A 143689-nucleotide genomic window follows, 5' to 3' on the forward strand; every position below is an offset into this window, starting at 1 on the left:
AGCTATCACAGCCATGGGCAAATGCTTTGAGCAGCCAGCACTGTGATGCTCGCCTTAAAAGCCGGTCTGCTGATCCCTTCAGCCAATCGGGAGGTTGGGCCACTCAGGAGGCTAAATTGGGGCCAGCTGCCCTCGTTAGACTGTCTGGGGGGGGTTAAGCAAGCAGGGAACCAGGCTAGCTGCTGGCCCTTGCTCCTGACAGATGATTTGTGGATGGCTGGGTTTGATGGTGCTGAAACAGCTACACTTCCCTTCAGGCTTTGCCATCTCCTCTGGGCTCTGCTTCCCAGCTCAGACCTGGCTGTGAGTCCCAGGAATTCCCTGGCTTGTTTCATCACACTCTGAGCACTGCAGTGTAGGAGGCCAGCCTAATGTCTCCAGCTCCCCAGCGCTCCTGGGGAAGTGCCACGTATGTTCTGGGATGTCTCTGGAGCCAGTTTCAGGCGTGGTCCCAGCAGAGAGACAGCGAGTGAGCCAGCTGCCAGGAGCCTGCTAGCACTGCTTTCCTCCAGGCTGCTACAATGCATTGGCTCTGGATCTCTGCCGTGTTTGCAGCATTTGGGAATGACTCTTTCTGCAAGCTCTGGCATGCTTCATGCAGCCCCAAAGGTTTCCATGTCACTGCTCACCTGAGGACACCTGTTCCAACCCAAATCCAAGCAATCTCTGCAACTCCAGCTCCTAACAGCTAGATTCTGGGGACATACAATGGAGGGCAGCAGGACTACAGTTTCCATCTACAGGCAGATCAGAGATGGATGAAATGAAGAGTGTTAGTTGCGTCCCTGTTTCAGACATACAATAAGCAAGTAGCAGATTCACACCTCAGGAAGGAAAAAACCTGTAAACATGACACCTTCTCCCCAGCATCTATGAGCCATGTGACTTCAGGACTTCCAGAATTGTGGGTCTGGAGTATCCACTGCATGGAGAAGGGACAGGAAGGGTCACTATTCTGACTTGGAAAGAGAGAGAGATTCCAAACAATGCAATTCAACAGTATTTTATTGACTTGCTAAATGAGACAAATATTTCCAAAGTATAAAAGAGCAATAAACTTTGGGTATCTATCAGAGGAAGCTATAATACAACCAGCATCTGCTGAGGATTGGGCTTCCCAGAACATTTGGAAGTACTTTTAAGACCAGAAAGGATCATTATGATTATTAAGTCTGACCTCCTGTTTAATGCAGGCCGTAGGACTTCCTGGAATTAATTCCTGTTTGACCTAGAGCAGATCTTTGAGAAGAACACCCCATCTTGATTTAAAATTTCCAGTGATGGAGAATCCATCACAGGCCTTGGTAAGTTGTTCCAGTGTTTTAATGGCCCTTCACTTTGTAATATATAAATCTATTAAATTAATCATAGGAAAACCACCTTATTGAAGAACGCTGAAAATTATTGGGACTGTTAACATTAAAGAGAAATCTATTAAATTAATCATAGGAAAACCACCTTATTGAAGAACACTGAAAATTATTGGGACTGTTAACATTAGAGAGAAGGCACAGAAGAAGAGACCTGATAAAGACATACAAAATAATGGCAGATCTAGGGAATGAAGATCAAGTGCTCCAGATCTCCCTGACTCATAACACAAGAACAAGGGGATGGTCAATGAAATGGAAAGCTGTCTAGTTCAAAACTAGTTAAAGGAAATACTTTTTCCACACAATGCAAAATTAGACTGTAGAACTCACTGCCACACGATAACACAGAGGTCAAGAGTTCATAGGATTTTAAAAATGGCCATTTCTATGGATAATGAGAGGATTCAGAGTTATAGTAGGAAGGATTACAAACCGCAACAAGAGTTTTAGAAGGAATTTAAACCCTAACAGGGATTGGGAAGCAACTTTTTCAGGCACCAGGTTGTCCCTGCACCTTTGTCTGTAAGCTCTAGTGCCAGAGGCAGAATACTGCACTAGATGGATCTTATTCAGTCTGATAATTCCTGTGTTCTTCTCATGTAATGTTAGTATGTTGGACCTTTTTGTAGCATCTAGAGGACCCAGATTAATAGATTTTAAGGCCAGAAAGGACCATGAGATCATAGTCTGACCTCCTGAATAGCCCAGGCTATAGAATTTCACCCTGTTTTTTTTTTTAATATATGGAGATATCCTATCTCCTAGAACTGGAAGGGACCCTGAAAAGTCATTGAGTCTAGCCCCCTGCTTTTACTAGCAGGACCAAGTACTGATTTTGCCCCAGATCCATAAGTGGCCCCCTCAAGGATTGAACTCACAACCCTGGGTTTAGCAGGCCAATGCTCAAACTACTGAGCTGTCCCTCCCCCCTACGAATACAGTTATCCCTGCATTGGGCCCAGTAGCTTGTATCTGGCTAAAGCATCTTCCAGAAAGGCACTCACTGATTTGAGGACATCACAAAATGGCAAATCCACCACTTCCCTTGATGGTTTGTTCCAATGAGATGGATCTCTGTGATAAACATCTTTCATTGATGAAAATAATTTTGGGAAGAAAATGTGTCATCTTTGAAGATTGTTTCAGTGTTCCATATTCCACGTACATTTTCACCTGTGGCTTCTGCTTCCTTCTGCCTAACACTGATAGTTACATTTGCGTCAGTAACTGATAAAGACAGGGGAGCACCTGAACCATCCATCGCATTTAAGTTAAAACTATTTTGCCAGGATCCCCAGGATGCAGCCTGGGACTGTGGGACCACTGTGCCCCCTTAACTCCTCAGCCTGGGCTGTCTCTCATAATGCTTTGCTAGTGACCAGCAGCAAACCCCTCCAGGCACTGCCCCACACCCAGCTCGATTGCATGAATGCTCCCAGAGCCACTCATGAATCACAGAGAAAGGCACCAGTCGAATTGCCCCAGCTCCCAGCCTTGTACCTTAGAAATATACCATCTTGCACTGCTCAAGATGAGCAATGCAGATTTATTAATTGGTTCACCACTTCATCAATGGAAAGTGGATATACACCAGCCTTTGTAAACCTGAACAGATTTACCGAACACTTCAGGCAAACTCATTGGTAAAGATAAACAGTAAAACAAGTTTATTGACTACAAAAGATAGATTTTAAGTGATTATAAATGATAGGCAAAAAGTCAGAATTAGTTACCAAAAGAAAAGAAAATATAAGCACGCAGTCTAAACTCTCAACTTTATTAGACTGGGCACAATCCAGATTAAGCAGTTTTTCTCACCCCACCAGATATTGCAGTTCACAGTACACAGGTTCACCCTTGAAACCTGGGTCAGTCTCCTCTTGGAGTCTTCAGTCTTCTCAGTGTCCTTGTTGCTTGAAGCATAGGTTGGGGCAGGAGAAAGGCAAAGCATGTGGCCACTGTGTTCTGTTTTATACCCTTAGTCCATGTGCTTGGAGAACACAAGTGCAGGCATGTCTGGTGGACATTGCTATGTCACCAGGCAAGGTTGAGTAATTTCTCTGGTGTGGCCTTGTGCCAGTGAGTCATTGAATTGTAGCTCCCTTGCTGGGCAATGGCTGGTGATGTCTGTTCAGCACCCACCCGGGTGTTGGTACCTCCCTTGTCATGGTCTCTGGAGAGCTAGTATCTGGGCGCCTCCCAAACCCACAGCATATTTTAGTGACAGCCATACAACACAATCTCATAACTTCATATGCACTAATGATAAACATATTTAGCTAGAACAATGGCTTTCAGCAGTTCATAACCTTTCCCCTAATACCTCACATGGCGTGCTTTATGTGAAATATCACAATTATATATAAATGATGAATATGGGAGTTACATGGCGCTCCCCCGACATATATTTTCCCTGATATATCTTGAGCTACATAGGTGCACACAAAAAGAGTTTGAGCTTTCGATCAACCAGCTTCATTAGGTCAGCACTTTCCATTTCAAAACCTATATCTACTGCAGGTGAGAAAATGTTTGCTTTGATATGGAAGCTCAAGCTTTTCTTGTATCACAATATTGTGAATAAAGGGCAGAGGGGTGAGGGTCTAGGCAATCAGATGGTGGAGTCTGTCCCCCCTGATTTTCACTATAACGCTGTGTTGTGGTATTTCACTGTGCATTAACATGAATGCATCTTGCACCTCTGTACTCAAGGTGTTGCTTTATTTTGCCACTGTTTTGAGGAATAGGGGGTCACTGTCTGATTTTCTAATGTAGGAGCCCAAGTGATCAGAGGACATTTGCGGGAATTATTGTTTACTTTTGAATTTTGTCTGTGCTGTTTGTCGTTAACCAAGATTTTATTGGCCATTGAAGCTGATCGGTAAAATGGACAAAAAGAGATATGGCAGGTCCTCTTTGACATGGCTGTGAAACACCTCACCTTTCTCTGCACCCCAATCCAATCCCATTGCAGCAATGGCTCCCAAACAATTGCCCCATGTGCCATAGGTGGGCCATGGAACTCTTGCCCTGAGCTGGTTTGAATTTCTGAAACCGACACCCGACTCCCTGTGGCGCTGTGTCTCCCTCTAGAGGTGACTGACATGGGTAGAGGGTGAGCAGCCTGCCTTAGCCTTAGCTTCCAGAGCTGCATCTTTCAGGTCAGGCAGGAGTGGCACATTCTTTAAGATTCAGAGGTCCCAGGTTCAATGTTCACTATTGATGACCCACCCAGGGGTGTGGTGTTTCATTTCCAACTGCTTCTATAGGTGTCTGAGCTCTTCACTGCAAAGAAGAGGCTGGAGGCCTGGAAAAGCAGCTGGAAATAAGGAGGACAAGTTGGCCTGTCCTCTCCTCCTAGGGGCTGCTGCTATGTAGAAGGGGGCAGGAACAAGTGCCAACCCCAGGAGTCAGAGTCTCCAGGAGGACTGGAGTCACCTGCTGCCAGGCGGAATGGAATGTACAGGGCAGCAAGGAATGAGGCAGCTGAAGAAAAATACTAGCCAGGGATGCAGAAATTGTTCAGGGCCCAAATTGAAGAAACTGGGAGTCTTTGTCAAGGGCTGATTTCTCCTGGAATTTCTTTTTCCTCTGACCCCTGTGGTTGGTTGGTTGGTGTGAGTCTCCATGCCTTAGTCTCCCATTTTGGCTTGGTCGGGAGTCCCAGCTTTATGTTACATGTCAGAGATCTCTGGTGCCACCAGTAGCGCTCGCTCCCTGTATTGACAGTGCTTTGCGGAGCACAGGGAGGGTCGGGTAGGCAGGTTCTGATTTGGAGTTGTGCTGGGTACAGAGACAACAGCAGGTGCTAGGGAGAGGATACCTAGAAACAGTGTGATGGGCTCCATTTGATGCCACGCACACTGTGTGGACACAAGGTTACATAGACAAGTGTTTTAAATGTGTCAGTGTGAACAAACAGCCGGTGCAGTTTTATGGCTGTACTTAAATTCACATAAACTATTCCAACGTGACTTTTGCAGGTAGAAAAGGCCTTAGTTCTCCTTGTCACCTTCTTTCTGCTGTTAGCTAGTTTTCTTTACTTCCCCACCCATAGATTTGTCTGAGACAGAGAGGAATGTCCAAATTAGAAGCCCTGTCAGCAAAGTTGCTAAGGGAAAAGTTTCCTGTACACTGCATGATGCTTCCTACACCAACTCCTACCATGCTGGTGAAAACTCAGACCTTATCAGGCCAGTGCATAATATTTTCTACCCAAAGTGCTAGAAGCTTTTACACCACAGTAAACTTTATGGGCCTGCGCTGAGCCAGTTGAAACTTTCAGAGAATCTTATATTTATAAAGAATGAGAAAATTCCCAATAGACTTTCTGTGTGTGGGTGTGAATGTGGTATTCTTCTGAACTTCGCCCACAAGGTGAGCCCCCCCCCCCACTTTACTGATTGCAGGAACTCATAATATGATCATGCCATCTCTGCTGGCTCTCCCTTAGTCAGGTGCAGATAGCCCATAGGCACAATGGGTCAAAATTTTGAAAGCACCTAGGACTTGGATTCTAAGTCCCTTTGACTTTCCCATTGTAGAGCAGGATGGACACCTAGCCAGCTGCCCCCCTCACTGACAAAACTGTCAGCCTCAAAAGTTAAAAAATCCTGGTCAGACCCCCAAAAAATCATGAAACTTTCCTGAAAAAAAAAATCAAGCGATCAAAGGCCACAATTTTTTTTTTCTGATTTTCACCAAATTAATTCCAATCTAGATAGTTTCTTGGGAAATAGATCTTGTGAAACAATTATTTCACAAGACAAGTCAGGATGACCAAAGTAACTGTGCTGATGTGATATGCATTGTTATTCTGTTTTCGTGAATGGAGAAGGCAATGAGGTATGTCGGGGTAGGATGCCCATATGTATAGTATGGGTCTCCGTATGCCATCCTATTTTTCTGCTTCAGAGACAAAGGGTGTTCTCAGGAAATTATGATAGGTAACTATTTCTCTGCCTCTACTGCTCACCTCCAAAATCCCACCATGCTTAATTCTCTCCCGCCTGTCCTAACCAACTACATGAAGCGCTTGGGTGAAGTCTTGGTCCCAAATGCAGATGACATCCAACTTTACATCTCCAAAGCAAACAGCACCATCTCCCAGCTGTCTGACTGCCTGGCTGAGCTCCAGACTGAAAGGCAGGTACTGATGCAGAACCAGGGCAAAGTTGGAGGTGAAGTTGCTGCTAACGTTTTGAAGACTTGGTGGTGGTGGTTTCTACCACCTTACCCTCTACTCAGGGTGCCTGTCCACAGATGGTCAGATTGGTCCAAAGAATTGTTCTGGATTGCTAAGTGATGCTGGATGCTCAAATAGCCATGGCTGCTAAAACTTGAATTTCCATTTGGAACTGGCCAGGAAACTGCCCCATCTTTTCATACAGAAACCCAGCCTCAGAGATGTAGCCTTTGTGACCGCCTGCCTGCATTACTTTTTCAGTGGTTACACTTATGCATGAGCCCGGACTTTCTACAGCAGAGCTGGTCAGGACCCAGAATTCCTGTTCCACAGAAAAATCTGAAATTGTAAATTTTGTTTTATCCAGAATAGGCACAAAAATGAGACATTTCTAAGTTTCTTGCAGAATTACAGCTAGGACTCTGGGTACGCTGGGAACAGTGGGAAGCCTAACTGGCAGCTGGCAAGCTGGTTGGGCAGCCAGGGAACGAGGCGGCCCACCTGCTCGTGGAGTTGAGTAGCCCACGCGCCCATGCACCAGGTGAGCAGCCAGACAGCTTGTGAGGCAGCCAGCTGTGGCACTGGGCAGTCTGCCTACCTGTTTCCATCAAAAGTTTGAGCAGAATTGACATCTCCCTGCAGAATATTTAGATTCCATCAAATCAGCATTTTCCAATGGAAAATTGTTTCAACCAGCCCTGTTATACAAGTGTCATTTGTAGCCACCAAGAATGCATCCTCCTGGCACTGGCTGTCTGACAGCTCGATATAGAATAATAGGTCAAGTTCTCTTATTACTCTTAAAGATCCTCAGTGGAATTAGCCCAAGATACCTCACAGAGCCTCCATTTTTCCATCGCTGCTCCTCTTGAGAGCCAAGTTCCTCAAAACTATGAAACCATACGTTCTGAAGGAGAATGGTGCATGACTGCACGACAGGCTGGAAATCGCTCCCACAGGAGGGAGGGATGACCAACAAGCTCACTGTGTTCAGAACAAAGTGTTAAATTATTTCTTCAGCTACTACAACCACAATCGAACCCGCAACCAAGGAGTAGAAATCTGATAAGTATTGAGACCACTGTCTAGCGTAGTGACCAATATTGTCTCATTGTTTTCTTGTACTCCCCCATCTGTCTCTGTCCCTCTGTTGTGTCTTTTCTCTTCTATTTACATTGTCAGCTCTTCGGGGCAAGAACCATCTATTTGTTCTGTTTGTACAACGCCTATCACAATGGGCTCCTGACCCACAAGTGGGGCTCACAGCTATACCCCACCTTTTTAACAAAAGAAACATTAGTGCAGAATTCATGTCCCCCGCAAACTCCCCTCTGCCCCCTTCAGAATAATACATTGTCAGGGAGGCACTGCAATTATACCTTTCACCCACCAGGGGCTTCTGTCATCAGAAGAGAGGGCAGCTGGCTCACTGTTGGAGCAGCCAGGTGCAGAGATGGAGGGGGCATTTTGGCCTTGGCCTCCTCCCCCCTACTTCTACAAAGATTCTGGCGATCTTGGCTCACAGGCGCTACCCCAGTTAAAATAACGAATGATGATAGTAAAGTAGAAAGAGGAGAAGACAAGAGAGAAGGAGGGGAAAAAAGCCAAAGTCCCCATTGATTTGCGGAAGTAGGAAGAATTAGGCCACTGGTCTATTTTGATTATGACAAGAACTGGTTGAAGTTATTTCAATTATTTTTTCATTGAGGTTTCAGTAACATTTTGTGGAAAAAATCATTTTAATTTTGTCAGATTTTGAAACAAAAAAATCTGAAACTTTGTTTCATGATTGTGGGAGAAAATCCCCTTTCCTTTCACTTTAAAAAATAACATTGCTTTTATTCACCTGAGTAAAAAAAAGGGAGGAAAAAAAAAAAGAGAGTGTGACATTTCCCACCAAAACAAAAATTAATGTTATTGAAAAAATTAATTTAAATTTTTTTGTCAAGAAATGAACAATGTAGAACAAACGATTTTTTAAAATTTCCATTAAATATATTTACCTTAAATTGACCAATACTAGTTCTGACATTTGTGTAGGGATCTCAGCAGTGTGTAAGAATTATAAATAAATAATAATAAAAATGCCTAGCTCTTATATAGAGAGACACAGTGGGTGAGGTAATTTCTTTTATTAGACCATGTGGCGGGGCAACAACTCACCGGCATGGCACCTCCTGCTGGTCGTCCTGGGAATTAGCTCTTCCAGCCCGGAGCGCCCTCTGCAGGCCAGTGTCTCACCTGCCGCTGGCCCCATGTCCCTCCCAGACCCCGGTGCCCTTGTATGTCTGGGTTCTGCCCCCCCACAGTAACCCACATTCTGGGTCTCCCCACCTAAGGGAACCCCCAACCCTCTTTCCCCACCTTGACTCAGTGACTACTGCCAGTCACTATCTAGCCCCTGCTCCCTGGGGCAGGCTGCAGTCTATAAACCACTCATCATCAGCAAGGGGGGTTGGACCAGCTGCCTCTGCCTGTCTCTGGGCTGCCCCTCTGCAGCCCCAGTACCCTTTGTGGGCCCTTAACTCGGCCTGCAGCCTGGGGTTTTTCTAGGCTGGAGTTCCCCAGCTCCCTCTACCCTTCCCCAGCACTGCTCCACCCTAGGTACCCTCCTCAGCTTCCCAGGCAGCCAGGTCCTTCTCTCTCTAGGGAGCTAGAGAGAGTGTCTCTCCTCTCAGTTGCTGGCCCTCAACCCTCTTATAGGGCCAGCTGTGGTCTGATTGGGGTGTGGCCCCACCTGTGGCTGTTTCCCCCAATCAGCCTGGCTTTTCTCCGCTGCAGCCCTCTCCCAGGGCTGTTTTATGCCCTTCAGGGCTGGAGTGGGGTGACCACCCCGCTACAGACCAACTTCTGCTGGTGAAGATATTACCTCAACCTCCCCCTCCCCCCCTTGTCTCCTAATGTGCTAGGACTGACCTGGCTACAACATTGCATATAGCTCTGATATAATACATTTCATTGGTAGATCTCAAAATGCTTTCCAATTTTTAATGCATTTATCCTCACAACACCCATGTGAGGTAGGGAGCTGTTATTATCCCTCATTTACAGATGGGGGAGCTGAAGCACAGAGCGGGGTGGCAATTTGCATAGGCCAATGGGACTATGGAATACCCATGCAGAGAGCATCATTAACTTCAGTGTTAGGGGGAGGCCGAGCATACCTCTCAACCTTCTACCCTGCCAGTATGTGACACCAGCAATTGTAATGTATGAAAAGGAACCAATATAGGTGGAACATGTGGGTTTGGTTGTGCCTCATGCCCTAATTAACTGATTGTAATGTTCTTGTAATTATAAACCCCATTTTTAAAGATATCTTCTCACTGTGACAATTATAAACCTGTTTCTTTTAAAAAAGAAAACTGGGAAAACAACTTATATTTTAGCCAACTATGACATCTCCCCTCCATGGGTTATTTCAGGCCTTCAGCTCTGGGCTTCCAATCCCCAGCACAATGCACTACTGCTTCATACATGAGTAATTGTCATTTATGGGGACCAGCCACTAGAGGTGGACTTGACACACACTTCACCAATGGATTATCGAACTGTTTGCTAGACGGCAGTATAATCTTGGAGATCAGGATTCCAAGAGTCTAGCCCTGATTCTGGCACAGTAGTGAAGTGGTTCGATGAGGTGCTGTATTGAAGTGTCAGAAGAAGAGGTGGTGCTGGAACAAATTGTTATTTTTAAGTAACAAATCACCAGGCCCAGATGATCCAGCTGTACGGTCTGAAGGAGTTCAAGTATGAAGTGGCTGAACTGGTAGCAAAGATATGTGATAGCTCATAAAAACAGCTACTGTACCAGAGGACTGGAGGATGGTAAATGTACAGTAGAACCTCAGAATTATGGAGGTTGTTCATAGCTCTGAAATGTTCATTACTCTGAAGAAAACGTTCTGGTTGTTCTTTCAAAAGTTTACAACTGAACGTTGACTTAATACAGCGTTGAAACTTTACTATGCAGAAGAAAAATGCTGCTTTCCCTTTTTTTTTTTTTTTTAGTAATTTGCGTTTAACACAGTACTGTACTGTATATGCTTTTTTTTTTTTTTTTGTCTCTGCTGCTGCCTGATTGCGTACTTCCGGTTCCAAATGAGGTGTGTGGTTGACGGGTCAATTCGTAACTCTGGTATTTGTAACTCTGAGGTTCTACTGTACCTGTATTTAAGAAAGGCTCTGAGAGGAGCTGGGGAATGACAGACCAGTAAGCCATACATCTGTATCTGATAATCTTGTTGAAATTATAATTAAAATTAGAAGAATAAAACACCTGGAAGATTATGATATGATAGGGTCTAACCAGTGTGGTTTCTGTAAAGGGAAATTTTTTCTTAGATTGTTAGCTCTTCGGAGCAGGGACTGCTTTTTTGTTCAGTGCTTGTCCAGCATCTGGCACCGTGGTCCATGACTGGACATCTAGGTGCTATGGGGATATAAATAATAATCTGTTAGAAGTCAGGTAAAGGAAAACCACTGATGTAATGTATTTAGACTTTCAAAAGGCCTTTGACAAAGTACTTCAGAAGAGGCTATGTCATCATGGGGTGAGAAGAAAACTTTTGTCATGGATCAAAAACTGGCTTGGAGAGAGGAAATGAAGAGTAGGAACAAATGGCCAATTTTCATCATGGCAAAAGGTTAATACCGGGGACCACAAGGTACTGTATTAGGTCCAGTTTTGTTTAATATACTTATTATTTAGCAGGTGAGGTAGCAAAATCTGCAGCTGACACAAAGTTATTTAGGTTAATCAGAATCAGGAAATTCAGAAAGACCAAACCAAATTAGGTGAATGGGTAACGTGATGGCAGATGAAGTTACATGTTGATAGATGAAAAGTAATGCACATTGGAGGGAAACATTTGACACTGAAAGGCAACAGATTCAAAACCGAGCAAATACTTTTCACTCAAACCATCACTAGACTGTGTAACTCACTGACACAGGATATCATGGGTGCCAAGAATTTAATAAGATTCAAAGGTGGATTGGACGTTTATATGGATAACAACATCAAGAGTTATAACAGTTAATGCAAACTAAGAGTTTTGGAAGAGATATACAACCTCATGTTTCAAGGTTCAAACTCATCTCTATTGCTTTGGGAGATCAGGAACCAGGCTTTCCTGGAGGACAGATTACACCACATCTTTCAACTGTGCCTTGCAGTTTCCTCTGCAGAATCTGGTCCTGGTCCCTGTCAGAGCCAGGATACTAGACTAGATGGAGCACAGGTCTGATCCAGTCTGGCAATTCCTATGGCTCTATAACCAAAGCACATTTAAAGTGACTGAGTTGCTAAATCTTGGAGTTATCCTATTACAGATCTGGGTTCTTGTCCTACCATCTGCCTGAAGTTACTTCTGCAACATCTTTCCTATTCCAGAGCTTAACTACTCTTACAGTTAGACATTTTTTTCCTACTATCTAACCTAAACCTTTCTTGCTGCTGACTTTTGTCCCACCTTCAGCGGCCATATAGAACCGTTAGCCACCATCCTCTTTATAACAGCCCTTAACATATTTGAAGACTGTTATCAGTCTGATTCCCTCAAAACTAAACATGCCCAGTGTTTTTAACCTTTCCTCATAGGTCAGATTTTCTAAACATGAGATTGTTGCCTTCCTCTGGACTCTCTCCAATTTGTCCACATTTTCCCAAAGTGTGGTGGCCAGAATTGGACACTGTACTTCAGCTGAGCCCTCACCAGTGCCAAGGAGAGTGGGACAGTTACCTCCCGTGTCTTACATGCTACACTCCGGTTAATACACCCCAGAATGATGTGCCCCTTTTGCAGCTGCATCAGATTGTTGACTCATATTCCATTTGTGATCCACTGTAACCCCCCGATCCTTTCCAGCCATACTACCACCTAGCCAGTTATTACCCATTTTGTAGTTCTGCATTTGATTTTTCCTTCCTAATTGCACTTGTCTTTATTGAATTTCATCTTGTTGAATTCAGACCAATTCTCCTATTTATCAAGGTTCTTTTCAATTCTATCCCTGTCCTCCAAAGTGCTTGCAACCCCTCCCAGCTTGGTGTCATCTGCATATTTTATAAGCATACGCTCCACACCATTATCCAAGTAATTAATTAAAATATTAAATAGTACTAGGCCCAGGACTGATCCCTGTGGAACCCCATGCCCTCCCAGTTTGACAGTGAACCATTGATAACTGCTCTTTGAGTATGGTCTTTCAATCAGTTGTGCACCCAGCTTATAGTAATTTATTCTAGACTGTATTTCCCTAGATTGCTTATGAGAATGGCTTGTGGGACTGTGTCAAAAGCTATAGCACATCGACTGCTTCACCCAATAGTTTGGGACTCATGGATATCTGGGTTCCAGCTCAGCATACATTGCGGTAGGCTACAGGTTGAGCGGTAGCCTGCCTTTGTGGCAGAGACAGCCTGATTCAGCCTAAATGTGGCAGAGACAGCCTGATTCAGCAAAATCCAGTACACCTGAGAGGTGTGAGTTGTGCAGGGGAGGAACAGAGCTAGAGTAGTGCTGGAAAGGGGGCACAAGCAGGGGAAGGACACTTGCAGGAGCTTTGTGTGTGTGTGGCGGAGGAGGGGATAGAGGTAGAAGTGCTAGCCGGAAGGTGACACTCACAGGGGCTATGTGAGGGGGATAGCTGGGCAGGGAGAGAACAGTGGTGGGAGTGTGTTGGGGGTAATTAGAGGAACTGGCATGGGGAAGGAGACATTTGTAGGCAGCTAGCAGTGCTGGGATTGGGATGAGTATGCTTGGCTGCAGGAGCTCTGCAGGACAGGGGAAGGGATAGCAGTGCAGGGAAGGTTAAATTGGTGCGGGCAAGAAGGGGCACCAGTGGAGGGCACTTATAGGAACGGGGATGGTGGTAGCAATGTCGGGGAGGCACTTGTAGGACTTGGGGGAAGCAACGCTGGGGGATCAGTAGCAGCACAGGGGCAGTTGCAGGAGTTGGGGGTAGCAGTGTGGGGGGCCAGGGCCAGGACCAGCTCTGGCTTTTTTGCTGCCCCAAGCCAAAAAAAAAAAAAAAAAACCTGCGGGGCGGCTGGAGCGGTGAGGCAAAAAAAAAACAACAAAACTGTGCAGGGCGGCCGGAGCCAGGGTGCAAACTTTCGGTACCACTCCCCCGGCCGTGCTGGCTAGTGGGACTCCCTGTGCTGCAGACGTGCCCCGGGCAGCGGGGGGGGGTGGGGGAGGGAGCGGGGGGGAAAGAGAGAAGTGGGGCGGCCAGGGCTTCCTTCAGCTGGGGCGCTCGCCACTCGGCCCCTCCCGCCGCACTGCCTGCTGGGAGGGCTCCATGCCGCTCCCGCCTGCAGGTGAATTGAAGGTCGGCGGGGAGGGAAGGACGCGGGCTGCCGGGTTTGCTGCAGACCTGGCACCAGCTGGGGCAGATGGAGCGCACAGCCCGCTCCCAGCAGGGCGCTCCCCTCCTCCACGTCGCTGCCCCCTACAGGGCGGCCGGAGCGGCGAACCAAAAAAAAAAAAAAGGAAAAAAAGAGCGGCTGTGCCACCCTAGGATTGGACGGAATGCCGACCCTTAGAATCTGCCACCCCTAGCACAAGCTGGTGCCTGGAGCCGGCCCTGGACAGGCCAGTGGGGGCATAATTTGCAGGGATGGGTGTGATAGTATCAGGGGCCACTGGGGCGAGCAGTGCAGGGGGCAGAGATGTGGGGGGCTGTGCTAGGAGCTGGGGGTCCCAGACTCATGGGGCAGGGCAGTGTGAGGAGCTAGGGGACCCAGCCCCAGGGAGGTGAACTGGGGGGGGGGGCTGTGTGATGAGCTGGGGGTCCCAGCCAGGTGTGGTTGGGCTGTGGGGGCTGTGTGAGGAGCTGAGGGACCTAGCCCTGTGGGGTGGGGTTGTGGGGGGCTGTGATGAGCTGGGGGACCTAGCCAGATGGGGCCAGGCTCTGGGGGGCTGTGTGAGGAGCTGGGGGTCCTGGCTCGGGAACTCTGTGGGGTCACAGCCTGGGGGGCTGTGAGGAGTTGGGGGTCCCGGCCCAGGTGGGGGGGGCAGGGCTCTGTGGAGAGCTGTGGGTCCCAGCCCAGGGGGGGCTCTGTAAAGGGAGCTGAGGGTACTGGCCCGGGGGGGGGGCGGGGCTGTGGGGGGGAGCTGGGGGTCCTAGCCCGGGGGGGCTGTGTGAGGAGCTGGGGGTCCCGGCCCAGGGGCTGTAGGGGGTGCTGGGGGTCCCGGCACGAGGGGGTGGGGGGCTGTGAGGGGAGCTGGGGGTCCTGGCCCGGGGGGGCGGGGCTGTGGGGGGTGCTGGGGGGGCGGGGCTCTGTGAGGTGCTGGGGGTCCCGGCCCGGGGGCTCTGTGACGCGCTGGGGCTCCCGCTCCGCTCCGGCCGGTGTCAGCTTGCAGCGGGAGCTCCACCCTCCCGGCCGCACTCCCGACCCTCCCCGGGCGGCGGGGAGCGAGGGGCCGGCCCCGCCGGCGGAGGGAGCGGGGAGGGAGGCAGCAGCGCCGCGCCCGCTCCCCGCCCGCAGCCCGCTCCGCACTCGGCCGGCGCCGCGCGTCGAAGTTGGGCGGGCCGGGCGCACCATGCCCCAGCTGCCGCCCGCGGGCGGCGACGACCTGGGCGCCCCGGACGAGCTGATCCCCTTCCAGGACGAGGGCGACGAGCAGGACAAGGGCGCGGGGCGCGGCTCGGCCCACGGGGACCTGGACGAGCTCAAGTCCTCGCTGGTCCACGAGTCCGAGAACCGCCGCGCCAGCGCCTCGGGCTCCGACTCGGAGGTGAGGGGCCGGGCCGGGGGCTGGAGGTGAGGGGCCGGGGCCGGGGTGAGGGGCAGCGCTCATCCCTCTCCCCTTTGTGTCTTCCCCGCAGGCGGAGCGGCCGCCGCCGCAGCCCCGCGAAAGTTTCCAGAAGCCGCGGGACTATCTCGCCGAAGGTACCGACCCCTTCCCCAGCCCCTAAGCCTCCCTCTGCTCCCCCCGGGGCCCCTGTCCCGCCCTGTGCCCCTTTCCCCAGCCCGCTTCCCACTCCTCCTGCTCCCTTCTGCCCCACAGCCCCCCACTCCCTGCCCACTTGTCCCCTTCTGCTCCCCACCTCACCGCCCCCTCCCCCAGCGCGCCATCCTCCGTCCCCTCTCCCTTTCCCCGTGTCCCCCTCTCGGGGGGCGCCCCTGGGAGTTCGCCTTGGACGGGAAGGGACCCTTAGGTCCCTGCCCAGATCGGTCCCGGCCTGGAGGATCCCCCGCCCCCCAGCCGTGCAGCCCTCCTTGGTGTTTACATCCTTCGGATACTTGCAGACGCTTAGCAAGACTTTTAACCTCTTTGTTTTCTTCGTCCGTGTCCGTCGCCCGCCCTCAGACCCTCTCCTCCTCCTCCCTGCTTTCCCACCCCGTCCTCCCTGAGCTAGGCTTACTCCAGGGAAGTAATCCGAGTGTAGATAACTCGAGTTAACTTTGCAGTGAAGACCTATCCCCCCCCCCCCCCAACCAATTTCAGCCACTTCTACCATCTTCCCACTCCCGGGCTGCTCTTGGCCTGCTCCCAGCCCCACCCCCCTGAATGCCCCTGGCTGAGCCTTTTCTTTTCTCCCCAGTAGTGAGAAGACAGCAAGATGGAGGTTTCTTTAAGGGGCCCCCATATCCAGGTTACCCCTTCCTGATGATCCCAGAGCTGGGCAGCCCCTACCTGCCCAACGGAGCCCTGTCCCCTGGCGCTGCTCGCACAGTAAGTGCTGCTCACTTTGGTTTGGCCCCTCTGCTGTCACCAGAAGAACCTCTTTCTCCCCACAGACACTGTTCAGCTGTCCTTTCACCCTAGCTGAGGAGAGACCCCTGATGTCCAGGGACAGTGTATGTGGTCAGGGAGCAGGGGGCTTTTGCTGTCTCACGGAGTAGAAATGTCTGCTCTGACTCTTATTTGTGGCGTTGATTGCATAAAAGCGATCTTTTGTAAAGTAGCTTGGAGCAGCATTTTCATCCTAAGGATCTAATAATATGCATGATGGGGAAACTGCCCCCGTGGTGAAGTTAGATTTTTTTATTTGGAAGCTGAAGAGATGAGTTGGGCGGTTTTTCTGATCCTCATTCCTTTCCATGGGGTGCATATGTTCCCCTTTGCAAAGCGAGACTTCTCAAAGAATTGGCAGGGATGAGGAAAGTGACAGTTTTGCTCCCTGATTCATTCTTCCTCCTTCCTGGGTTGATCATTCAAGCTGATGCAAGCAGACCATAATATCCTTGTAGAACCCCACTAAAGTCAGGGTCCAACGCCATGAGGATCTGTTTTTAGGGTTGGGGCCCAAACTTGTCCCCATTGCTCTTTAGGAAGTTATACGTTGTGATATATATATATAATGATATATAATGTGTATATATAAGGAACATATATTTCAAACAAACACACACATGCCCTGGTTTATTTGACTAATATCACCTTAGATTATGAAAATAAAACTCCAGAATATCAAATCGAATTTTCGTTCTTTGATGCTGTTTGGTCACTTTTCACATTTCTCTCAACTTGGAAGGTGAAAACAAGCCCTCTTTCACTTGCTGACACGCAGTTTTTAGTCAGTTTTGCTCACGGTTTCATTGGGAGTGAGGCCCATTTTTTCACTCTGTGGCCCCAATCCTGCAATTGAATGGGCACGGGCAGACCCATGTGCCTGTGCAGAGACCTAGTGACTTCACTGAGATGGCACAGGGAATCCTGGGCTGAGCTGATTGCAGGATTGGGGCTTCTGTATCCTGCTCAATGTTAAGAAACCCCAGTCCGGCTTGGGCCCCTTGGGGGCTATTGTAATACAAACATTAATGCATTAGTACTATGCTCTGATGCTTGGGTTACAAACATTGCTCAGGAACGTTTGCTTTAAAATTAAGACTCCTGTGCTGCAATTTGTTGCTCATAAATGGAGTTGTGTGCCTGTGCAGACCCCCATTGTATTTAATGGGGGCAGCCCATGTGGACACAGCAGTCTGCCTGTGTGTGACAAATTGCAGGGTCAGGGCCATGGTGTGTGTTTTGTAATTTCATGGAGTCATTTCTCTTGGATCTGAGTTTTGTAAAAACTTCTTTTTTTTTTTTTAACCACACAGGCACACAAAATAAGGGATAGACTTGACTTGACAGTATCTCTTTAATGGATATTTGAGGGGAAAATCCAAAATTCTTACTTGGTGGTGTATTTGTTTTACTTAACTAGTTTCAGAGCAAGACCCACAGCTCTTATCTGCTGGGGTGGAGCAGTTCATTCTGCAATAACTTTAAAGTTCTATGCAAAATAAACGTGCATGGTGTTTGATTTCTGACTCCTGCAGTTTAAAACTTGAATGTAAATTCTGGATGGAAAACTAATAAAGAATACAGTGGGGAGCCCTGTTACATGTGTAAACCTGAGAAACCTGACCAGGGTTTTCTTGTGTTTGCCCTGCTTTTCTCATTTAAAGGGATCTCTTAGACTTTTTAAAGCTGTTAATGGGCTGACATTGTCTGTCTCTCCATCAGCGTTTAAAGAAGTGATTAAGCAAATTGACCAAGCGTTAGACAGAGTGCAAATGAGAGCAAATTGGAATTCCCCAGAACACAAACCAATGCCCCATCCCCAAATCCTCCACTGCCCTCAGGAGCTCATTGTGTTCCGGTGACCATTAGAGGTTCCCTGCCTGCATGCTTATCCCCAAACAGGAACCTATTATTATCCTTTCCTTGGTGAGGTGCACACCTTATCACAGATCAGTGCCCTCCTCTGGGCTTCTGATTTAATTCTGGAACTTTTGTCTTTTACGGTGAAGGGCCTGAACAAGATAAATGTGATGCCTGATTGGCTCTTAATAATGATTAAGGGAAGCCTGAGAAACTTTCCCAGCAGAACCAGTTAATTCTGCTGTCATCCTGCGTTTCAGCAATTGGAAGCTGCTCTATTCACTTGTGGCATTAAAACATACCTGGGGCATGGATGGCTTGTTTCCTTGTATGCCTGAAAGCTGGCACGAGCACTTGTACAAATAATGCTCTAAACTAATAGGGTTAGTTAGCATGGAAGGCTTCTCGATTCTTGTATGTTTTACTGCTGTGAAACAAAATCCTTTTAGTGACGTCCACTGTTCGGCCAGGTTTTAATGAATCCATTATTCACACTTGCCTTTGCTAAATTATTGATAGGAGGATTTTACATGCATTCCTACAAAGAGAACATAGAACAAGATACAGTTCCTTTAAGCTGTGACTTAAATTAATGCTAGCTTGTTTACACCTATCTCTAAAATATGTTATCTAAAACCAGTGAGCTTGAACAGTCATTTAGTGTTAAATGATGTTTGAATTATTAGCCATTTGGTTGTTTGTTCATTAACATGGGTCAATACTGCATTCAGCCGTATGACATAACTGTATTTTAATGATACAGTTACTGATAATTAGGCATTAGAACTTTTGGCCTTTCGTTTAGATCTTAACAGCTAGACTGTACTTGCCTCGAGGACATGATTATACAAATATGTCTGTGTGGCAGACAGTTGTGTGATGGGTAAAGGTTATAGTTGCAGTTTGTCACCATTATTTGTATTAATAAATTTCACAGATGATATCTGATTGGGAGGAATTGCAAATACCAGCGAGGACTAAGAAATAATAAAAAGGGACTGAGTAAGATTAGAAACATAGGCATAAAATTAATATTTTTATTTAATAAATCTTGGAATACTGGGGAAATTCAAGAAGACCAGAAGCGAGCTAATGTGTCCATATTTTTTAAAAGGGTAAACAGGATAACCTGGGTAATTATAGGCCTGTTAGCCTGACATCGATCTCAGACAAAATAATGGAACAGCGGTATGTGACTCAATCAAAAAAGAACTAAGGGATGGTCATATAACTAAGGCTGGTAAACAGGGCTACTTGGAAAAGAGGTCTTCAGCTAAGTTGATACAATTTTTTTAGTGGGACTACAAGTGGTTGATAACGGTAACTGTGTTGATGTAATATGCTTGGCCTTCTTTTAGGCATTTGACTTAGTACTGCACAACATTTTGACTAAAAAACTAGCATTGTTCAAAACCAGTGCAGCACACGTGTTTAAAAACAGGTTGATAGATCTCAAGACATATTTGTTAATGGGGAATAATAATTGAATGGGGGTATTCTGATAGGGTTCAGCAGGGACTTCTTATATAGGATTGGGTTGAGGATATTTTTTTCGAATATCTGGAAGAAAATATAAAATTTCATGTAAAGTTTGCAAATGTCACTAATATTGGCGGGCGGTAAATGACGATGAGGGCAGGCCACTGATACAGAGTGATCTGGATTTTTTGATAAGCTTGACACAATCAAATACAATTCAGCCAAATGCATGATCATACATCTAGGGACAAAGAAAATAGATCATGCTTACATGATGGGAACTGCATCTTAGAGAGCAGTGATTCTGCAACAGACTTGGGGTGGTGGTGAACCACCAAATGAACTTGAGCTCCCAGTGTGATACTGTAGCTAAGGGCTTGTCTATGTTACCCGCTGGATCGATGGGCAGCGATCGATCCAGCGGGGGTGTAGACGCGATAAATCGACCGCTGAGCGCTCTCTCGTCGACTCCAATACTCCACTAGGGCGAGAGGCGCAGGCGGAGTTGACGGGAGAGCGTCAACTGTCAACTTACCACAGTGAAGACACCACGGTAAGTAGATCTAAGTACATCGACTTCAGCTATGTTATTGATGTAGCTGAAGTTGCATAACTTAGATTCACCCCCCCCCCCACCACACACAACTCCCCCCCCCCTCCCAGTGTAGACCAGGCTGAGAGGGCTTTTGCTATCCTAGGATGCATAAGTAGGGGAACAATGAGGTGGTGTATCGATGTATACACCAGAGGTGAGACCATTACTAGAATATTGTGTCCAGTTCTGGTAACCACACTTCAAAGAAGGTGCTGAAAATCTGGAGAGTGTTCAGGGAAGAGCTACAGATCTAAGGACTGGACAACCTGCCTTACATGGAGAGACTTAAGAAGTTCAATCTATTTATCCTATCAAGCAGAAGGTTAAGAAGCAATTTGATCGCAGTCTAAATTACCCACCCAAGGAGAGGATAAGTGGAGGACTTGTTATTCCAGCAGACAAAAGCATAAAAAAATGCCAACAGCAGGAAATAGAAGCTAGACAAATTCAAACAGGAGGTAAAGTGTGCATTTTTAGCGGTGATGCTAACTTAGCTTTGCAACAACTTTTCTAGGGTTGTAGTGGATTGTGTATCATTTGACATCTTAAAATAAGGTTTGGGTGTCTTTCTAAAAGATATGCTACAGGTCAATCAGAACTTGTGAAGTTGGTGCAGGAACCACTTGGTGAAATTTGATGGCCGTTGTTATGTAGGAGGTTAGACTAGATGATTTTAATGGCCTTAAAATCCAAAACTGTTACAGTACTGCCTAGACTCCCCAGCCAATGTGCTAGGCACTGTACAGACAGACAATCACTGTCCTCATCCTGAAAAGCTTAGTTTAAGACAAGATTCAACAGGTGAACTGAGCAAATGGGGAGGAGGGAGATGGAGGAGAGGGTAATAGGAACAGTAGAATCTTTTGGCACAGAGAGGGTTTTAGTAGTAATTGAGACAAATAAAGGGATAGTCCTAGTCTTGACTGACCGTTATCAGCTGTCGGTGTTTTGTGGGTATCACAGTACAAATAAGTCTTAAAATGAGACTTGAAGGAGGGTGGGGCTTTATGGATTTTTTTTTTTGAGAGAGAGAGAGAGAGAGAGAGAGGATGTTCCAGGCATAAGGGAAGAATGGGGAGGGGAGCTCAAAGGTGATTGTGGGAGAAACAGGCTCATGCATGATAGAGGTTAACTATTATTGATGAAATGAAAGGTTGACAAAGCAATAAGGTTAGAGAGTAGAAAGGTAGGGCAGGGCTACTGGGAATGGACTTAAAGATAAGTACAAGAAGCTTATATTGGATGCAGTGGAGAAGGGGTGGGGGACAGTGGATGGAATGGAAGGGGTGATGTGATCAGGCCACTTAAGGTTTTAGCAGCTGTTTTGTATGGACCCATGTGGGGACAAATTGAGATTCATCTTGGAAATATGTAATTAATCTTTCTGGGCTGTGGTGTGGGTGTGGGAGTTTGGAAACAGATACTCAATGGGAAGATGCTAGAAAAAGATTCTTGGAGTGATGATGGGCAGCAAATTAAAAATGAGTTTTCAGAGCCCTAAGTATCGGCAATGCAGTTTTGGGCTGTGGCTGCAGAGACATTATCTCTAGATAGGGAACCAGCAGCTCCTATATATGAATGACATTCATTGTTGATGCATCATGTTATGAGAAAGATATTGACGAACTGGTTGGGGATCAGAGAAGAGCAACAAAAATGATCAGGATTGGTCTGTCTGTCTTGTGTTTCTATATGATGCCTATAATGATGGTATCTAGGTGCTGGAGGGATTGACTGTGTAGAGATTAAAAGAGCCAAATATGTATAGGTTGGCTGTGAGATAATTAAGGAGTGTAAGAGCCAATGAATATTTTCTCTCCAACCTGCTGAGGATAGAGAGCAATTTTTTGGGACAGTACCTGGAGAACAGAACTGGGAACAATGGTATGAAATTAAGTAAAGGAATACCGTGATGCATTGAAAACTTAAAATGACAAGCTGTCACGTTAAGTGTAAGGAATTTCCTGGTCCTGTTTGCAGGCTTTGGGGCTCTGCAGAAGCATGCAATCCGGGTTTTATGCAGTCCGTCTGCAAAGAGACAGCCTAGAGCAAGGTGGGAGGAGTTGTGCCTGTCTGCCTTAGGGAGCAGCCTGCTTTCTCTCTCTCTGTTTTTGTTTTCATGTTAAGGTTCTGGATTCCAATGAAGTCATGTTACACTGCAACCTTCCAGAAATAGCATTAGATGTTTGTATCTAACTTCTCTATGTACATGCCATGAACATAACAAATATCAGGAAAGCCATCCTGACAAGATGTTCTGCCTTGTGGAGTCATCTCAGGGGGAGGGTAGAAGACCTATCACTTTTCACTTTTAAAACTAGACTAGCTAAATTTCTACAACAGCGGGGCCCCATTTCTGGTTGGCCTGTAGGCCCTTCTGTAATGATCAGTAATACTTTAGGTAAAAGTTCAGTAGGTTCTTGGGGAGTATGCTACTTGACTTAGCTTTCTTACATCTCTGCTCTCTGTGGTACTTGGGAGGTTGGATGCCTTTTTCAGGCCTCGTAGTTCATTTTGTACCAAACAGGACAGTTGATGATTGCAGCTGCATTTGGAATGCAGACTTCCACTCCTGTTAACATTTTAGTTCCATTGGGTTCTTCCCTCCCCTCAATGAACTCACATTTAAGAGAACCTCTCAGTTCCATTCTAAGCATGGAGTTGCAAAGGGGGGAAAAAGGGTGTGTGTGGTTTGTCCTGCCTTTCTTTATTTTTATTTTTTAAACCTTACAGATTTGACTTTCTGATATCTTTATTTCTGAAGGAAAAATCAGCCTCTTGCTGATAAATATAGCACATAAAATGATGTAACAAATAAGAAAATGAAAAGCTGGGTTTGTACTCTATTCCATTTAACTCCAGGAAACTTGGAGTTTTAAAGTTCCATCTACCATTTTCACTCTGACCCTGGGTCGCTGTCTGTTTTGTACTTATTCATCAGAAAACCCCCCTTACTGCTAATCACATATCTCCTCTATATTTCCAGTGGCATCCACACCTTTGCCTTGCATACTTATATAGTACATGATCCTTAGATCAGGAGCTGAGACTGTTCAGCGTCTGTCAGGATTGTCGTGCAAACACTACTGGAAAATATTTCATGTGCAATGTGGGCCATAATTATGATGGTGCTGCTTCTAGTATTGCTTTCTAACTGCATTTAACTCCCTCAGATATTTTGGGATACAGTTTGTATGAAAGACATGATGGCATATGAAACTGTCATATTGTTACTATGCATCATGCTACCAATACAGGCCTAGTTTCTTGGGTAAATATAATGACGAGTTGTCTTCTAATATCCAGTTATAGGGAGAGCCAATGCAGTGTGACTCTGAGTATGGATGTTCTCTCTAGGCAGCGATTTTTATATAATCACTCAATAGGCTATTGCGAAAAGACCCATCACTTGTGCAACTTCTCGATTATCGGAACAATGGCAGCACTAGTATAAAAACACCGGTGAATGCCTAAGCCTTGGTTTCTCTGATAATGCCACCAGTGGAGCTGCACAGGTGTTAGTGAATCAATGGGAGAGTTCCCAGAAAAGTCCTACGTAGAACAGGCATAAACGTCCAGTCACTGAAGAGGGCAAGTTTGAGGTTTTCTGACGGAAGATGCCCAGCTAGACAAGTAGCTGGTCACTTCCAAAGCGAAATATCTCCTTCAGTGTGGCAGGCTGGATTAATTTAAATCATGATTAAATCAGCAAGTGCAGAGCCTCGATTTCAATCCTCAGTTGTAATCAGCTTTTCCGTTTGTACTTCAGTTACTTTCAAAGAAAGGTGTATTCTCATTGGTTGATATCACCATTGAAGCAACGTTGATTTGCAACTAAATAGAGCCTTCACACTAGATTTGGTACATCTTTTTGCTACTTAAGATACGCTATAACTATATGCATTTATTTAAGCAGTTATATAATTGTTTTCAGATTATTAATTAAACATTTTTAGTGTGTTCGAAAATGACAAATGATATATTGCTTATTTACTAGATAATTAACTTTTTGCTCATGATTTGTGACAGGCTGCATTAGGATGGTAACTGGAATTTAACTAAACACACAAAACAGCATATACAATTTATTTTTATTAACCAGAACAATCCCTTAATACAGTGCATGACCTATTGTGCCATATTTGTGAAGCTGGACTTCAAAAGTTAGATGTTTTCCCCCTGATTCTTTCTTTATATAGAAAAGCAGCCTTTAACTCAAAACTCTTGACAGAGCTCATGGATTCAGCATTTTCTATTTAGATGTCTTAAGAGATTATAAGATTTTAGTCCTTAACATATTTTGTTTTAAATTCAGATTTAATTTTGAACAGATTTATTTTTTAAAAGATAGATTTATTGTAATTTAAATAAAATAAAAAAATCCGAATGAAATACAAAAGTAATTGCAGAGTGCATTGTAATTGCTGAGCCAGGTTATTGTCACCCTTAGGAGACCTACTGATGGTTAAAGACAGTCATTCATTTGATTGCAATGCTTTACACCAGTTTTTGCTCAAACTCAATTGCTCATGTGCTGTGAGGTTGCCTGACCTTGCGTTGTAGGTAGAGCTGGCAGCAACTTTTAGAGCTAAGGTTTCCTCATGGTTTCCATTGTAAAAGCCTGTTTTTAATTATAAACGGGCTTTATAATTAATAAGCCAAATATTAATTATTCAGGCTGAAATTTTCCATGCCTCAGGCTGTTTTTTTTTTCTTAATTTCAGCAAAAATGTTTCAGGTGTTTCTGATGATGACATTTGGGAAAATATTTTGTGTTGGGCATGCTAAAAAATGTCTTTCAGCAGTTTCATTGTGAAGCCCTGATGTGTCTGTGCTTTGGGGAAGAGGCTTGAATTTTGACAGAGGGCTTGTCCTGGGGCCACAGAAGCGCCTCATACTGTCCCTGTGAAATTCTGAGTTCTCTGCGTTTGGCAGCTATGTTTTCAGAGCATTCCTTGTGTACTGAGCATGCTCTAACTTAGGGCAGAAGGGGCTGAGCAGGACATTCCCTTCAGTTGCTACTCCTGCCTGCTGGGGCCCACTGTGTCACCAAGCACTGGTGCTGAGAATAGGGAGACTCTCCTGTGCTCCCTCCTGCTGGTGCCCAAGCAGTGTGGAAGAGAAGGGGGGATGCAGAGGGCTGAGGAGCAAAGAAGGATAGGGACAGGGAAAGGTTTATAGGGGGATAGGAGCAGAGGGGAGGAGGTGCCGGGGCAGAAGGGTTTGAAACTACTAGAGAACACTCTTCTCCAGAACTTGGAATAGAATTTGGGACTCCTGAGTGCCAGCATTCCTCTGCTGTCAGCCAATAGTTATGAAGCACATTGGCAAAACATGGCTCATCCTGTCTGGTTGCTCATACAGCATAGAGGATAACAGCCTACTACTGTTACCAGTTATCCTTTTAACTCAAGCAAAGTGGTCTGTGTTGTGGATCTGAAGTTTCCAGTGATGCTGCTGATTCATCAGTATGGTTCCTCAAGACAGGATTTCTTTGGGTACGTCTATACTTACCTCCGGGTTCGGCGGTAAGCAATCGATCTTCTGGGATCAATTTATTGTGTCTTGTCTAGACGCGATAAATCGATCCCGGAAGTGCTCGCCGTCGACACCAGTACTCCTGCTCCGCGAGAGGAGTACGTGGAGTCGACGGCGGAGCCTGCCTGCCACGTGTGGACCTGCGATAAGTACCTTGTAGTTCGAACTAAGATACTTCGACTTCAGTTACGTTATTCACGTAGCTGAAGTTGCATATCTTAGTTTGAACTGGGGGGTTAGTGTGGACCAGCCCTTTCTTTCTTTTTAGTTTCATTTGTTAAAAACCTAGGAAATTACATACAAAAAAACAGTTACAAGAAAATTAAGGTAGCAAAATTAGGTACTGCAAATGCAGGAAATTCCAGGTTTAAAGTTTCCCCTCTGTGTGTGTGTGTGTGTGTTTTGTGATGCAGTCTGAAATTTTAGAGTTGGGTGCTTTTGAAAAATCTCACATTTAAGGTAAGTGACTTAGGGGCACGAGTCCCATTGACTTCAATTAGACTTATACTCCTAAATCATTTAGGCTTCTAAATCTCATCTGTGGGTGCCTAATTCCAGACTTAGAAGCCTTAGTTTAGGCACTGGTTGCACCTAGTTTTTAACATTTTGGCCAGTCTTCAAATACCTCATCCCATACTATTTTTCCATAGAATCTTTGTCTCATTCAGTGCACAGATCTGTTTGGTCCCCATGTTCTGGATGGATCACCAAAGGGGACCAAAAGGACCTCCGTTCAGTGCATAGGATGGACCTGTTCTGGGTATGAAACAGGTGCAGCGAAGGAGAGTGTTTCTGTAGGACCAATGCCTCATTTGTTGCAAAAGTTGGAAGATGTTTGATGGATGAGGCAGGAGATTACAGGACGAGAGAGGATGGTTTCATGGTTAAGGCAATTGAACACTGCCTTGGAGAGCTGGATTGTATCCCTGCCTTTGCCATCGAGTTTCTATGTGATTCTGGGCAAGTCGCCGAAACCAAACTTTGCAGTTAGTGGCCACCTTGTTTTCTGGGTTCTCAGCTAGAGTCCCCTGCATCTGATTTTCACAAATTTTGAATACTCATAACTGCATCTGAAGTCCAGGGGAGCTGTTCTTGGAACATACTATAAAAATTCTGAGTAAATGAAAAAACAAACAGGCGTCCCCAAATGAGCAGGAACTTTTATTAATTTTGCCTTTAGTGTCTCTGGCCCGCCGATCGCCATCTATGAAATGGGGGATAATACCAAGTGTTGCGAAGGGAGATTGATTAATGTGTGTGAAGCAATGAGTGCCATGGCAAAGCCGATGAGGAAATGAATTCTGTATGCAGTGCAGGTTTCGGATGGCGTCCAGTAAATACGGCCTAAGGTCACACATTTAACAATGAGGATATAAAGCCTATTAAATAACTACCCATTCAGCACTCAGTGAGGTAGAAGTTCTGTGAAAAAAATAGCATATGATCATGCAATGAAAGATTCTATCATAATGCATACGCACAAGGGAGCTGAATTAATGTTGGACAGGCAATCGTAATTCTAGTATTTGCTGACTTGGGAGTGCTTGACTTTACAACCCTAACATTTTCTCAAAATGGGTTCTTGTTGTTTGTTTTTGTTTGGCTTTTTTGTAGGCAGTGCAAGAATCAGGCTCCCTGGAACAAGAAGGTGGAGAGGGGCTCAAAAGGGCGAGTAGAGCTGTGTGGAATTTTTTTGGCAACTAGTAAATTTGCTGAAAAATGCAGTGTCAGGGCAACTGAAACTATTCTTGAATTCGGGTTGAATCTGACGAATAGCTTCAGCCAAATGAAAAATGAGAAAAGTGTTGTTTTTTTTCCAAAAGGTCAAAATGGGTTGTTGTTTTTTGGACAATTTGTTTTTAAACAAAACTTTTCATTTTGGAAATGTGGTTTTGCATCGACCTGAACAAACACTTATTGGTTTTGTGTTTTGACAAGTAAAATTGAAAAAAATGCAGTTTTGGTTTGAACCAAACTGAATCTTTTTGGACTTTTTGGTTCAGTGGCCAAACTGCAAAATCAGGTATTTGCTCAGCTGTAGTCCTGAGTTGTGGTGCCTTTTCCATCCTGGTGCTATTTCTTTCTCCTTCTATTGGGGAGGTGTAATTGTTACTGTTAAAATATGTTATGGAATTCCCAGAAGACTCTGCATAGAGAAGATTTGAGCTTTGCTCTGGGGCAGACTTGGGATGAATAGTAATTAAAAAGAAAAGATAGGAAAAAGTTCATTCCAAGGGTAAGTTCCTTTGCAAAAGTCATAAAGATTGCCACAAGCAATTCTGCCTAGCTGAGGGACTGACTAGTCCCTGTTTAGGTTCCCTGGTATGTTTGGGGGAATTGGATTTGCTTGCTTCAACTTTTTTTGTAATGTATTCAGCTCTTTGTAAGTTGTGTGGATGTTGACAAGGCTGGAACCTGCCTCTTTTGTCTCCAGAGTATCTTCTTTTTTCTAACTTAGGTTGAAAGTCTGTTTTATATTTTGGATTGCTCTTTTGTTATGTTCTCATATTTGCTGTAGCTGCTTCAACTCCTGAATCCTGAGATACATTCTGACTTCAGAACAGCAGTGGAACGGGGCTCGATGGGATGAGTTGCAGCTGCTTCTCTACCTAATAAATGCACAGAACTCATGTAATGGTTTATGAGGAGTGAGTGAACTCTGGAATGGCTTTTTTTCCATGTTACTAAAGACTGTAAGAATGTGATTTGGGTGCACGGATGCCTGTGCATGGACAAGGAATGATTGACATCGTCGGGCTGGAGGTGAAGAAAGAAGCTGGTCTTAAACCAGTGACTCTCTAAAGCAGCCAATGCTATTGTGTGGGTATGCTGCTTTCTGGATGAGTGCATTCCTGCAGTGTAAGGAAAGCATGACTGGAAGATAGCAGTGGGCTGATGGACTATTCTGTCTAAATACTTTTGTGGCTGTCATCACTAGTGTCTGTGCGCCTGGCAAGCATGATGGATTTTATCCTCTCCAATACCCCTTTGAGGTAGGGATGTACCACCTCTATGGTGCAAATTGGAACCGAGGCACAGGGTAGATCAATTTTCAGAGTAGCAGCCGTGTTAGTCTGTATCCGCAAAAAGAACAGGAGTACTTGTGGCACCTTAGAGACTAACAAATTTATTAGAGCATAAGCTTTCGTGGACTACAGCCCACTTCTTCGGATGCAAGTAACTTGCCTCAAGAGAGTCTGTGACTGAGCCAGGAACTGAAGCCAAGTGTCTTGCACCCTAGTCCAGTGTCCCGACTGCTAGCTCATCCTGCTTCCAGCCCCCACTCATGGGCTCTAAAGTAAATGCTAGAGGTTGGTGTCTTCCTAGTCCCTGGTGATGAATTTAGTAGACCTGGAGGCCAGGAATATGGACAGATGGGTCTATGGAACAGACACTTACTGTCAGTAATTGCTGGCGAGATTTCACAGATGGGTTCTGTAGCTAGACAACCTTTCCCAGAATTCAGCTGGTCCTTGTTAGGACTAGGGTGAGCTTTCACGAGAAATGATGTTGCTACTTGTGTAACTTCTTAGAATTGAAAAATTCCCATAGAAATCAGGGGTGGCTCCAGGCACCAGCACAGCAAGTGCGTGCGTGGGGCAGCAAGCTGCAGGGGGCGGCGTGCCGGTCGCTGTGAGGGTGACTTGAGGCCTGAGGGAGGTCCGCAGGTTCGGCAGCAATTCGGTGGCGGGTACGCCGAAGGCATGGGACCAGCAGATCACCCGCAGAAATGCTGCCGAATCCGCGTGACCAGCAGACCGCCTGAAGGCGTGCCGCCGAAGGCTGCCTGACTGCCGTGCTTGGGGCAGCAAAAAATATAGAGCCACCCCTGATAGAAATGCACTAGCCCAGTTAATCCCCAATAGCCTGATGAAATGAAAATGTCCCCCCATCCCCTGCAAATCAATCCACCTCTGACAGTGTCGTCTTAGTCACTTTGTGGCTGTCTGCTCAGCTTCTTTCCCGAGCTTATGTCGAGTGGTGGAAGCTGCCCACTGTGTGGAAGCGTGGGGTGAGAGAGTGGGTGCCTTCCCCCAGACCTCTTGATAAATCAGTGACACCCTCCCAGTAAATCAGTTACTGTCTGGGCTGCTTCCTTCCCCCGCAGCACTTAAATAAACCAACTAATGCTATCGCCCCCACAATAAATCAATGCTGGGCAGACTCCCCACCAGTGAATCAGCCTCTCTTCCCCACTGAGCCCTCTGCTGGTGCCCACTCACTGCCCCACTGCTGGGATAATTGGGGTCCCCTCACAATCTGCTCCAGAGCAAAAGGGTGTCAGCCTGCCTTCGAGGGCAACCTATTGCTCACCAGTCCAGCTGGGCCCCCCTCCTGCTCAGAGCTGCCCTCAGCCTGGGCAGTTCAGCCCTTCCCCCTCCACCCGCCCATTCCTTAATAGCAGGGGTGTCTCTGCAGACTAGCCAGCCATCTCTGCATTGCCTGCCCGCTCCAGCCACGGCTGGGAGCTTTTCTTCACAACCAGAAGGGCTGGATATGGAACTTTTTTTTTTTTTCCCCCCCCTAAATGTAAGCTGAGATTCTGCAGAAACTGCTGGCCCTGCCTGGGAAGGATTCCTGCTCGCCGCGGGTGAGCGGGGAAGTGGATTTTTCCAGCATGATTGAACCATGATGTTTCCTTGCTGGGAGAGGAAAAATCTGGCCTGATTCTTTCGGTGCCTTTTTGGAAGAAGAGGAGCTGTATTGCAGTTTCCTCCCACACCCTGTGCGACTGGATTCTGCTGAGAAGGCCAGTCCATTTTCCCTGCCAAAGACCTCATGCTGGCTGGGCATGGGAGGAAATGGGCAAGAGGGGCTTTTTCCCCGTGCACAGGGACGGCAGGTTTGTATAATTTTTGGTGGTGCTCAGAATGGATCCAAGTCTTGCCCCCTCCCCCCCCCCCCCACCTTGTAAGCCAATATATATATTTTAAAATAGTGTAAAAATGGACTGGAAACAGTAAACATTTAACAGTTTCCCTATATTGCACAATTTGGGTGTGTGTGGGGGGGTGAGGGCTCTGGCTGTGGGGGAGGGTTATGGGGTGAGGCTGGGGATGAGGGGTTTGGGGTGTAGGAGAGGGCTCAGGGCTGGGGCAGAGGGTGGGGTGAGGGCTCTGGCTGGGGGTGCGGGTGCTCGGGTGGGGCGGGGCCAGGGATGAGGAGTTTGGGGTGCAGGCAGGCTGCCTCGGGGCTGGGGCCAGAGAGGAGGACTCCCCTCTCCTCTCTGGCAGCACACTCACCCCACACCACTGTCATTGCACATGCTCCTAGGGCCCCTCTCAGGTCCAGCAGGCAGGGCTGGAGGACGCTCCAGGAGAGGTGCACGGGGTGGCAGGTGGGGCTAGGGGAGAGACCTGGCCCCAAACATTGGTGGAGCCGGGCCCTGAATATTGCTGGAGCACGGGCACCATGGGCCCATATAGCTCGCTGCCCCTGCCCATGCAGTCATAGCTGGAATGGGGTGGGAGGGGTTGGAGATCACAGAGCAGGAGCTTAACACCCCTTCCCTACTGCACCATCTTCATTTCCCATCAAACTTCCATGCATCTGTAAGGCAACATGAAGTCTGCTCTGTAGAGCGCGTTCAAAGAAGGCAGTAACCAGACTCTAAACGGGTTAACTAGAACTCTGCTATCTGCAGCCTGGGGTTTCTGCTAGTGGATTTAGCAGCCCTTTATCCCTGGGCACTTTTTTGACATCTTGAGAGGCTGCAGTGACAACAGGAAGCTGTGCTAATGGGCCACTTGTAATTGTTTTAAGGCCCGTTTACTTTCTTAAACAGTGGACACTTCTCCCTACCCTGAAAATGTCCTGCAAAGAGATACAGATTGTGGCTGAATATACTGTTTGTTTAGCTTTCAGTGTAAGCTGCTTTTTCATTATGTTGCCAGGCTCCTCTAAGCGGGCTGTGGAATTTAGCAAGGACCAATTACAAGGTGTCTATTTAGTAGTTATTAGATTGGAATGCTTACTTCTGCCAATCAAGATGTTTTAAGCAAGACTCTCCCTCTATTTTGGCAAGAGATTCACAGAGCAGCCCACTTGAAGGAACAACTGTCAAAGCGCTAGAAGCGTTCCAAGACGATGGAGCATTTTCTTGTTTCTCCAGTGCAATGCAGCAGAGGCTCATCTCTCTCCAAGAACTGGGTATGAAGCAATTACTGAGGTCAGTCAGTCTGTGTAAAGGGGTTGTGAACCATGAGGTCGAAAAGAAGTATTTCTGAATTCCAGACCCCTATGCCCAGGGAAATGGTCGCCTTCAAAAGAAGCTCTCCAGTCCCTGGAAGTGCGGGAGTGGTTTTGAGTGTCTAGTCTTGGATAGCCCACGGTTAGACTAGATTAAGGTCCTGCTCTCCTGAAATCCTCAGATGCAGGAAAAGTGAATGGATGTTGGTTCCACAACTATGGTTCCTGAACCATGCACCTGCATGGGGCGTATAGCGTGTTGCTCAGCTTGCATAGGGAAGAGTACAGTAGAACCTCAGAGTTATGAACACCAGAGTTACGAACTGACCCGTCAACCACACACCTCATTTGGAACCAGAAGTACACAATCAGGCAGCAGCAGAAACAAACAAAAAAAGGCAAATACAGTACAGTACTGTGTTAAATGTAAACTACTAAAAAAAGGGAAAGTTTAAAAAGAAAGATTTGACAAGGTAAGGAAACTGTTTCTGTTCTTATTTCATTTAAATTAACATGGTTAAAATACTCCTAAGGGCATTCTGCGCCAAAAAATTAAAAGTTCTGTGCCAAAATATTAAAAATTCTGCAAATTTTATTTGTCAAATAAGTGTGGAGGTTCCAGCATGGCATTGGGGAGCACAGGCCACTGGCTGCACAGAGGTGGAAGATCACTGTGCGGCTCCCCCGACCCTGGAGACAGTGAGGCTGCACCCAACCCTGACACAGCGCAAGGACTGGGCCTGCCCCAGAACTCTTCTCTCTCCCCCCCCCCCCCCTCCCCCCAAATGCCAGGTGCACTAGGTGTGGGAAGGCAGGATCCAAGTGTGGAGGGGCTTAGTGCGGGGGGTCCAGGTGTGGGTTGAGAGGGTTCTGTGTGGGGCAATCTAGGTGTGGGCGGCTCAGTGAGGGATCCGAGTGTGGAAGGGATCTGGATGTACAGGGGCTTGTTGGGGGGTTCTGGGTGCAACGGTAATGGGACTCTGCAGGGGGGTTCAGGTGAAGGTGGTTGGGGCTCAGCAGGGGGGATCTGGATGTGGGAGGGATAGAGCTTGGCAGGGGGGTATGGGTGTGGGGGGCTGGAGCTCATCGGGAGGGGGTGCTGAGTGCAGGATGCGGGGGGTGAAGCTCGGTGGGAGGGTCTGGGTATGAGGAGATCTGGATGCATGGGGGGTTGGGTGGATGGGGGAGCAGCTCCCTATACAGGTATCCCTCCTCCTGCAGCTGAGGAGCGATGGGTGCAGGAAGCAGGGTGTGGGGGGAGAGAGTTTGCAGAGCTTCCTGCAGCTGGGGGAGAAATCTGGGGGTGGGTCTGACCCAGCCCCGGATGCCGTGCAGAGGAAAAGGAAGTCCCGTCCTCCCCAGCCCAGCCAGGACTAGCAGCTGAGCCGGGTCTTCCCCAGTCCTGCCCCATAGTGATTTACCTCTCTGCTGGCTGCCCTGGCACCTGAAACATACTGCTGGGGAGGGTCACATGACCACTCTTGTGGCTTCCCTGTCAGAAAGTCATTTTTCTGTGGGGGACATAAATTCTGTGCATGTGCAGTGGCGCAGAATTCCCACACGGAGTATTAAAAGCAGCATTTTTCTTCTGCATAGTAAAGTTTCAAAGTAGAATTAACCCAATGTTCAGTTGTAAACTTTTAAAAGAACCACCATAACATTTTGTTCACAGATACGAACATCTTGGGGATGGAAGTTGTTCGTAACTTGAGGTTCTACTCTATTGTGCCTGAGGCCTAAACCTGGATAGAGGGTGAGAGGCTTGTGTTTTCCCTGGAGATGGCAGAGGCATTCCTGTGTGTTTTTCCTGTTACTTTTGGGTGGAATGTGTCCGGGTATGGCATGACTGTGGAAGGCCCCTAGTACTGGTGTTGCACAGCCCCTGCTGCACACCAGTGTGCTGAGATGGTGTCGTGATTTCCTCTCTTCTGGAGAAGGACCAAGGTGTTGGGGGTGGATTCCCCCAGTCACTTTGCTGCACTTGAGGAGGTGTGAATTCTTTGCAGACAGTGAGCGTGGAATGTCTCATGTCACTCAGCCCCCAGTAGGAAACACTGTTGGTGTAAAACCCCAGGTGGCTTTTTGCAATAAATGTGAGTACCACAAATTTGCTGGCACTGGGCAGGCCTAGAGAAAGCTGGATCCCTGCCCCAGGGAACTTCCATTGTGTGCAGACCTGGCTTGTTACTGGTAGTTCCTGTTATAGTTTATCCCCCCGATGTTTGTCTTCTGCATTCCTCCTTGTGTGTCATCTGCAGAATCACCAGTTGGCAAATGTAGAATCCCACAATGCCATTTTCTTGGAATACTGGGGAAATTCTAGAGGAATGGGGAAAAAAGCTAATTTTGTGTCAAATTGTGTGTTGAAAACGGCAGATGGGATTGACCCAGTTAACTATAGGCTGATACTGATCCCAGGCAAAATCAGTCACTAAAGTATTAAAAGTTGGAAGCACAATTCATGTCAGTCCATATGGTTTTTTGGAAAACAGGTCTTGTCGAACTTGATATAATTATTGTATGGGTTTACAAGTTTGGTTGATAAAAATTCCTGTTAACATAATATTCTGTAAGGCATTTGACATTCTAATTAAAAAAACCCAGCATTATACAAAATCAGTGTAGGCAATTTTAAATAGGTTAAAAACTGGTTAATTGATACATCTCAAAAAGTAAATGTAAAAAGAATAGTCATCTTAAGGAGGTGTTTCTAGAGGGTTGAGCAGGAGGTCTGTTCTTGGCCTTGATCAGTGTCTAGAAAAAAATATAAAACTTCTGGCAATGTTTGCAGATGACATACATTGGTGGAGTGGTGTTTTTTTTTTTTTTTTTGTTTTTTTTTTAAAGGTCAGTTCTGCAGAATGATCTGGATCTCTTTGGTATAGGATGGGCTCATTTGAACAATTGAACTAAATGCAAGATTGTACATCTAGGAACAAGGAATGTAATTCATGCTTGTAGGATGGGGAGCTGTATTTTGGAACAGAGTGGCTCTGACATGGACTTAGGGGTCCTGGTGGAGAAATAACTGAAAATGAGATTCCTGGGTGATGTAGTGTGTAAGAGAACCAGTGCAATGTTTAGATAGATGACTGGTATGTTGAGTAGGATCAGGGTGGTGGTCTTACCTTTGTATACAAGCTTGGTGAGGACGGGAATAATACACTGGAGAGGGTTCAGAGAAGAGCTACAAGAATGATTTGTGGTTTGGGAAAACTGCTTTACAGTGAGAGACTAAAGAAGTACAATCTTCTTTGGTTTGTTGGAGAGGTTAAGCTTTTTAGGAAAAATCATAGTGACATATTACATGAGGGATGATGATGATGGGCATTACATTACATTTGCGGGATAAATTCAGGCCAAATGAGGGCGTGAATTTGAGTCAGAGGCCTTCCTCTGAGGATGCACTGGCAGGGTGAACCGATCTAGATTGGGCATCTGTAGCATTCAGCTACCAGGTAGTGAGTCTTTTAAGTTACATGAGGCCCAATCCACAAGGGTTTTGCAGATCAAAGCCAGCATTTAGAATCATAGAATATCAGGGTTGGAAGGGACCTCCGGAGGTCATCTAGGCCAACCCCTGCTCAAAACAGGACCAATACCAACTAAATCATCCCATCCAGGGCTTTGTCAAGCCTGACCTTAAAAACCTCTAAGGAAGGAGATTCCACCACCTCCCTAGATAACCCATTCCAGTGCTTCACCACCCTCCTAGTGAAAAAGTTTTTCCTAATATCCAACCTAAACACCTCCCCCACTGCAACTTGAGGCCATTATTCCTTGTTCTGTCATCTGGTACCACTGAGAACAGTCTAGATTCATCCTCTTTGGAACCCCCTTTCAGGTAGTTGAAAGCAGTATCAAATCCCCCCCTCATTCTTCTCTTCTGCCGACTAAATAATACCAGTTCCCTCAGCCTCTCCTCATAAGTCATGTGCTCCAGCCCCCTAATAATTTTTGTTGTCCTCTGCTGGACTCTTTCCAGTTTTTCCACATCGTTCTTGTAATGTGGGGCCCAAAACTGGACACAGTACTCTAGATGAGGCTTCACCAATGCTGAATAGAGGGGAACGATTCTGCTGGCAATGCTCCTACTTATACAGCCCAAAATGCCATTAGCCTTCTTGGCAACAAGGGCACACTGTCGACTCGTATCCAGCTTCTCGTCCACTGTAATCCCTAGGTCCTTTTCTGCAGAACTGCTGCCTAGCCACTCGGTCCCTATCCTGTAGCAGTGCACAGGATTCTTCCGTCCTAAGTGCAGGACTCTGCACTTGTCCTTGTTGAACCTCATCAGATTTCGTTTGGCCCAATCCTCTAATTTGTCTAGGTCCCTCTGTATCCTATTCCTACCCTCCAGCATATCTACCACTCCTCCCAGTTTAGTGTCCTCTGCAAATTTGCTGAGGGTGCAATCCACGCCATCCTCCAGATCATTTATGAAGATATTGAACAAAACCAGCCCCAGGACCAACTCTTGGGGCACTCTGCTTGATTCGGGCTGCCAACTAGACATGGAGCTGTTGATCACTACCCGTTGAGCCCGATGATCTAGCCAGCTTTCTATCCACCTTGTAGTCCATTCATTCAGCCCATACTTCTTTAACTTGCTGGCAAGAATACTGTGGGAGACCGTATCAAAAGCTTTGTTAAAGTCAAGGAATAACACGTCCACTGCTTTCCCCTCATCCACAGAGCCAGTTATCTCATCATAGAAGGCAATTAGGTTAGTTAGGCATGACTTGCCCTTGGTGAATCCATGCTGACTGTTCCTGATCACTTTCCTCTCCTCTAAGAGTTGTAAGCCATTAATTATTCTAGCACTGGCTGGTACACAAATGCTTGCTTACCTGCTGCTTCCATCATCATGGGTCACCATCAAGAGAAGTGACCCTTGAGGTGCATTTTTAATGAAAGTAGTCATGGATCCCGAGAAGTCTCCTTCCCACATGTCAAAAAACTGTGTAGATATAACTTTTCCTGTTTTATAATTCACAATTATACTGCCCCTGGACATGACTTAGTGCATGGAACCCAGCTATACAACATGCTGCCTGCGAGAAGCACCACTGTGTGACAGGATGGCCACTTCCTGCACCATCTGAAGTTTGAGTGATTTTCAGGTGTAATCTCAGCATGCCTCTGTAACGGAGTCATGGTGATAAAGGCAAGGATAGCTGGGTTGGGCTCCACGTCTCAGGGGAAAGGTCACAAACTCCTTGTTGGATATGGCAGAGAAGCCCTCTTGGTTGCTTGCTATTAGGACAGTAGATCCAAGACACACAAGCAGCGAGCTTGACTAAGCAAGGTGGGTGGAGCCGGAGGCCTGCAGTGCCCCCTACTTCCCTGCTGTCCATGCTAATTTGCCATCCTCTCACTTGTTTTTTGAAAACTTACATAAAAAAATAAAAATCCTGAGGCTAGAGAAGATTGTTTACAAAAAGGGACAAATCCCACAGTGTCTCTGCAGTAGTACTGCTGAGTCTCTGTCATCCACTGTGTCCTGCAGTGGTGGGTTGAGAGGACTGGGCAGAGTACGTCAGCCAGTGGCAATTATCACTTCAGCTGGTTGTTTCCCCAACCTGCTTAACTCTGTTTTAGCAGCTTGCTTTCCTCCAAGCTCCAGTCTCGGCTAGATCCTAGGAAAGCCAATCAGCTGCACCAACTGGGTCAGATGAAACACAGAACTGCGTGTTGCCAGAATTTTGACCTAATCCATCTCAGCCTCTCATACAAAGGGGTAACTAAACTGGTGTCCTATGCAACAGAATCCATGGGCACAGAAGCAGTTACTAAAGCCTACCTTATGGGTCCTCTCCTAGGGGAAAGAAGAGAGGGACGCTCATGTCTCAGCCTGTCCCTGTCGTGGTTCACAGGCAAGTTAGCAGCATCAAACCCAGTTGATGGAGTTAAAGGAATTGGCACTGAGGTGTGATCTTTGTCCGTGGCCAAAAGCAGACCATGGGCTGGGGAGGCAGCAGTCTCTGGCCTGAAGTCTTGATTGGGGATGGTGTGGAGGACTTCAGTATTACCACAAGCTTCTCAGGTCTTCACTTACAGTAAACAAAGGATACTAAAGACAGAGTAATAATGGTGAGACCAGCAACCGTGAATAGAGAAGGGGCATTGGATGCAGCACTGTGTCATGAGAACACACACAGGTAGCTTAGAGGGGACAGAACGCCTCAGGCCTTGGGAAGAGAGGGTAGCGAGATGGGAGAGGGAGAGTCCCTCTTTAGACAACAATGGCAGAGCACAGGAACCCCCTTCCTCTCTTCCCATTCAGACCCCTTTCAGGGCCACAGCACACACACTGAAACCTCCCTCCCCGACACTGCCCTTCACCATGCACAGGTGTAAAGACAAGGTAATTCAAGGAAGTTTCCGACTGGAAATTGTGAACCTCATGTTAAATTATGGCTTGCTCACAAAAAGCCATGTGTGCGCATCAGTTATAAAAGTGAAACACTGTGGAGTTTAGAAATTCCTAATGAAGGTTCTCAGCGAATACAAATTCTGGTTAACTTAGCTCATAAGCCTGCACTTGCTTTTGCATGCTTATGTTCTGTAAGTCTAACATTCTTTCTCTGCTGCTTTCTTAGGTGGGGAATAATGTAGCAAGTTTTTCTTTGGCAGTGCTGTAAATCTTCCCACCATAGCTGCGTGGTGTTTTTTGAGGAGGGAGGGCTATGGTAACTTGAATGCAGAAGATCTTAGCAGGACAGTCCTCTAGCATTTGCTGGTGAGGAAAGATGGTGTCTGCTACACAGGAGCCCAGGTGCTTTGGCAAGCTTAACGTCTTGTGTTACTCACACACCTTCAGATTACATCCTCTCCAAAGCCTTTTCTATTGTTCAGGTATTTTCTCTCCTTGTTTTCGAACAGCTAAAATAGATTAGCCTGCTTGTTTTGCCATGGCAACGTCAATGGAACAATATCCTTGAATAAGGACAGGACTCCTCCAAGTGATGAATAGTATGGACGTCACCTGCTGTTTTATTCCAAGTGGAGAACAAAGTAGATGCTTGTTTTGCAGGGGACAAGTTGAGACTAGAGTGAATGGCAGTTGGGGGAGCTAATCCCAGTGTTCATTTTCCTGGTGATATACGCCTTCATTTCCTTGCTTCTCTGTTACGTGTGCCTTTGCGCGCAGACATTGCTTTGCCACCTTCTGATGAGGGTAGTGCAGACAAGCTGCAGGGATGTTTGCTTTGGATGCTGGGCACTAGGTTGGAAATTCTTAATGCACTCCTGCTAAGGGCAGAGATGAATACAGTAATGCTGCCTCTAATACTTAACCCCTCCTTTCCTCCCCACATTCTCACACAGCCATATAGATTCTTTACAAAGGAAGAGTCTCTGAGTAGTTTGGGAAAACAAGGCTAGAGCAGTGTACTAGAATGCAGGGTTCAGGAGACTAAAATGTATCTGTTTCATCCCATCATCAACTGTCTGGATTTCTGTAACCTCTGCAATTTCACATGCTAAACATTTTGGGAGGCCAAGTGCAGCGGACAGATCTCTTTAACAAAAATAGAAATGTTCCTAAAGTTCTGAACTTGAAGTAGGCCTTATCTACACTCTTGACGGTTTGCTGTAATAGCTATACCTACAAACCCCTCTTGTTAGGTGCAGTTAGATCAGTATAAAAGTGCTTATACTGGTGTAGCTTGTGGTGGTTCACAGCTAAGCATAGTTGTACTGGGGTAACTGCATCTACACTAAGGATTTTACTAGGGTAACTATGTTTTTTGTTTTGTTTTAAATAATAATCACACCCCCTAATCAACATAACTATGCTGGTAAAACTTTTAAGGCTGTACTCAACTGAATGATCCTTAAATTCTCTCTTTCTCTGAGTAATTAACTCTTCAGATGAGGGGGTGTGGGGAGAGAGTATCTAAACTTCATGGTAAATGTAAGCTTTGTAGGCAGATAGTCTCTCTTACTATTCCCAGACAAAAGCTGTGTTTAAATAGAGTTACAGTAGAATCCCAGGGTTATGAACACCAGAGTTACGAACAGACCAGTTAACCACACACCTCGTTTGGAACTGGAAGTACACAATCAGGCAGCAGCAGCAGAGAGACACACACAAGCAAATATAGTACTGTGTTAAATGTAAACTACAGAAAAGAAAAGCGCAGCATTTTTCTTCTGCACAGTAAAGTTTCAAAGCTGTATTCAGTCAATGTTCAGTTGTAAACTTTTGAAAGAATAACCATGACGTTTTGTTCAGAGTTATGAACAACCTCCATTCTCGAGTGTTTGTAACTCTGAGGTTCTACTGTAAATTTGAGAGTGCATATTAGAAATTTAGAGTAAAAAAAACAAGATGTTTTAATTATCCCCACAATAAGCAGTACCATCCCAGGAATTTCAGAGTTAAAGTGAATCTTAAAAAAGAAATCTAAACATATTAAGAGATGGGAATGCAGTTAAGGCACTCAAACAGCTTTACCTCTTCATGCAACCATACAGTTACAATTAATGTATATTAGTGTTTGTGGTCCCAGATTAAATAACATTAGATTTTCATATTTTTGCCCTAGTGATACATTTGTCTGAGAATGAGCTTGACATACTGCTGCTGTATAAAAGTGTATCTGTCTGCAAAAGAAAATATATCCTCTTACACATACATTCCTGGTTGCCAAGACATTTTTTTAAAATATAGACCTTGGCGAGAAGAGAACTTCTATAAAAGTTTTAATTGCCAAAAGAAGGGCAGAGTACCTCAAATCCCTATTGAAATTAATTGAACTTTCAGAAGCTCAACAGCTCTTAAGAACTGGCTCCAAATGGATGCCTATATACCAAAACTATTAGATAATAAAATTAGGGTAAGCGTAACAGAATATTACAAGAAGAAACATGAACGTCTAAGACTGTAGAAAAAGTTCCATGATATAATGTATTTGAGAAATAGTATGGGATTATGTAATTAGACGAGCAGTAACATTTCCTCAAGTCCTATTTTTGAAAGAAATTTATGTTTAGGTTCCATTGACTTTGAATGAGATTTAGGCTTCTAAGTGCCTAAGTTGCTTTTGAAAAATTGATCCCATATCATAATGCAACATTCACACTAGGGAACAAGGTTACGGTTGATTGTTCATCCTTAATTTTGGCATTTCCTGCATAACCAAACAATCGTAATGTTCGTTTAACTTAGTTTTTCATATGGGATTGTTAACTAAATTCCAGGTTATAGGGATGAATTCTTCATCTGTGCAACTTCATTGAAGACGCACACATTTTTCGTCTCTTCTGCCAAAAAGACTATATCCGTCTCTCTCCACAATTACCCTTGACTTGACTCAACTCATGTCTAGAGTATGTAATGTACTCTACCTAAGGCTATCCAAGAAGGCTATTGGATGCGTCATCTGGGTCAGAATGTGTCTGTTTATCTCTTAGGCAGGAAAGACCAATAGGAACCTATTACACCTAGCTGGCAATTCATGATGTTGGTTGCTAACGGTAAAGGCCTAACTGGACTGAGATCATTGATCTCAGAGATGCGTCTTGCCCTACACATCCTTATGACACTTGTATTCAGAAGAATGCCTTGTCTGTTTTTCCCTGGGATAGGATTTGAAGGAGTCAGCCACAGAGGATGCTCAGTAGGCAGGCCCTTACCTCAAGCCTGTCCTCTCTTAGGCCCCAATCCAGCAAAGCAGTTCAGCACATGAGTAGTTGTTTTGCCCCGGTTGCCATGTTGGCCCCTCTGGTACATTTGTTGCAAGGTTCTGCTCCTGCCTGGGTAGCTGCTCTCTCTCTCTCTGCTGGCTCCTAACACCTCCATCAAATATTACAAGGCTGCATTCCCAGTCCCTTGCCATTTGCTAGCTACTTTTCCCTCCTCCCCTCTCTGCATTTAGCTCTCCTTGCTCTCTGAATGCTGCTGATGCTCAGCTGTATGCTTCTTTCAACACCCTTTATGATTCCTCCTCGCTGCCTGTTTTGCCATTCCTTGTTGCTGAGGGGAACTTCGTAAAGAGGTACACACAATCCAAAATGGAAAGCTTGCAATTCTGTTAGTAAAACACAAGAAAATAGTTGAGTCCCAGTCTGAGTTAGTTCAGCCTCTGAACCACAAGTTTGTCTCTACCTTTGTCTTCAGTGGGACTATTTGCATGATTAAGGTAAGTGGATGTGAAAATGCTTTGATGGATTGGAACCGAGTGGACATTACGGCCTTCCACGAGGCCCGAGCACGGAAGGCGTCAAAGTACATCCCGCTGGCCGAGACCCTGAGAGCCCAGGGCTATGAGGTCCAGATACACGCCCTGATCGTGGGAGCCCTGGGCTCGTGGGACCCCCACAACGAGCCGGTTCTGAGAGCGTGCGGAGTCGGTCGACGCTATGCCCAGCTCATGAGACAGCATATGGTGTCCGGCACCATCAGGTGGTCCAGAGACATTTATACAGAACACATCACAGGACACCACACTGAGTAACTGAGACCGCCGACCAGGGAAATAATCCACTTCCTTCCCTGATGGACCAAGGGACATACCCCACCCATGTACTTATCCGGTACACCGATACTGACTTGCAAACGATACCTGTAACCTCCCATAACCGAAGCCTGACCCCAGATGTACAGTACCTTCCCTCTTAACTCGTGTATATTTTATTTTAAACATTCACTTTAATAAAATTTTTAAATCTGTTCTTATCAATTTATTTGTACTGCAGTAGTACCTGAAGGCTCAGGCCCTGTTGTGCTAGGACTGTACAAACATATACTTACACTGTAAACACTTCAGGACAGGGACTTTGTTATAAGATAAGAGGCAACAGATGGATACAACACTTAGATGATCCAGGCCCTTGCCTCTTTCCAAGTTTCAACCAAACCAAGAGGGTTAAAATCACACTTGTCTGCTCAACTGATTGGACAGGTGCAACTCTTCCAACCACTGACTGAAATCTGAATTCAGTTCAGTGATGCTATTTCCACAGTTTTCTTCCACCTTAATGCTACAGATGTTGATGCAGCTTTTTGACAAAACATAATTTGGATTAGAAATCTGGATCTTCCACCCATGCTATAAGAGAAGGAGAGAAGTCAGGATTACAGTCCATCAAGCACAGTTCAGCCTTTTCCTGTTCTCAGCTAAACCTGTGAACTTTCTGTTTGGGCTCAGTCATGTTGCCTAGGTAATGGAAAGTTTCCATAGCTTCTCGTCCTTGGGTGGCTCCAGGCGTCATTAATTAGATCAAGCCAGATTTCCAGCAAAACTTTGACAGCCATCTCTGCATCCTGTAATCTGTCAAATTCCTGCAAAACTTTCTTCAGTTGCTTTTGTTAATTTCTAATCTGCCTTTGTAGGGAAGTTAAACCAAATTAACCAGAGATATGAATTTAAAGTGCACTAGGGCTTGTGTATACAGGGAAATTAATTTGGATTAAAATGGGGTGTGAATTTAAAGCAGAGCGGCTATTCCTGATTCACTCCCTATATGGATGTTTTTATCCTGGAAATGAGTGGCTTATTCTGAATTAGCTTAATCAAAGCACTTATTCCAGGATAAGAACGTCCACATAGGAAGTGAATCAGAAATAGCCATGCTGGAATAACTCCCTGCATAGACAAGCCCTTAGTTAAAATGCCTTAAACCCCTGTTTGGATGCTCTTATTCAGCAGGTGAACTAAGGCCATTCCACTTCTGAATGAGAGTATCCAGATGGGATTTAAGGAACTTTATTCATGTTATTAGTTAATTCGGCTTAACTGTTCCTGAGTGTCCCCATGTAGACGTGCTCTAAGAGTGTCATTTGAAAGAGGATTGTTCCCTTGCTTTTCATCAGTGAGGCTAATAGTGGTTATTGGAAGTATTTTTGAGTTTCTGCAATGTGCATTTAGACCAGGAATAGTCAATTATGACAATGATCATGTCCATAGTACTACAACCTGGTAGTCTTTTTTTGTTTTTTATTAAAGTCCAAATTTCTTGATCAAGGTATAGTCAAGGCCCAGACTCCAGAGAAAATAATAATAATAATAATAATAATAAAACAATTATAATAAGTAAATAAAAAGATTTTGGGGTCCGTTCAAAAGCATCTGGCAGTCCGGATTTGGCCGACGGTCCACTTATAGCAGTGTCAAATTTTTTTTATTGCTGACCCCTTTCACATAGTAAGCCTCTAAGTGCGACACCCCGCCTCCACCTTATAAATTAAAAGCACTTGTTTATATATTTAACACCATTATAAATGCTGGAGGCAAAGCAGGGTTTGGGGTGGAGTTTGACAGCTCGCGACCCCCTGAGGGGTCCAGACCCCCAGTTTGAGAACCCCTGACTTATAGACTACCCCTGGTTTAGACTGTTAGTTGTTACTACTTTGTCAGGAAGGTTTAAATAATGTGTTGACCGTCATACATCTGGAATTTAGGGTGATTGGACCAGAGAATTCCTCTTGTCTTTGCTATTACCTCAGACAGCAAAATAAAATAGGAGACACCTCCTCATTATAGGTTTCAGAGTAGCAGCCGTGTTAGTCTGTATCCGCAAAAAGAACAGGAGTACTTGTGGCACCTTAGAGACTAACAAATTTATTAGAGCATAAGCTTTCGTGGACTACAGCCCACTTCTTCGGATGCATACCTCATTATACTTTTCTCTGCATTCCTTGTTGACATCTTCAGCAAATAGTGACACAATCTTCCTGCAGACATAGAATCCACAGCATTACATAGGAATGCAGTTTTTTCCTGTATGGATGCTCATAGCCATTGTCGGGTCATTTCTCATGGCTGGCAAGTTCTTGCATTGTTGTCAGTGTTCATTCTTTTCATTCTTCCTCTCTTACTACACTTACAGTATCTAGTAGTGGACCTACAGGTCTAAATCTGTCTGGGAGGAGTTTATCAAGGGTGAATTGCTTCTATTATCTCTCTAAATTGCTCATTTTGTGCTACATTGAAGGCAATGTTAGCATAAAAAGGTTGCAACTGGCTTATCAAGTTCAAGTCTTTACCTTTCAGTTGTTTTTTATGCCATAAGCAGAGTGATCTTTGCTATTTTTGGGTTAAAGATGCTTCAGAATGAAGTTGACATTGAAGTGTTGCTGAACGGGCGGGAACAGGAATTTAAATGGTCATTGTAGCTACTTTTTTGATGACAGTATCAAAAATGTCTCTCTCGCAAGATCCTCAAACTCTGTGTTCTGCTCTTCCACTTCAGTTGGCCAGATACATTTTTCATTCTATGCAAATTCTTAAATGGATTTCTCTGCACTTTTTGACATGAGCATGAGTCTTTCTGTCTTGCTTCTTGACAGCTGTCAGCGTTGTGTGCATTCTGCTTTGGAAGAATTATCCATTTTCTTTATTTCAGTCCATTCAGTTGCTGCTTCCTACTACTTCATGAAATCCTGTTGATTCTGATAAACTCACCACTGATATTTGTCAATTACTGACCACTAATCATGCATGTGTAGCTTTCACGTCTAGTAATTAGAATGAGATATGAGCCCTATAATGGAACTGGGGAATAGGTGACCTTGGGCAAGTCACTGCCTCTTTGCCTCGGTTTCCCCATCTGTAATATGGGGACAGTGATACTGATCTTTGTAAAGTGCTTTGTGATCTATAGATGAAAGCATTAGATAAGAGCTAGGTATTTATTTATTTTTTTAACGCCGCAAAGACTGAAAAATTTGCTGAGCTCACCAGTTTTGAATGGAAATACATGCTCAGCTGCCCTGTCCATCATCCAGAGTTTCAAAACTCTGTTGAGCCAGCTTCCCTTACCAGTTCACAACTCCTTCCCCTTCAACCTCCAATGCCTGTTGATGCTTCCCACTATCTATGCTCTTCTCTCCGATGACCCCAACCCTTCCAATTCCCCTCTTGGCTCCTGGACGGTTTGGTAATTTTCATATTGTTTCCTAATCTTCATTAGAAGGACCCTGCTTCCCTTATAACTTTTCAGAAGACTTAAGTGTCCAGTCACTGATTGAAGTGGGAGCCTACTGTTTCTGGTATCCCAAAACTTTCAAATATCTGCTGGGTCCATGTAAATATTTTCGGCGGATGGAAGCTCACAATCCTTGGAGAAGAATCCAAAATTGGGTATGGTATAGCTGAAGGTTGCGGCGGGGGGTGGGGAGCAGAGGAAGAGACTATTCTTTCTAACCTCTAGCAGCCAGAGGGGATTTGGGGCAGAGTGGGGCTTCACATTTTATCTGACACCTACCAGCTGACCGTTGCTATGATAAAATCTTCAGGAAGGATCCAGGACAGTACCCAGGTGCGAGGAAAGTAGTGTTTGCTTCCTCAGAAGCAGGTTGCTCCTGGGCAGTGGGATTCTTCTCCCCGTCTTTCATATATTTGCGTGTCTTGAAAAGTGTGTGAGCCCTGGACTGGATCTGTGTCATCGTCCTTACATCTGTGTCAAGGAGTTTTCTGAGTTCTCTCCCTGGGCATTGTTTCCCTGCAGAGGAGAATGGGAAAGAGGGGGGTGTTGGCTGGGCAGGCCAGGGCAGAACCTCTGATCCCTGCAAAGAATAGTGAAATGTGTAGTGCTTGGAGGTGCTCCTTGCTGTTGGGGCATTGAACACAATGGACCCTTTATGGCTGCTCCTTAATTATGCTCTTTGGCTAATTACCCCGGGTTTTTGGCTAAATGAGACCTACAGGAGGTTCCCTCCACCCCATTTTTCCAACACGATTCACAAATTAAAGCAATGAAATAAGTGCTCCAGGCAACCCTGGTAAGACCTGGTTTTGTTAAGGGGACTTAACATGCATTCATCATCCTTCTGGTATTCTGAGCAGCTGCTTTTGATTAGGTCACTAAACTATTGTTTCCTCCTTGGAGTCACTGGTGGTAGCCGGGAAGGAGGAGCTGCAAAGTAGAATGGGGTGCATCATGGACCCCGGGGAATGCCCCCTGGCTGTTCTGCTGTGGGGTGGGAGCCACATCACCGGCCCTGGGAAGGGGGAACCGGCCAGTCCGCTTTGCTCTGAGCCAGTCAGCACACGCAGGTTGTACCCTCAGTGTTGTGGGCTGCTCTGAGGCAGTTCTGTCACGGGTGGGAGTGGAGGGGCAGTTTGGTGCAATCAGTCTGACGTCGACTGCATTATAGGCAGGGATTGGTTGGGTTGGTCTGAGCACGCTGTGCCTGAGAGGTGTGGGGTGGTGCCTAATCCCCTCGGGATCTCTGGTGGTGCTCTGAACACTGTGCAGAGGCGGTATGGGGGCTTTGTATTCCCTGTGGGATGGCTGGGACAGCCTAGGGTATTTTGGATCATCTGGTTCAGGGCCGGGAAAGCTGCTGACTAGCCTCTCCTGGGGAACATAGGCAGCTGTGGATTCAGGCTTGTGCACTAATGCCTATGAAAGGGGGTGGGTGGGGAATATGTACCTAAGGCTCACTGGAGCGGCCTAACATGTCTCATGGGGGGGAGGGGAGGGCAGAGGCGTTTGTGAAGCTGTTACAGGATTAAGTGCTTACAGGTGGAGGGCGCAGGGAGGGGATTCATTACTCTCCACAGGGCCACCCCCCACTTGGAGGTGGGGAGCAGCAGGAATGACTGGGATGTTTTATTCTCCTGCCTTGCTGACTCCTAGGCCTCTTCCCGGTGACCCTTCTTGCCCAGCTTAGCTGGGGAGCCTCAGTCTTAAGCACCTCCCAGGACATGAGCTCAGCTCCAAAGACCTACAGAAGCTTCCATGAGTCAGACTCCCATTTGTAGACGTTAGCCGGTTTATAGCATTGGGCCTCCTTACCACAGGACAGTGGGTGGGGACTGAGGTTAGCAGGTGGCTTTGTGGCTAGCAAATTGAAGGGGAATTCTCCATTCCCCTCCACCCCCCCTCCCCAATCGCTGACCTCCTAAGGTCTGCTGTATCGAGCTTCCTCTCTTGAGGCCTCCTAGGCCACAAGACTTAAAGTTGTACTTCCCAAACAAGGTACTAGCTCATATTGCAGTAATCACCACAAACTCTAACTCTCCATGAGCGACCACAAGCTGAATCCGGCTAACTGCAGACGTGACTATCTGTGTTCTGTTACCCCAGATGCCTATCAGCACAGAGAACGCTTACACTTACTACAGGAGAGACGGATCAGTGCAGGAAGTTTGTCACAATCTGTTCTATTGCAGGTTTTTTCCATACAGCAATGCAAACTCCTAGGGTGGTATCCTGTCACTGGAAATAAGGGGAGACGTGCTTTTGCTCTTGCAAGAGATCTTACTTGGTAATCTGGAGCGCATAGGCAGATGCTACTATGCTTGCATATTTTATGTGACTATGTATTAATAGATTTACGTAAACACCACCTGGATGGTCATGCAACATGCAAATACTGCACTGCATTGTCCCAAAAGTTGCCCTTTCCCCTACCATATTTAGGTCAGTTGTGTTCAGCCCCCATCCCTGGACTTAGCACTTGGATAAGCCATTCAGCCCCATAACCTTGAAAGTGTAAGTGTAGGCAGCAGTTTGCAGAAAAGGACCTAGGGGTTACAGTGGATGAGGAACTGGATATGAGTCAACAGTTTGCCCTTGTTGCCAAGAAGGCTAACAGCATTTTGGGTTGTATAAGTAGGAGCATTGCCAGTGGATCAAGGGACGTGATCATTCCCCTCTTCGGCATTGGTGAGGCCTCACCTGGAGTACTGTGTCCAGTTTTGGGCCCCACACTACAAGAAGGATGTGGAAAAATTGGAAAGAGTCCAGCGGAGGGCAACAAAAATGATTAGGGGGCTGGAGCACATGACTTATGAGGAGCGGCTGAGGGAACTGGGATTGTTTAGTCTGTAGAAGAGAAGAATGAGGGGGGATTTGATAGCTGCTTTCAACTACCTGAAAGGGGGTTCTAGAGAGGATGGATCTAGACTGTTCTCAGTGGTACCAGATGACGGAACAAGGAGTAATGGTCTCAAGTTGCAGTGGGGAAGGTCTAGGTTGGATATTAGGAAAAACTTTCACTAGGAGGGTGGTGAAGCACTGGAATGGGTTCCCTAGGGAGGTGATGGAATCTCCCTCCTTAGAGGTTTTTAAGGTCAGGCTTGACAAAGCCCTGGCTGGGATGATTTAGGTGGGGATTGGTCCTGCTTTGAGCAGGGGGTTGGTCTAGAAGATGACCTCCTGAGCTCCCTTCCAACCCTAATATTCTATGGAAAGGGTTGATGGGGAGTTGGAGTTGGGGGGGGGGAGTTGTTGGCACTGTGCATTAACTTTAGATCAGGCTGGGAGGCTAGGAGGGAAACTGGGATGGGGTGTGTGTGATAGAATAGGGCCAGGATGTTGGTGTGTCAGGGGGGCTAAGGGCAGCATTGGTCTTGGGTGCTTTCATGGAGGGTGGCCCCTCATTGAATTTGCTCTTTCATGGTGCCTGCTTCCAGCCTGCCACCTCATGAGCCATCTGCATCCATGTGGCTGTTGCCCGTTGGATGTGGTGTGTGGGGCTCAGACTGCCATACATCAGGGTGTGGCAGGAAGGGCGATATTCACGCGGGAGTCTCCCTCACAGGGCTTTCAGCAGCTGAGTGTTGGACTCAGTCTCAGTATAGAGAGGGCATGCCAGCTGGTGAGTAAGGAAAGGTTAAAGTGCCCATTCCTGAGAACTGGTGCTGTGTCTGGCTGAGCCAGTGTGGTCTGTGCCCTGCTCCAGTTACTGCTTTGAGTGCTACAGGCATGAAACTCCCTGCCAGTGAGCACCTTTCTTCACCCATCAGTGTGGTCTCCTGGCACTAGAAAGCACATCTTAACAATCTCACTCAGAACCCCCAGATGGTCTGTTTGTTGAAGCCCCAAACCAAAGTCTCAGCTAAATCATAGAAGATTAGGGTTGGAAGAGACCTCAGGAGGTATCTAGTCCAACCCCCTGCTCAAAGTTGGACCAATCCCCAACTAAATCATCCCAGCCAGGGCTTTGTCAAGCCTGACCTTAAAAACCTCTAAGGAAGGAGATTCCACCATTTCCCTAGGTAACCCATTCCAGTGCTTCATCACAACTCCTGTGTGGCCCTGCTTCAGTGCAGGGGCTGTAAATGTTCTGCTTAGCTTGCACTCAACAACATATGACATATGCTTTGACCAGTTTGTCCCTGCTTACCCAAGTTTCCTCTGGGCCATGGCTACAAGTTCCAGTCCAGTCCAGGTTGCTGCTTAACCACGTCAGAACCAGGTCCAGTCCAGTCCAGTCCAGTCCACTGATGCCACTTGACCAGACTGGCCCCACTTCACCACATTCAGCTGTAACATAATGCTAAATTTGAAGACCCTTCTATACCTTGCTGTGTTTTCGGCTGTGCTACCCAATTTGTGCTTACGGTGCATCAGCTCAGGGTGACCCACTTCCCATCTGCCAAAACCTTTATAGATTAATATGTCCTTTCAAATATATGCAGTGACACCTCACTTTTAACTCTGTTCTGAAGATGAACATGAAGGAACTCCTAACAAGACTGCTTTGAGCATTTGTGAAACTACACTGAAGCATATGCAAATTATACATGGCAGCAGGTCAGAACACACCCTCAATTTTCCCTTTTCACCTTTAGAGGGAGCTACAGAGCTTCTGTTCCCAGCAAGCTGCTTAGCCCTGGGACTTACAACCTCCCCATTGCACGTTACTTATTCAAGCATGCTCAGTTCTTCTCCCTGTCTTTCCATTGTGTCTGAGTGTGGTCTGTGAGCTACGCAGATGGGTGCCTCACTCACAGCCCCTGGTGAACCCCAAGTTAGACGCCTTGCAGACTTAATGACTCTCTTGCTCCTGTTAGCAGTGGGGGCATCATGAGTGCGGGTTCAAGTGCCACTCTGGCTTTTCTGGGAAATGTTCTAAGGATATTGACATAGCAGGACTCTACACACGCTCTTTGGTTTGAACATCCGGGCTTTGCTTCCTCCGCTGATTGCTGTTTGCAATTCAAGGTGCCGGCCACTATGCAAACCCCTAGATAATTGGCACAAGTTCCCTAAAACAGCTGCCGTTTCATCTCCGACTCGCTATATGATCCACGCTTCTCTGGAACTGACTGTTCCAAGCGTGGGAGTGGAGCATTCTGCATAGCGGGCCTTCATCTCTTGAGTTTGCTCCTACCAAACATATACTTGAGTTTATATCTGACTATGGATTAGAAGGAGTTGCAAGATGCATCTTCTTGCCCAGGCTTTCAGCTCATCCAAGTTCTGGACTCTTTGGGTACGTCTACACAGCAAACAAAAAAACAAAAAAAACCCAACCTGCTGCAGTGAGTCTCAAAGTCTGGGTCACCTGGCTTGTGCTATGGGGCTAAAAATAGTTGTGTAGACATTCCTGCTTGAGCTGGAGTCTGTGCTCTGAGACTCTCCCCTCTCTCTGGGTCTCAAAGCCTGGGTTCCAATCTGAGCCCAAATGTCTACACCACTATTTTTAGCCCCATAGCATGAGCCCCGTGAGCCTGAGTCAGTTGACTGGGCTCTGAGACTCTCTGCCACGGGTTTTCGGTTTTTTTTTTGGCTGTGTAGACATACATTTAGCCACTTGGCTAGACAGATCTCTTTGCTCTCTTAAAGGGGCAGAGGCAAAGTGTTTTTGTTCCTCTTATTTGGAATAACAGGGAAACAACTTACATCATATAAAGGGTACCCAGATAGCACAGTGGGAGGTGCATTAGAAAAACATGTAATCTGCACATCGTCACAGAGTACAGGTGAGTGAAGGTGACCCACGTAGCCTCTGTACCGATCATCCACTTAGCATTCCTACAGGCTGTCAACATGGATGGATTTCTACATGGATGGTCAAGAGAAATGAGAACCACGACCTCTCCTCCCATGTGGAATTTCATGTGTTTTTAATAGTCACACTGTTTGGCTAGGCTGCTGGTGTCCAGAGCCCACTGCCTATCAGGCTGACCAGTATTGTCTCATTGTTTCCTTTTACTCCCCCATCTGTCTGCATCCATCTTTTGTCTCTTGGCTTATACTTAGATTGTAAGCTTCTTGGGGCAGGGACCATCTTCCTGTTCTGTGTTTGTACAACTCCTAGCACAATGGGACCTTGGTCCATGACTGGGGCCCCTAGGTCCTAGGATAGCACAAATAATTAATCCTAATAGTTCTCACATTTGTATTCACATATTTTTGGGTCTGGGAACTACCTTTAACCAAATTTGTGGTGTTTGTCTCTCTCCTGCCAGTGCCAATGTGCCTGCTTTATTTCTCTAGCCAGGTCGAGTCCTGCCCCAGTTAGGCCTGCATTAGACAAGGCCTCCCAGCAGTCCTTAGATTGGATTTGTTTTTAAATATGCACTCGCTCCTTTTGCACTTCATTCTTAAATCCTCATTACATGGTTTGTAAAGTGACTGTGCCTCCAAATGGTCATTCCATGTCACGTCCTTTCTGGTCTAGCTAACCAGAGGCTGGGGAGGGAGAAAGGGAACAATCAAGGGCTTCTGAAGGCAGGCTGAGCTGGTGGGATTTTCGTTTGCAGGGGGAGAGCCCTCTCGACTGATTGTATCCAGTTGGCTTGGATATTGACTGTGGATGAATGGGTATGAATGGAGCCATTCAGGTTGACGGACAGGAGCTGAAAGCTGCAGACAAAAGCCACTGGGCAGTCAGTAAAACTTTCAGCGCGGGGACTTGCCCGTAGCCGAGGAGAGGCTGACAAATGACAAAGAGCAGTGGAGCTTTGAGTGGATGCCATTCCCCCGTGCCCAAGAAAAGCAGTGGGAATGACGGGTAGATGTGGGGTGGGAACGGGGCAGACTGGGGTGCTCTGGCCAACTCAGCACTCTGCATTTCTTAGCTTTTAAGGCCTGACACCAGCCGTCCCCTTTAATGACTGTGCTAATCAAAGACGGCTTGACACGTTGCCAAGAAAACCGACAGGAAAGGGATTGGTGTGGAGTGTCGACGAGTGTTCTGGGACCAGCCTAGGCTCTCATCACTCGCTGAGTCAGTTGTTCCAAAGCATTCCGTGTCTCCATATGTTGGGGTGTTCGGTGTCTGGCGTTTGGTGTATGTGCTTGAGGGGTGGTTGGGTGTAACTCGTGTTCGGTGTATTTGCTGAGGGTTGTGTAGGGTAACGCACCACCTGGTGTTTCTTGTATCTTTTTTTTGGAAGACCAAGTGGCTTATTGTTCCTTTGGATCATGCAGTCATTTATGCCAAGAAGTGCCCCCTATAGATGAGTCTCCAAAGCGGTTTCCATTCTAACTCCATTTTCACGACTCTGAATTCTCCAAAACATTTACATTAATGTTTTCAAGATGAAAGCAACAGAGAGTCCTGTGGCACCTTTAAGACTAACAGATGTATTGGAGCATAAGCTTTCATGGGTGAAAGCCCACTTGGTCGGATGCATGCATTAAAGGTGCCACAGGACTCTCTGTTGCTTTTTACGGATCCAGACTAACACAGCTACCCCTCTGATACTTGGTTTTCAAGATGGGTCTCTTTCCCAGGGTGACATTTTTGTGTTTTAGGGTTTGAGAAAACCCATTCAGCTGGTTTTAAGTTGCAATGGGAAAACCAAAACCTTTCCTCTCTGTAAGTGTCTGAGGTTTGGAGCTTGGCTGGGACGTGGACCTTGGGTTGTTGTCACACCTTAGGCTATCATGAACAAAATTTGCATTGTAGACCAGGCTTAAATTAGAATGGAAACATTTTACACCTATTTTCTACAGGTGTAAATAATGACAGTGCCGGGCAATGGAGAGTCTCTCAAGTACGCTTGGAATAATTGTCATTCAGAAGTTTACTAGTGGCTGGCTCCATCTGCAGAGAGATGAGAAAGCTTTGGCTTTAGTAGGTCTCAGTTTTCATTATTTTTTTTTTTCTCTGCTCTGCTAAAACCAGTATTTGATGTTTAGATTAAACAATCCCTTCTGGCATTGAATCCTTTTTGAAGAAACAAATATCCCATGGTCTCATTTTAAACTACTGTCCCTCTTATACCTAAAGATGATCTCCCACACACTGAATGAAAAACACACTTACTGTACATTTACATCTGGAGGAAACGGGCCAGATTTTTGAATTTTTAAAATGTAATCAGCATCCCCAAAATCCTCATTACTGGAAGTGATTTTGCTAGATGGTGATGTCGTGAAGAACCCAGACATGGTTTTTTTTTTTTTTTTTCTGGACTGGACTGAGCTGTCTGTGCACTACAGTAATGGGAATGTGCACAGGCCATGGAAGAAGAAAGAGGGGTTACTTCCCAGTAACTCGTTCTTTGAGAGTTGCTCCTATTCATTGACGCTGCCAGGGGCGGCTCTATGTATTTTGCCACCCCAAGCACGGCAGTCAGGCGATTTTTGGTGGGGTGCCTATGGGAGGTCCGGCTGGTAATGCGGATTCGGCGACATGCCTGCGGGAGGTCCGCCGGTCCCATGGCTTCGGCGTACCCGCTGCCGAATTGCCACCGAAGCTGCGGGACCGGTGGACCTCCCGCAGGCATGCGGCCGAAGGCTCCCTGACTGCCGCCTCCACAGCGACTGGCAGGCCGCCCCAGGCACGTGCTTGGTGTGCTGGTGCCTGGAGCCGCTCCTGGACGCTGCCCACCTGCGTCACCCACCTCCCCGTCTGTCTCAGAGTCCTTTTTCATTTCAGAACTCTGGGCTAGGGAGAGGAACTGAGGTAGGCAGAGCATGCGCTCCCTTACATAGACAGAGCTGATGATGACACCCTCGCACGAAAGCGCTCTTGCACCTCCAGTGGACACCATTTTTTATGCTTCATTCTAGGGGATGAATGCTGAACCTTCTCTGCTTGAGATTTTTGGTGATACTTGCTGAAGTGTTGGGGGCAGGACCACCCAGAGGATTCAGGGGGCCTGGGGCAAAGCATTTCAGGGGCCCCTTCCATAAAAAAAAGTTGCAATACTATAGAATGGTATATTCTCGTGGGGGCCCCTGCGGGGCCCGGGGCCTGGGGCAAATTGCCCCACTTGCCCCCTCCTCTGGGCGGCCCTGACTGGGGGATGTGGATGCTACCAGCTGTGAATTAGACCTGGGCCACTAGTGAAAACCAGCGGAGAGATGTGGGGCCTTTATTGGAGTTGAATGGCAGTGGATCCCGGATCCCAAATCCCATCCCATTCGAAACGACGATCAGGACCTCATCCAAGACACGATACTCTCAGAGGTTGACACGCTTTCCAGTTATTGTCCTGGTTCCAATGGGCCTCGTTAGGGAAATTATTGAGAAGGCTGTGGCAGAGCAGCTGTGGTGGTACTTGGACTCCTCTGGCATTCTTGCCCCAGTCAATGTGATTTTGGGTCAGGGGCTAGCATGGAGAATGCTCTGCTGGTGTTGGTTGATCTTTTCCTGGTGGTGGATGGAGGTCGGGGGTTCATGCTGTCTACATTAGCTGGATCAGCTCAATGTTTCTACCTCTCCCAAACGTGGTGATACAGTGCAGTGACTTAGGCCCAGACCCTCAAAGGTATGTAGGTGCCTAACTCCCAATGGGAGTTAAATGTCTAAATACCTTTGAGGATCTGGGCATTGGTGTTGTAAGCCTGGTTGGGTAAGGACTGCCTGGATAAAACTCAATCCAGAGTGCTTTTTGGTGGAGGGAGCAACTGGAAGAAATGCCTGGGCGTATCAGTGTCACAGATGGGAGGGGGGGGTGCCTGTCAATAGTTTCAAAGATTTGCAGCTTGGGAGTTTTGTTGGACATGCCAGTGGTGTTGGATTGTCAGGGCTGCAGTTGTTGCCAAGAGAATTTTTATTATCTTGTGGATGTGGCAACACCCTTCCATGGTTACTCAAGGTTTTGGCACCTTCAGGTGGATGAGTGCAATGCACTCTCAACCGTAAACATTCAGGAGTTGCAGCTAATGTGGAATTGTTTCACGCGGAGCATATGACACCTGAGCTCTGCACTAGCAGCTGAGTACTAAGGTATTTTTGTTTTGACATATAATTACCTAAATGGTTTGGGGCCTAGATCTCTTAAATACTCCTGTATTTAAGGAGGGGGGACGGCACTTGGAATTTTCAGACCCCTGGAGTAAATGCTCCCTCACTAAGGAGTGTCACTCCTTCTTGCATGTAATGACACACGGCTGACCTATTCTCAGCCAAGTCTTGCATGGCCTTCTTTCATAAACAGATGGGCCCCCTCTGAGCAGGCAGTCCAGATCCAAGCTTCTGCCCTTGGTCTGGCTCTGTATGTCTGCTTGGGTATGTGGGCTCAGAGGTATGGGTGGGAGAAGTGGTTCTTACTCCTAGATTGTTCTGTTGTTATCCAGCTATTGTAGGCATCGAGCAGATATTTTTGGCGTTGGTTTTGGTCTGTTGTGACACTGCCAAGGGATTAACTGCCAGATGAGCCAATGGCTCAGCTTGGGTTTAAACAATATTGAAGGCTCTAAACCTAGTTTAGACAATAACATTGATCTACAGGAAGCTTGTCTAAAACTGGGTCAATATCTCTGAAAGGACTAGACTAGGGAGGGGAGAAAAGTGTCTGCAAATGTCCTCATCATCAGCTCAAGACACTGGAGCCAGTTTTCCACCCCAGGTGTGCTGCTGCTTTTCTTTGTGGAGTACCTCAGGGGCTTGCTGTTGTCACCCCCACGCCCGTGCTTTCCGTGTCCCAGGGCAGGGGATGTTACAGCGAAGCAGGCTCTATTGCCCAGTCAATCTGGAAAACGCCCCTAAAGGAAGGACTAAGGCTCTCTTTTTTGGGGGAGGGTGGGGGAGGAAGGATTTCTGGGACATGCAGCTTCCAGATCTGTTTCTGTAAGAGGCGCCTGTAACACTATGCAGATTGCTGTGTCGGGCAGAGTAAGGGTTCTAAAAGGCGCTGCCTCACACTAGCGCACCGTGCGCAAATATCTTACCAAACCCTGTGAAACTGGGTGTACCTCTGGGTTTTCCTTTCTCCTGAGGATAGTCATAGCTAAACCGAAGTTTTCTTTTTTCACACTAGCCACCTCCCGTTCTCCAGTTCTTTCAGTGGCATCCATTAGCCCAAGCTAACCAGGGTGGGAAGGGGGGAAGGTTTGGTGTAATATTTCAATGTGAGACCTTCAAAGTTCTACAGGAAATGGGGCTGATGGTTCCTCACAGTCTGCCTAAACCACTGCAATACCTCAGGATATCTGGGGGAAGGGGCTGCTCTTCCAGAGTGGACATCTTAACAAGCCAAGGTCCTGATGACTTGTGGTCATTTAAGATCCCATGGTGCTTTACGCAAGTAGAGTAGGGTGTGCTTATGACATCATTTTTTCCCAGTGTAATGCATTGTAACATCAGAATCTAGTGTTTCTGACATCACTGAAAAGATACAAGTGGGAAGAGAAGGCTGTTTTAAAAGGGAGACAGTTTTGTTTACCCCAAATACCTTGATGATTGAGTTAAATTCGGACTGGAAAAGAGGTGCATGTTTTTAACAGTGAGGGTAATGAACCATTGGAACAACTTAGCCAGCAATGTGGTGGATTTTCCATCACTTGAAGTCTTTAAATCAGGATTGGGTGTCTCTTTCTAGAAGAGATGCTGTAGCTTAAGCAGGAGTTATGGGTTTGATACAGGAATCACTGGGTGAGGGTCTCTGAACCATCAGCCTGGATGATCATATGGTCCCTTCTGGCCTTAAACCTATGAATCTATGGAACAGAAATGATGGGAAAAGAAATGTAAACCTGTATGTAAGTTTAAACAAATAATTGACTAAAAATCCATTAAAGCTGGCTGGAATGTGTTAGCTGGTTTTCAAAGCCCCAAATGAGTTGACCCAACTCTGTACTCTGGAGCTAAAATGCAGCTGCCGTAAATTGGTCAGAGGACTGCTGTGAATGGCTCAAGGTAGACGAGTATTTGGAAACAACATAGACCAACGAATTAGGACAGAAAGCTCCTATCTGTAGGTATTCGATTAGAGGAATGTTCTGGTGAGACCAAGATAAATGACTGTTCTCACAACAGGAGCAAGGTGCATCCCTGCAGGAGTATTCGATGCGACTTGTGGAAGTAAATCAAGCCCTTCTTCTGTCCTGCTGGGAAATACTTGATCATAGCCACATGTTGTAGTTGATCATTTGAGGCTGGCAAGGCCTCTTCTGCCTGTATGAAGTCCTAGTGCTTCAGCCCTTGACATTTTGCAGAGAAAATCTTAGTCTTGTTGGATAACAATGTACCACACATTTCGGCAGTTGCTGCTGAACATCTGGATGAGATTACTTGGTTGGAAAGAGGGGGGACGGGTGCAGTGATTTATAGATTGTTTCTTTGGCTGTAAATCCCAGCTGTAATTGGGACTTCTCCGTCCCTAATTGTTTGCAGAAAAGAGCGAAACTCAATGGCTCTTAATTCATGGCTAGGGCCTTAGCCCAGCCTGTGGGGAGGGGGGAAAGGCTAGTTGCTAGGACACCAAGGCCTTTGTTTTGGTCCCAGCTCCATAGTGTATTTAAGGCCCTGTATACATTTCTATGCATTGTTAATGTAATTTGTTCAGGCAGTAAACGGCCAAGTCCAGCTGAAGGAATCTGATACTCATAACAGAAACACCAGAGGCCAGGTTTTTGTGGTCAAATTAGGGTTCTGAGGCCTAGCTAGAGAATGAAATGTTTGAAGTGGACGATCTCTATTTTGTGCTCATTGCTAGAGTCAGCTGTTGGGGCAATAGTTCCACACACAGTCCTACGCTGGGAGATGGATCTCCCTAAAATGGAGAGCTTGCAAGAGATGAATGGAGAGTTACTCAAACAAAGGGAGGGTGAGTTCCCCCCTCCCCAAAATATTGACGTTGATCCCAAAGAGGCTACGTGACATTTACGTCGCTTGCTGCTTCGTTGATCCATGTTAAATAGCTTGCTTGGGGAAGGGTTACTGGGTCCGTCTGCTTGCAGGCTTGAAGAAATGTTTTAAAATGTGAATAGATGTATGTTCATCAGCAGCATTGAGTTTTGTAGTGAATGTACAAACGAGAAAACAATTAATACCCCACAATGTGTTCAGAAGAATAGTGTAGTCAGGCATCACTTTAACAAGCTTTAGATTTCCATGAGTTTTTATCCATGTTTCCTCCCCCCAAAATAAAATCTTTGTTCACCAAAATTGAGCCTGACAGTCTGTTATGCTGAGTCAATCGCCATTTTTTGAAGGTTGTTGGAAGCCTGATGTTACTTCATGAGTCTTGTATAGTGATTTGGGTTTTATGCAAAAACTCATATTTCAGAGTTCGCTGCTCAAACCATGGGAGCAAATGGGGTCACCACTTGCTTAAGTGTGAACGTGGGGTTTATGCGAGCAATTCAGGCAGCCAGTGTTGACAATGTATGACTGTGAGTGGTCCTAATGTGTGAAATAAAGATGGTAGACCAGAACATTAGGGTTGCCCAGAGCTTTGTGGTACTGAAATGGGGCGATTCGTTTGTGAGTGTGCCATAAGCATGTATCCACCACAAAGGGGTGCAGAAAGCACCACACGTTGTAGTTATGGATTAGGTCAACAAAGAGGGTAATGTCCCATTGTGAACTGGCTCCAAAGCATGGAGGTTTGAACTCGCATTGCTATGGCTAGGGAAGGGAATTACACCAGCCAAACAATCTCTTGAATTGTTTGTTGTATTGAATAGATCTGACTGGAAGACAACAATTCTGTTTTGTGACAACTTTTTGAGCTTTTGACATTTATTTTCATTCTTCATTGGAAAAGCAAAACCTTTCGAATGAGCATCCCTCCAAAATGTTTTGGCTTTGATGAAAACACATTTAATGAAAAATGCTCTACCTAGATATAGTGCTGACCTTACTCTGTAAAACTAAGTAAGTCCCATCTGGTTGACTTTGGGAGGATCATATTTGCTAAGAGCTACTGCATTGCACAACAAAAACGTTTTAGCGATTCTACAAAATCAAGGAACTACGCTATGTATTCTTGAGTGTCATCTACTGTCCCTGTATCTATTTACATTTAATGCATGGTAACTGACTAATTTCAATTCTATTCTATATAGGCTCTTAGACCACCCTCATCACTGGAGCCTCTGAGCACCTTCCAGTCATGCATTAAGCAATATGACTAACATCTGTTGCCTGGTTTGTTCGTTCTTTCAACCTCTCCTTGTGGAAGAATTGTGTGCGCAGTGGAAGCATTTTGTTTGAACAGGGTTTTTGTTGTTTTAATTTCAGTTGTTGTATATGTCCACGTTGTTGTGTGTGGATGTCAGAGAAGCGCGCTTGGCATTTGGAGCAGGAAGCTTGCGTTGGTCCTTAGTTCCTGTGTGAGTTCGTTCCACCGTCTGGGACCAGCCTCAGAGGACACTTAGTCTTCTACACAGACAAGTTTTATTCTTGTGGTAGAAAGCTCTTTTGGGCCTGAAGAGCAGAGCTGTCAGCCTCTGTCCCCGTCCCAGAGCTTTCGTCTCTATACTGAGCTCAGCCCACTGAGCACCTTGACGATGAAGTGCATTATTGACTCGATATCCTCTGAGAAGCCAGTGTAGAAAGTGGAAAGCGGGTTCAATGGTAGCCGGTGTTGTTGAGGGGAGGCATTGCAGCATTCCTTATTAGTTGGAGTTTCTTAAGGACTGATGGCTTCATTGGCATGGTGCATCACTGCAGTCCAGGCAGGAGGTGACGAAGGCTTGTACAGGTCAAGTCATGTTAGCCAGGATAGGGCTGGGGGTAGGTCTACACTGCAATAAAAAACCTGTGGCACTCAGTCTCAGAGCTTGGGTTAGCTGACTCAGGCTGAAGCCCAGGCTCTGAGATCCCCACCCCCCCTTGCAGGGTCTCTGACCTGGGCCAGCCACAGCTGTGCCACCGGTCTTTTGTTGCAGTGTAGAAGTACTCTGAGTCTCCTAGACAATTAGAAATGGTAGAAAGTGTTACTCGCTTTTGCTGCTGTGTGAGAGCTTAACTATTGTAGCTAAGATGTGAAAAAATTATCTAATTATAGAGTCTCTGAAATTACTAAGTAACTTCACTGCTCTTCCACTTTGTATGGTTGTATTTCGAGTCCCTTCTCCTGCCGTTTGCCCTCTGGAGTTTTCCGTGCTGCTAGCTTTTTTGGCATCACCTTTGCCAACTCCTGAGGATAGATGAACTTCTATCACAGTCACTGCCAAACTCCACTGCTTCCCCTTCTGTGTTGCAGTGGGAGGATCTCACTTGGGTTGTCTCTCAAGACTAGTTCTTCCTTGGTTGTTCTTAGGAAACCATACACCTCTACCCCGCTATGACACTGTCCTCGGGAGCCAAAAAATCTTACCGCGTTATAGGTGAAACCATGTTATATTGAACTTGCTTTGATCCTCCGGAGTGCGCAGCCCTGCCCCCCTGGAGTGCTGCTTTACCGCATTATATCCGAATTTGTGTTCTATCGGGTCGCATTATATCGCGGTAGAGGTGTAGTTGCAGCAGTAGAGTTTTCCTTATACTTCTACCATGTAGGGTTGTAGACCTTGGTTAGGGTGACCAGATGTCCCGATATTTAACCCTCTGTCCTGCATCCTGATCAATGTATGATCGGGACCCCATTTATCCCGATATTCAGGTAAGGAGGTGAGCAGGAGGGAGGGGCCGACTCCATGGGTGCTCCGGGGAAACATTAGTGGGTGCTCCACACCCACCGGCAGCCAAGCTCCACCCCCCAGCACGCTGCATCCCCACTCCTCTCCCTCTCTCCCTCCCAGTGCTTCCTGCCACCTAACAGCTGTTTGGCGGCGCTTAGGACTTTCCGGGAGGGAGGGGGAGGAGCGGGGACGTGGTGTGCTCAGGGGAGGAGGCGGAGAAGAGGCAGGGCAGAGGCAGGGACTTGGGGGAACGGGGTGGAATGGGGGCGGGGCAAGGGTGGTGCAGGGGCGAGAAGAGGTGGGCGAGCACCCACCGGGCAGAGGGGAAATTGGCGCCGCAGGGCGAGTGGCAGGCGGGCGGTGAAAAGGCAAGCGGCGGGCGGGATGAGGAGGCAAGCGGTGGGTGCGGGACTGAGGAGGGACGCAGCAAGCCAGTGGCGGGCCGGGGGATGAGGAAGGGCGCGGTGGTGGCGGGGGAGGGAACCAAGCAGGGAGGGGGTGGAACCTGGGCATAGTGGGAAAGGAGTGGGGGTGGACTGTGGGCAGGGCTGACAGCACCCCAATATGTCCCAATAGTTTACTGTTGTGATCTGGTCACCCTAGCCTTGTGTTACTCTGCACGCATGCCTTTGTTGCCAGCCACAAATGTTGAAAAATCATGAGTTGGGCCCCACAAATTTTAAATACTGTTTAATTTGTTCGGTTACCTTTTCCACTACTACTCGCTTCAGAGGTCTTTTGCTGAAAGCAGGAGAGTCCATGTGTAGTGGGAGATGAGACGCTGCAGTGGGCTGTTGCTTCTGTTTGCAAACTCTTCTGCAAAATGATTTATTTTCGGTAAGCTCATGTGGTACTATATGTGGGTTGTTTCCTTTCCCGTTTCTCCCTCAATACATGCAGTGCCTGTCTCTCTCTGCAGACCACTCTCCTGTTGCTTGTGTTAGTCCACTTTTATCTTTCTTTGTGGTGCAAATTTTCCACTGCTTCTAATGCCTTCAGTTTCTTTGCTTGCACACCACTGTGGTAGATAAAATAACACGTTGAAGTTCCACCTTTGACTGTCACCACGTATGGCTTCTTGCTTCGTTATCTTTGGTGCATAAAACTATTTGAGTGGTAATAAATTTCATGTGTTAGTATGCCATATTTGCATGAAGAGGCTAACTGGGACAGCCTCTTTGCAATTGCATACCAATAATTTCATTTTCATTTTGATCAGACGTATCAAAAATACACCTCTCCTAGATTACATTGCATCTCTTTCATCATCTGTTAGCTGACTAACTAGGAAGCAATCCTTGCCCAATGCTGTATTCAATCTGCCCACTCTGCCATGCTTCCAGTTTTGCAGCCACTCACAGCTGATCCACGAGGCCCTGAAGAATCTTGCGCGCTTGCATCACAACAGGGAGTGAGATGTGCTCACAGCCGTGGCTGAAGTGACTCAATGCCTCAGGTCAGCCACGGCAAAAAATTAAAGCAGTAAAAACTCGTTCACGTCTAGCAGCGTGTTAAGAACTGATATAAAGAGCTGCACAAAAGGGGGAATGCACAGTGCACAAGAAGAAGATATTGTATTCATCCTGCAAAATCTAGGAACTGTGCTACATATTATTGAGCACCGTCTACTGGCCCCATATCTATTTACATATATGCAGACATCTTCTGTAACCGTAGGTGAACAGCGCTGGCCTGTGCTCCTCATGCCCTTCCAAAGTGTGAGAATTTAATGCCCAGAACTTAAACGTTGGCAAACCAGGAAATGTGGCGTTACAGTGACACCCAACACAACCATGCACCCTTAACTCTGCCCTCTTTGATCCCTGTCCTAAGAAGTTCCTCAGGGGGCTCTCTGTGCCTCTGTTAATCTCCAATAAGATCTCTCCAGATCCATTGTGCTGCACAGAGCATAGCCTGTTTGACGAGGAGAGCTGAGCTGGAGCTGTGCTGAGCATAGAGACAATGGCAGGTTTGTTTAGGGAGGGGAGGCGCTGTTATATCCCAGCTCCCCCCTCCCCCACCTGGGGGAGGAGGGGGGCAGAGTAAAGGGTGTGTGGCTGTGCTGGGTGTGAAGTGTGTTAACACTGTTTTTTCTATTGCCATCCTTTGAGTTCTGGGAATTTAAACTCTCATGTTCGGGAAGGGTATGGGGAGTATGACAGTGCTGAGCGCTTGTATAACCTTCTCTTCCCAGTAATTATGGTTTTTAGGGAGTGGATTTTCCTTGTTTTTTTTTAGGAGGTGGGGGCATGACTGAGGGGCAGCTGTGGGAGGAAGTCAGGCTGTGGAGAAGATCCCTGGATTTCACTCAGGTGACACCACGGGAGGAAAAGGGGATCCCAGCTCCTCCGTGTGTTTTAAACGAGCTCTTGGTGCCAGATATTGGATAAGCTTTGGGGCAGTTCGAGTGCCAGACTCTAGAGCATATGTCCTTGCAGGACAGGCTCTTATTCTCGGGAACCGCCCAGATTTGCACTACTTGCTACCATGGTTCATCTACAGACAACTGTCGGACAATCGGGCTTTGCAAGTGCATTTTAGAGCATTTTGTTAATTAAAAATTGATCATCAGAAACCTCATGACCAAACGAACCGCCCAAACTGTACTCTAGGTCCTTAGCTGGAATACCAGATTTCAAGCTGGTCTGAATGTTGTACCTTGTACCCCGAACCAAAAGACCCCAAATTTTGCACCACAGACTCTACCCTGGGTCCTCAGCTGACTCCTCTTCTGCTAATTGGGGGGGTTCTTAAACCTTCCTCTGAAGCATCTGGTGCTGCCACTGTCAGAGACCAGATACTGAACTAGATGGATCTTGGTTCTGTTCCACTCTGGAAATTCCTATGTTCCTAGCAATTTTCAGGCCTATCTGAGTAGGAGTGTGGATATTCGAGCACTTTGAAAACCAGTCTGTTCGTCCGACATTGCCATTCCTCCATAGTTCTAATGCATGGTGATAGTTTTGTAATGGAATTTCCTACTCTTTTTTGAAAGGAAAAATGAAGGAACAAAGATACATCTTATGGAACAAGACAAGATTCCTTCACAGCCATACCTCCTTCCATATGAACCTTCACAGATCATATTCCATAATCCCTTGCCTATTAAAATGAAATTTCACACCGCTTCCTTATGCACATGCGCCCAGCTAGTGAAATCCTGAAGCATTGCATAACTGAGTGGAGATTTTTCTCCCTGTTTCTATGCACCGGCATGGGTGATGCCAACAGAATACAGGGAGATGATTAGTTTTGTTGTTTATAATAATTCAGTGCCTATGCTCATAGTTACGTTTTAAATCATACAGCTCTACCAGACACATTCTGATTTCCTCCAGGCATTGAAAGGGATCGCTACAAACCTTTTATCTTTATTATTTATGTTGCAGTAGCACCCAGGAGCCCTAGTACCGGGACCCCATAGTGCCAGGTGCTGTACAAACAAAAAGTTGGTCCCTGTGCCAAAAAGCTCACCTTCAATGGGACTTACCTACTGAAATCAAGCTGTGTGCTTAACCACTTTGCTGAATCATGGCTTATGTCACTGACAAATGTCAGGGTTTCACTCCCTCCCTCTGAGATGTTAGAACTGTTTTTATTTTTAATTAAAAAAAACAAACAAACCCTTTCTCCCCTACTCCTTCCATGCTTGAATCCTTTCTTGATGAAACTTCCAGGAAGAGATCATACTCTGGCTAGTACCAAATTCAGCAGAGAAGGGATCGCTTGGAGAAAGCGTTATGCAACTAACTAAATTGACGCTTTAGAATGGAAAATCTTAGGCAGCCTTAATTCTTGGTGTCACTTTGTTTGTGTCATATAAAATAAATTTGTTGCCTTGAAATCGCATTTCTGTTGCTCCAGGGATTCCCTGCTGGTTCTGCCAAACCTGATCTTTGCCTGTGGATTCACAGTGAAATTCAGCCAGGGGGAAAGTGAACTTGTTCAAATGCAAAACCATTGTGAACCTTGGGGCTTGTCCATAAGCACACCCCTTTCAAGCCAAATTTGCACAGCTTTGAGTGGCTTTGTGAAACCTTAGCAAAGGAAAGGGGATGGGAGTCCTTTGGGCATACCCCTAGGGTGGAGGTGGGAGACTGTAGGGTTTGGAATCTCTCAGGAGGGCAGGGATATGGATGATTGACAGAGGCGATTGAATGAGGCAGTTGAATCTTTCTCCAGCAAAGTAGGTGAGAGGAAATGAATGTGGGAGGGGAGTGGTCTGGGATCGGGTGGGGCATAAGGGACATAGTCTCTGCAATCTGTCTGGGGAGGTGAGTTTGGGGAATGGTGGCCTGAGGTAAGGATCTGGGGATGACACATAGACTCTGGAACCTACCTCTCCAGGAAGGAGTGGGGTTTCACTTGGGGAAGTGGAGAAGGTATATGAATGATCTAGGATCACCCTTGGGGGGAGGGGAGGTGACGGTGGGGACAAGGGTTCTCTTTGGGGCAGGGGGGGCAGCTGCAGGCTCTAGGATTTACCCTGCTGCCGAATGCCAAGACGAGGCGAGTTTGACTCCCCAACCTCTTCCAGGACTGATTCTGTTCAGTGCTAATTCCCTGATAGTGATTTTAATCAACTCCATTAAACTCTCCCCTGTCTAGTGTCTTGTGCTCCAGAAACAGCCCTGCGGAGTTTTGAGTAATAGCTCAATTGTGTGTAAGTGGCTGTGAAGAGCCCTCTGTGCACTGTATGAATAGGCCACATATCCATGGAAACCAGAACAGGCCGTCCGGCTGGCCTTTGACCCACTTGTTGCCACCACCCTGTTAAACCCTGGTATGCCTGGATTTGCAGCCCCAGTGTTCGGTCTCATTCCCTTTTCCCATGGGGGCGAGAGGCACAACTGCCTTTCAGGAGCTTCTCAAAGCTCTCTGTTGCATGCAGGCGTAACAGCCTGTTTGTTGTGGCTAGCTGGAGTTCGTTCTGGCCTTGGGATGCCACATTTCTGTGCCATGCTGTCTCTGCCCAGACAGGTCTGCTGGGTCACATGGCTTGCAGCTCTGATCAGAGGGGTTGGCAAGGGGTGAATTAGTACTATCAATACTAGAGGGCGGTGTATGTGTGCAGGAGTTGGGGTAGGGTGTCAGACTGTTTGGGTATATGTGCCGCAAGCTACAAGAACTGTTCAAAATAATAATAAAGTTGAGGTTGAAGAGGAAAACCCCTGCACCTGACCCAACCCAAGGAAAAATACAGGTTTTTCACTGCTCTGTGTAAAACTAGAAGGGGGAATGAATATGGGGCAAGGGCCTGTTCCCTCCATCACAGAACACTTGCGGGTGGGATGCACACCTAGTTTCTTGAGAACTTGGAGATATGGGCATATCTATTTTAAAAAATCCATTCCGCTCCCCTACAATCTCAGGCATTGTCTAGACTAGGTGTGATGTTAGAATGTGTTAGCTACAATCTAGGCTCCCCCTCTAGGCTTAGGCCTTGTCCACATGGGAAAGTGTGACAAGTTAAGCTAATATAGTTATACTGATATAACTGCCCATGTGGACACTCCTTAATTCCTATATAAAAGAGGCTTTGGGGGATTTAGCTTAATCCCCTTCCCAAGTTACATAAACTAAACCAAAAAAAAAAAGACACAGCAAGGGCTTGTCTACACTACATGGCTATAGCAGCATATCTATGGTCCTGTAGCTACGCTGCTCTAACCCACAATGTAGATGCAGGTTAAGTGTAGACAGGGCCTTATACTAGAATACGTGTGGCCACAAGGGGTTATACTGGCATAACCAGAGGTTTACATTCACAACTTGGCTTATGCCAGTATAATTTTCCCATGTAGACGAGCCTTTAATCTCATCCAGCCTAGTATATGCTAAAGACAGTGTCTTCGTTAGACTTTCCAGATGTGTGTGTTAGCCTGGGTTAGCAGGAACGTGCTAACAACACTCCTTAAATCCTAGTCTAGACAAGTTGCCAGAGGTGAAGAACTGCCTCTGAGGTGCAGCTTTTCAGCACTATTTGGCTTCTCAGGAACGCTGGTGACTTTGCTTTTGCCTTGGAATCTCTCATTCCTGTGTCCAGTTGGGAGAAGGTTTCCTTTTTTTGGTTTGCTTGGATTTTTTTTTAAGGCCAGATTCTTGGTTTGTGGCGTAGGGACCTGGGAGCAGAATCTCTCGCTGGAGCTGTAGATGGTATAAAACAATCACAGTTAGCGTCTGTTTGCAAAAGAAAAGAAAAAAACCCATGTTCTGTCCATGTTACATCCCAAATAAACTGCAGACTGTGCCTGAGTGCTGAGTCCTCCAGGAATATGGGAATGTTTAGCAGAGATCTGACTGGACCTGGTGTAGCTCTCTGGCTTGGAGTAGTTGGGGTGGGGGAGGGGGAATGGGTGACCTGTCAGTTAATTTCACAGCTGTGTAAACAGACAAAGGAGAGAAGAGGCTTCTGGTGGCTGGGGGATGGGAAAGCCAATGCATAATGGGTGTGGGGGGGTGTGAGTGGGGACTGGGGACAGGTTTTCCGGCCAGTTCAGACTTGTCAGCGTGGGGTTTGTAATCTCTAGGAATCTGGCAAGACATGGGAAGGCAGCTGGTGTATGAAGTTAGCCTGCTAGTTATATATCTTCTCCTTTGAAAACATGCTGCCTAGGGGCTACGACTTGTTTTCTGTTTGTGTCCAAACTCCCCCACTCCTGCATGAGGGGACAGTTGGTGCTTATTTCTCTTTTTCTTCTCCTCTTCTCCCTCCCTTCTGTTCCTTTTGCCTCCCTTGTCCCTAATTCTATAGACAGTCAAACCTGCAAACCTGACACTGCTCACAGAACAAACAAATCCTGATCTCCCCCACTGCTCAGCAGCAGTGTGTCTGCCACAGTACAAATGGGGGTGTCCTTTGAAAGTAGGGTTCTCCTTTAACACTTCTCAGGTCCATAAACAACTGCAATTCTTCTGACAGGTAGCTCTAATCTTGCTTCCAGACTTGCTCTCACCTAGCCCATTGGTTATTGCAGAATCACAGAAAGGTAGGGCTTGAAGAGACCTCGAGAGGTCACCAAGCCGGCCACCTGCACTGAGGCAGGACCAAATACACCTAGACCATCCCTGACAGCTGTTTTGTCTAACTTGTTCTTAAAAACCCCCCTTGATAACCAATTCCAATACTTAATTATCCTCATAGTTAGAAAATATTATCTAATACCTAATCTAAATCTCCCTTGCTGTAGATCAAGCACATTACTTCTTGTCATACCTTCAGTGGCCATGGAGAGCAATTCATCTGAGTCCTCTATATAACATCCCTTTACATATTTGAAGACTGTTATCAGCCCCTTCAATCTTCTTTTCTCAGGACTAAAACATGGCCAGCTGTTTTTTAACGGTTCCTTCTAGGTCAGCTTTTCTAAACCTGTTACCATTTTTATTGCTCTCCGCCCTCCTCCTGGCGCTCTGGCCGCCGGGGGCTCTCCGCCCTCCCCCCGGCGCTCTGGCTGCCGGGGAGAGCGGAGAGCCCCGTCCGGGCTCTCTGCCCTGCTCCCGGCGCTTTGGCCGCCGGGGAAAGCGGAGAACTCCGGCCGGGCTCGCCGCCCTCCCCCCCAGCGCTCCGGCCGGTCGGGGATTGCGGGCCCGCGGCCGGGCTCGGCGCCCTCCCCTGCCGCACTGGTTGATGGAAGGGCACAGCTGCATCGGTGAAGACACTCTAAGCTGACAGGAGAGAGCTTTCCCCGTGGCTTAATTACTCCACCTCCCACAAGAGGCGATAGCTCTGTTGGTGGGAGAAGCTCTCCTGCCGACATAGTGCTCTCTACAATGGCGCTTAGGTCGGTATAATTGACGTCGCTCAGGGATGTGGATTATTCACACCCCTGAGCGACGCAAGTTATACCAAAGTAAGTTCTAGTGAGACCTGAGACATAGTTAAGCTGACCTAAGCCCCCATATAGACACCGCTAGGTCAACGTAAAAGTTCTTCCATCGATCTAGCTACCGCCTCTCAAGAGGGTGGATTTACTACCGCATTGGTAGGGGGTTTTCCGTCACTGTAGCGAATGTCTACACTACAGTGCTACAGCAGCGTAGCTGTAGCACTAGTAGTGTAACATAGCCTGTGTGTAGACCAGACCTTGCTCTACTCAATAGGATTAGGCTTCTGAGTGAAATTTTACTCTTTATCTACACTAGGTGCTATGTGGTATTTAACAAAATGTTAATTAAAATGTGCGAGTTGCTATGGTTTCTAGCACACCTCATTTTCCCAGTGTAGACATACTCTTTGTGACCCTAAAGCACCCAGATTCCAGATTTCATATACTGCAAATATAAGGAATAGAACAGCCAGGGCCTTTGGTTAGAGACTTGGGACTTCCCAACTGGCAACAACAGGGCTCATTTTAGAAATTCTCAAAGTGGGACTTACTCATAGACTCATAGACTTTAAGGTCAGAAGGGACCATTATGATCATCTGGTCTGACCTCCCGCATGATGCAGGCCACAAAGCCGTCCCTACCCTTTCCCTTGACTCTGCTGTTGAAGTCCCCAAATCCTGTGGTTTAGAGACTTCAATTAGCAGAGAATCCTCCTGCTAGCGATCCCTGCCCCATGCTGAGGAGGAAGGCAAAAAACCTCCAGGGCCTCTGCCAATCTACCCTGGAGGAAAATTCCTTCCCGACCCCAAATATGGCGATCAGTAAAACCCCGAGCACGTAGGCAAGATTCTCCAGCCTGACCCTCATTAGCCATTATACTATTTACCAGCGATGGCACGCTGTTCCTTTGACTAAAATCATGTTATCCCATTAGACCATTCCCTCCATAAACTTATCTAGCTTAATCTTAAAACCAGACAGGTCCTTCGCCCCCACCGTTTCCCTCGGAAGGCTGTTCCAATATTTCACCCTCCTGACGGTCAGAAACCTTCGTCTAATTTCAAGCCTAAACTTCCCCACGGCCAGTTTATATCCATTCGTTCTCGTGTCCACATTAGTACTGAGCTGGAATAATTCCTCTCCCTCCCTGGTATTTATCCCTCTGATATATTTAAAGAGAGCAATCATATCCCCCCTCAGCCTTCGTTTGGTCAGGCTAAACAACCCGAGCTCCCCGAGTCTCCTTTCATACGACAGGTTTTCCATTCCTCTGATCATCCTAGTGGCCCTTCTCTGTACCCGTTCCAGTTTGAGTTCATCTTTTTTAAACATGGGAGACCAGAACTGCACACAGTACTCCAAATGAGGTCTCACCAGTGCCTTGTACAACGGAAGCAGCACCTCCTTATCCCTACTAGATATACCTCGCCTAATGCATCCCAAGACCGCATTGGCTTTTTTCACCGCCACATCACATTGTCGACTCATAGTCATCCTGTGGTCTACAAGGACCCCGATCTCTCTCACCTCCTCCGTTACTTCTCCTATAAATGGGAAATAAGATGGGGCTAAATGCCTCAAGGTTCTGTATCAGGTCTGGATTTGGTTGTATTTTTACTCATCATCTGGAAAGGAGGGGTGAGCAGTGAGGTGGAAACATTTACAGATGTCACAAAATTAAGTGTTCAGATTAGTCAAATCCAGAGAGGACTGTGAGGAATTTCACCTGGCTTGGTTAGATCCCTCTGAATGGGCAGTATAATGGCAGGTGAAATTTAGTGCTGACAAATGCAAGACCAGGAAGTGCTGTCATTGCTATCAGATAAATGTTCTTTGTTTTCGCTGACTTCTCTGTTTCTTCTGTCCCCACTTTCCCATGCCACTCACCTTTCTTTCTTCCCCCTTTTCCTATCACTAGGCACAGCCAGCCTTAAACACGAACAACCTAAGTACAGCTGCATTAAAAAGTAGTCTTGGAGGGAGTGTCTGTCTTTCTAATCTATCTCCATAGTCTCTAGGAGCCATCACAGACACTGTATGAGGTTCACTGGCTCTGTCCCAAATGATAAAATCTCTCCGCCATCCCTCAATTTATCCAATACCCTACGTGGGTTCAGTCTTTCTGGAAGATGGTGCCGGGCATTTAGCAGTTCGCTTGGAGAGGCCTGTGAAAAGAGATGGGGCTTCTGCTGTGTTCTAATAGTAGTCAAGGTTCAGACACATCCTGCTGGCGGGCGTTAAGGAATTCCACTGCCCAGAGCCCTCTGTCAAGAAAGTTTTCAGTTCTCGTGTCCCTGTTGATTGTAGTTGCTGTGGCATGGCCAGGAGTAAGCAGTCAGTGAGAGAGCTTGATCTCATTCTATTAAGAGCTTTGAGAATTATCTGCAGCACCTCGAACTCTGTCTGAAAGCCGCCAAAGAGTCAGTGCAGAGCACCATTGCTCTAGGAGTTGAACCAGTTGTGATATTCATAGCTGGTCCCTGGTAGACCATGTTGCAGAAGTCTAGCCTAGAAGTGACTAAGGTTGAAGCATTTTGGTCAGATCTGTGTCAGAGAGCAGGGGAAGCAGGCGTTTGTCAAGCAGGCATTTTTAGCTACTTGAGCAATTTTGGTGTCACGCAGGAACAGTGACAAAGCCAGTAGCAAAAGCTCAGAGGCTCCTGAGCAGCCCTGTGCATTTGTGGGATGGCTCTTGGGATGCACTTTCTTACCGGCACTCAGTGTTTGTTCTTAGCTACTAGTTGTTTTTCTTTGATTTAGTTCTGGTGGTTCAGACCACACAGCCAGGGAGACCACGTGAGTAACCAGCATGGTGAGCGTTGCCAGGAACATGAGATGCACTAACAGTCAATCCACAGCCATGTCTGTCAGCTCATAGCCAAAGCATCCTGCATCTGAACAAACCATATCAGCTAACCACACACCACAGAAATCTCCACCGACGACCAAAGGAATTATATGGACAAAAGTATGCAATGAAAAACCCAAAGGAACACCAAAAATCCCCAACATAGAAAACCAGACTGAGATGTCCCTAAACAAACAGTTCAGCCAAACCACACGTGACATTAACCTTGCATCTAAAGGTCAATACAATCCCTAACCATGTGCCCAATGAGAGAAAACTGCAGCTCAGAAAAAGTGGAAGAATAGACTTATCAAAAACAGAGGGAAAGTAAGGGAGCTCTCCCAACCTGAACTATGGCACCTCACTCCACAGGAACCTGGAGGGGCATATGGTGCTGAGGAACTACAAACGAGGGCTTCCCCAGAAGAAAAAGTCATAGGTTTAAGGCCAAAGGGGACTACCAAATCACTTTGTCTGATCTCCTGTCTAGCACAGGCCACCAACACTACCCAGCCCCCACACACTAAACCCAAGTATTACAACCCTCAGGAGACTAAACTGTTGTGTGTCACAGGCAAAGGAGAAACTGATACAAGCTGCAGTCTCAGGAGGCTGCAGTCTCAGGAGGCACCAGCTCCTCTGGCAAACCTGGAAAGTGGCACGGACGATCTCTGTCTGAGGTTGTGCGGTGCTTAGCTCCCTGAGCTCCTGATCTGATGGGTCTGTGGGATGCTACTGGGCTAACCAGTAATAACAGCTGAAAGCTGCCAGGTGTGACGGATCGCGGGTCTCGACCGTGGGTCCCCAGCACTGCTCAGACTGCGGCTGCCATGGGCAGCTCACTGGAATCAGCGGAGGAGAGGGCTAGCAGAGCCCTAGGTCTCTAAGGGCTCCACCTATGAAGCTCCTGATTGCGGGAGATGTCTGGCCCTACCGACTGGCACAGGAATTTGTCTGAGCAGCTAGGTGAATCCCTGGCTGGCTGTCATTAGGACCTTACCTACTTGTCTGACTCCTGAGCCCTGCATTCCTGCATCCCGCGCCTCTTCCTACTGTCCCTGTTCCTGCTCCTCCACCCTACTCCTGTCTCTGATTCCAGCTTCGACTCTTGACTCCTGATTCTGGCTCTGGCTCATCCTCTGGCTCTGGCTTCCAACCCTTGGCTTGACTCCTGACTCCGTCTTCAGCTCTGATCCCTTGGCTCTGGTCCCCGGCGCTTGATGCTACTCACTAGGCCTGACTGCCCACAACCTTGTCCTCAAACCAGTCCAGAAAGCGGAAATCTCGGCAGAACATTTCTCAGTCTTATATGCAGGAACCAACCCCTAAATCTTACAGCACAGTTTGAACAAGACAAATACAGTTGGAGGGCACCATTAAGGACCATCCAGCAGCTTAAACTGAAGAAATCAAGTGGCCCAGACAGTACATCAGAGGAAATAAACATTCAACAAAGAACACATCCATGAAACCCTCTTAAAACTACAGATACAGGCTGGTTACATGGTTACCTAGAATATGTAATTGTTAGTGGGAAATTGTCATCCGGTGGGGATGTTTTTAGTCAGAACACGCATGGACGGCTTTTTGACCCAACGCTACTCAGCTGGTTAAAATCCCTGACTATGGATGCTGCCAGCAAGATAGTAAGTGACACTACACCATGATCACTAAGGAGAAGGCACTTCCACACTCCCTGATGTTGCTCCTCAGAAGTAGATGCTGGCTACCCACAACACCCCCAAACTGGGATGTGGAGGCAAAAGGCGCAAATTTTTAGGTTCAGTCTAAAGCCAAAGTACAAGGTGTCATAGATCCACAGGGTCAGTGCTACGCCCCAGCTTTGGAACAGTCTCTAGGAGGAACCCCTTCAGCGTGCCAGACCCCCAAGGGTCTCACTCTTCCTGCACAGGATAGGTCATGTGGCCTCACTGACTCTTTAGTTTGAACCTCTGGGGCTCCAGCACTCCTGCTTCACACCGTGAGCTCTGTTCAGTGAGTCCAACTGAGGTACTCCTGGTGGAGACTTGTACGCTTTTCAGGGATTAATGCACCTCACCCAGCATTTGCAGTGACATTCAAACCGCGTTGTCAAAGTAGGCGGGTTTATTAATCACATGGAACACAGCATAGGAAGTCCTCAGGTTAACTTAGACTCGAGAGAGGAAGTTTAAAGAACAGCCCAAGTCCATTTTTGTTAGACCAGAGCCCAGCTAGGCTGCAGTGAACCCCATTGTTCAAGCTCTGTCTCTGTTTGACCTTCACAGATCCCTGCAGGTGAGAGCCCCGACTCCTTCCAGCAGCCAACTGTTACCCCCTCACACCTCTCCAGTCCTTTGTTCTCACACTGGGGTCTTTGCTCAGCTTCCCTCCTGAGAGGTGGGGAAATCCATGGGTCATTGGACCTTATGTTGTCTCTCTGGCCCCCTTTGTTGATATGTGTTGGTTTCAGCCCCCTCCTTAATGACTCTTCATTCCACCCAAACAGAGAGGTGACACCCACTCTGCCCTGAGAGCAAACTTAATCTCCCCCTCCCTCCCCCCCCCGGATACTAAATGCACTGTAGAGGGGAAATTGAGGCACACATCGGCTTCATAAAAAATACTACAAAAATCCCACTTCGTCACACTAGAGGCATCACTATGGCTTGGTCTACACTAAACCCCCAAATCGAAGTAAGGTACGCAACTTCAGCTACGTGAATAACGTAGCTGAAGTCGACGTACCTTACTTCGAACTTACCGCGGTCCACACCCGGCAGGCAGGCTCCCCCGTCGACTCCGCATACTCCTCGCGGCGAGCAGGATTACCGGAGTCGACGGGGAGCACTTCTGAGTTCGATTTATCGCGTCCAGACAAGACGCGGTAAATCGAACCCAGAAGTTCGATTGCCTGCCGCCGAACCAGCGCGGTAAGTATAGACAAGCCCTATATCTTTCCCCTCATTACGGCTTTGTGTGTATGATACAAACCTTGCAAACTAGGTCCTTTCTCCAGTACCTCGATGACAATACAGTCCAGAAAGCTATTTTGCATCCAGGTTTTATGTCGATCTAAAAGAAAACAAAATTCTGTCTCGCAGAGTGGAAAAGAGGGCTAGGGAAGTTTATCTCACATCAGTCTTGATGATGCTTTGTCGGGAGAGATGGATAGGAGTTGGAATAAAAAGTGCCTTTATGCCAGGCGGAGATCCTCGCAATTCATATCATTAGCAGTAATAACTTTCCTCCTTATACACGTTGAAAATAAACAGCAGTTCTGGGCGTTTACAGGGATCTTGGTGTGCAATGGGTGTCAAAAGAGGGACTTAGATGGAAAAGCCCTTCCCCCACCTTCCAGCCCCAGTCACTTTGTAACAGCCCAATGGAATTTTACCAAAGTTTCCTAAGAAACCTCCTTTTGTGTTGACATATCCGTCCCCAGCTGTAATTCTCTGCCTCCCCCTCCCCCACTTAAATGCCTGGTGCACAGTATGAAAATGTGACACGGTAATTTAATCTTAAGTCTAAAGTTCCTTGGATTTTGAATCCTCACTACCTCCTGCCTGTACTTCTGTTATGGCCCCTTAAAAGTTTTCCTGCGAGAATTAGCTCAGCCTCTCCAGCACCTTGGTGCCATCTAGGGCAAAGATCTCTTGGTAACTCAATCTGCCCATACTGTTCTGCAATGGAAAGACAAGGAAGGAGCAGGCAAGTGAGTGGGAGGGCGTATGGTTGGAAGGCTGCCTTTATTGAACAAAAGCAGGGTGTGCAATGGAATTGGCCCGTGATTTGAAGCGACTCTTGGAGGGAAGGTCCATCGGCTCAGGGCTAGTAGTGCAGGATGGATGCTATTGGTGAAGGGCTTGTTTGTTCTGCTAGAATTTGACAGGTGACAGCCCCTGCCCCTGAAGGAAAGTGGGCAGAAGGAGTGGCATGCATGGTATAAAACAGTGCTTGCTGGTGGTCTGTGGAGAGTTGGCTGGTCACATGACACTGACTTGTTTCCAACTGCTAATAGATTAAAAGGTGTTAAAAATACATGAAATGCTTCTCAGTGTTAAGTCTCTCTAGGCAGTTGCCCCGGGGAGGTTATCCAATGGCAAATGAGAGTAAGACATCCACAAGGTGATCTCTCTGTTGAAAAGTTGTTCCCGCTGTGGAAGAGCCAGAGAAGTTCCTAGTTTTAGGGCACTGGCTAAAGTCTGTCTAGCATCTTGTGTTGGGATAAAGACTTCACACTGTTCCTGTGTGCGGAAGGGGCAGGAAATCCGGCCGATAAAGTTCCTAATTGGGCATTAACAAATCCTGTAGCGTGTCCATCCACCCCAAGTTTGCAGTGAGCTCTTCCTCCCTGCAAGAGCCTGGCTTGCCAGTGGCAGAGTGATTATTACAGCGCAGGGCGGGCTGAGGCCTGTTCTCTGCATCCTATTGTTCAAGAGCAGGATTGCAGGGCCACAGGACAGTTGTTTGAATTGGTGAGTGTTAATCCCCAGCCAGGGGGAAGCTGTCTGGCGAATGGCAGGTTAATGCGCAGACAGCAGGGTGCATTGTGCTGTGTGTGCGGTGCAACAGCATGTGAGCAGAGAAATGGTTAAAATCCTATTCAGCGCCCTCCCCTTGGGGAGGGGAGCGTTGGGGGTGGTAACGAGCAACCAGGGCCTGTTCTAATCTCTCTGGAATGTAACTAGTTTGAAACTTTTATAGCTTCAATATGCCATTAACTCATTTTTGCACATGGCTGTACAGTGAGTGTCTGTCTGAGAGGCACTGTCTCTTGCTCGGGGGGGAGTTCAGTTTTCCACATTGCCACTGAACCATTAGCTAGATCCCCCTCTTTGTATATTTTGAGAAGGTCCCCCTCCCCCACGACCTCCCCCCCACCGGCCTTCTAAATTGTTTGAAATGAGAAGCAGCCTTTATACGGCCTTCCTAGAGGCACCGTCCCCCATTCCCCAGCAGCTTCTCCACTTACCAAATAGATTAGAAAGCCCCCTTTGTGATCGGAGTGTTCTGGGGGAAAGGAAGGGAGGGGGAAGCTCAGTAAATAAACCAGCTGGAAAGTGACGAACCGAGGAGAGCTTTCTGCACGTCTTCTCTGGGCATGTGGGTTCGCGGCCGTTTCGGCTGTAGCCACTGCCAGCGGAAAGCTGACTCACCAGTGGGATGTGAGACTGCTGCCACAGGGAGATGGGTGTTGTGCGTCTCCCTTTAAAATGACTCTGCAGTAAAGGAGAGTGAACTCAGATCACCACTCAATGTTTTGAAACAGATTGGATGTGTACAGCAGCCAGATCCAGGGACTTCCCCACTCTAGCCCGGCTTCTTTGATCTCCGGGTTTGGAGAGAACATCAAAGCAGCAGTTTAGGAAACTACTTCTACTCTAGTGTGAGTATAGAGTGTACTGCAGGTCACTGCTCTGAGAGCTGGTGCAGGGTCACGGGGCCAGCTGCATACCAAACATACTCCTTGTACAGATGACGACTCTGGCTCCCTGCCTCCTCCACAATTGGCCTTTTTAGGAGCTTTGCAGGGTGAGATCTGGTTACAGATTCCCAGCCCTGATTCTACATAAAGGACAAGGATTCACCACTTAACCCAGGCCGCCTCTCCCTGGAGGGCCCAAATGTGCAGCTGTATTGTCCTTCCCCATAGGGCTTCACAATGGGGATAAGGAATCCCTCACCGACAAGCCCCTTATAGACAACAGCTCTCGGGGGCCCCGCTCTCTCCCCCGTAATCCACTGGTGGCAAAGCCTCCCTCTCTATACATTGTAAAATTGTGCCTGGGTGGGACTGTGTGCAGCACTGCCAAGGGCAGGGGGTAAGGGAGGCTTTATGCCTCCCTCATGTCTTCACAATTCTGGGCCAGCACCGGTGTCTGTGCCAGTTTGAGGTGCTGCCCCTGGATAAGCGTGCAAAGGTTCCCTCGTCCAAAAGAGGTGGTCGCATTCTCTGCTTTTGCTCAAGCTAGAAAAAGGTTTCCTTGCTCCCTCCGCCTGCATGATGGTCTGACAGCCGCTGCAGATCCACAGATCCCAGACTGCAAGTGCTAGGAGCAAAGGCTGGGCACGTACCCTTAACGAAAGGCTGTCTCTTCCAACCTACCAGCCTTGCTTCTGTCTTACCCAGAGGCAGCGTCAACGAGTTTGGCTCACCCTCGGATCCTTGCCCCAGTCCCTGCCAGATACTGGGTTCATCAGCAATGAGTGGGTTAGGGTGACCAGATGTCCCAATTTTGGGGTCTTTTTCTTATATAGGCTCCTATTACCTCCCACCCCCGTCCCGATTTTTCACACTTGCTGTCTGGTTGCCCTAGAGTGGGTCAAGTGAGAGAGAGAGATACAGGGCTGGATTTTCAAAAGTGCTGAGTTCTCAATGGGGCATGGGGTGGCATTCACTGTTGTTCTCAAGGGTCTGGGATGGGGGGTGTTTGCCATAGAAAATCTGGCCCATTACAGCTGTGTGTGGCCAGCACACGGAATGCACTGCTGCTGTACTTTCTCACTTAGGGCCATATCTGTATTGGGCAATCTGCCCCAGCATAACTGAAATCGATCCAGTTACACTAGTTGCATGGTTGCACTTAAACTGGTTTAAATCATGCTTAAACCGATTTAGTTTCATGTGGTAAGTTACCTGTGCTGCAACAAACCCTCTGAAATGTGACCTAGTGGCCTCAGCCAAACCTACCAGACCTCTTCAGTTGAACACCCAGTGAATGGATTTCTCACTATAAAAGCTGGATGGAACTTAGACAAGTAAGTGAAGCAGCATGTCCAGCTGCTTTCATGGCAAAATGACCATTTCGCAGCGGGAGATGTGAGGGCCGCTTGCTGGTGTGACTGGCAGGACAGATGAACGCACAGCTGGCATATGCTTGGCAAAGTCTTCGGGTCAGGTTCATCCCTGCATTGGACAGGAGGAGGCAATTTGGACTTCCCCAGTTCAGAGGCTGTGTGGGCAGGTGCTCCCCCTAGTGCAGGCCTGGTCAGTCTTCAGGCCTGCCCTAAGTCGTGCTCCTGTCCTAGGGGCTTTGCAGGAGCGCATAATCGGCAGGGTGCAGATCTGCCTCGTCGCTGGCACATCTCCTGCTTCTGGGCACAGAGCTGGAAGAACAGACTCTGTACCTGGGGGTAGGGTTTTCCTGTATGAGGGGTATTCCCGGAGAATACAGGATATTCAGAGCAGGAGTGCCTGTGGACCAGGGACTTGAATTCATGTCGATTTGAGAAGGGTGTGTGTGTGTGTGTGTGTGTGTGTGTGTGAGAGAGAGAGACACACACAGACTAGGGTTGTACATTCGTGTCACTGCTGGAATTCAGGGCAGAAGAGCATTTGCGACTGGGGTTGTGTGTTTGTGTCACTGCAGGGATGCTAGGTGGGAGTGTGGGTGACTGGGGTTGTGTGTTTGTCACTGGGGATTTTGGAGCGGGGAACACGTGGGTGACGGGTTGCGTGTTTGTGTCACCGTGGGGATGTGGCGTAGGAGTGCATGTGTAACGGGGGAGGTGCTGTCTTGTTGCTGCCTTGCATGTTGCATACTTTGGGGTACAGGATGTTGTGAGAACGTTTTATGTTGCACGCTTTGGTCGTGGGGGGCTGATTGTGCCACACAGGCTCTTGGGCCAGCAGAGCCAGAGTGCTGAGAGTGCCAAACAGGTCCGGGGGCAGGGGAGGAAGAGCATTGACCTCCCTGCGTGTAGTGAGCTGGGAGCACTGAAGTCGCACAGTTTCTGGGGATGAGGTTGGTGAGGGGCAGGGTGTTGATGCGGACGCATTGGCTCTGGCAGCTGGAGCGGCATTCCCATCCCCGGGGAGGTCCCCTAACTTGGGGACCAAATGACATATCCTCGCTGTTGTCCAGACACCTTTCTGCCCGATGGACTGTTCCCCTTGGCTGTCACCTTGCAAGGGGCTTGGTGCCTTTCCCACTCCCGTCTGCCCTGGAGTTGTTAGTTTTGGCTGGGTTCTGCTCGGAGCTCTGCAGCACATACAGCCCCTCCATGCAGTGTGTGCCGTGGAGAGCACCGCACTTTCTGCTCATGGTTCCTTCTGGACTGTTTGTGTGTTTTATAGGAATGAGATAAGCGCTCTTCCTGTTCCATGCTGAACATACACAAACCCTGTTTCCTTTCTCCTAAGCTGCTGAATACATGGGACGCTTTCCAACTTTTTCTCCTCCTCCCAGAGAAGAAAAAAATCCAGAACCTCCCAGATTCCAGAGCTTTCCTTTTGGCAGAGCGCTCTCTGCACATTTTAAAATGTTTGCTCTCTGCACCCAGGGAGGAATGTGAATGCAGCCTGTGGATTTGCAAACACCTTCTTCTAGGGGGAACACGAAGCGCTGAGGTAGTGCCACTGCTTCTCTGCTTCATCAGGGCCGATACAGAGCTCCCCTTTGTCCTGCTGCAGCTTGCAAAGAGCCCACATGCACCTCTCCAAATAGGTTGTTGTCAGACAACAGGAGAGTCCAGCCTGCGTACAGACCTCTAGCTTCCTTCCATGCAATTATTTTTAGCTGCCTGGAAAATACAGTCTGGGATTGGGCCTCTCTTCTCTTCCGTGTCTAAGTGGCTCCTCTTCTTTTAAGGTGCAAGGGTAGAGCAAAGCAGTTCTTCTTGGAGTGTTTGCTCATGTCCATTCTGTATTATTTGTGTGCTTGCCACATGCACCGGTGCCGGAAGATTGTCCCTCAGCAGTATCTGTAGGGGACCAGCTGTGGTGCCCCCTGGAGTGGCGCCCGCAGGGCATGGTATAAGGGGTGCCACTGGCTCCCCCCACCTACAGTTCCTTCTTGATACCAGTGACGGTGCTGGAACTTCTGCCGCTTCGGCTAGCCTTGTTTCATTCTCTGTTCTTGCGAACTTTGAAAACCTGTAATATAGTTGTATATAGTTAGTAATTTCTTAGTTACCCTTGGTGGTAGTTCTCAAATGCTTGGTTAGTCCCTAGCGGGACTCAGCTGGGGGATGGAGCATGCCCCGGTCCCCAGGCTTTAAGGCCTGCGATTGCTGCAAACGGCCTATGCCCGTCAGCGATCCACATACCAGCTGTCTACGGTGCTGAGGTGAGGGACAGTGCCGTATCTGCAAGTCCTTTAAACCTAGGACGATGGAGGAGCACAATATCCGTCTAAGAGCGCTCCTAATGGAGTTGGCCCTCACTCCGGCACCGGAGCAGGGGTCTGACTCTGCACCGAGCACCGCGGCCTCCATGCGCAATGCTCCAGCGGCGCCGTGCGTGAGCTGGCACCGGTCCCGCTCCACGGCTCCAGTCAAGAAAACAAAAAAGACTGTGAAGGGAAGGTCTCCTACCGTAAGGGACAGGAGAGGGCTGGGGGCGAGCCACAACCTGTGCCGGGCAGCTCAATGCCCCCCTTGGGAAGTCAGGCCCCAGCTCAAGTCGAGCGGTGCAGCCCATCCCACACTTCGCCTGCGATTCTGGATAGCGGCGCAGACCCCAGCCAGCTTCAGGTGCCATCGATACCTGAAGCCCTACAAGCAGCTCAGGAGATCCTGATGCTCCCGGTGCCACCCACACTGGCTCCAGCGGTACCCCGGTCTTAGGGAAAACCTACACTGGGGCCTATGTGTGTTCCCTGCCTCAGTGGCACCGTTCCCCATCGAGAGGGACCATCCTGCTATCGCTCGCCCGCCTGAAGCCATCACACCTCAGGACTAGAGAGGCAGGCTCAGCGGAGCCCTCTTTGGTCACCGCACAGGGGTCCCCAATTGAGGGACTCGAGGCATACCTCGCCGGTAGATTGGCGCAGAACCTCTGAGACATGCGCCACCCGGCAAGAACTTCTGGGCCAGCCCTGACTGTTTCCAAGGGCCCAGGACCGATCGAGGATCAGAGATCGGAGATCGCTGTGCCATCATCACCCGTCTCCTAGCAGTAGGTCGCCCTACTCAGGAAGATCCTCCCGGCAACTGGCCCGTATTAGCTCCCGGTACCAGTCAAGTAGTGTGAGGCGTGGATCGCCGGGTCTCTGACGCAGATCCACCGAACAATGTCAGCTGGAGCTGTGCTGAACACAGGGACAATGGCAGGTTTAGCTGAAGAGGGGAGGTGCTGTTATATTCCCCATTCCAATTGCCATCTTGCTGGGGGCAGAGTTAAGGGGGTATGGCTGTGTTGGGTATGAAGTGTCCCCTTAACTCTGCTTTCTCTGGGCTGGCAGTGCTTGAGTTCTGGGAATTAAACTCTTCCAGCGTGGAAGGACACAGGGCAATGCTGAGCATTCACGCTATTCCCTCTGGTAACTGTGTTTCTGATGTGTTTTCCTTGTTTTTTTGAGGAAGTGGGAGCAGTGAGGTGGCATGGCTGATGCAGCTGTATGAGGAAGGTGGACTGTGGGGAAGCTTCCTAGGCTGCCCTCCGAAGGGGAGCTCCAGACTGCCTAAGCCACCATCCGGATCCAGTGTGAAGGGAAGAGGCTCAGGGCTCCCCTTCTGCCTGGAGCAACAGAACTGGGATAAGGGGAGACCCCATTTGATGAGGAGAGCGTGCAGAACTGGGAATTGTCCTCGTCCTGCTGGGATGACGCTTTCACCAAAGCCGTCATCAGCCCGTGTTGTCTCAGCAGGCCCTGATGGCTTCCTCTAGGTTGTGTGTAACTTGGGGGAGAGCATAGAGACTTGTGGGATTCCACAGATGAGAGCGATGGAGGAGGAGGAAGAAGAGGAAGAGTTACTGAACCCAAAGGGTCCTTATAGGAGATTGGAAGGGACCTGAGCCATTTCATGGCATGTCTGTTCCCTCTTGGAGGCAGGACACAAGTATTTGGTGAGGTTTAGCTGAAGAGGGCTTACACGGTGTTGATATTGTTGCCTTTTAATATTTGTCTCTACACCCTGGGGGCAAAAGGTGCAATTTTTATCATTCAAAAAATAAATGGGGAGGATTTTTCATAAGTAGCCGCTTTATACCAAGTTGGCCCCTTTTACCTCTTTACCCCTCTTAAAAAATAGAGAGGTATGAGGGAAACGGGGGCGAGTTACCTGGGGGTATGTCGGTGATGGGGGCTCACCTTTCCTGTGTGCAGTGCTGCACATACAGTGGGTTCGATGGGATGACAAAGGACAGCACTTTATTCTCGGTTCTAGTCTGATTGGACCTGTTGGAGAGATGCATGCAGCTCATTTGAGGAGGCAAAGCTGATCTTTCTGATCCTGCTTGTGCTGTGGGTTTGCAGTTGCTAGCTTGAGCTTTTTAGGAGATTCATTATGTCATGGCAATTTGTGTGTGGAACCTGCTCATGGTACAATACATCTGCACTTCGTGCAGCGCTGCCTGTCAAAGGAAGAAGCTGGAGGGTTAATCTTCCATTTAGCTTATTGGTTGTCCTGTCTCTGAGAATGGCATGCTGGGATTTCCTCCCAGCTGTTTTACATCATGAAGATTTGTATGTTTGGGAAATTCCAGTGCACAGCTGCAACTCATCCACTCCACATTCCCAAATCCTGGTATTTCACAGGACATGCTCCATCCAACTGCTTGGGGTGAAACGAACTTCTCCTTCCACTGAAAAATACAATACAATGTACCTTTATTTTGTCTCCAAGCTATATCCAAGTATGCAAGACAAGCATAACAGTATGTGGCATAGAGAACAGAAACCAGTGGTGCTGAGACATTGCGGAAATAGGCAGCTCTGTAATAAAGGTTGCCAGGAGATTTGCATTTAAGGATTTTAATTTATGCTTTTGCTGTTTCACTTTTCAGTTGTTGAGTATAGGTTCCAAAGTTAAGACACTCCCTTTTCAAGGGCCAATCCAAAAATGTCCAGGCCCCTTTTAGCCATTTCCCTTGGGTATTTTGGTGTTTTGTGTGTTCTCTAGCCCAAGAAGCACAGTCCCTGTAAACTCTAAGCTTCTCAACACATGTGGTTCAGAACAGCTCAGGGACAAGACAGGGGTGTTGTTTTGTTTGTTTGGGTTTTTGTTTTTTTGTTTTTTTTTTTAAATGTTCAGGTTTAACAAGAAAAATAGAGGTGATTTCCCTTTACTCATTGTAAGCCATTGATTTTCTGCAAGGAAGAGTAGATGTATTTATGTAGCTGCCTCTGTATCTTACTGGTGAGTGTATGTTACAGGCCCGCCTCTGTGCCTGAACTACAGAGGATATAATTCTCTTCTAGCCCCGGTTAGGGAAAATTGGCTTCTTTGTTCAAGCTGTAGCAGCTTCTGCTCTAAGCTCAGGAGGTTCCCAGTTCAGTCCCTAGTGTGTTGGCCAAAATGGTAGTTGTCACACATCTGTTCTCCACCGCAACCCCAAACCCCTGCCCTGCTCAGCACAGAGACCCTGGGGAGACAGGAGGGGAGGTGGTCTCTGGCAAGGAACGAGAGTGAGATGGGGCTCTCGTCGAGTGGAGCAGTAAGGGGGGGGTGTTGAGGGGGAAGCTGGAGAAGTGGGACTTGTTGCTAGTTCTCGGGTGCCACAGGCAGTGATGGGGAGCCAATGGGGTGAGGGCCATACTGTGGGGGGAGGCATGGGTATGTGGGGAGCAGGGGTCAGTGGGGTTTGGGGTGGTGTGAGGAGGTTGCATGGGGATGTGCAGGGTGACCAGAGCGGGGACGTGGGTTGTGTGTGTGTGGATGGGGGAGCAGTGACGTTTCCTTGATTCCAAGGCCTGAAGGGACTTTTGTGATTGTCTAGTCTGGTGTCCTGCATAACACAGGCCATAGGATTTCCTTTCATTCCTGCTTCAAGGCCAATAGCTGTGGTTGAACTGGACCAGGGACACTCAGACTGAGGCTTCCGATCCACAATTGGCTCTTTAATGTGTCTCCTGCGGTTCTTCGCAGCACATGATATTAAAACAGGATTTCATTATTAACCAGTCGGGAAGCTTTTCTTATTTTATTAACCAATTGTAGTTGATAAAATGATAATACTTGGTCAGTCATTTTGCTGTGAGAATTATATATATAAACAAACCAAATATTTCCCTTGTCAGACTGCTTAAATATGGATCAATAATACTATAGTAAATGAAACAATGAATTCACACTACTGTGGCTCTTTTGGGTAATGCTGACCGCTAATTTGGCTCTGAAACCACTGAGGTCTGAGTATCACTGAACTAGAGCATATATTTTAGAAAAAATCCAATTTTGAAAATTGAGAGTGGTGGAGAATCCACCACAACCCTTGTTAAGATGTTCCAGTGGTTAATTACTATCAGCCTTTGTCCACTAGATTGAAGAGACCTTGATTATCACATTTCTGTTCGCCAGGTAGATAGATACATGCGGACTGTGATCAAGTCCCTCCTAACCTTGTCTTTGGTAAGCTAAATAGATTGAGCTCCTTGAGTCTCTCACGGTAAGGCAGGTTTTTTGGTCTTTTAGTCATTCTCGTGGCTCTTCTTTGAACCCTCTGCAATTTATCAAAATCCTTCTTGACTTGTGGACTCCAGAATTGGATACAATATTGTGGTAGCCATCGCCCAAGTGCCAAATAGAGAGGTAAAATAACCTACTGTTTATACATCCAAGGATCGCGATAGCCTGTTTAGCCACAGCCTTGCACTGGGAGCTCATGTGCAGCTAATTATCCACTATGACCCATGAGTCTCTGAGTCACTGCTTCCTAGCTTAGAGTCCCCCATCCTGTAAATATGGCCTGCACACTTTGTTCCTAGATGTATAAGTTTACATTTGGCTGTATTTAAGAGCATATTGTTTGTTTGTGCCCAGGTTAGCAAGTGATCCAGATGGCTCTGCATCAGTGAGCTGTCCTGTTCATTATTTACCACTCTTTGTTATCTGCAAACTTTGTCAGTCATGATTTTGTTTTCTTCCAGATCATTGATAAAAAGGTTAAATAGCATAGAGCTAAGAACCGATCCCCAGGGAACCCCACTAGAAAAACTGCTTGCTTGAGTCCCCTTTTACAGTTACCGTTTGAGACCTATCAATTAGCTAATTTTAACCCATTTAACGTGTGCCATGATGATTTTGTATCTTTATAGTGTCTTAATCAAAATATTGTGCAATACCATGTCAAATGCCTTACAAAAGTTTATTATATCAATACTATTCCTTTTATCAACAAAACATGTAATCTCATTAAAAAAATCAAGTTAGTTGATAAAATCTGTTTTCGATAAACCGATGTTGATTGGCATTAGTTATATTACCCCTCCTTTCATTCTTTATTAATCAAGTCCCATATCAGCTGCTCCATTATTTTATCTAGGATCAATGTTAGGCTGACAGGCTTATAATTAATTACCCAGGTCATCATCACATTTACCCTTTGAAAATATTGGCCCAATATTAGCTCTCTTTCAGTCTTCTGGACCTTCCCCAGTGTTCCCAGACTTATTAAAAGTCCAGAACACTCCTTGGGAAGCTCTTTTAAACTCTTGGATGCAAGTTACCTGAATCTACCAATTTTAAAATGTGTAACTTTAGTAGCTACTGTTAACACCCTCCTTAGCTACTGTTGGAATGGAAAATATATCATCATATGATATAAATACATGGTTTGGTTTTTCCCCAAATACAAAACAGAAATATTATTGAACACTTCTTTGCTTTTTTTACATTATTATTCACAATTCTACCATTTCCATCTTTAGGGTTCTTTTTGCTTATGATATATTTTTAAAAACTCCTTATTGTCCTTAACTCTGCTAACCATACAGTTCTCTTTGTGTCTTTTTCTTCCATTATCAATTTTCTACAATTCCTAGTTTCCAATTTATTTACCTTGCTATGAACTTCCCCTTTTGTCACACATTGTCTTTTTTATTTGTTACACATTGTTTTTTTTATTTTATTTTATATTACTGCTTTCACTTCCCTTCTAAGTCAGGCAATTAAAAAAACAACAACAAAAACATTGTTGCGTTCTTGATTGTGGGATTATGGCTTTGGGGACATTTAGAAAAATGTTCTTGAGCAGTTCCCAATTATCACCGACATTTTTCTCTTTACATTTTTTTTCTCCCATCTGATTTGGCTCATAATTGTTTTCAGCTTGTGAAATTGGCCCTTCCAAAGCACGGGTGCGTGCATGCTGACTCGCTCCATCGCAGGAGCCTGGGGGAAGGGTGAGAGACCAGAGTCCCAGCACCCAGGCAGCTGAGCCGTCCCGAGGGCATCACAAGCTCCCCAAGACAGTGTTGTTGTGTGTGCAGGAATGCTGTTTGAGTGCAGAGGCACAGCCAGCCCCAGCCCCACCTCAGCACACACAATCCCATGCTAAGGACCCCATGTTTCTGCCATCACCCTCACAGCAGGTGGCAGCAGAAGCAGAGAGAAAGAATGGTGGCAGGGGATTATTGGGACTTGGGGGAGATCAGTTTTGTGGGTGCATCATGGTGGAGGAGTGGGGTGTAAGAACATCAGCACAGAGAACTATGGTGGCTCATCAGAGCACAACTCCTCTGTGTTTTTCTTCTCCCAGGCCCCCCAGCACTTCTTTCCTATTGCACCACGTTCAAGTTGAAATCCCCCACTTGTGTTCCCCAGACCACACCCAACATAGAGTGCTGTATTCTGCTCTCCCCTCCAGTTTTGCCGGATGTTTTGTCAACGCAATGCTGCTCCCCGCACATCCTTACCACTCACCACGCTGGCTACTCCCCCTCCGTCTTCGCCTGTGAAACGCTGTTCTGGAGCAATGTATGGATGAATGTTTTGTAGAGGAGGAAGGGGGGTCTGGCAGGTTGGCAGGGATGAGTGTGCTGAGGAATGGAGCAATGGAGGGGACATTCAGGAGCAGTGCAGCTCTATGGGGGGGCGGGGCAAGAAGGTGGCATGTGGAACGTGGCGTAGCTAGGAGTGGAAATTTGGGTGGGCCCCGACTTTCGGATGGACGGGCAATGACAGACTGCACTATCTCAGCTTCTCTGCCGATGCCCTTTTCCTAGCCCTGGTGCCCCCAGACACAGGGCTTCACCTGCCGAGCTGAGCACGCGCATGGGGCGGCTCAGAACATGGCCAGGCAGAGCTGCCGGAACGTAGCTTTCTGAAGGGTGGGCGCAGAGCTCCGTCCTGGATTTCAGGGGCCCGAAGGATGCTGCAGGCTGCTGTGGCAGCACTGCACCCCTGCTCAGATTTGGGTGAGCCTGGATGCAAGTGGGTGGGCCACGGCCACACCCCTGGCTCTGTCCCCATGCGTAGCCATCCCTGTTGATATACTGTTGTGCTTATTGTAAAAACTGGGAAATTCAGCCCAGAAAATGTTGTTAGCTCACAGTTAAGGCTGTTCAGAGGCACATCCTAGTCCCAGGCTTGGTGAAAGCCAACGAAAAGTCACCAACTATCGACACAATTCACCCTACACGCTACACTGCCACCCCAGTGTACCGGTCTGGCCATGTCGCATCCCCCAGGAACCACACAGGCCTTCTCCCCGATACCCCAGGCGTGCTGTCTTACCCCCACAGCAGACATCCCTAAAATCACTACTGATCAATTCGTGACTGAAGGAATTTCCCAGGCATGAGCAAACCAAGCCCTTCTTCCTGCTCGCTCTCCAGCCACTATGACACGTGCTTACAAATTCCCAGCGATAACGTCTCCTCACTCACCCTGTCCCACCAACAGGCCACAGCCCGACGCCAGCCCCCGTGTATAGACCAGAGCAAAGCAATAGACAGCGCACATCTGTCTTGTTACAACATGGGTGGAGCTAGGGTTGTGAGTAGGAGGGAGGAGATGTATGGGTGTCAAGGAAGGTGAAGGGGGGGAAGGGATAGCTCGGTGGTTTGAGCATTGGCCTGCTAAACCCAGGATTGTGAGTTCAGTCCTTGAGGGGGCCATTTAGGAATCTGGGGCAAAAATCTGTTTGGGGATCGGTCCTGCTTTGAGCAGGGACTTGGACTAGATGACCTCCTGAGGTCCCTTCCAACCCTGACATTCTATGATTCGATGAAAGCAGGGTGTCATGTGTAGGAGTGAATGCCTTGGAACGTACTCCATGTGTTGGCAGCTCAAGTGCACGTCCCACCAAACTGTTGGTGGAAGGTTGTGTAGTGGTCATGTTAAAGATCAAACTGGGGCTACAATGCTCAGAATCTACCTGTCTAAAGTATTTATCTGGTCGGGTCACCATAGTATCGGAGCACCGCACAGCCTTTAATGGATCTAGCCTCACAACTCCCCCAAGAGGTAAGGAAATGCTGTTCCCATTGGGCCAGTGGGGAACTGAAGCACAAAGCGATTAAGTGACTTGTCCAGGGTCACCCAGGGAGTCTGTGGCAGAGTAAGGACTTGAACTCCAGTCTCCCAACTCCTAGGATAGTCATTAACCATTGGGCCATCCTCCTCCTTGGAAATGAAGTGGTATCTGCACCGAAAGGAGGAGACCTTGGCTGAGCACTTGGATTTATGATCTATTCTTCCCTAATCTCTTCCCCTGCTGTCCCTGGGACAAGCTGGATTCTATCAGATAAATCAAACAAGTGGGGAATGCCAGAGCCCATTCCAGAGGGTGAGCCCGCTGGTTCAGATGGCCTTGTGAGAGATCAGCCTAGCCCTTCTTGCTAGAGGCAGATTGATCACAGGGTTGTTTGTGCAGGGAGCCTGCTTCGTAGGCTCATGGAGGTTTACTTGGTCAGGCATGTCAGGTGAGAGCCTGCTTTGCAGGGAGAGCCGGAGCCGTGTGACAGGTGAGAAAACCACAGGCACCTAAGACCAGCTGAAGTGAGTGAGGACCTTTCAGGCTGTGCTTGGAGGACCGGCCCATGGTCGAGGCAGGCCATGGCACACTGCCTTCTCTTGGAGGCCACAAACCCAGAGAGAGCGAGGGAGGGCATCAGCCAGGAGAACATGCAGGGCAGTGTTTCTCCAATCCGCGCGGGGCATGGCGGCACTGACCCTGCTGTTGGTAATGCTGGCCCAGCAGATGCTCCGCCAGACACACAGTCAGTGGTTTGCTCCGGTACACTCAGGCCACAAGCGCCTGTCATGCTGCAGTCTTCGGTGCTTGGCAGAACACCCGCCCAGAACAGCTGGACGCCTGCCACAGCAGAGTGGCAGCTGCCATCAGTCCCCAGAGCCCTGGGCGGGAGAGGGTCAAGCAGCAGCATCACAAATAGCAATTATTATTAGGACTTGGAAGTGATCCCGGAAATAGTTTTGGCTCTCAAGTCCTCTCGCTGGGGGCTGCTATGAGAGCTAGGTGACAACTCACAGCCAGAATAGTGACTACTTCAGGGAACACTGGTGAACAGCCCATGTCCATTCATAAAAACTCTGTGTTGCTAACTCTCGTCTACTACTTTGTGTTTGTATAGCACCTAGCACAATAGGGCCGCACTCTGGGTTGGCCCTTGGACACAGCCATAATAAGCATGTTGCAGTTCTTATGATGACTGGTGTTTTTCTTAAAGCCTCAACTTCTGGAGTCATGTGAATACATAAGAATTTCCATTTTGAGGTTGTTGGGAGGTTTTTTTGTTTTTGTTTTTTTTTCCTAAGAGAAATAAGTTTCTGGCTCTCCTGGTTGGTGAGAAAAGCTTGAAAATGTGACCCCAGTGCACCTTAATATTAAAAAAACAAAACAAAAAAGGCAAATAAATAGAGCCTAAAATGCATTATCTTAAAATGTTATGGTTTTTAAGGCAATCTCATGGGGGGCTGCTGCTGACTCATGATTTTATAACATTTGGGATTGGCTGTGCTGGAGGTGGTGTGGTTTAGTGGACAGAGCACTGGGCTGGGACTCAGGAGACTGGGGTTCTGTTCCCTGTTCTGCCCCTGGAAACCCCATTTTTCTTTTTTTAAATTAGGGTTTTAATACTTAAATTTAGGCGAGGGATTGGAAGAGATTTGGTGTCTATTATAACAGGAGTTAAAGTAGTTTTTTACATGGTTTAAGCAAGATTTGTTTTATTCTTTTAGTGGTAAAAATTGTGTGTGTATTAACTGAGCGTTTTGGGGGGGGTTGTTTGTTTTTTAGTAGCATGGGGGAATCTCTGTCGTTTGTGAGATTTAAGATCTTTGTGGGTCGGAGCGGGATAAAAATGCAAGAAACAATGTGGGAGCGGGTGGGAATGGGATTAAAAAAAAATAGTCCTGCAGAGGATTCTACTTGACTCCTCGAGACACAATGCCAGTGTCTTTGAGAAGTCAGCGCAGCAAACGGGAACACAATCTCCCTGACCATTCGCTCAGCCCTGTCTCAGCTCAGCCCTGCCGGAGGATGCCTGAGCCTTCACGTAGTACTGCCTCCTGCAGAACTCGGCCAAGGGTGCCGTGCGCCTGCTGAGCAGAGGGTCCCCTCCACTGCACTTCCGTGGTCGCCAGCCAGATTTTCAGGGAGCGGGGTTGTGTGCAGATTTTACAGGCTGCCCTTAAATGCATCAGTCTTTAATGGAGATGGAGTAGTTGGGAGGATTGTGAAACAATTTCCCAGACGTGGGAATTGGTGTCTGTGTTGTATACAGCTCCACCGTGCGTAGAGACCTGTGACTCCAGTATGGTACATGAGAACATAACTGGTAGGGCGATTCACACTTGACCTGTAGATCCTGTTGGCCCCAGGGTGACAAGCGCTTAGCTAATCACAGCCTATTACTTAAGAGCAGGAGGTTGTGGAATGATCCTCTAGGGGGAACTTGTTGCTGGTAGATTGTGCTAAGGGAGCAAGCTGTGTAATTAACAAAGGGGAGGTGGTGTGGGTGCAGCTTAGGGTTCCCATGTCCAAGTGCATGCCGCTCCGCGCTGGGACCATGCAGATGGCTCACAAGCAGAGAGATGATCCCTATCCATACCTTCCACAGGGTGGCTGAGTCACTGATTGGGAGGACTTGGCCTGTTTGGTGGGGGCGAGGAGGGTTTGGATGAGAGAAGTGTATCACCCTAGTGCAAAACGCTGATGCCTCCCAGCTGCTCCTAGCTGAGCTGGCTAAGAGATGCTCACAAACTCACAATTCCTCAAGGCCTGCTGTGGTTAAAGCTGGCTGTTGTGTGACTATAGTTTGGCATTACTATATTATTGTAACCCTCCACTGACCTTGGAAGTGACTGACCAGAGCCGGGGCACAGGCCCTGCGGTATCAGAATTGTTTTAAATACCAAATTTCTGACATGCCCCACAAATCCCTCTTGTGAAAGCAGCTGGGCTTAGGGGAGTCCCCTTTCCTCACAGAGTTGTTGTTGTTTCATCCTTTTAATCTTGGTTTCTTCCAGTACCTGCAGATGAAGTGGCCGCTTCTTGATGTTCCGGCTGGTGCTACTCTGAAAGACAGCAGATCTCCATCGCCCGCACACTTAGTAAGTGCTTCTCTGCTTGATTGTACACTAACCTACCTGAACAGCTTTGGCTAGAGGATTCCCTGCATGCACCGCTTGCTTTTTCTTCCTGTAGCTGCACCTGGTCCACCTGACCAGGCACAAATCACAGGCAGAATCTCCACCCAACGCTCTCCCCCAGTTTGGTCTCTCTCGTTATATCCCCCAGACCATATACACCTTCCGGAAACCACATCATAAAGAGCAAAGTTTTCCGTGAGGGTAATTAACCAGTGGAACAATAACCTAGGGATGTGGAATCTCTTTCTATAAGATGTGCTCTCGTTCAGCCAGGAGTTCTTGGGCTGGATGCCAGGATCACTGGGTGACATTCTTTGACCTGTGATGTACGGGAGGTCAGATCAGATGACAGTCTGAAGGTCCCTTCTGGTCTTAGAATCTGTGAATATGTCAAACAGGAAGTGAAAATGTTAGCATCAATTCTGAGTGACAAGAGAAAAGGAGAGACAAGGCAAGTGAGGTAATCTCTCTTATCTCTTCTGCTCTGTGAAGCTCGAAAGCTTGTCTCTTTCACCAGCAGAAGTTGGTACAATAAAAGATATGGCCTCACCCACCTTATCTCTCTTATATCCTGGGACCAAACTGGCTATGAGACTGCAGACAACAGAAGAGGAGAAAGAAGAGATTTCTGTGGGTGCCTATACCTGGTGCGGTATCAGGTGATAAGCCTGGGTCACAAATAAAGGCAGATGAAGGGTTGCAATGACACATTAAGAATGACATTTTTCAATCTGTGGGCCTAAAATTAGGCTCCTAAATAAGAGGCCTGGTTTTCAGAGCCCACGAGAGCACAATTCCCACTGCCTTTAATGGAGGCTGTATGTGCTCCAAGCCCTTGAGAATCAGGCCAGTTTTATGCTGGTGCTGAAGTAGTGCATGAGTTTAAGGCGTCTTAACTTCAGGCATCCGAGTTATGAGCATTTTGGCCTAAGGTCTCGGGTCCCTCAGTGGTCCCTAGACCCATGGGGATAGTGGGCGGATGGATTCCCATGTGCTCATGTTTGGGGTGGAGTGGCATAAACTGCATTCCCAGACAGTCTTTCTGTGGCGTCTCCCAGCACTTAGCAAGGCTCCCGTTCTGTGTGTCTGTCCCTCCATGTTGGTAGCTGCCAAGCCCAGGCCAAATACTAATCACTGTTAGTGGCTGCAAAGGAATTTTTTGTAATTATTCATGATTATGCTGCAGGAAGAGGCCTGGGAGGGTTTGGTACACTCGGCATTGTACCGGATTTCGTCTCTCCCAGTTTTGCTGGAGAATTTTGTTGTGAGGCATCAGATCTTTCTTGTGAACTCCCACCTGTTCGTTGAAAGCCAGGGGTTCTGAAATTAAAGATGTTTTTTCCTCCTAAATTGTTCATTAAGCATTGGAACAAAGAGGTTAACAAAAACAAAGTTTTAAAGGAGTTTTAATGGGCCTACCTGAAATGCAACTGCAGGGTTGAGGCCATGATCCCTTGGACTAAGGATTGGATTCTCCAAAGGCAAATGAGATGGATATTTCCTAATGCCTCTCAATTTGTCGGCTTCCAGTTTCCTTTCTTCTGCGAGGTCGCAATTTCACTAATTCTCCAGTGGCCATTGAGTCTTCCAGGGCAGACAAGACTTGTATTTCCAATGTAAAAAGCAAGCAGGAAAAAAAGAAATGTTTCAGGCATTCTATAACCATCGTAAAAGAGTTAAAAAGGACCCAAGCCCTGGTTAATTTTTTCCTTTGCGGGTGACCTTTTAAGGAGTGTTCAAAATAATTTTCTTAGGGAGGGAGCTGAGAGGGAATACAGAAATACCCATCTCCATTGTTTCAATCCTGCAGCTGGACAGACTCACCTGGTGCCTGAGGCTGTTTGGTTCTCTCTGTGCTGTAAGAGTTCATGATTCAAAACCTGTCACTGGAAACCTCAGTGCACACAAGGGATTAGATACTCTGGTATTTCAGTCAGCTTCCCCCCATCCCACGCAGTGTTTGCTCTGATCCTTTTCTCATCCCCATCCCCTGCCAGCCCTTATTTATTCCATCCTCTATCGCTAAGGTTGCAAAACTGCTTTCGTTATAACCCCCGGTTCCCATTCGCTGTGAGCTTTGCAAAGGGTTGGCCGCTGCCCAAAGTGAATTTTTCATTCTTGTACGTTTGAGTAAAATCCCTCGAGGCATGCTGAGTTCTAGGAGATTGACTAACGTCACACTTCTCTGCAGGCTACAGGGGAAGGGTTACGCCTGAAACCTGAGAACTTGGCCTGGACGTAGATCTCCTGTGAGATAGAGCAGGATGAGGCTGAAAAGAATTGCTTTAGATTGAACAGAGATGCCCCCTTGAAAACTACATATGGCGCATGTGCAGTAGAGGATGGGCTGGTACGCATGTGCCAGCTCGTGGAGTGTTTGCAAGCTTTGTGGATGAAGCATCTGAATTTGTAAGTGCCACCAGCCCGCAGTGAATTGCACAGAGTACAGAATGAACAGCTGTTTGCCTTGTGGCCAAGTGGCTATGCACCCGGAGCGAGCAGCTCCTGGCCTGCAGGGCCCAAGTGCAACAGGACTCACAAGCAAACTTGGTGAGCTGGAGGAGCAGAGAGAGGGAACTGTCTTCAGAGGAGGCGTAGAAAGACGTTGTGGAGGAGGCCACCAAATTAACATCCCTGATCTTCCGCTTGAGGGAGCGAGTCACGTGATGGAGGGGCATCTAGGTGGGTTGGATCTCTTTGTGACCACGCTAGTGGAGGCTGATGATTCCTCACGCACCCAGGGGTCGTTCCAGGGCAGGGGGACACAGTTGGAACTGGATAAGCTCATGGAGGACAGGTCCATCAATGGCTATTAGCCAGAATGGGCAGGGATGGTGTCCCTAGCCTCTGTCTACCAGAGCTGGGAATGGGTGACAGGGGATGGATCACTTGATGGTTACCAGTTCTGTTCATTCCCTCTGGGGCACCTGGCATTGGCCACTGTCGGTAGACAGGATAATGAGCTAGATGGACCTTTGGTCTGACCCAGTATGTCCATTCTTATGTTGTTACGTTGGGAGATGCAGACAGGCCAGCGTGATCGGGGAGTGGATCAGGAATGCAGACAGCTGGGAGCGTGGCGTTGGTGAGAACTGTTCGGTGACTCGCCTGCTGGTGTGAAGGTGGTGTGGGTGACACAGGATATCCAGACTGTGGAGGAGATCTCCGGCTGTGTGAGATCTGGGGTTGGTGTAACTTTTGAAATGGAGGACCTGATATGCCAGAGAGCTGAGTCTGTGAAGGGGGGTGACCTCCAGAGCATCCCACAGTATCTCTTTTTACAAAAACATAGTGAACATTCCAGTAGTATATGAGGAAAGGAAATGCGCTAAGAGATGAAACCCTCCGTCTGGGTGCAGCGAGGGATTCTGGTGGATGTAGAGGCAGCAATTCTGGGATGCGTCATCCCTGCAGCTAAACTGCAGGTCAGCAAGGGTAAAACTTTCAAAAGCACCTAAGACCCACTTTCAAACGTGGCTTTACTGCTTAGGAGCCTAAATCTCATTGAAAGTCCATGGGATTCAGACCCCTACATGTCTAATTGACCTTTGAAAATGGGACTTAGCCATCTTTGATAATTTTACCCTAAATCGCTGTTGGACGGGGACTTAGACTCCTACATCACGTGGGTCCTTTTGAAATTCGTATCTGGATCCCTTTCTACCCTGTTCTTTTGTTTCCTTCTGCAGAGGATTCCGCATTTATTTTTCAAGTACAAATGTTTTCTTCCTTTTCTCTTGCAGTCGAACAAAGTGCCCGTGGTGCAGCATGCACATCACATGCACCCGCTGACCCCGCTCATCACGTACAGCAGCGACCACTTCTCCCCGGGCTCGCCTCCTTCCCACCTCTCGCCAGAGATCGATCCAAAGACGGGTGAGCTGTTGGGACATAGAAGCTGGGATGTAAGGGGGTTCCCAGAGTGAGTCGGTCAGACACAGGGACAGATGGGGCAGAGTCCTAGGATACTAGCAAGGGCCATAGAAATCTTTGGGCGGTTTCCCTTCCAGATTTGTGACTTTGCTGCAGAGGGTTTTTGACTTTCCTAACTCTTGCAATGCCATCTGGGACTAACTGACTCAAGGACCATCCTCCACAGTGAACTGCTGCTGCATCAGATTTTAAAGGAAAACCCACCAAATCCCACAAACTACACAAAAGGGATCTGTGGTCCTGGCTGTGCTGACATTAAAGCAGCAGTTGGCTTTGGGAGATGCAAGACCCAGCTTGTCTGAGGATGCAGAGAAGCTAGATATACTTGGTAGGGGATGTACCTATGTACCTGTTGGCTGGGTTAGCCATGAAGATTGCAAGTTACCAAGCTATCCTGGCACAATACAGTGTTTATTTCTGGGTCAAGCACTTCCCATTCAGAGAGGATCCAGACTAGTCATGTCATTCCTGACCTCATTGGACACAGCATGGGCAGCCTTCATCAGCCAATGTGCACATGAGGGTGTTTGACCTGCTGTTTGAGGGACCAGCTGTTAATTTGGTGATTCCTTGGCTAGATTGCTTGGCCTGACGCAGCCTTTCTATGGGAAGTGGTACACATGGTTTCACTCCCAGCTTTCCTCCGCTTCTCCCCGCCCTGTTGGAAAACACTCCCAACGAAGGAGTTGAGTGAAGCAGCGGTACGCAGGCCAACTGCCTGCAGGATGTTGGCTGAAACACACAGCTAACATCGGACAGGGAACAGACAGCCTGGGACGGTTTTTACCATCAGACCCTTATCCATTCTCTTTGGCGAAAATCTGGCCTGTTTCCAGGTGACAGAGAACACTGGTGACAGTACAAAGGGGATATGCCATTCAGCTCTAAGCATTCTCTGGTGGACAAGCGATGGTCCCGTGTCTCTTTACCAGAAGAGCGGCAGTACACTTCAGATGTGGGAGTACCTACAAGTGCTCTCTCCTCTGACAGCTGCAAAACCAGGACAGTAGAATTTTCCCTGTTGCCATCTCACCCACACATCGGGCTGGCTTGCCCATTATGGGGTACTGCACCCTACCTGCTTCGCTCACACCTAGGAGGAGCCTGATCCTGCATCTTGTCCAGGGCAGGGCTTGTAAAGACCTGGCTGTGGCCATGGGGCTTCTTGTTTGTGTAGAAATCAGCAAATCCTGCGGTAAACCGATATGGAGAGCTCACACCCTCTGAACCGATGTACTTCCCAGGCCCCCAGCTTTCCCTGGCCCCTGGTAACCAGCACAAGGCAGGCAGTGCGGGGAGCGGGGGCAAATTGGGTAGTAGCTTTGAGTCTCATGTCCTGGCTGGGCAACATTAAAGGTTGTTACGTGTGTGTGTGTAGAGGGCTGTCTTTCCTCCTTCTGCAGTGAGCTCTGTGCTCAGCCATCCTGCCTGGAAGGCCTCTTTGGGAAGAACATCTCCCCATGTTGAGCAGACTGCCAGGAGAGAACAGCTCAGAGTCCCAGGACTAGCCAGGAAGAAATACCGCACCATGGTGTGGGAGCCTGCACACCCATTTACAGAGCACCGTCCTTGCATTCAGTGTACTGAACTGGCGAGGTAGTGCAGGAGTGCCAGCAGTCTAGCCTGACAGCCGTGACCCCGGGATGCCATTACGGTGATTTAATGCCTGTTTGTTTGTTTTTTTTCCCCCCCCATATAGGAATTCCACGACCACCTCACCCTTCAGAACTGTCTCCTTATTACCCGCTGTCTCCTGGCGCTGTTGGCCAAATCCCTCATGCATTGGGCTGGCTGGTACCACAGTAAGGATCAAGATTCACCCTTTAACCTTTCCCTTCCTCGCTCCTCCTGCTTCTCACCTACAGTGGCAGATTTCCCTCTGCAAACATAGAATTCTGCACCTTCTCAGCTGACTGAATCGGAATTGCTGCTGCAGCTGGACCCTTCCCAGCTCCGTGCTGTTGTTCCCTGTGCCTGCCGTGGATTGGACCAGGTTCCACATGCTTCGAGTGTCCACTGAGTTCCCTCTCGCTCCATAGTCACTATTTTTTTGAGATATTACCAACAAAAATTATGTTACTCTATAGTTGGAGAGTGGAGAGCACGTGAGTCATTTAGGATCAAATACCTTACAGGGTTCTTGTGGGTAGCCCCCAAAACAGCATGAGAAACCCAGGAAATTCCAAGTTTAACTTAAAAGAAATCCAAGCATGTTAAGGTCTGGAAATGCAGATAGGATATGCAAACAACCTTAACTCTGCCCTGACGTGACACCATGTGATAGAATCATAGAAGCTTAGGGTTGGAAGAGACCCCAGGAGGTCATCTAGTCCAACCCCTTGCTCAAAGCAGGACCAACCCCAACTAAATCATCCCAGCCAGGGCTTTGTCAAGCTGGGCCTTAAAAATCTCTAAGGATGGAGATTTCACCACCCTCCTAGTGAAATAGTTGTTCCTAATATCCAATCTAGACCTCCCCCACTGCAACTTGAGACCATTGCTCCTTGTTCTGTCATCTGCTACCACTGAGAACAGCCGAGCTCCATCCTCTTTGGAACCCCCTTTCAGGTAGCTGAAAGCAGCTATCAAATCCCTCTCCCCCCCCACTCTTCTCTTCTGCAGACTAAATAATCCCAGTTCCCTCAGCCTCTCCTCGTAAGTCATGTGCCCCAGCCCTCTGATCATTTTTGTTGCCCTTCGCTAGACTCTCTCCAATTTGTCCACATCCTTTCTGTAATGGGGGGGTCCAAAACTGGACGCAATACTCCACATGTGCCTTCACCAGTGCCAAATAGAGGGGAATAATCACTTCCCTCATTCTGCTGGCAATGCTCCTACTAGTGCAGACCAATGTGCCATTAGCCTTCTTGGCAACAAGGGCACACTATTGACTCTCATCCAGCTTCTCGTCCACTGTAATCCCCAGGTCCTTTTCTGCAGAACTGCTGCTTAGCCAGTCGGTCCCCAGCCTGTAGCGGTGCATGGGATTCTTTCATCCGAAGTGTGGGAGCCTGCACTTGTCCTTGTTGAACCTCATAAGATTTCTTTTGGCCCAGTCCTCCAATTTGTCTAGGTCACTCTGGACACTATCCCTACCTTCCAGCGTATCTACCTCTCCCCCCAGCTTAGTGTCATCTGTGAAATTGCTGAGGGTGCAATCCATCCCATCATCCAGATCGTTAATGAAGATGTTGAACAAAATGGGCCCCAGAACCGACCCTTGGGGCACTCCGCTTGATACCAGCTGCCAACTAGACATCGAGCCGTTGATCACTACCCGTTGATCCTGACAATCTAGCCAGCTTTCTATCCACCTTATAGTCCATTCATCCAGCCCATACTTTTTTAACTTGCTGGCCAGAATACTGTGGGAGACCGTATCAAAAGCTTTGCTAAAGTCAAGATATATCACGTCCCCATATCCACAGAGCCACTTATCATAGAAGGCAATCAGGTTGGTCAGGCATGACTTGCCCTTGGTGAATCCATATTGACTGTTCCTGATCATCTTCCTCTCCTCCAAGTGCTTCAAAATGGATTCCTTGAGGACCTGCTCCATGCTTTTTCCAGGGACTGAGGTGAGGCTGTAGTCCCCCGGATTCTTCTTCTTCCCCCCCTTTTTTAAAGATGGGCACAATATTCAAGGCCGGCTCCAGGCACCCGATTAACAAGCAGGTGCTTGGGGTGGCCAAGGGAGAGGGGCAGCACGTGCGGCAATTTGGGGCGGCAGGTCCCTCACTCCCTCTAGGAGTGAAGGACCTGCTGCTGAACTGCCACCGCCGATCGCGGCTCTTCCCCACCCCCCCAGTTGCTGCTGCCGATTGTGGCTTTTTTTTTTTTTTTGGCTTGGGGCGGCAGAAATGCTGGAGCCGGCCCTGACTATATTTGCCTTTTTCCAATCATCCGGGGACACCCCCCCCCCCCCGATCGCCATGAGTTTTCAAAAATAATGGCCAATGGCTCTGCAATCACATCAGCCAATTCCCTCAGCACCCTCGGATGCATTAGATCCAGCCCCATGGATTTGTACATGTCCAGGTTTCTAAATAGTCCTTAACCTGCTCTTTCACCACTGAGGTCTGCTCCCCTCCTCCCAATACTGGTCTGCCCAGTGCAGCAGTCTGGGAGCTGACCTTGTCTGTGAAGAACGGGGCAAAAAAAGTATTGAGTACTTCAGCTTTTTCCACATCATCTGTCACTAGGTTGCCTCCCCCATTCAGTAAGGGGCCCACACTTTCCCTGACCACCTTCTTGTTGCTAACATACCTGTAGCAACCCTTCTCATCCCTTGCTAGCTGCAACTCCAATTGTGACTTGGCCTTCCTGATTACACCCCTGCATGCTCAAGCAATATTTTTATACAAAGCTATTGCCAAACTGGATCAGCCTTGTGGTCCATCTAGAATAGAATAGAATATTATAGGGTTGGTAGGGACCTCAGGAGGTCATCTAGTCCACCCCCCCTGCTCAAAGCAGGGCCAATCCCCAGACAGATTTTTACCCCAGTTCCCTAAATGGCCCCCTCAAGGAGAGAACTCATAACCCTGGGTTTAGTAGGCCAATGTTCAAACCACTGAGCTATTCCTCCTCAGATCTAGTCCAGCATCTTGTCCTTAACTGTGACCAGCACCAGATGCATTACAGGAAGGTGCATGAGACGCCACAGCAGGCAGTTTTGGGATAACCTGATCCCCCAGTGTAGTCCCTAATTGTTAAAGAATGGGTTAAAACTGAAGCTTAAGATTACTACCCCTCCCAAGATGTTTGTATAATTAATTATTCTAACTCTGGTTTCTCTTGTTGTTCATTTATATGCCCAATCCCATTTTCTATCTTGCGAAATTCCAGGTCTTGAAGACTTCCTGTGGCAATGAGTTCCACAGGCTAATCACATTTGGAAAAAGTATTCCCTTTCATCAGTTTTGAATTGTCCACCTTTCAGTTTTATTGAACTGTCCCCTTGTTTTTACGTTATGAGGTGGGGAAACAATGCCAATCATTTCCGTCTCTCTTCGTAGGAGAGCTTTTACCAGGCCCTTAATCGTTCTCATCACCCTTCTCTGAACCCCTCTAGTTCCGCAACTTCCTTTATCAGATGGGGTGCTCAGTGCTGCACACAGGATTCAGATGAGGCTGCCCCATTAGTTTCTGTAATGGCTTTATAGTATTCTCTATTATTCTCCATCCCATTCCTTATGCAGCCTAACATCCTGGTTACTTGTGTGACTGCAGCTGCACCTGGAGCAGAGCTCTCCATTGTGTTACACACTGTGAGACCCAGGGTCCTTTTCTGAGTTGATAAGGAGTATTAAAGTGTTTCCTTTCAATAGGTATTACTTTGCATTTATCAATATTGAACTTAATCTGCCATCTTGTTGCCCAGTCACCTGAATCTGAAGTTCCTCACAGTCCTGTCTGGATTTAACTGAATACCTTTGTCATCTACAGATTTTACCCCCTCACTGTTCACCCCCTTTTCCTGACCATTAATAAATATATTAAACAAAACTGGCCCTGATACAGGGCCTTGTGGCCCCTGCTTTTAACCTTTTTTGGTCCACTTATTCCTGCTTTTTCTCATGCAGCTTTTTGATCTGTGACGATGTTTTGCCTCTCACCCCATGTCAATTTAGCTTCTGTAGTAGCCTCTTGAGAGACTTTGTCAAAAGCCCTTTTCAAAGTCTAAATAAATGATGTCATCTTCTCCTTTATCCCTTACTTTATCGACACATTTAGAGAATTCCAACAGAAGAGTGAGACGCAGTTTTAGTGAGACACAATTTTATTTCAGAGAAACCATGTTGGTTAGACCCTAGCATGTCATGCTTGTCCACGTTTTATTATTCTGTTTTCAATTATTGTTTCAACAAATTTACCAGGCACAGATGTACGGCTGACAAATCTGTTATTCCCCAGATCACCCTTAGAACCTTTTTAAAATACAGGTATAACATTTACAGCCTTCCAATCCTCTGGTACAGTAGCTGCTTTTAATGAGAGATTGCGTAACTTTGCTGGCAGCTCAGCCACTTCATACTTGAACTCCTTCAGAACTCTCGCATGGACCATCTGGGTCTGGTGACTTGATTCTTAAACTATCAATTTATTCCAGCACCTCTGCTTCTGACACCTCAATCACTTATAGCACCTCATCCGTATTACCAGGCAAGAATGGGACCAGGATGGGTCTCTCTCCAACACTGATACAAAAAAGTCATTTAACGTCTCAACAATGCCCTTATCTTCCTTAATTGTGCTTTTTAAACCCTGATGATCTAACAGATCCACCAGTCCACTCATAGGCTTTCTGCTTCTGATTTACTTATAGAATTTCTAGTATTTGATCTTTATACCTTTAGTGCTCTGCTTTTTGAAATCCATTTTAACCCTCATAACCCTCCTTCTTATATATTGCCTCCTGTAACATCTATGATGATGCATTTTAGTATTTGTGATTCCATATTGGATTAAATTGATATTTAAAGACACACGATTTTTTTTTTCTTCCTTATTGTGTCATACAGGGCAGAATACGGTTGTTTGGGATCCCTGTGCATTTTTATTCTGTAAAATGTTCGGATTTCTTTTAAATTTAATCTTACATTTGATTTTTGGGAGGGTTAGAGTGCTTTTTTTTTGTCAACATTACGACAGCTCTGTAATGTATTTTACCCTGAATTGCTAATAACAGATATGCGTAACCATGACTCCCTCGTAATGTAATTTTGTGGGTATTCCTTGGTCTTTAAAAAACTTATTAAAAATTGCATACCTGAACCTAGCCAGGAACCCAAAATAACATTTCCATGGGATATTTCTAACGATTTGAAGATGTACAGTATCAGCCTTCCATACATAAGTAAACTTTCAGGGGAAGAGTCACTGGTTTGCTGTTGCTACTTTCGGCTGCCCTGGAGCAGCACAAAAAGCCTGAGCATGTAGGCCAGGTAAGCTGGCTTTGTGGGGGCTTTGCATCACCAGAGCAATGCAGAGCAGCTGGGAAGGAACAGAACTGTTTCTCTCGCTCGCTCGCATAGTCCGGCGTGTGTGCACGCGCGTGCACAGACACACATACACATACCTTTCGAAATGGCCACGTTCAGCTGTTCTCAGCGGCATCAAGGCCCCATGCTGCCCTCAGTTAAGATGCCCTCTTTTAAAAATGGCCACCACTTCCCATTGTTCCTGGTAGAAGTGAAGCCAACGTGTCTTTGGGGAGAAAGTAAAACCCCTATGTTGTGGGTGTCAGGAGGAGGAAATGAACAGGTGGATAGAGGCAGGAGTCATCTTTGCTAAGGGCAATCTGTGGCTTCAGTCCCCTAGGAACAATGGGAAATGGTTGCCATTTGGAGAAGGGCATTTTCAGAGCAGGGGCAGCCTTTTTTCTCAGTCTCATTGAGAACAGTAAGAGATGGGTAGCAGAAGAAGAAACTTTACGTTGTGGAGAATAATGGGGGGAAAATTATCAGAAACCCTAAACAGATTCTTTAGATGTAGCCTATGAACAAGATTTCAGTGAGTTTTAACTGTGCAGGAGGTTTGAAGAGTCTTGTGTTGTTTTATTGTTAAGATAATTCAAGAGACACTCAAAAAGGACTGAGGGAGCTTCAGTTCTTGACCCATTTTAAAGTTGATTTGAACTCAAAGTTATGGATTTACTTGTAAATTCTCAGAAAACATATTCTGTGTTCAAAGAGTAAGTGCTTTAATTTTGTGCAGGACATGCTGTATTTGGCATACCTAACAAAGAGGGGGACTCCTGCTTTAAGTACAAAAGTCAGCCTGAAGTACAGAGCTGTGACGGGCATCTTCAGAACATAATCAGAGGGGAACTGGTTCTTGTGGCTTCCCTGTGTGTGATGTTTTTTCTTCCTTTTGTGCTTCTAGTAAGGACTTCCTCTCTCCCCCCGCTCTTCCATTTTAGGCAAGGACAGCCAGTGTACTCCATTCCTCCCGGGGGATTCAGGCACCCATACCCTGCCCTAGCTATGAATGCCTCAATGTCCAGGTGAGTCCACATTGGAGCGGAAGGGATGTTGGCAGGGGTAGGGTTCAGTCCGGATTAGAACTAGAGAGTGCAAAAGATTAACAGGACCCCCAGTGCCAAGCAGACAAACCCCCTTCCCTGTAGAGGCAGGGGTTGTGGTTATAGGGGTCTTCCTGGAAGAACATTTGTGCTGAGCAAATGAGAAGGTCTGTGACACAAGCGCAGAAGAACAAAAGAGCTGGGGAAAACAGGCGAACTTCTGCCTAACAACTAACAGCTTGAATCCCTATTGGGGAAGGCCCCGTCCAGTGGCTCCTGCAGGCCCTAGAGACGGGTCCTGTGAATTTGTCTCCACTCTCAGTGGCCAGGAGCGCTCCCACGTGCACCTCAGAACCACTGAAATCTGTTACCTGTGGGAGGGGTTGCATCTCTGCTCTGCGGCAAGCGGCCCCTCTTTCCTCTGCCTGTTGATGGGTCTCGTGTTGGAGGTTCTCAGGATGAAACTTCTCAGTATTTCTTCTTAGCAGCTTCGGTGGGGGTTTTCTTGTCACTGAAAAAAATAACAGTGAATGCGTGTTTTCCAGTCTTCTTGTGGTTCGAGCCATTGTGGCTGAAGCCTACAACTAGTTGGGGTTGAGATGTGCCTCTCTGCACACAAGACCAGCACGATTTATACCTTGTGTGACTAGCTGAAGGCCATTCTTTGTGGGGGAGCACTACCTTCCCTTTTTGCCAACCTGGGATTTGGGGGAACTGGGAAAGATGCCTTTGGGTTCTCCTTAAGAACGAGGCCTTCGCTCCCCGTCCCAGAGCACCAAGAGAGAAGATCTACCCAGCCCGACTTCTGTGCATTGCAGACCTTCTCTGAAGCACCACAACAAGGCCAAGAAATTGCTGGATCCATGTTTACACACTGAAAGATGCTTGTCAGCTGTCCTTACTTTATAATAGACTCTTATGACACTATTGGCTCACTCTCTTTACCTTACCTTGTGTCAGAACTTGGACACAAATTAATTGCTCCCATACCCGTCTCTGCTCTGGCTCCCAGCTTGGCGCTGTGTTTGGTCTCATAATTACTAGTTGAGCACCATCATCCGTCTTGGATGTGATGCTGTGTTCTGAACAGTCTGCTGTCTTTGCAGTGAGATTGTCGGTATCACTTAGGCCCTTTGGAAAATCCCATCCGCAAGAGTTTAAATATGGGGAGGCCTACATTCCTCAGTGGGATCATCTGGTTCTTAGTCTTTTTACTCAGCACCAAAGAGGTTGGTTCTTTCTTCGTTCTCTATTCAAGCTATGAGCTCAAGAGACTTTGGGCTAGACAAGATTTTGTGCTCATGTGGCCATACTGGCCGTCTGTAGCATCTCAACATGTTTTGGGATCAGGTGAGTGGCTGCTCCACATCCACAAAGAGGGGCTGATTTCACTGTCCACTTTCCTCTCTGATTCTCCCCAACTTGTGGTCATGAGTAAAACAGCAGCAGCTTGTAACGCAGGATGAGAATTCATAGGATTCTGTCCACATCTCCGCGATGGAGCTGGAACCAGAGTAGGGGATAGTGACAGACCGAATCAGTGTGACTGGTCAGAGTTTCAGGTGCTTGTTTGTTACCTTGTTTGAGAAGCTGGACAGCCCTACGGTCCTTTGTCCAGTCCCTGTCCATTTAACGAGTTATTCAATGTACTTGCAATTTCAAGACAAAGGCAGAGGGCCTTTGGGCACTTCTGGTGTTACTCCAAGCAATTGCTAGGAGGCCTGATGAGTGTTAGCATTTCTGACCAGTCCTGGAGCAGGAAATCCTTTATTTGCTGTCATAGAAGCTGGATCATGGATGCCCAAGCCTCATGTGACAGACGTTCGTCACGTTGATCAATCATAGAATTGTAGGACTGGAAGGGACCTCGAGCGTTCCTCCCACGCTGAGATGGACCACGTAAACCTACCCCTATCGTTGACAGGTGGTTGGCCAATCTGTTTTTAAAAACCTCCAGTGACGGGGATTCTACAGCCTCCCTTGGGAACTTGTTTCAGAGCCTAACTCCCCTTGTAGTTAGAAACCTTTTCCTAATATCGAACATAAATCTCCCTTGCTGCTAAGGAAGGCGATTACTACTTGTCCTGCCTCAGTGAACAATTGATCGCCACCCTCTTTGACACCCTATTATGTATTTGAAGACAGTTATCATGTCCCCCCTCCACCTTCTCTTCTCTAGGCTAAACATGCCCACTTCTTTCAAGCTTCCCTCATCGATCGGGTTTTCTAAACCACTTACAATTTTTGTTGTTCTCCTCTGGCCTCTCTCCAATTTGTCTACGTCTTTTTTAAAGTGCAGTGCCGAAAACAGGGCCTAGTGCTCCAGATGAGGCCTTACAAATGCCAAATAGAGCAGAAGGATGACATCCTGTGTCTTATATACCATACTCCTGCTAATACATCCAACAACAGTTTGCCTTTTTCACAACACCTTCATGTGACGGAGAGGTGCGCATTGGCAGAGAGGCTCTTACTCCATATCTGATAGTCCAGCTTTGGCAGGGTCAAATTGGGAAAACATAAGAACGGCCATACTGGGTCAGACCAAAGGTCCATCTAGCCCAGTATGCTGTCTTCTGACAGTGGTCAATGGCAGGTGCCCCAGAGGGAATGAACAGAACAGGGAATCATCAAGTGATCCATCCCCTGTCGCTCATTCCCCACCATTCCTGCCCATCCTGGTTAATAGCCATTGATGGACCTATCCTCCATGAACTTATCTAGTTCTTTTTTGAACCCAGTTATGGTCTTGGCCTTCACAATATCCTCTGGCAAGGAGTTCCACAGGTTGACTGTGTGTTGTGTGAAGAAATACTTCCTTTTATTTGTTTTAAACCTGCTGCCTATTAATTTAATTTGGTGACCCCTAGTTCTTGTGTTAAGAGAAGTAGTAAACAACACTTCCTTTCGCTACACCAGACATGATTTTATAGACCTCAATCACATCTCCCCTTAGCCATCTCTTTTCCAAGCTGAAAAGTCCCTGAAAATTTTTTAAATTTTTTTTTGGAGATATACCTATGTCATAGAACTGGAAGGGACCTTGAAAGGTCATCAAGTCCAGTCCCCTGCCTTCACTAGCAGGACCAATTTTTTTGCCCCAGATCTCTAAATGGCCTCCTCAAGGATTGAACTCACAAGCCTGGGTTTAGTGGGCCAATGCTCAAACCACTGAGCTATCCCTCCCCCCAAATATCTTTTTTGATGCTTTCCTAAATTATGCTTTCCTGGGCTCCACCACGCCTTCTGTAGTCACATGGTTTGGATCCCTTCGAGCTCTGTTCCTGATAGCAGCTGTGGCAGGATGATTTGTGAGGAGAGGCAAATCTTCAGTAAGCAGATCCTAAACCATTTAGGGGTTTAAAAATGAAAATCCCACCTGGTAGCTCCCAGGGAGTGTGTGTGTTGTCAGCGGGAGAGCCTGTGCTCTGCACTGAAGCGATGGCACATTCCCATGGAGAGTGCATTTCAATAATCCAGGCTTGGGCTGGGTAAGCGTGGCAAGGTTCTACATCCAAAAACCACCTTCATCCTACCAGGGGTAGCTAGAAGCTCTCAGAATCCGGCAGGGACCCAGGCCCCTAAATTGAGGGAGGCTGATTTAATCCTCACCAGCCCTTCTCACACTACCAGCTTTAACTGTGTCTTATGTGGACTCATTTCTCAGCCAGGAGTCCAGCATCTGTCGACACTGGGTTATCTGCCCCCTGCCATGGGGAGGGTGTGGCCAAGGGGGAGGGCATGTACCTGTGGGTGGGGTGTGAGGAGCTGGGTACAGGGAGAGATTTGCACTGCGTGATTACTGTTGCCTTTATTTGTAACGTCTGCATCCTGCTTTTCTATTTCCCATGCTGCAGTCTGATGTCCAGTCGGTTTTCCCCCCACATGGTCCCGCCTGCCGCGCATGGCCTCCACCCTTCGGGAATCCCACACCCCACCATCGTCTCACCCATTGTCAAACAGGAGTCCACGCAGGCCAACATGAGCCCCGGAGGGAATTCGTAAGTAACTGAGCAGCACAGCACCAGCTGGATGGGGCAGGTGACAAATGGGACAGGGATCTGTACAGCCCAGCCTGGCTGTCCTGAGTGGCCTAGATCTCTTGGTGAACTGGGTGCAGACAAGCAACATGTGTTTCACAATAGCAAGGTCACACTTCTAGGAACAAAGAATGCAGGTTACACATATGGGCTGGGGGATTGCATCCTGGAAAATGACGACTGCGAGAAGGACTTAGGGGTTATGCTGGAATTCACCAGTTAACGAACGTAGAGGTTTTTCTAAAAGATCTGCTCTAATTCAAAGAGGAATTAGTTCAGGGCAGTCCTATGGCCTGTATAATGCGGGAGGTCGGACTAGATGGTCACAGAGGGTCCTTCTTCCCTTGCAATCTATACGTCTGTTTTAACACAATAGCTGGGCAAGGCAAGCTCTGTGGTGACAGGAACAAGAAAGGCTTGTTTACTAGACTTTCCTGGAAGCAGATGTTCCACGTGAATTCATTGCAAGTGCCAAGGAAGAGTTCTTCAGGAACTGCCTGGCTGTGCTCACGCCTGGTTATGAGTTTATGCCAACTCTCTGGCCCTCTCCTTTGCGATGTCCCATTAGTTAACCCATGACTGACTAAGCAACTGATTTGCAGCTTTGTTGTCCCCCTGGTTTCTACTATTTAAGTGGCTGGTTACCACCTTAGGCCCCCACCCTCCCCAGTGGATTACTGACAGGTACATTGATCACGCTGTAGCTGCTTGCCTCTTACTCCTTGTCTGTTGGATTTCTGCCTCATTGCTGCCCTTGCCACCATTTTCCTTCCTTCTCAGATCCGCCTTTCCTTCCCACTCCCCATCTTACAGCCCAGTGGGATGTTATACATCTTCTCCCCTTACTGCGCTCTGCCAGCCTTGCGATCCTAGCCATCCCGCCTTGTGTGTCCACTCCCGATAAGCAGCCCCGCTCTCTCCTCTCCATCTTACCTGCAGTGTGAAAGACGTGCTGTCAAATCCACCTGGAAGAATAAAACCAGAGGGTGATATCGTCTGGACAGGCGTTGGTGGGGGGGAGGGGTCTGCATTCACCGTCTCCAGTAATAAGATGTGTCCCCCAGAGCTCTAGGTGTCTGGCGGTTATTACAAAGAGACACAACTGCACACGGTGCAGCAAGGGGAAGCTCTTCTGCAGCGTGGCAACAGTGGGCGCTGCAGGTGTTTACTGGCCCGTGTGATGATTCCAGGAAATCCCCCGGCAGTGTGAAGAAGGAGGAGGAGAAAAAGCCCCACATAAAGAAGCCGCTCAACGCGTTCATGTTGTACATGAAGGAGATGCGGGCCAAGGTGGTGGCGGAGTGTACGCTGAAGGAGAGCGCGGCCATCAACCAGATCCTGGGACGAAGGGTAAAGACGCCTTCTCCTCTGTCCTTTCTTCCCCATTCCCTAGACTCCATGGGCCCAATTCAGAGGTGAGTCCAGACCCTGTCTACGCTGCAGAAACTGGTGCTGGAGGCAAACACATCCAAGTCGTTTTGCCAGTGCAAACCCCTAGTGTAGGTGTGTGGCTCTGGGTCAAGTAGGCTGGCTCCCTCTGCCTGGACGCGTGGTGTGGGAGGAGGACCTGCTTTGGACCTGTGCAGTGTGTCTGCACTAGGGATTGCATTAGCACTACACTGCTGCAGATCTTTTGAATGTAGACAGGGCCTTGGGCTCATTAGACAACCCCCTTCGACTCAGGCTCCCGTCCGCTTCCCCCAAGGTGTTAATATATGCGCTTGCACATCCCCTCTGAGTCTGAGGGGCTGGGAGTGTAGAAGGAAAAGCAACATGTGAAGGGGGTAAGTGGGACCCACCATAGGTGCAATTTTCCACCTAGCCAGGTTCTCTTACTGGCACACCGCCCCCACTCTCCCCCCGTGGTGTCTAAGTGTCTCCCATGCAGAGCCCTGCTGTAGCCACTCAGCTGCTATCTGCAGCCAGGCCAGCCTGGGAAATGGGGAGCAGATGTCCCCTGTCACCTAAACACTGTGGAAAATCTGGCACCATGACCTGCCTAGAGTGATCCCAGCCATAGAGACAGAGTGTAGCATGTTTTCTCAGCTCACCAGCTGGAGGGATTGGGGCTCCTGGTTGGGAGCAGCATTGAAACAGGGAGCCTGGGCACCTATTGCCTGTGAATCCCACAAAGCTGACTGTAGGCTGCACTGTCAGCCTGGTGGCAGCCCTGCTAGGACGTGGCCAGTGCACCCTGTGCTCCAGCTATTCTGGGCTGTGGGCAGCTGCCATCAATTAGAGCACCCGTAAGGCTGCTCTGAGGTACCCACTGAGCCCCAGTCCTGGGCTGCTGCTCCTGAGAGGTGCAACACAATGACCCAGCAGCTTCACTGTCTTGCTGCCACAATTCAGAGGAGCCGGTAAAGAGAACGACCACTTCCTCACCTTTGGGACCTGGGCTTTGGGGAAGGACCCAGACTGGTGAGCTTCAGCCCTTTGTCGGAGGGTGGCGGGTAACCTCCCGCGAGTCTCAGCTCTGGCTCTCCTTTTCTCCTATCTAGTGGCATTCGCTGTCACGTGAGGAACAAGCCAAGTACTATGAGCTAGCCCGGAAGGAGCGACAGCTTCATTCACAGCTCTATCCCACTTGGTCTGCGCGGGATAACTATGTAAGTTGCCACCTCATGTAGCTGCTGGAGGGAAGGGAGATCAGCACACTGACTTATCCCCTCCTCTGCAGGTGTTGCTGGGTGACAGTCTGAGGACTGCGCTGTGCAGGAGGTCAGACTAGATGGTCGTAATGGTCCCTCCTGGCCTTGTCAGTCTATGTATGATTCTGTAATCAGGATGTGGCCTCAAGGGTCTACAAATAAAGAGATGGGAAACTTGGGGCCAGTGCGGTGAGAGACCTAGGGAAGTAGCCACTGCCGCTCCCCTAGCCAGTCTCAGAGTGGTCATTGGATGTCTTGGGGGAGCCACGCCTGGATGTTGCTTAACCCCATCTGGAGGCAGCTGCCCTTGGTTCGCAACGCCCTGCTAACAGATGTCGAAGTTCATACAAAGGCAGCACACCCCAACGTAGGGCTGGGTCGTGGGAGAAGTAGGCTTCTGGAAACCAAGGCATTTCTTTCCAGGTGGGGTCGGGGAGAAAATGGGCAATAACCATCTAGGACTGAAGAGGGGACTACTAAGGAGAAAATGGGAAATGCCTTAATGAAGGGGTGGAACAAACTGCCCAGAGCAGGGCCCTGCCATTAGAAGGGCTGCACAGCGATGACACGCTCCTGGTGGGGTTTTCGGGGAGGTGCTGCTGTCTCTTGCACAGCGGTTGAAATGAAATCAGACGACCTTACACGTGCAACTGCGTGTGAGGCATCGGCTCTCCCGTCTCTGCTTCTCCAGAGCCAGGAAGTGGCAGGTTCTATTGTCTGAGAGCTGGCCCCAGGCGCCGGATCGGGGAGACCCTTCTGGAGTGGGGAGGTGCGACGTTAAGGACTGTGCAGCACCAGGCCAGGAAACGTGCTGCAAGTGACGCGCTTGCACTGGCCCCGGGCGGATGTGTTAGATGGCACCTAATGGGTCTGCTAATGTCCACGGTTGGGAGCCTGTGACCTGCCTCTAACCGGGGGCCTGTGAATGCTGATGCCAGACTTAGCAATAGAAATTTTTTTTAATTAATGGAGATATCCCATCTCCTAGAACTGGAAGGGACCTTGACAGGTCATCGAGTCCAGCCCCCTGCCTTCACTAGCAGGACCAAGTACTTATTTTGCCCCAGATCCCCAAGTGGCCCCCTCAAGGACTGAACTCACAACCCTGGGTTTAGTAGGCCAATGCTCAAACCACTGAGCTATCCCTCCCCCCAAAGAGCAACCCCCATTCTTGTTCCCTTGGAGTGGGCAAAACTGGCCCCCAGGGGCCATCTATTGCGTCCTGCCCATGAACCTGCTTTGGTGGCCCTCCCTCTGCCTGCCCCAGCCATGTGACTGAGGTCAGCAGGACCCAGAAGGGGACTCGTGGCAGTGCACGCTGCGGATCTGGGCCGGGCTGGTGGTGTACTGCAGGCATAGTAGTACACACAGAATAAATAGCACATATCAAAGGCAAGGTCTCCTGAACTGTCCCTGTCTGATTTAGTAGCCTCATCAAGCTGCTCTTCAGGGGTTGACCCTGGCTCAGAGTTCAAGGGGCCCCAGTGAAAAGGCTGTGATAAGCCCCAGGTTAATGTAGAAGTGCCTCATGCCCCCTTCTCCAGAGAAGAGTCTTGTTCCCCAATGTCTATTAACACTGCTGTTGCAGTAGTGCCAGCCCGGGTGAGCCCCACTGCACTAGACATGTAACACACGACAGGTCCTGCTCCAGGGAGCTTAGTCTAAAGAACACACCAGGTGGGTGAGACATGAGTGGATGGAGTGGGGGGTATAACGGTGTGAACTGTCAGTTCTCTGGATGGCTCATTTAGTGTCATCTCTTCCTGCTGCTTCTCGCACTGCTTGGTCAGTGCTCAGACCCTGGGGGCTGTTCCACTTGGTGCCCTGTCCTTATCCTGAGCCCCGCGAGTTCTCATGGATCGGGGTGGAGAGAGGTTGGGGGGTTTACTGAGAGTCAACGACAAAAGCTGCAAGTGGGATGCTCTTTTCCAGGGGAAAAAGAAGAAGAGAAAGCGAGAGAAGCAGCCCCAGCAGCAGATCCAGGACACGGAGAGTAAGTACAGCCTGCTCCCCTCCTTTTGGTCTGATACGGAGGGGAGGAAAGGCCATAGGGCCAGCAGAGAATTCACCAACCATCCCTGTCAGCTTTAGGTGCCTCATCCAGTTAGAAAAGTGTAGCCCACGAACGCGAGCATGATTTTCAAAAGCACCTGACTGCCTGAGGAGCCTCAATGGCCCTGAAATTCAATGGGATCCAGGAGCCTAAGTCATTTAGATGCTTCGGAAAAATGGCACCCTAGTGCCCTAGGTGAAAGCACGCTGAGGTGCACTGTATGAAGTACTAAAGCCACAGTTACAGTCCCCTGGGTCCCCTGCACTGTGCTGTTGTTAAATGTCAGCAGTAGTACGTTGCTCTTTGCCCCATGTCAGCATGCTCAGAGTGGCTATATCAGTGCGACTGGGGAGCAGAACGTTCAGCGCCCGACAACCTGCAAGTTGTAAGTACCTTAAGGTCTGGCCTCCCGGCAGAGTTAACTCAGGCTCTTAGGGGGGGTTGCCCCCAACCCTGTTCCCATCCCCACACACAACCCTCTTACCCGAGTGTGGTGGTGCTTCCAACCTGGGCTAGCTGGCTCATCTGGGGCTTGGGGTTAAGCCCAAGTGAGACTTTCACTCGGGCTGGTAGCCCACCTACTTTGTAGTGAGGACACAGGCTAAATCACTAGTGCTGATAGCCCTCCACTGCCCTCCGCCAGTTCCCCGTGTGCCCAGAAAACAGACACGTTCTGCAATTCACTGGGAAAGAATCATAGAGCTGTTCAGCTGACCGCAGTGCGAAGAACCAGGGCTGTGTCCCTGCAATGCCCGCAGGGGAGTGCTGCACCAGTGAGGGGACACTTCACTTAGCCCAGGTGCAAAGCCCTGCCCAAGCTAACCGGGTGCTCACATCCAGGTGCCAATCACCCCAGTTAACCCTGCAGTGAAGATGTACCCGTGTTGTGCATTCACAGGTGCAGGCTCTTGAATTAGCATTGCCCATGAGCAACAACAGTCTGTTAATGACTCTGCTTCCAACCGCAGATGGGATTTGCACCTGCTATTTTCCAAACCTGGGCAAACCCACAAAACCTAACCACAGGCCCTGGGGACCGGCTGACAGGGTCTTTGAAGTGTGGCTTACCGGTGTCTTTTCTGCCCCTTACAGGCTCTCTGGCCTCCAAGAGTAAAAAGCCATGTGTGCAGTACCTGCCCATTGAGAAACCCTGCGATAGTCCTGCTTCCTCCCATGGCAGCATGTTGGATTCGCCTGCCACCCCATCAACCGCCTTGGCATCGCCCGCTGCCCCAGCTGCCACCCACTCTGAACAAGCTCAGCCCCTCTCACTCACCACCAAACCGGAAGCCAGGGCCCAGCTGTCTCTCCATTCAGCTGCTTTTCTGTCGAGTAAGGCTGCCACCTCCTCCTCCAGCCTTAGCAGCCCGTCGCCTCTTCTCTCCAGACCCATCCCGTTTGCCACAATGACCCACACGGCTCTCTTGACCTCGCCGCCTTCCTTCCCAGCTGCCCTTCCTTCCCCGCAGGCTGCCCTGGCTGTGCTACAGGCCCAGCCGCTCTCCCTGGTCACCAAGCCAGCTGACTAAGGAGGAGCCGCCCTCCCCAGCCACCCCTGCTGTACATTGCTGAAGCCACAATCGAGATTCAAAAGCAGCCAAACCATTATTGGTCAATATTTGACCCTTTCTGAACTCTTTTGTAAGTGGACTCTGGAGGAAGGTGCTTTATGCTCGGAGCTGTTTCCAGTAGTCGATCTAAAGACCGTTTTTATTAAAAACAAACAAAAACCCCGCGTGAGCCAAGGCCGAGCGGTTTGTTCCTGCCTCTGCCTTGGCCATGTGGACTTGTAAAGATGGAGCCTCTCTCTGCGGCATTTGCAGGGTGGTTGTCGCAAACTCTGAGCGGTGCCCACGCAGGCAGCGTACGCCAGCCAGCAGGGCTGTCCCATTAACAGCCATTCCCGGCGACTCTGAGTCTCAGAAACAAAATAGAAACGCCGGACCCCTGCCACAGAAAAGTGCCAGCCACCCTTCCCCCCTCAAAGGGAGCGTACATCCCCCACCCTGGAGAGGGCCAAGACTCCTGCCCCGAGCCCGGAGGGAGTGTGACTTGCCAGGACGATGCCAGCACAATCTGCCCCATTTCCTCCCATGATTACTTGGTCGGGGGTGGGGAGTGGAGGGGGTTACGTCTCTGGGGAAATTTCCCCCTCTAATCCTGTTTTTACAAAAGGAAATAAAACTGCAGCTGCAACTTGCTGTGTGAGCGTGTTCAATGTGGAGCCTTCCCCGGGGAAACAAATTCCCTCAGCCAGCGTTTCTCCCCCTTGGGGCATTGCCCCTCTCACCGCCTCAGGCCCGGAACACAGAGCAGCACCTGGCTTGGAAAGGTGGGCGAGGGGGTTATCTGAAGGTGCACTAAATACAGTCTGAGAGATTCAGTCTCTCCATCCCCAGGAGCTCTTTGCCACTCCAGCCTATAGGTGTCTCTTATCTGGCAGAGAGGGGACATTTTAGGGACTCGAGTTACATCCCAATCTCCAGCTGCTTTAAACCCTGTTAGAATGGGTTTCTCCACACAAGAGCCCTGCTAAGCTTGCATTGCTCTAGGGCCTGGCAGAGACGGAGGAAGGAAGAATCCAGCTGTGAACCCCTCACACCACACTGATTAGGAAGGAGGCATCTGCAGGCAGTATTGCTCCAAACACCTGGGAGTTAGGGGCACACTTCTAGGAAGGCTGCTGGTGCCCTTCCCTAGATTTCTCTCCCTGGTAGTGCCAACAGCTCTGGGAGTGGAGCGCTCTAGTCTGGCTGTGGCTTGAGCAGTGAGCTAGGAATGTCACTGCATGGTTTCCCCTCTCTGCTGCAGTTGGGCAAATGTAGAAAATAGCCTGACTCACCCCTGCTCAGCAAGGCGGCCAGTTTCCATTCCTGGGGCAGCAGGACTGAGCCATTTGGCAGCCCTGTCATTCCGGGTGCTGCTCTTTTTCAAGACTTGCGGAGGGGAGAAGAAAATGTCACTGCCCCAAGGAAAAACAAAACAGCATTTAAATTAATTACAGAACAGAATCCAGCGTCCATCTGTCTGCCTAGGTGTTTAACCTGCCCAGCATGCAATGTCAGGCACACACTAAAATCCGATTGTTAATTTAATACAGCGTATTTGCATAATTAAAATCACAGAAAGCCAGGCAATGCAAAAGTCAAGGCCCCAAGAGCAATATTAGCTCAATGTGGTTGCAGCCTGTCTGTTTTACAAGGGACATCTCACTGCACAAACTGGAATAAATCAGGCTCTAGATTTAACCATAAAACCCCACCATTCTTTCCAAAATGAAGACAAAACAAAAAAAACAACCCATTATGGTAAGTGTGTGATAGGTGCAGAGAGGAGCCATTGTCTCCCAGCGCATGTTAAACTAGCTAGTGAATAGCAGGTTCTCATTCACTTCTGGACATTAACCTAACATTAGAGCGGGCTGAGAATTTTCTATCAATGATTTTTTTTAGTGGAAAATGCAGTCTCCTCAAAATCCAAAACTTTCTGTGGGAAAATTTCTACATTGCCAAAATATTTTGATTCTCCATGTTGTGTCGATTTGATATTAAACTGCATCAGCCTAAGGTGCAATGGTGCTTCACGGGATTTGTAGTTTGGGTGTCTCGTGCCTCTGTTCTCTCTGGGCTGGGGTCCTTGGCCAGAGTACATCTCCCAAGATGCACTGCAGTTTCCCCTGTGACTGCTGTGTGGTGCACCATGGGAGATGTTGTCCAGCCAGGGAGCCTAGTCCATAGTGAACAATGTAGTCTGACGCATCCAAACTACAACTCCCATGAGGTACTGCAACCCCGTTGACGAGTGCAGTGTAATGTCAAACTGTCTCAAAACCAAATATTTTGCAATTTTCCAGAATTTGTTCCATTAAAAAAAAAATTGGTATTTTGATTTTTTTCATCCTGATTCAGGATGAAAACAAATGTGGAAATATTTATTTTCCTGTAGGGTGGAAATCTTGACTTTCACTCAGCTCCGTTCCTCACTCATCGTACCTGTCACATGTGCTTCCTTACCCTCAGGGTTCTGGGTTGGTTTGTCTTTATTTATTTATTGATTTTGAGAGGATGAACCATGCCTTTCCCCATCCCCTTTGGGAAATCCCCTTTCTTTTTCAGGGATTCCCTCTCCCAAGAAGCTGCAGAGCGAGAGGGAGCTTCTCTTCACCGCTTGGGTGCTGTAGAAGTCCCTCTGCAGGCAGAGGGGTCCAGGTCTTTTTTTTTTTTTTTTCTCATTCTTAAGAAAAAGAGAAGAGAGAGTCCAATTTCCTTGGATCTTGTTTGAGACAAGTACGCTCCCTATGACGCTACTGGCCTCTCTAAGCCAAGACTATGGCTCTTGACCTTGAAGACTCCTATTAACACATCCCTACCGACCAAGCCACCAAAAATAGGAGATTCTCCATGGACAAAGAGCACTCTTGGGGCCAAGGATCATCTCTGCTCTGTGCTCGTACAGTGCCTAGAATAATGGGCTCCTGGGTCATGACCGGGGTTCTGAGGTGCTACAGCAATATAAATAATAAAGGGATCATTCTGCACGGATATTACAGCTCCAAAGGGCTTCACCAAATGCCTGGTGGGGGTGGCAATTCCTTGATTTGTACATATCCCTACCAAGACAGGTAACAAGGACATAATCCACTAAAGGTCCAGTCCATGTTCTGCTTTGTGCTCTGTCTGAAGCCAAAGCATAAGTCACTCCAGTTTAGCACATCCCCTCAGGGAGTTAACTCTATAACTCACCCCAGCAGAGGAACCTGCGTGGCAGGCAGAGAGCATGCAGCAGACCCAGCCCCCTAACGCAGATATAAGCCAGCTGCTGGGCTAAGCACTGTGCCCCTCCGATCTCTCGGGGGGGGGGGGGGGAGGGCATCTGCTGGCACTGCTTCACATTGGGGCTGGGGCATGTCATTGGTCACCTGTGATCCCCACATTGCCTGAATCTGGCCTTGAAATTGATACGTGTTTCCGTCCCAAAACGGACGACAATTCATTTAAAGATTCTCCCTTGCTTTCAAAGAACAACTTTAACTGCTGAGAGGGGACAAATTCCATCACAGGGCCAATGCCCCTGAGGTCTGGCATGACCATAATGCCTTAATTGATGACATCCTGCGAGTGGATTGTACAGTTGTGAGATCCAGAAGTGAGGATTACAATGTTGCTAAAAATGCACTTTGTAAAGAACACGGGCATAATTTTGGAAAAGGGAAAACATCGCTTTTTTGGTTGGTTTTGTTTTTTAAAGCTGTCCCAAGCAGCTGATTTTCAGCAAGGCATGTGTGGGTCATGTGCACCCTTACTCTTCACAACACGAGGAGCAGTCTGCAGACAAATAGCTTCTTGAATTAGATTTCATGGGAAATTAAAGGCATGAAGAGACCTGTCAGAATAATTAAAGTCTGAACCCAAGCCAGACAGCTTCAAACAGATGTTGGACTTCAGCAGGAGAATATTTCTTTGTTTCACTCTGCATTTTCCCATACGGAAAAGGAACATCTGTTAGGGTATTTTTGCAGCCCTCCTGAACTAGGTTAGATTTGGATTATACCCTGCGACAAGAGAAGCAACTGGCAAACTAGCCTTTGGGCCAAATCCACTCCAGCCCAGGGCAGCTCACTTTGCTTCACGTTCTACTGAAGAGGAGGGAAGGAAACTTTCATTGTTGTACTGCTCTGTTCAGACATGAATTTGTTAAAGCTGAATGTCTACTTAGCTGTGCAGCCTACAGTCTAAAGCCAGCAATAGAGTTGGTTGAAAGTTTTCTGCCACAGCTGACTTTTGAGGAAAAATTGGGTTTTGACTAAATATTTTTTGCAAAAAGTGGAAGATTTCCCATGGAAAACTTCAATTTTTCATGGGGGGAACAAACCCTGAAATATTGGGAAATGCTGCTGTGGTTCCTCATGGGAGTTGTAGCTTGGGTGTCTCCTATTGCCATTCTCCTCTGAGGGCTGGACTACATCTCCCAGGATTCAGCATGGTCTAGTACCTGCCCCTCTCCCATGGTGCACTGATGCTCCTCTCTAAGAGGGGAGAGTGTAGTGCATCACGGGCAACGTAGTCCAACCAGGGAGCCCAGAATGTAGAGGACAGTGGGCTGATGACGTACCTGAACTACACCTCCCAGGGGGCACTGCAATAGTATTTACAACTGAAAAAAAAAAATCAAATGTTGGCCAAAAATTCTAAATTTTCCACCGGGGGGAGGGGGAGAGATGGACTTTTTCATCAGCTCTAACCAATACTGTGATGCTACCCCAGACTCCAAACCAGAGCTCTGAGTGGCCTACGCAAGCCATTTCCCCTGACAGCTCTAATTTCCACCAAGCATGTTCGAAAAAGGCAGTGGCCTAAGCCTTCCCTATTTGAGATGTGGTGTTAGGTAAATGACCGGCCGACGGAACACACCACCTTGGCTTTGGATCAAATAAGAACCATCCCAATGAACCAGCTCCTGTTTTCTTTTTCTTGGTTACAGAAGCTGCTGCTTGGTTAAACAAAGAGGGGGGATGGGCTGTTTACATGGACACACATAGAGGGAGGCCACAAAGAGGATGATTGCTAATTGGACATAAGCCGCCTGAGGAACCCTCGGTAGAGACGGGATGCTGCTGCCGGCCTGGTTCTAAGGTTGCAGATGGGGACTGCACAGGCAGCACTCAAGACAGTAGTGAGGGAGTAGCTGCACTAATCTTCCTGCTCGGGAGTAATTTGAATAATTTAATGTAATAATTTAAATGGTGTAGTAGTTGCTGAATTAGTTGGGTTGGGAAATCAGCACTGTGTTGCTGTAGCAACTCATTTGTCTCTCAGTGCGGAAATAACTCATTCTTGGACCCAATCCGTCCTGATCACACAGGAGCTAGGAGCGCAGGAGACAAAGTATGCTGGGTGGAGGGATCCGGCTACAGAACTAACTCTGAAAGTAGATCAGATGAAGCCAGAGTCTGAGCATCTTAGAAGATGCTGCAGAACCTTCCTGTTCAGAAAAACACTTCTGCCCCTAAACCTCAACCAGCTACACAAAAATAAAAGTAAAGTTAAATCTAGGAAAATGCCTCCAATTAAAAGCCCTTCCCCAAGCAGAATTTTGACCGTGAAAGGGAGAAGTGCCAAAGACTATGAAATCCACTAGGGACTTCACTCTTGCTATTGATTTTATGTGAAAGGTGCCCAGATCCCGTGATGCTGGGTGGTAGGATGAAACCCTAAAATAGATTCTGATGTGTCTACAAACTCTGAAAAGCAGCCTCCTCCTCTGTTATGTGGCAGCAAAGGAGTGATTCCTCCATGTCCTTAAGTCAGGCTTTGGGTGGTGGTGCCAGTTCTGATTTCTCGTGTCACCATCTAAAGCGTCCACCTTACCTTACGGTAACATGGCTACTTGGTGCACTTAAGAGCAGAGCTGGGTGGGGAAAGGGGCAGAGTTGCAAGTGGGATAAGGAATCCCCAGGGAGCAATGAGCTGAAAGACTCGGGCCAAGACTGAGGCGTGAGCATGGGGGACGTATGTTGAAGCAAGGGCTGGTGTGTCACGGAGTCATGGGGAGACTTGCCGGGGGAAACAAGGAGGCTGAATGTGATGTAGAAACAGGAAGGAAGCCAGGACAACGATTTGTGAGGAAGTGGATGTGCAACCGAGTCAGAGTGATGGCGAAGGAAGATTTTTGGCCACCGCATTTTGAATAGAGTGGAGAGGGCAGTAGCCAGGAGGCCGAAGAAGAGGCAGCTGCAGGGATCCAGGCAGGAGATTCCAGGCTGGGGCTAGGGGCAGCCATTTAGAGATGCTGTAAAGGGAGATGTGCAGGATGTGGCAAAAGCCCAGATGTCCCGACAGAAAGATGGGGAGTCACTCAAGTGGAGTGGCAGCAGTGATACAAAAGGGAAGGGAAGGCGGTCAGGAGGAAGGATGAGAAGGTCAGGTATGGCCAGGGTTAGGCTGAGGAAGCAGAAAGAATGGGTGTCTGGGGAATAGTGGGGAAGATTTGGAGCCATCCCTTGGAAGGCGTTAGGTGAAATTCTAAGTGGAGGAAAGTGCTCCCAGGCACCTGGGAGGAGGTGGTGAGGAAGGACCATCAGCAGCCACCAAGTGAGCAGATGGAAGCTGGACTAGCCCAATTTCTAAAAGTCCTTGGCAGGTCAACTTTGCACTGGCAAAGCAGCTTTGCATTGAAACTCCTTATCTTCGAGCTGCCAGGATTTTCCAGAAATTCCCTACTTGGTCTCTGCCCCAACAGGATTGGGGTTTTGGCTGTCAGTCCCTGCAGCCCCGAGTGAGTTCTGACACAGACCTTTCCTGCAGTAAGAAATTCAGAACCATGGGGACGGAGGCGGGGGGGTGTTAGATATGGCTAAAGCAGGAACATCTGAAGTAGGAAACGGGTCCTGGGCAGCATCTTTGCAGGGACTATGATATGATGGCATTGCCCTATTGCTTCTGCCTGCACAGACGTCCTATCCCTCCCAGTGAGCTGAGAGTGGAAAAGCAGCAAGGCACAGAACGCAACCCTCATGTGCCACATGTCCAGTGTTCAGGGAGCCGCAAAAGGAGGAGGCAGAGAGCCTGCCTGCAAAAGAGGTGCCAGAATGGCACTGGTGGCTGGGCAGGGCACTGCCTCCAGTAGTCAACTGTGAGCCAGCTGCTGATAAATTCCAACAGGGAGTCCATGATATAAGCATCTACCCACAATCCATCCTGAGCCCCTCCTGGGGCATCATCAATTTACAGGTGGGCTGGCAGCATATAACAGAGCAGGCTGGTGGTGAAACCTGAAGAATAAATTCCCTGCATTTCAAGCCTTTGGGTTTGGTTAAAGGACAGCATTCTTTTGTTTCTGGCCCTCTAGGCAGTTTGCAGCCCAGAGGGCTGCACTCCCATGGAAACCGAGCTGAATGCATTTCTCGGGTGAGATTCAGGGAGCCTCAGAGCACAAAAACTCCAATGTTGCAGTCTCGGAACTGAATTTCCAGTTGCCTCCAGCACAAGGACATCACCAGAGAGAGAGACAGCTATCCAGCAACAGAGCCCCTTCCCAACATGTTGCAACATTGTCCTTTAACAGAGGCAGAGATTCCGCCGTGAAGATGTTACTCAGCTCCAGGTAAATCCAAATCCACATTTAGGCCACGTAGCAGGAGGTTGACTTTCAGAGATAAGCACCCAAACTCCTATTTAATTCATTAGGTGTTCTGAGGGTGCAGCACCTCTGACACAGGGTCCCTTGCTTAGGTGGCTAAATGTGGAGTTTGGGCCTTCCCTTTAGTCAGCAAGGTGAAACTGGTGGTCTACACTGTCATTCTCAAACTGGCCTGTGGAGAGCTTACTGGGAGGTGCGGAGAGCTGGCTGATCACCTGGTGCTGGCTTCGCATTGCTACCTACTAAATTGTGTGGCCTAGTGGATCGAGCACTGGACTGGGACTGACAAGACTTGGGTCCTAATCTCAGCTCTGGCCTGCTGGGTGTCTTGGGCAAGTCATTGTCCCTCCCAGTGCCTCAGTTTCCCCATATAGCACTTTGAGCTACTGATGAAAAGTGCTATATTAGAGCTTGGTATTAACAATTATTCCTATTACTTAATATTAAAAGATGTTTAAAAAGTATTCAATACATCTGTGATATTAATTTTCCATGTAAGCAATCGCTCCAGTGCGGTAGAGATGTATGGGACTGTGAACAGGAGTGGGGAGATGGCTGATGGGAGCGGCCGTGGTCTATGCCATTAAGAATGGGAGGGGAATTTGTAGAGCTGCCACCTTTCTAATTGCAAAAAACCAAACACCCCTGCCCTGCGGTCTCCGGGAAGGAGTTTGGGTGCGGGAGGGGACTCCAGGCTGAGGCAGGGGGTTGGAGTGCAGGAGAGGGTTCAGGGTGAGGGGTCCCAATGGTGCTAACTATGACTGCCAGGTCCCTGCAGCCCCTAGGCACATGGGTGGCCAGGGAGGCTCCGCGCATTGCCCTCGTGCCTGCAGGCACCACCCCCACAGCTCCCATTGGTCACAGTTCCTGGCCAATGGGAGCTGCTTAGCTGGCACTGGGGCAGGGGAAGCATGCAGAGCCTCCCTGGCTGCCCTTGCATCTAGGGGCTGCAGGGACCCGGCAGCCACTTCCAGGAGCTGTGTGGAGCTAGGGCAGGCAGGGAGCCTGCCTAAGCCCCGGGCCCCCACTGCACCGCCAACTGGACTTTTAACGGCCCGCTTGGCGCCGGGTCCCTTTTCAACCGGGCGTTCCAGGCAAACACCGGACGCCTGGCAACCCTAGGAATTGGGGGCTGGGTGATGGAGAATGGGAAGGGAAGGGTGTGTGACAATCCCAGTATAAAAACGTGCTCTATGCTATGGAAGTGTTTGAGGACCCCAGCTCTAAGTAGTGGGATTTGCATCTCACATTTACTATGGGTGTGAGTGAGTCTGCAAATATGGAGGCCAAGCTGAGGCGCAGATGAAAATCCAGACCATCATATTTATCTGTGAAAGCGCACAACAAATACCACTAAATACACATGAGGCCTATGCTACCAAAACAAACAGCTTGCAAGACATTCACTTCCACCCATTGCAGCGGCCTTGGCTTGACTAGCTGAAAAGCATGTAGGCCCAAATCCTCAAGTTATTTAGGCACCCAGCTCCCACTGATTTCAAAGGCAGTGAGGGCCCTAAATACCTTTGAGAATGTGGGCCATAGGGCGACATTGCATTTTACTGCCCTTCCTCACTGACCAGGTGTTTGCTGTAATTTGCTAGGAAGCCGAGCTCTGGGAGCTGGCCAGCGTCTCATTAAGAGCCTGCAGAGAGTTCTTGGAGAGCTTGTTCTAACCCCTGGTGAGTGGGGTAGCATGTGTGAGGCTGCTGGTTGTTTTCTCCAGCTTTGGAATTAGGGTTACTTCTGCCACCTCCACTCCAATGGCTAATTGCAGCCATCTTGATTAAACACCCGCCCTCCTCTCCCTCGGCAACGCCGGCTGTTCACTAATTGAAATGCCTAATGAGGTCCCAGCAGGCTCCTGCAGAGACAGAGCTAATGAGGGGCTCCCACGTGAACCCAGCTAACGGCACAAAATGAAACGAAGGCTTTCTTGAACCTGCCTTTTGTGCAAGGAGGGGTAGCGGGGTGCCAGATGTCCTGCTTCCCAGCTTCACACTCCAGGCCAAGGCTGGCGCTACCCAGATTTCAGCTCGCCTGCCGAAGCAGCTGGCACAGAGGCAGAGGCTACACCGAATACATTTTAATTAGCATCATTAAATGCGTCTATTTGCTAATTGTTTCTCCTTTTGATCTTTCCCTCTGACCAGCTTAGCCCTGTGGGAAGGGCACTGGCAAAGGGGGTGAGGGTGGGTTCAGACACTCTGACAAGGTGAAGACTTTATTATCTCCTCTGAGTGAGACTCTACCAGCCGATTGTGCCAATCAAGCCTGGCCCTGCCAAAATGCCACTCAGTAAGCCTGGTTTACAGCAGGCTAACCGCAGGGGCTGGCAGCCCCCAGGGTACTCGTGTATTTCCACAGCCCATGGAAAGGAACTGTCCCAGGCATACCACTGCCTGTCCCAAGACTGGCTGCGTGCGTGAGACAATTCCGTCCGGTTGCTGAACGAAATGGTAACCTCGCGCATACCGTAGATGAGAGATCACGCTGCATGGAGGACGCCATTTTGCATGCCAGTGAATAGAAGTGTCCCCACATGCTCCGGCCCCGGGAAAGAAGAATGCGAAGAATATTCCTGGGGAGAAGGAGATTTGTGAGACAACAACCTTATGAAGCCCTCGGACCACCAGGGAATTATAACACTCTCCCCCTACTGCTGCTGTCCTTTGCCTCTGCGTTAAAGAGCTCGGGAAGCAGCTTTGGAAAGTGCCAGTGGCTAGGGTGCTAACCTAGCACTTGGGCATCCTGGATTCAAGTCTCGGCTAAGCCCCAGGCTTCGTGTGTGACCCTGGGCAAGGCACTTAAGCCCAGATCCTCAAAGATACTGAAGTGCCCTCTGCCTCTTTAGGCACCTCAATCCACCACTTAGGCACCACTGACATTTTCAAAGTTGCTGCACAGCCACCCCCTCCCAGTGGGGCCCAATCCTGTAGACATGGCTCTGAGCAGGCCTAAGCCCCACTACCTGCCAGCCCCCACAGCAGGAGGGCTGGACACTGGCCACTTACAGGTGGGGGCAGCACAACACCCACACAAAGAGCAGCTGGGGGCACAGGGAAACACAGGGTGAGCAGGAGACAGAGACAACCAGCCTACCTAAGCCGCTCAGCTACCTTACTCCAAGCGTGGGTTCATGGTTGAGGACCCTGAGTGGAAGGCAGTGCTGATCTCTGGCCCATCAGTCTGCTGCACTACGTCAGCCACTTCGGTGCCTAAGCCCCCTCCTCTCCCTACCCCTCTTCTCTGCATCTTGCTCATTTCCCTGCTCAGCTGGCCGGCTTCTAAAAATCCCTTCCTTGGGCACCTAGCTCTCCCTGTGCCTTGTATGGGGACCCGGGCACCTAGCTCGGGGCACTGGGCCACCAAGGGGTGAGGCATTGCAGCAGTGAATGGGGCAACGCCTACATGCCTTTAAGGATCTGGACCTAATTTTCTCATGAGTACAAGGGGATGTCACAGGGCTGGCCCTTTAAGGAAGTCGGCTGCCCAGCCTACCTGGGACAGGCTCCACTGAAGGGAATGAGCCAGCTCCACCCGGGGATGGTTAACTGCCTAAGTAGCTGGAAGGCAATTCATTAAGTAAGGAGCACCTGGGTGTAATTAAAGGCTTGAGTGAGCTCTAAGGTAAGGAGAAAGGAAGCTCTAAGGCAGTGCTTCTCAAAGTCGGGCCGCCTCTTGTTCAGAGAGAGCCCCTGGCGGGCCGGGCCGGTTTGTTTACCTGCCGTGTCCGCAGGTTCGGCCGATCGCGGCTCCCACTGGCCGCAGTTCACCACTCCAGGCCAATGGGGGCTGCGGGAAGCGACGTGGGCCGAGGGATGTGCTGGGCTAAGGGGTGCAGGCTCCAAGCTGTGCTTACCTCAAGCGGCTCCCAGAAGCAGTGGCACATCCCTTCTCCGGCTCCTACATGGAGGCGCAGCCAGGTGGCTCTGCACGCTACCCCATCCACAGGCACCGCCCCTGCAGTTTCCATTGGAGCGCGTAGGAGCCGGAGCAGGGCCATGCCATGGCTTCTGGGAGCCATGTGGTGCGGCCCCTGACCCAGCACCCTGGCCAGAGCTCGCAGGTCAGCTTAAAACGGCTCACAGGCCGTAGTTTGCCCACCCCTGTTCTAGAGGTCTATAAAATCATGAATTGTGTGGAAAAAGTGAAGAAAAATTATTTATCCCTTCCCAGAATATAAAAACTATGGGTCACCCCATGAAATTAATATGCAGCAGGTTTAATACAAACAAGAGGAAGTCCTTTTTCTCTCTCTCTCTCTCTCTCTCTCTCTCTCTCTCACACACACACACACACACACACACACACACACACACACACACACACACACACACACACACACACACACACTCTCTCTCTCTCTCTCTCTCTCTCTCTCTCTCTCTCTCTTAACCTGTGGAACTTATTGCCAGGGGGTTTTGTGAAGGCCAAAAGTATAGCTGGGTTAAAAGAACTAGATAATTGTGCCATGGTTTAAAGACTCATCTCAGAGCCCAGATAAAACTTTCAAAAGTCCCAAACCAAAAGTCTCTGGCTTCCAGCAGCTCTTTCTGCTGTCCAGCCTCAGGCTTCTCCATTACCTGGAGGACTCTGCAGGCTTTCCCCTGTTTGCAATACTCAGGGTCTCTTTTGGGTTTCCCTGCCTGGAAAGCTGAGTTTTATACCTAGTTCAGGCTCCCTGGGAGCTCCCATCCCTTAGAGCAGTGCTTCTCAAAGTTGGGCCGCCGCTTGTTCAGGGAAAGCCCCTGGTGGTCCGGGCCAGTTTGTTTATCTGTCGCGTCCGCAGGTTCGGCTGATTGCGGCTCCCACTGGCCGCGGTTCACTGCGCCAGGCCAATGGGGGCTGCAGGAAGGGCGCCCAGCACATCCCTCGGCCCGCGCCGAGGTAAGTACAGCTCAGAGCCTACACCCCTTAGCCTCTCCCCACGCCCCAACTCCCTGCCCCAGTCCTGATCCCCCTCCCAATCTCCAAACCCCTTGATCCTAGCCCGGAGCACCCTCCTGCACTCCAAACCTCTCATCCCCAGCCCCACTCCAGATCCCACACCCCCAGCTGGAACCTGCACTCCTTTCCGCACCCCTGTCCCAGCCCTGATCCCCCTCCTCCAAACCTCTTGGTCCCAGCCCAGAGCACCATCCTACACTCCAAACTCCTCATCTCCAGCCCCACCCCAGAGCCTGCACCCCAAACCAGAGCCCTCACCCCCTCCTGCACACCAACCCCAATTTTGTGAGCATTCATGGCCCGCAATACAATTTCTATTCCCCAATGTGGCCCTCGGGCCAAAAAGTTTGCCCACCCCTGCTCTAGCATATCCCCACCCTTTGTCATCTGTCTTCTAAGATGAACAGCCCCAAACTTGTTAGTCCCTCCTCCTATGGAAGCAATTCCATACTCTTAATCATCTTTGTTGCCCTTCTCTGAACCTTTTCGAGCTCCACTATATCCTTTTTCAGATGGGGTGACCAGAACTGCCACAAGGGGGTGCTTGGGAGATGAGTGCCCCTTCTAGAGGGAATAACTGCACTGCCCTGCCTCCCAGGGATGTGTTAGGAGAAATCATTTCAGACTGTGAGGTGCTCAGATACTATGTGGGCCAGATAAGTGCCAGGGATAACTTGTAAAATACTAAACCCCAGAACTGTTTCACCTCCTCTTAGCAACTAAATTTAACAAAAAATAAAAATAAAACAAAACCTTATTGGCTGCCATTTCTGCAGGATGGGGCAGGACAGGATGGAAAATATATTATCTCTGTGATCATTTGTTGTCCCCTGGGAGAGGCCTGCTGATAGTTGAAAGAAGTTGAGGGAAGCAGCAGAAAGGAGTCTGATGGAGCAGACCTTGGCTGCTGGTTACAGAGTCTCTGGACTGGAACATAGGGTAGAGGGCAGGTTTGGGTTCCCCTACCAGCCACCGAGGGGGGATTTCACACCACCTTCGGATGTAATGGGATAAGGGCTTTTAAAAGCCCTGAGAGATGAGGGTATAGGGACCATGGAGCCCCCAAGTAGAGGACCGAAAACCTGATTGTAAGGATGTTGGACTTCTGTTATGTCAGACTTTGTTACCTTTGCAGGGGTGGAACTAAAATGTGACCTGGCCAGAGGGCTGAGTCGTGAGAAGAGGCAGAAGTGTGGGGCTGGAGTGTCTGTTGGTAGGGGGCTCTAGAGAGGAAAGAGCTCCCATGCTCTACTCAGCTATGAGGGGGCATACGTGTGGCAAGTCCACTCTTCTACAGTGATGGACAGACAGTTAAGCTTCATGTGGTCTTCGAGCGAGAATTTTGATATATCTATTCCTTGTGGGCTTTTGAATGCGGGTAGAGTGGAGAGGTATCCCAAATTTGACCTTGAACTTCTCAATCAGCTTTCAGCAAAAAAATCAGTTCAACAATTTTACAAAAAGATTGATTTCTCCCATGAGCTGGATATGATCAGCATGGGGGCCTCCATTTTGTCCAAGTGTTAGCAGGAATGCTGAAAGCCAGAAACGAGAAGTAATTCTTCCGCTCTATTTAGCATGGATAAGGCCTCAACTGTGTCCAGTTCTGGACACCACACTTTGGGCAAGATGTGGATAAACTGGAGAAAGTCCAGAGGAGAGTAATAATAATTAAAGGTCTAGAAAACATGACCTACAAAGAAAGAATTGCAAAAATTGGGTTTGTTAAGCTGGAGAAGAGAAGACTGAGGGGACATAGCTGTCTTCAATGTAAACGTTTCTTATAAAGAGAAGGGCGATAAAATGTTCTCCTGTCCTCCGTGAATAAGAGGAAGCAATGGGCTTAAATTGCAGCAAGGGAGATTTAGGTAAGACATTAGGAAAAACTTCCTAACTGTAAGGGCAGTTAAGCACAAACAATTTACCTAGGCAGGTCGTGGAAACTCAGTCATTGTCATTGTCAGGGATGGTCTAGGTCAGTGGTTCTCAGCCAGGGACATGTGTACTCTTGGGCCTGGTCCACACTAACCCCCCACTTCGAACTAAGATACGCAACTTCAGCTACGTGAATAACATAGCTGAAGTCGAAGTACCTTAGTTCGAACTTACCGCGGGTCCAGACGCGGCAGGCAGGCTCCCCCGTCAACTCCGCGTACTCCTCTCGCGGAGCAGGAGTACCGGCATCGACGGCGAGCACTTCCGGGATCGATTTATAGCGTCTAGACAAGATAAATCAATCCCAGAAGATCAATTGCTTATCGCCGGACCCGGGGGTAAGTATAGACGTACCCGGAGGTAAGTATAGACCCGGAGGTACGCAGAGGTCTTCCAGGGGGTACATCAACTCATCTAGATATTTGCCTAGTTTAACCAACTACATAAAACACACTAGCGAAATCCGTACAAACTAAAATTTCATACAGAGAATGACTTGTTTATACTGCTCTGTATACTATACACTGAAAAGTACAGTATTTATATTCCAATTGATTTTTATAATTATAGTATATCGTAAAAGTGAGAAGGTAAGCAGTTTTTCAGTAATAGTGTGCTGTGAACATGTTTGTATTTTTGTCTGATTTTTGTAAGCAAGTATTTTTTAGGGGAGATGAAACTTGGGGGTATGTAAGACAAATCAGAATCCTGAAAGTAGTCTGGAAAGGTTGCGAGCCACTGCTCCAGGTGATACTTAGTTCTGCTTTGTGCAGGGGACGGGACAAGATGACCTACAAGGTCCCTTCCGGTCCCACATTTTTATGATTTCTATGAAAGTGAACGTTATCTAGGGTCACCAGTTCTGTTTATTAAATGTTAGACAAAAAAAAATGCCCAAGGCAAACAAGTGCACTGGAGGGTCCCAAAGATTTGGCCTGATGTTACCTTGCACACTCTATTCTGGACATGATTGTGCTCAGTTACAGACTAGGGGATCTTTGTCAATTAGTGGAAAAGATGCATCTCTTGCTCTTGAGCAGTTTCAGCAACAGAGAAATTTGCTCTGGTAGGTTACCAGAAAGGATGGATTTGACAAATTCTTTTGACCTAAATGACTGCTTTATCATTGTACTAGAAAACCAAACAAATTAAAACTCAGCACTGAATTAACTTATGAATAACTGATTGTTTCCACAGTGTGACTTCACCTGGGCCTCCGGCATCTGGGGTGTGGAGGGAGGAGAAAGGGGGTAGACAGGAGCACATTCAGCAATGTTTATTTGAAAGATTTCTAGCACTTCAGGCTTCCTGTGTGAATTCATTAGGATCAGCTGCGAAGTAGAAAGCTAATTTTCTGCCTTTTGATTATGGAGAAAGAACTGCTGACTGTCAAAGAGGAGCCAAGTCACTAGGAAGGTGTATTCGTCTGATTCACAGATGTGTACATAACAAACAGTCCCAGAAAAATTTTCAACACATAAATGGTACTTCTGCCCCTCGTACTAAGGGTCTGAGCAAAATTGGGGAGGAGGGTGTGACCCTGGCAGACCAGGTGCCAGCTCATGCTAAGGCCCCTAGCCCCCAACTCACGAATGCATAGCTGGAAACCAGTCTGGCTCACCTGTGTGTTAGCATGGTTAAAACAGATCGTAGGTTTATAAGAATGTGTTTAGCCTTCATGAAATGTTTGTAGGATTCTCCATGTAGTAATCTCACTTATAATATCTGCACTTCGTGTTGTAAGGTTATCCTGACTGGTTGCTTTGATGACTTACACAATTACAGAGGTTTACAAACAGGAAAAGAAGCAGTCATTAAGGTAGAGGCTGGCTTCCTACAGATGATGTTGGGTCCTGCACACAGGAAGGCCCATTGAAACCTAGAGTCATAGACTTTAAGGTCAGAAGGGACCAATATGATTGTCTAGTCTGACCTCCTGCACAACGCAGGCTACAGAATCTCACCCACCCACTCCCGCAACAAACCGCTAACCTATGTCTGAGCCATTGAAGTCCTCTAATCGTGGTTTAAAGACTTCAAGGTGCAGAGAATCCTCCAGCAAGTGACCCGTGGCCCACGCTGCAGAAGAAGGCGAAAAACCCCCAGGGCCTCTGCCAATCTGCCCTGGAGGAAAATTCCTTCCTGACCCCAAATATGGCGATCAGCTAAACCCTGAGCATGTGGACAAGACTCACCAGCCAGACATCCAGGAAAGAATTCTCTGTAGTAACTCAGATCCACCCCATCGGGCATATTTACTTATATATTACTTATTTAGTAATCAAAGATCAATTAATTGCCAAAATTAGGCTATCCCATCATACCACCCCATGAAATACTTTGTTGATTGCCCCCTCCACACCCATGAAGAGGAGTTGTCCCATCAGCGTGAACTCTGGGGGAAGGGAATAAAAATCCTTGACAAGAAGAACTGTATCTCTATGCTGCTTGGACTTGGAGAGGGCAAGATTTCTAAGCAAAAGCAAGGGCATCTCAGTGGGTTAGCCCTAAAGGACACAGAGCTTGCATATTACAACAGCTTCTACCACCTTCTGAAACCAAAGACTAACTCATTTGTTTCAAAGTTGTAGCCGTGTTAGTCTGTATCAGCAAAAACAACAAGAAGTACTTGTGGCACCTTAGAGACTAATGTGATATATGCCATCATGTGCCAGCAATGCCCCTCTGCCATGTACATTGGCCAAACCAGACAGTCTCTACACAAAAGAATAAATGGACACAAATCAGACATATAACATTCAAAAACCAGTCGGAGAACACTTCAATCTCCCTAGACACTCAATAACAGACTTAAAAGTGGCAATTTTTCAACAAAAAAACTTCAAAAACAGACTCCAATGAGAAACTGCAGAACTGGAATTAATTTGCAAACTGGACACCATCAAATTAGGCTTGAATAAAGACTGGGAGTGGATGGGTCTCTACAAGAACTACAAACTAAATTTCCCCATGCTAATTTCCCCGCTATTGTTACTCACACTTTCTTGTCAACTGTTTGAAATGGGCCACCCTGATTAGCACTACGAATGTGATTTTTTCCCCTACTGTTGATAGCCCATTTTAATTGAATTGTCTTGTTAGAATTGGTAAGGCAACTCCCATCTTTTCATGTACTATGTATATATATCTTTCTATTGTATTTTCCACTCCATGCATCTGATGAAGTGGGTTTTAGATCATGAAAGCTTATGCCCAAATAAATGTGTTAGTCTCTAAGGTGCCACAAGTACTCCTCGTTGTTTTAACTCATTTGGGTATGTTTACCTGCTTTAACCTTGTAAATAACTTTTTTCTCAGTTAATTTTTAGTTTATTACACTGTCAAAATGCTTCTGAAATAAATGTAGTCAAACTTTACTAATTCTGGGTCACTTGAGAACGAAAATGATGCTTAAAATTGTTGATTGGCTCTAGTTTTCAAGATATGCTATTGGGTCAGTATCTACGACCCTTGACTTGGGAATGGCGGAGGATAAGTGAGTTATAAAGGGAAGGGATCTCAATTTAAACCAGAAATGACTAAAATACATCTTTGACTGGATCTATGAATAAATCTATGACTGGGTTTGGACAGTACTTGCTTTTTAGGCAAAACAATGAATAATGCAATCTGAAGCTGGTATTGCATCATACATGATATGAATTGCAGCATGTTATTCCTAGAAGTCATGGATGATGCAATCATAACGAAGCTTACATCACTCTGCTGAACAAATTGCCCTATATCCTCTCTAGAAATCATACAGTGTCGTGCTCTCTTATTTGTCAGTGTTTGATTTTGCAAAGGGACACATTTCTGTTTAGCCAAAGTGAGCAGAGATGCCTCGTACTTGTGTGAACAGTGCAGATAACTTCTGCTATGTTTGTGGTGAAGTGACTTTTGCATCCCAAAAGCACAGTATAACCACTATGGTTAAGAAAGCCTATCACCTTTATTTTGACTGCAAAATTGGAGATCAGGACAAGAGGTGGGCCCCACACATATGCTGCAACACTTGTGCAACAAATCTTCGCCAGTGGTTGAACAGGAAAAGGAAATCTATGCCTTTTGCAGTGCCAATGATTTGGAGAGAGCCAACAGATCATACCAGCAATTGTTACTTCTGCATGGTGCCTCCAGTTGGGAAAGGTGTGTCAAAGAAGAAAAAGTGAACTGTGCATTATCCAAACATTCCATCAGCTATACGCCCAGTACCCCACGGAGAAGGACTGTCGGTTCCTGATGCACCAGAATCATTCTCACTTGAGTCAGACGAGGAAGAGGAAGAGGAAGAAACTTCTGGTCCTGAACCATCAATGTCACAGGACCCACATTTTCTCCCATCCTCCTCCTCTGAACCACACCTCATAACACAAGGTGAACTGAATGACCTTGTCAGGGATTTGGAACTACCCAAGAGTAAGGCAGAGCTGTTGGGCTCCAGACTACAGCAGTGGAATCTCCTGGCAGGTGATGTTAGGGTTTCCATGTTCCGTGATCGTCAAAAGGATCTTGTCCCATTCTTCTTCATGGAAGGTGATCTTTTAGCCTGCAACAACATCGATGGTGTGATGGCAGCCCTCAACATCGTTCACTATCCAGATGAGTGGAGACTGTTCATTGATTCATCGAAGACGAGTCTTAAAGCTGTTTTACTGCATAATGGCAATGTTTTGCCATCAATTCCAGTTGGTCATGCAGTCCATATGAAGGAAACCTATGACAACATGAGACAACTTTTGAGGTGCATAAATTATGACCAACATCAGTGGCAGCTTTGTGGCAGTTTGAAGGTTGTTGGTCTCTTGCTTGGTCTGCAGACTGGATACACAAAGTACTGCTGTTTTCTCTGCAAATGGGATAGTCGTGCAAGAGATTCCCACTACATCAAGAAAGATTGGCCACTCCGACAGTCATTGGAGCCTGGGAGGAAAAGTGTTCAGCATCCACCACTTGTTGAATCAAGGAAGATTTTGTTACCACCCTTACACATCAAGCTGGGTCTGATGAAGAACTTTGTTAAGGCCATTGACAAAACACAAGCAGCTTTCAAGTACCTCCGTGGAAAATTTCCAAGGTGAAGTGAAGCTAAGATAAAGGAAGGTGTCTTTGTTGGTCCTCAGATTCATGAACTTCTTCGAGATGATGCATTTGACCATGCACTGCGTGGCAAGGAAAAGACAGCATGGAAAGCCTTCCAGTTAGTGGCAATAAATTTTCTCGGAAACAACAAGGCAGACAACTACAGGTTGTTGGTGGAAAACCTCCTCAAGGCATACAAAAGCCTTGGTTGCAACATGTCACTAAAGATACATTTTTTGCACTCTCATCTAGATTTTTTTCCACCGAACTGCAGAGCAGTGAGCGATGAGCACGGCGAGCGATTTCACCAGGACATTGCAACAATGGAGAAACGCTATCAGGGCAAATGGAGCCCATCAATGCTTGCAGACTATTGCTGGACAGTGACAAGAGATGCTCCACTTAATGAATACAAGAGACAAGCCAAGAAGCGCCGAGTAGACACTGAATAGGACTAAACTATGTACATAATAGGTTTTTGCCTTTTGTTTCATAATACATTTTATTTATATAACCCTTTTGCTGATTTTTAAAGTGTTACATAAACAGGACAGGTGAAATATTATCATGTAAAGCAACCATAAACACATGAAAAGACCTAGGTTTACAATTTATGATTAAAACTCTATCTACACAATATACATAGACATAAAATGTAAAAACTTAAATATCTTAGAAACAGTAGCCAATCAGTTGTTTTAATTGTCATATTTGAATTCAGCACATCAAAATACATAATAAATAGCACATTTTATCTCTGAAGCAGACGACTTCTCAAAAACTGTAGACCAGTGTTATGGGACTGGCTATAAGCACTGTCTTTGGTGTAAGATGCAAGGTGTAGTTGACCTGGGTAAGTCATTGGTCCTGGGTATTATTGTGATTTTTGGTGTAAGGGACTATCTATCACAAAAGCAAGCTTACTTGGGTGGCAAGATAAAATTTGGAGTACCCAAGGGGAACTGTCTGTGACTCCATGTTAAGGCTGTTGTTGCACCTTCAAACTTAGATTTTACCGAAGAATAGAAGTCACAACCAATTGGGTGGTATTACCCTGCTTCTTAACAGCCTGCCCCAAGGCTGGTACCCATACTCCTGAGCCACTCCAGCCAGCTTGATGGGGGTACCTCCAAACCTACCCAAGTGGCATCAGCCACACTCAGTCTCCAAGGCCATGCTTTTGACACACCAGTGCCACAGTATCAGGGGGGCCTTTAACTGAATACCGTAACATCCAGCCAAAGCAAAGGCCAGGCAGATCCACCTTGCTAGCCATTCAACCAGCCCTATGGTCTCCCTAGGGTGACCAGATTGCAAGACTGAAATATCAGGACACATGGCGGGGTGGGAGGGGGGAGGAGGAGGAGGAGGAGAGGGAGACACAGGTGCACAGCCCCGACCGGAGCCAGAGGCACACTGGTCCACCTGGCCCTGTGCTACCAGTGTGCCCCTTCCTGTTGGGGGTGGGCCCATGCTGCGCCACACAGCTCCCCTGCCTAGCGCCCCCTGGATCCACTATGCCCAGAGCCCCCCTACATCCCCTCCACCACAAATGCACAGTGCTGTGCACACACACCCTGCCCAGCGCCCCCCTGCCCACAGCCCCACCACAGCTGCCCAGCACCCCACACAGAACCCCCCACTCGCTAGTTTCCCAATACACACATTTCCTTTCCTCCCTCCCAGTGCCCTTCCCCACAGCCCCACCACCACAACTACACAATGCCCCACGCAGACCTGCACTGCCCAGTGCCCTGACACACACAGATCTCCCCCACTGCCCAGCACCCCCCAACAGGCCCCCACTGTCTAGCACCCCAAAACACACAAACCTCCCCCACTGCCCAGCGCCACACACACACCTCCCAGACACTCACTCCATCACACTCTGCCCCCTTCCCTGGCCGCACTCACCAGCCCTGCTGGGAGGTCTCTGGTTCCTAGGGTGAGAGCGGCGAGGGGAGTCTCCAGACTCTCCACGTGCTGCGCCCGCCACAAGCACAAGCTCCGTGGCTCCCATTGGCCAGGAAAAGCGCCAATGGGAGCTGCCGGAGCCGCAGAGCGGGGCGTGCAGGCGCCGGCAGGACGCAGAGCCCCCCCACCCTAGGAGCCAGAGGGACCTGCCAGGGGGTGAGGTGGGGAGTCCCGGTGGTGCTTACCTGGGGTGGCTCCTGTCCCGGGAAGCATCCGGCAGGCTGGTCCCTCTGGCTCCTAGGGTTGTGGGTTGGGGCAGGGCAGAGGGCTCTCTGCCCGCTCCTGGCGCCTGCAAGCCACGCTCCTGCCGGCGGGTGGCTGCTGGGAGCTGCCCCAGGAAGCGATGAGCGGCGGCACCACAGCTACGGTCCAGACGGTCCCTGATATCAGGACAAAGGGCGTCCCGACCAACATAAGGTCGGGACGTGGGACAAGTGCCCTAATATTGGGCCATCTGGTCACCCTAGGTCTCCCTGAAGGCTTTTGCAAAGAGAATTAGAAAACGCATCTTAGGCCACAACATGCTCCAAACTGGAGAAGGACTCATGAGATTGCTAGGCATTAGAGGAGGAAATGGTCACAAAATGTCAATGTTTGAGCCAAAAGGCCTTGGCTTTTTGAGGCACATTCCAGCAATAAATCCACTGTTTCAACATTGCCTCCGGCCCTTCGGCCTTTTCCCAATTCCTTCCCTCCTCTCCCCTCACTAAAAGTTAATTTTGTAGGACAGATCAACAGGGTGTTGGAAACTCTATCCTGGCCCAATTTGATCACCAATGTGCAGGCTAATCTGACTTTTTGTGGGTAGGCTTTAGAAAGGATACAAATGTATGACTTTGAACACAAAAGTAGTTCCATTAACTTTGAGGGTGTGAAGGAGTGTACTCACCACTGGTGCGCCACCTCATGGATGGATGTGGCATAGCAGCTTTCCCTGCCCATGGTTGCTGTGGTCCCACATTGGTTTCTCTTCCTGTAACTCAGCTCTCCAGCCAGGTCATGATTTAAGTCCACCCAGGGCCGGCTCCCGGCACCAGCTGAGCAAGCAGGTGCTTGGGGCGGCCAAGGGGAAGGGGTGGCACGTCAGGCTCTTCGGCGGCAATTCGGTGGAGGGTCCCCATCCTTCTCGGACGGAAGGACCTGCCGCCGAATTGCCGCCGAAGAAGAAAGCGGCGAGGTGGAGCTGCCGCCGATCACGATCATGGCTTTTTTTTTTTTCCTTCCCGCCGCTTGGGGCGGCAAAAACCCCGGAGCCAGCCCTGAGTCCACCCCTTCTGGGGTAACAATAGCCAAACTCAAACGAACAAAAACTCTTCTATCCTTCAATTCTCTGCACAATCTCCTTCCTGGCTCTGCAGCATTCCTCCTCCTCTGCAGAGAGCTGCCTCCCAAGGGATTTCTCCCAGGAGGCCCAGCTACTCCTGAGCCTCAGAGCTTCTTCCCTAAAGCAGGCCTGGGAGAAGAGAGACTTTGAGAGTCTCCTTCTCCCCATCTGCCCTCTCCTCAGGTACAAGCTCCTTCCTGCAGTCACTTGTGTGATTCCTTTACCCTTTAGTCTGAGCCGTGTTCCAAGGCCCAGCTTTCTAACCATATTCCTCTTTCAGGGCTTTAACTCCCTTTTCAAAGCCCTCTCCTGGGTCCTGCCCTTCCTTCAGGACCTGCTGCTGCCCAGGGATGTTCCTTTCCCTTACAGCCCAGATTTCCTGACCCTTTCAACAGCTTCCCACCAGGAAAGGGTCCCACAGTCTATTTTTTCCACTGGACCACCACTTCTGGCCCCTCCCCTCCCCAGCTGGGTCTCATCCCAAATTGGTTCTGGCCCCTCCTCCAGGTGCAACAGGCATTACTGTAATAAACATGTTAAATAAAAAAGTTTGCCTTGGGCCACAAGATGGAGCTGTTTTATGGTTACGTATAGTGCTCAAGACTAAATGTGGCAATGCCAATAGTGACCATTAGATGGAGCATTTGACCACTCAATAAATGGAGAATGGTTTTTAACCTGGGATTTAACATTAACAAAAGTGATTTCTCCTTACAACACTATTTCCATATTCTCCCTTTTTGGGGGGGCTTCTAAATTTGCCTCCTCCTGCCCAATTCACCATGAGGCTAATACTCAGGTTGATCCTAGCACTAAGATCATTAAAATGCATTGGGATGAGAAGAGAGTGGATCACCTGCTGCTGAATAGACCAGTGTGAAAAGTGTCCCCGCTAACAATATCCCATAGGTGCATGTCTTAAAACTTACCCGCACACAAACATTGTACCCATTTAGCTACACCAGTATAGTTAAAGCATACCACCGCCCTCATGTAGAAAGTTAGGCTGGTATTAAAATGCTTTATACTGGAATAGCTTTTTCTATATGAAAAGCCAAATTAGCTGTATTGCCATAAGGCACTTTTATAGCGATATATGTGTCCATACTAGGGATTGTAGCAGGATAACTATACCGGTGAAAAATCACCCCCTAACTGATAGTTATACCAGTACAAAAATTGTCTGCTGACCAGGCCTTGTGAAACACTAATGAAAATAAAGGGAAACTCGCCTGCTATGTGTAGTCGGGTCTCTATATTAATGAGTAGGAAACGGTACACATCAATATTTATCCATTGGTATACATGACTAGATGGTTGAAAGAGATCAGAGACAAAAGGAAAGAACAGGAAAACCAGGCAAAAATTATGCTATCCATGGCAGCAGGGCCACGTCACCTTTCCTACAACTATATAAAACTTTGCAGGTCATTTAAACTAATATTTAATTATTCTGGGTATAATTAAATATTAGTTAAAATGACCTGCAAAGGAAAATTATTGGGACCAAGGCTCTTTTGGTTTCTGAATGACACAAAAAAGGTCAGAGGATTTTAGATTTTATTTTCTGTTTCTCTTTCCATTAATAATTTAGGTCTTGGCTATCCTGTTTTCCCTGGAAAGCTCTTCGGGTTACTGAACTAGTAGGTTTAGCAGATCACAGTTTGGCCCCTACCCAAAAACACAAACTGTGGCTATCTAGCCTTCCTTTCTAAAGAAGCTAAATTAGAAGTTAGCCAAAAAAAAAAAAAGTATCCATTATCTCCTGTCAGCTGCCAGTATTCTGGATGTCTCTGCCAGGTTTCAGGGCAGGAGGTTTCCTCCCATTTATAGACAAGGAGTATACATCCATACTCCACAGTGCTATTCCTGATTGCCAAATAATACCGCCCTCCCCACCCCACGACAGGCTGCAGGAAAGAACAAAATGCCCTAACACAGCTCAGGGAGAGCTGCTAGGACAACATGGGCTGAAATGCCAGCAGGACAAGGACAATCCCCAGCTCTACATAGCCTCTATGTCAAATGGGAACAGCACCATCTCTCAGCTCCCTCAGTGTCTACCCAAAACCAGCACTTGGATGAAGAGCAGCTGGCCAAGCTAAGCCAAGGCCAGACGGGGATGATGCTCGTGGGCAAGAGGAAGTACTTTGGAGAATGTTTTTCCTCTGTAACATCCCCCACTGGGGAGGGCACTGCCCTCAGGTTATTAGTTCAGTCCATGACCTTGGGCTCCTTTCAGACTCATCTGTGCAATCGTGTGCTCCAACAGCAACGGGGGCAAAACGTGCCCACTTCCTGCTGGGACTGGCCAGGCGCTTGTGCCCTGTCCCATCAGACACAGCCCTGGCTACGGCGACACTCACATTTGGGACCTGCAGGCTTCATTGTTGCCCGCCTTGAAATGCCCCCTCCAGCACCCATCTCCCAAGCATCTCTGCTCCAAGCCCCTGGAAACCCCCAGCCAGCACCACAAAAGGCCCTCTATGAGCAACCCCCATCGAGACACAAGAGAAAGGTGAGCAGCGCCCCATGTACCTGCATGTCAACACCACAGAAAGGACCCCATGCAACCTGTGCTGCACCCCCTCCAGCCCCTGGAAACACTCCCTCTGCCCCTCAAAACACTCCCACTGCAGCCCCCCTCAGAAACAACCCTAGTCCCTCCAAACATCCCCATTACGCCCCTGCCCCCAAAACACCCCCACTCCACCCCCTCAGAAACACACCTGCCCTCCACTACACCCCCCTCAGAAACAACCCTAGTCCCTCCAAACATCCCCACTACACCCCTGTCCCCAAAACACCCCCACTCCACACCCTCAGACACACACCTGCCCCCCACTACACCCTCCTCAGACACACACCTGCCCCCCACTATACCCCCCTCAGAAACAACCCTCCAAACCAGAGCCGTAACTAGGTATTTTTGCGCCCGAGGCAAGAATATAAAATTGCACCCTCCCCCAGGGCCGACTCTTCGGCGGCAATTCGGCAGCGGGAGGGGCGGTGGTAGAGCCTGTGATTTTGGGGGGGTCAACTCATGATTTTTGACTGCTTGGGCTGGTAATGTTGCTTCCAAGATGGTCTTTGGTTCCAGTCCAGTTCCAATCCAGAGAGGGACTCACAGGTTAAGAGAGGAGGGAGGTGCTGGACAGGGCCGGCTCTAGGAAGGGCGGGGCCCAATTCAAACATTTTTGGTGGGGCCCCGGCAGGGATGACTAACAAAAAAAATAATGTAAAAAAAAGCCTTTCATTTCTTCCATGTATTATTTACTTTCCATAACTATATAAATAATAAAATGATATATTCTGTACATTGCATCATATATGCTGTTGATCGGTTATTAATGAGCTCCATTTCACGTGTCTGGGTCGCCGCCACTCCCTGGGGGTGTGCTAGGGTGACCAGATGTCCTGATTTTATAAGGACAGTCCCGATTTTTGGGTCTTTTTCTTATAGGATCCTATTATCCCCCACCCCCTGTCCCGATTTTTCACACTTGCTGTCTGGTCACCCTAGTGGTGTGCACATGTGTGGGTCCCAGCTGCTCCCTGCCCCCCTCATTGAAGCAGGTGTGCAGGGTTACTGCCCTGGGAACTGCAGGGCACCAGTGGACATGGGGCTGGCTGGAGGCAGGGCAGGGGCTCACTGGAGGTAGGGTCTGGCTGCAGGCAGGGCAAGGGGTGCGGGGCTGGCTGGAGACAGGGGTGTGTGGGGCTGGCTGGCTTTGGGCAGGGCCGCAGGGGGGTGCGGCAGGGGTTGCCTGGAGACAGGGCAGGGGGTGCGGCAGAGGCTGGCTGTGGGCAGGGGGTGCAGGGCTGGCTGCAGGCAGGGCAGGGGGGCAGGCTGGTGCGGGCAGAACAGGGGTGGCGGGGCTGGAGGTAGGGCAGGGGTGCAGCAGGGGCTGGCTGCGAACAGGGGGTGCAGGGCTGGCTGGAGACGGGGCTGGCTGTGGGCAGGGCAGGGGGTGCGGGCTGGTGCGGGGACGGGGTGCAGCAGAGGCAGCTGGAGCCCCGGCCCTTTAAATAGCCCCCGAGCCCCCCGCTATCCCAGGGCTCTGGGGGCTATTTAAAGGGCCCAGGGCTCCCCTGCTTCTACCGCCCCGGCCCTTTAAATAGCCGCGGGAGCTCTGGGGAAGCAGCGGGGCTCCAGTGGCTATTTAAAGGGCCGGGTTGGTAGAGGCAGCGGGAGCCCCGGACTTTTTAAATAGCCCCCAGAGCCCTGCAGCCCTACCCCAGGGCTCCAGCAGTGGGGGGCTGGTGGCAACTTAAAGGGCCTGGGGCTCCGGCCCCTGCTGGGAGCCCTAGGTCCTTTAAATTGCCCCCTGGGGAAGCCGAGCCACCCTAGTACAGCACACCGGCTCTTGCTGGTACACCGTACCGGGGCTTGGGCCCGGGGCCCGATTCAGGGGAATTGGTTGAATTGGCCTAAAGCCGGCCCTGGTGGGGGTATGGCCACAGCGCCGCAGGGAGGGGAACCCTGAGGTGTGGGGGCTGGGTGGGTACTGGGAGTTCCTCCTGAAGGGACGGGGGTTGGCCAAGGTCACTCAGCCCCGGGGTGTGGGAGGGGGACTGTCTGAGGGCACTCAGAGCCCCAGGAAGTGGGGGTGGGGGCTGAGGGGAGGGACTGACCAGGGGCACTCAGAGCTCTGGGGGGGGGCTGTCCGGGGGGGCACTCACAGCCCCAGGAGGTGGGTGGGGGAGGGGCGCACAGGATTTCAGGAATTCCCTGGCAGTGAAGAGCTGCTGGCGGCAGGGAGGAGCCAGCCGTGACAATCCCCACTTGGGATCCCTGGCTGGGCTAGAGGGTATGGGGGCCCGTGGCCAAGCTGCAGTGGAAGGTGACCTGAAGGAAATGCCTCGGCCTCCAGCTAGGAAGGGCCTGGGCCAGTAATGGTCCACCGTGCAGGTGCTGCTACCGACTGCTCCCCCTAACCCCCGCCCTGCTGCGCTCTGGGGATGCTGCCCTGCTGTGGAGCTCTCAGGTGTCTTGAACTGGAATTTGTTTGGAGAGAAACTGCTAAGAAGCCCTATCAGCCCCGAGCAGAGAATACCTGGGAGCCTGCCTGGGTCGGGCGGGTCTGGTACAGCCTCCCCACAGATAAGGCTCTTCCCTGGACCTGCCACTCATTGGAATCTGGAACGATTCCCTCCGAGGTAACACCCGGGGCAGCCAGGGCAGGGCAGGGCACGGCCTGCTCCCCGGGAGCGTTAGGGCTTTCAGGAGTCAGAGGTGCCAGCGGAGCAGGTTGTACGTTAAAGCAGCGAAGGCATTTGTGGGGGGGCAGAGGAATTGGGTGCTTTGCCATTGCACTTGATCAGCTCAATTTGAAACTTCTTTCAAAGGAAATCCAGATGTATACATCTGACTGGGGTACATGTACACACATACACACGCACACTCACATGTGCACACACTCATGTGCACGTACACGTACACACATACATACGCACATGTACACATTCATATATATACAGACGTACACATACACGCACATACGCTGTCCCTGGAGCGCCCCAGGATGCGACTGACGGGGTGGCTGGCTATTATGGAGGCAGAAGGGGGTTGGGAGAAAATAATCAAGAAGAACTTTTGCTGAAAATGCAAACCTAAGCTGGAAATCTGTGCAGGGCTGGGTCAGCGAAAATGATCTTTTGAGCTGTTCTTATTAACCGTGGTCCTGTACTTCCTGGTTTGCGTCGGACCCAGGCAGGAGACTGGGCTGCTCTCAGCTGTAGAAGCCATTGGAATGAGCCAAGTCGGAATGAGCCAGGCCCTCAGAGCCTTCTGCCACCAATCGCCCCAGCAGTCACTGATCCACACCAAACCACGTCCTTCCAGTCAGGCAGTTTCATATGCACACGTCAAACCCTTGGTTTGCCACTCAGACACCACGGTGATGGGCACAGTAAGGACCGAGAGACGCTAAACAGGCAGACAGACAAGGAAATAGTGGCCCTGCCTACAGGTGCGTGTGTGGTGCAAACGGATGAACACCAGTTGCTAGCTGAAGGCACAACCTTAATTCCCACATCCCCTGTCTGTCAGCTATCGTTCGCTTGGCAGCCTGAGCTCCGATTTCTAACGCAGCGTTTTGCTCTGGCCTATTGTGGTTCTCATGTCCGGGGGCGCCTTGGCCCCTGGTATCAGGAGCGGTGCTAAGGAGGCTGCTTTTCAAAGG

At 48.2% G+C, this 143689-nt stretch overlaps 1 protein-coding gene across 5 annotated transcripts; it reads left to right on the plus strand.

Moving 5' to 3' along the window:
* Positions 1–14972: 14972 nt before the first annotated feature.
* Positions 14973–115297, plus strand: TCF7L1 (transcription factor 7 like 1). Of its 5 annotated transcripts, none has more exons than XM_065584376.1 (12): positions 14973–15302; positions 15394–15457; positions 16114–16244; positions 92276–92359; positions 96142–96274; positions 98031–98133; positions 104256–104339; positions 108215–108358; positions 109588–109747; positions 110899–111006; positions 112981–113041; positions 114194–115297. In XM_065584376.1, the coding sequence occupies exons 1-12, from the start codon at positions 15108–15110 to the stop codon at positions 114628–114630; spliced, it is 1704 nt and encodes a 567-aa protein (XP_065440448.1). In that variant the 5' UTR covers positions 14973–15107; the 3' UTR covers positions 114631–115297. The 5 variants fall into 5 exon arrangements, with proteins under 5 accessions (XP_065440448.1, XP_008176944.2, XP_042715234.2 ...); XM_008178722.4 differs by having other exon boundaries at positions 109603–109747; XM_042859300.2 differs by lacking the exon at positions 112981–113041.
* The last annotated feature ends 28392 nt before the right edge of the window (positions 115298–143689 follow it).

This window comes from Chrysemys picta, chromosome 2, assembly GCF_011386835.1.
Source record: "Chrysemys picta bellii isolate R12L10 chromosome 2, ASM1138683v2, whole genome shotgun sequence".
NCBI classification, from domain to species: Eukaryota; Metazoa; Chordata; order Testudines; family Emydidae; genus Chrysemys; species Chrysemys picta.

Excerpts from the sequence above, each read along its gene's own strand:
- TCF7L1 (XM_065584376.1), top strand. The coding sequence starts at position 15,108 with ATGCCCCAGCTGCCGCCCGCGGGCGGCGACGACCTGGGCGCCCCGGAC. Across the intron at positions 15,303-15,393 it reads CCTCGGGCTCCGACTCGGAG|GCGGAGCGGCCGCCGCCGCA; the intron begins GTGAGGGGCCGG and ends TCTTCCCCGCAG. Across the intron at positions 109,748-110,898 it reads ACCAGATCCTGGGACGAAGG|TGGCATTCGCTGTCACGTGA; the intron begins GTAAAGACGCCT and ends TCTCCTATCTAG.